At 39.8% G+C, this 144,179-nt stretch overlaps 1 protein-coding gene across 6 annotated transcripts; it reads left to right on the top strand.

The window, feature by feature from the left end:
• Positions 1–4,424: 4,424 nt before the first annotated feature.
• arhgef28a (Rho guanine nucleotide exchange factor (GEF) 28a) lies at positions 4,425–97,584 on the top strand. Of its 6 annotated transcripts, XM_072673966.1 has the most exons (36): positions 4,425–4,524; positions 13,042–13,093; positions 27,450–27,600; positions 28,455–28,958; positions 31,790–31,967; positions 32,930–33,119; positions 34,081–34,147; positions 40,215–40,261; positions 41,355–41,421; positions 52,170–52,270; positions 53,167–53,477; positions 54,115–54,307; positions 54,829–54,946; positions 56,244–56,330; positions 58,327–58,369; positions 59,200–59,301; positions 63,173–63,296; positions 63,669–63,804; positions 64,790–64,845; positions 65,072–65,132; positions 65,758–65,896; positions 66,727–66,845; positions 66,924–67,064; positions 67,750–68,000; positions 69,217–69,342; positions 69,557–69,674; positions 69,902–70,153; positions 71,585–71,661; positions 71,962–72,140; positions 73,059–73,150; positions 73,771–73,953; positions 74,655–74,926; positions 78,830–78,877; positions 81,698–82,198; positions 88,448–88,727; positions 94,583–97,584. In XM_072673966.1, the coding sequence occupies exons 2-36, from the start codon at positions 13,061–13,063 to the stop codon at positions 94,729–94,731; spliced, it is 5,496 nt and encodes a 1,831-aa protein (XP_072530067.1). In that variant the 5' UTR covers positions 4,425–4,524; positions 13,042–13,060; the 3' UTR covers positions 94,732–97,584. The 6 variants fall into 6 exon arrangements, with proteins under 6 accessions (XP_072530067.1, XP_072530083.1, XP_072530075.1 ...); XM_072673982.1 differs by lacking the exon at positions 59,200–59,301; XM_072673974.1 differs by lacking the exon at positions 56,244–56,330.
• The last annotated feature ends 46,595 nt before the right edge of the window (positions 97,585–144,179 follow it).

The raw sequence follows: 144,179 nt of genomic DNA on the forward strand, positions 1-144,179 counted from the left end.
AAACAGCAGAGGAGCTACCAACCTGTCCACATCAGTGGAACGGCGGTGGATAGGGTAGGAAGCTTCAAATACCTTGGAGTGACCATCTCTCAGGACCTGTCATGGAGTTGCCACATCAACACCATAACGAAGAAGGCTCGTCAGCGCCTATACCACCTGAGACGACTGAGGGACTTCAGACTGCCCTCCAAGGTACTACGATCCTTCTACTCCTGCACCATCGAGAGCATCCTCACGGGGAACATCACAGTCTGGTTTGGGAACAGCACCAAGCAGGACAGGCAAGCGCTACGACGAGTGAGACGTTCAGCAGAGCGAATCACTAGGATGGAGTTTCCTGACCTGCAGTCCATCTACAAGAAGCGGTGTTGGACCAAGGCCAAGAAGATTGTGAAGGACCCCAGTCATCCCAACAATGGACGCTTAAGAACCCTGAAGGCTAACACAGAGAGAATGAGGAGGAGCTTCTTTCCACAAGCCATCCGTGCCTTGAATGGGGACAGGGACTTAGGACACTAAATCAAAGTATCTACATACACAAACTGGACCCTCACTCACTACAATACACAACCATGGCTCACGGAAAACACACTACGGACAATAATGAAAATATTTCTTTTTAACTCACACATACACTCACATACAGATAAATATGTACATATGTATATGTATGTATATATATATACACACACACACACACAGACACGCACTATTTCATCTCTGTATATATATTTGTATATTTGTATTCTGTATTTTTTTTTTGCTTATATTTCTATATTTTCATATTTTTATATTCTATTCTTTAACTTAAATGTAACTTATTCTATTTTTATTTTCTTCATTTTTCTTTTATTTTTCTTTTGCACTTTTGCACTTTACTTCATTAAGTTAAGGTTTAGTTAAGTTTAAATGTAGATTTTTATTGTATAGCTTGATGTGGGCAGACTGTCAAAAAAGCATTTCACTGCAAGTTATACTGTGTATGACTATGTATGTGACAAATAAAATTTGATTTTTGATTTTTTTTTTTTTTTTTTGAAACCCACTTAAGTAAAACAAAGCTGTAAAATGGGCCAATTCAAACATGTTATGTAACAGGTCCCAGCTTGGAGGCCGGGAGAGGCCAAAAAAAAATGAATCGGTACACTGTGTGCAGAATTATTAGGCAAATGAGTATTTTGATCACATCATCCTTTTTATACATGTTGCCCTACTCCAAGCTATATAGGCTTGAAAGCCAACTACCAATCAAGTAAATCAGGTGATGTGCATCTCTGTAATGAGGAGGGGTGTGGTCTAATGACATCAACACCCTATATAAGGTGTGCTTAATTATTAGGCAACTTTCTTTTCCTTTGGCAAAATGGGTCAGAATAGAGATTTGACGGACTCTGAAAAGTCAAAAATTGTGAGATGTCTTGCAGAGGGATGCAGCAGTCTTGAAATTGCCAAACTTTTGAAGCGTGATCACCGAACAATCAAGCGTTTCATGGCAAATAGCCAACAGTGTCCCAAGAAATGTGTTGAAAAAAAAAAGGCGCAAAATAACTGCCCATGAATTGAGGAAAATCAAGCGTGAAGCTGCCAAGATGCCATTTGCCACCAGTTTTGCCATATTTCAGAGCTGCAACATTACTGGAGTTTCACTAAGCACAAGGTGTGCGATACTCAGGGACATGGCCACGGTAAGGAAGGCTGAAAAACGACCACCTTTGAACAAGAAACATAAGATAAAACGTCAAGACTGGGCCAAGAAATATCTTAGGTTTTATGGTAAAAATAAGGTTTTATGGACTGATGAAATGCGAGTGACTCTTGATGGGCCAGATGGATGGGCCCGAGGCTGGATCAGTAAAGGGCAGAGAGCTCCACTCTGACTCAGACACCAGCAAGGTGGAGGTAGGGTACTGGTATGGGCTGGTATCATCAAAGATGAACTTGTGGGACCTTTTTGGGTTGAGGATGGAGTGAAGCTCAACTCCCAGACCTACTGCCAGTTTCTGGAAGACACCTTCAAGCAGTGGTAAGAAAACCTTGATTTTCATGCAGGACAATGCTCCATCACATGCATCCAAATACTCCACAGCGTGGCTGGCCAGTAAGGGTCTAAAAAAAGAAAAAATGATGACATGGCCCCCTTGTTCACCTGATCTGAACCCCATAGAGAACCTGTGGTCCCTCATGAAATGTGAGATCTACAGGGAGGGAAAACAGTACACCTCTCTGAACAGTGTCTGGGAGGCTGTGGTGTCTGCTGCACGCAATGTTGATCGTAAACAGATCAAGCAACTGACAGAATCTATGGATGGAAGGCTTTTGAGTGTCATGGTAAAGAAAGGTGGCTATATTGGTCATCGATTTGTTTTTGGTTTTGTTTATGAATGTCAGAAATGTTTATTTCTAAATGTTATATTGGTTTACCTGGTGGAAATAAACACGTGAGATGGGTATATATTTGTTTTTTATTAAGTTGCCTAATAATTCTGCACAGTAATAGTTACCTGCACAAACAGATATCCTCCTAAGATAGCCAAATCTAAAAAAAAAAAACACTCCAACTTCCAAAAATATTAAGCTTTGATATTTATGAGTCTTTTGGGTTGATTGAGAACATAGTTGTTCAATAATAAAAAGAATCCTCTCAAATATAACTTGCCTAATAATTCTGCACACACTGTATTTGTGCTAGACTAAAAGCTACCTTCCTTCCAAACCTTACTACAATCTCTTCAGCTAGCTAACAGCCAATCAGAGCAATGCTCATCACACGCCTCAACTAAAGTCACATTTTTACTATTTAGACATCAATGAACTTAAAATACTCAATAAATGCACTGGGACCTTTAATATTGTTAGAAATTCCCCTGAGGGAAAAGGCCAAACAAAGTGAACAGGGGAATATTAGAAGAGGTTCTGAAACAGAGGATGAAGCTCATGCCTATTTGGATGATTATTCTTTACTCCTCCAAGGACCCAAACTTCACATGAGCCAATACAGTAATGCGATGGCCCCTAATGATGTTCCACCGAGTGCGTACAGCCAGTCCTAAAGCACAAATTTGGAAAACAAATTAGATGGCAAATGAAGTGGCCAAGTTCAACAGATGAGCAGAGCAGCAGCTGTAGGTCACCTCTCAGAAAACACACATTGTCACAATGCTGGACTCTTCTTTACAACATTGAAACAATGTTGTTGAAAGGTGGTGCGGTCAACCTTGTCTCAGAAAGGTTGTCACAATGTCACAAGCTCATTAAGTAACACTGCCACATGATCTTGTCAGACTGACTGTCTGACTGCCGCAATTAAACAAGGAGCAGCTTCTTACTGTTGTCACTTTGTTGTCTGAACCTCCTAGAACTTTCTGAGGAATTACATTTCAACGTTGACAGCTGATCACTGTGGGTCTGCGTTTGAGTGTTTCAGACTATGGAGTTAAAGCAGAACACCTCAGGACCAGCTCCTTATCCACGTGACTGTGGTGTGAACGTTTGCTGTTGGTCTCTGCTGTCTGCAGACGTTGCTTGCCGAGTTGAATCTTTTGAATCGGTTCTTTTGAACCGACTCAAACGGATTCACGAGTCCTACCGTGATGTGTGTGCATCCTGTTGTTTGTAAGCAATTTAACTGGTTGTTTTTAACTTAAATATATACTTTAAATGAAACAAAGCAAAGCACATTTAGTTTAAGGGAAGGGAAGCGACATTTTATACTAATTCAAACACTTTAAATCTGCAACGTTCTAGTTTTCAGTATTTACAGTGTAGCTAATTAAAATAATGTAATGTAATACTAAGAACATTAACACCAGTTATTGTCCATATCTTAAATAGGCTATATGCTCTGTGAGTTTGCTGAGCACAAATGTGAAGACATCGATCAAACCACTTTTTCAACCAGTGACTTTTAAACTTTTATTTTTTCGTATTAGTTGGTCTAATGACTTTTAACAAAACAACAGAAAACCCTACGTTTATAATGTTAGATTAGTTTCTATTCACATTAAAAAAAAGTGCAATTATTTGCGTACAATAAGGTACAGATAAAATATTTAAATTAATTATAATGTAATAATTTTATAATAATTTATTAATTAACGCAAAAAATGTATCACTTCGGAGCAATCCCAAGGTATGTAGCATTTTAGCTGACCATAATAAACTTTAAAAATTACCTGACTAAAAAAAAAAAAAGACTCGACGTTTGAATCAGTGAATCATTGAAGTCGACGTTCGATTCAGTGAAACGCTGCGTTCGAAAGAATCGGCTCGGCACACTGAATCGAACTTCCCATCATTAGACGGCGCTGCCAGTCGGCGCTGCAGTTTCACATCCACAACACAGCACCCCTGAACACCGGCTGACTGAGAGAGAGAGAGAGAGATCACAGTGCTCGTGTTTGGGCTGCTTTCCTCCACGCTGTATGTGCAACCACACCCGCAGCACTCGCCTCGGTTACTGAATCTGGACTCTCCACGACAGCTGGTCACTCTACTGGTGCGGAGTTGAGAACTTTCCGGCTTCAGGTAAACACACTCCTGTTCACACTTCAGACGACCCGTGTTCAGGTGCTCTCTGTCCACGCACGGCAGACTAACGTGCGGACCCACAGCGTTTGGTCTAATCGACACAGTGTCGTCCTCCTAAACTGGAGGCTGGTGGTTAGCTGGTTTGTTTGTGTTGGGTTGTTGTAGGTAGGTAATGAAGCCACCTACTCACAGAGAGCTGAGAGCTGTTCAGTGGCTGACAAGTGGCAGCCATGGGAAGTGGGACTGGTGTTTTCTTCGTGCCTCTCTCTGTTACTGCCTTTCAGACACGTTCAGGGATTAATTCCAAATCAGCTGAGCCTTTATTCTGCCATTGTCACTTTCCGATAGACCGGTTTCCCCCTTTGTTTAGCTGAGGTGAACTGCAAACCTTCAGTAACGTTTGGACGATGTGAGGTAGGCTAACGTTACTATAACCCGTTAGTGTCCAGGTCTGAGTGTGATCCACCCGTATGGCTGAAGGTGAGAAGGTGCTCATATGAAGTCCAGTCTTTTGGTCACGTGGGACTGCTATTTTATTTATTTATTTTATAAATAATTTTATTTATTTATTTTATAAATCATTTTATTTATTTTATACATTTATTTATTTAAAAAAATTACAAGTTTCAAGTTTGTCATCTGCACAACATGTCAGGACATTTATGCATTGAAATGCTTGTGGTGAAGCTCAGGTTGATGCTCTACAGGAGGACAAAACTATATACATACTAAACATATTAAAAATAAAGTTATATTAAAAATAACTTGTTCAATGTTCAATGAATACAAAATACACACAAAATATACACAAAGAATATATATACAGAATATACAAAGACAATTTGTTGAGGGGAAAATTATATGAAGGTTAATTAAAATAGAAATGTAAAAAAAAAAACAAACACAAAAAATGCTAATAAATATAGCTAGTCCAAAGTTTAAGCACTTTAATTTTTAGGCACAAATGAGTCGAGCAACCGTTTTATAGGGGGATGTTTCAAAATGCAGGATATCCCCTCGTCTTTTAAGCCAAATAGGAATGTCCCTCACTTATTTTTATTTTTATTTTTCCATTGGTCAGGCTTGACTTTGAGCTCAAAGGCCTATACCTATACCTTAAATCTTTTCTCCATATTTTGTTCCCTCGTGCCTTCAGTATGGTTTTATGTAGTAAAACCGTCTCAGTGAATTTTACAGGACCATGTCCAAGCTCTGTTTGTCTCTGTTTTGGAGACTGTGCCTTTAAGGTGAACCTATGCAAATATCTCTTTTCTGATTGGCTGCAATGCTGAAAGCCTGAGTATCCTCTCTCTATGACATTATTGATCTTTGTTAAAAACTACTGAGCTTTAAAATGAGTGTTTTTCAAGAGTAAGCTGTCACACCCAAACTACTCAAACACTGCAAGGAAGAAATGCACAGTTTACAACACAGTATTACACAGTTTCCCCTCCAGTATCTGATCCAGTGCTTTCTGGCCTGATACTGATGCCTGCTGATACCCTGTGATACTGATCAATGATTGTATCTAGTTGTATTGTAGACGTGTCCATGTTCATTCATAACCGTATGGGTGTTCATTCCTACGTTGCCAGCGCCTGACGATATCCTTTTGATGAGTTTAAGAGGATTTTCTCTGAAGCCCAGCACACTTGGGCTCCCTGTTTGTCTGGCAAATCTCACTTTGATGAGTGATATTAAGAAAAAGGATTATTTCACATGCCATCGATTGGAAAATTAGATCATAGGCTGGTTCCTTCAGCTTTAAAAAGGCCACATATGACAAAGCTTACAGAGCCTTGTGGATCAAAGGGAGACATAGGGATGAGTAATATGGTCAAATTCAAATCCTGATACTTTAAGACAGGTTTACGATATTTAGCTTTTCATGGTTTGATAAGTTTAAACTGAGAAAAAGCTTGAGTGGTGATACCTTTACAGAAATACTTAGGATAGCCTTTGGGATTATCGGCTATTTACTAATAAAAAGGGCCAACACTTTTTAATGTACTGACAATGTCCACAATTATTAGGAGAACATTCTGCAACATTGTTTATCAGAGTGACGCTAAAATAGTTGTATTTCCCACCCATAGATAGATGGATACAAATGTATCTGCTGGCCATTCAAGCCTCTGAACCTCATTGAAATGTAAAATGCATTGTATTTGCAGTTCATAAGCATTCTTCAGAACCAAAGACATGTCCCTCATGGGTCCCCCATGTCCACTCCTCTTTTTCATTATAACAATAAAACAAAAGAGTGTTTTGTGGTTGCTTAGTGCAGTTTGACTGATGCAGTTTGATAGGAAAGACTCCCATCAGATAATTAATTTATTAATTAATGTGTGGGTTATTTAATAAAACTAAACATAAGTATAAAACTAATGAAGAAGTAGGGATCCATTTTGGTCCCAGAGATTTGATGGAGTTAGTTTCCATTTTAAACCACTGACCAAACAAGGTCTTGTGTAGTAGGATAAAAATCTGAAAACCTGAAGGAAAATCTATTTTAATGTGACATTATATGTACACTCTATTACTAACCAGACATAACTCGAAAGTAAAGGTGTAGCAGGAGTGTATTTACCTCCATGGGTCTGGTAGCAAGGGCAAAAAAAGTATAAAGAAAAGGGCAAACCTGTGGGGAAAAAGCAGCTCAACGCAGTAAAGCACTAGAACCACAGACATTACGTTAAGTTTTCATTTTTCACTGTAAAATAGTTCCACGCTGCTGTGACCTGTGAGTAATCTTCATTCATAAAGCCTAGGGAATCCTGAGTGCGCCCTGCTAGAACACAGTTTTGGAGACTGTGCTTTGGAGACTTCATTGACTTCATTGCACAGCAGTAAAAACAAAGGATTGCAATTGAATCGTGCTTAAAATATCCCTTCTGCTAAACATGGTTGGATCTGCACTGATTCTGGTTTAATAGATTGGACACAGACAGCCCTAATCACATAAAGGAAAGTGACTAAGAATGAATTTGCATTTGAAACATGCTTAAGGTCAGTTTCTGTGCTGCAGGCTAACTGGAGCGTGCCATGCAAGTGAAGGAGACCAGGGCAAAACATAGGGCAGGGTGTCCTGATTATCAGGAGAGATTTTACTTCCTCCTTCCTTGTGGCAGTGTCCGTATCCCGTACGGATTGTGCGGCCTGAGTGAAGATCCATAGAAGGCATAGAAATGTTCTCCTTGTTTCTCTTATTTACTCTTCAGACCTGGTAAATAAATAGTGGGAAGTCGAGTATTATAGAAATTCTAGTGTTTTTTAATGGAATGTCTCTCCACTCACAGTATATCCTGAAACAGCACACACTCACGCTGTGTGAAGTCATGTAGTTAGCTGTCAACTGTTTAGGCATCCTCCCGTCTCTGTTCATATACCATATGGTTGTCTGAGTATTGAGATTTGAGTATTGAGATATGAGCCACAGGTTACAGTGATGGTTCTTGGTGCACTGCTGTCTTTTTACCGTTGTGGTATTTGTTACACATGACCTCAGTGACAGTCCCAAAAAAAATGAACCTCTTGGTGAGGTCAGGCACATTATTGACAGATATGTTTGGAGGCTAAAATGGACAGAACATCTTCAAATCGTAGAAGTGGATTCTGATAAAAGACGTTGAATGGAAAAGGGTAAATAAAAATAAAGTTTAAACAATAACAGAATAGTAAATAAATCAAATTTTACAGCTTGAATCCACAGTAAAGAGTGACAGTAAGAAAAAGGAAATGTAAAAATGTTGGATACCAGATATACAAGCTGTTCCTGAAGTTCCAATCAGTAAAGTGAAAACCATGCCAGTGGTCCTGATTTAAATGAGCAAGTGTGTTTCTGTGTTAAATAATGTCACAGTAAAGTGATTTCTCAAAATTAACTTTCATTTTTTTCATTTTTTATTTACTTTATTTTTAGACAAAGCAAATAGTATTGTGGAGTAAGAAAGATACATTTAATTACATTTGCACGTTTAGTAAAAACCCTTTGTTTGTGAATTTGCCTCTGTGAATGACCTCTTATCTTATAATCTTGCTTGAAAGTAACTTGAACTTGAATTTAACAGCATAGATATTACTGATCATGATGAGGTACTTTATTAATGCATTCCTCATTTCCAGTAACAGAATGACTAACAGGAAAATGTTGGGTGTATAGCCTTCCTTGTTTGCACTGTAACACCAGTCATAAAATGTCTAGACTTTCTCCTCCTAAATAATCTGAGATAACATCCAGTCAGGAAAATCAGTGTGACTTCACTGAACATGCTTTGTTGTTGCAATGAGGAGGCAGTCCTGCTAGTGTCTGCTTGAATCTGCAACTAGTGAGGTTCACGGTGATATATATATATATATATATATATATAATCTCAAATTGCCTAAATCAGAATTCCTCAAATAAGTTTTCAAAACATTGCTATATTGTCATAAAGCAGTCTGCTTTGAAACCTTAATAGCGTGTACATGGTACATCAAATTATTTCATTTCAAAACCCTGACCAGTTCAGTTGTACATCATACAAGCCCTTTAAAGAGCAGACAGTCGGGCTGCTAGGATGGTAGAGGGAAAATTCTTGGGTATATTGTGTTTGTTTTACAACCTGTAGCGTTGACTGTCTGGTAGGTGCATCATAAAAGCTCAGATAACAGTACTGTAAATCATTTCAGACTGTCCAGGTTAGGCTGAATTTGCAGCTGCGTCTCAAATCCTAGGCTGCATTTCTCGGCCTCTGCATCACGAAAAGGCTGTTCGAAATGGAAGGACCCTTCATGTACTGCCTAGAAATGCAGCCCAAATTCTGAGCGATTTTGAGGATGCATCTGATGTACCCTTTTCCAGCCCTCAGTCACCCTTAGTTCTGTGCGCACATACAACAAGACGGGCGACATTAATAGCACTAAGAAAAAATGAGTTTTAAAATGTGATATATAATAGAATCTTTTTCTGTGGAGAAATGGAAAAAGCACACAGGTTTAGCACCACACTCGCAAGAGGTGGGACCTTTCTGGTGGTTTCATCACGCAGCCTCATTACACTGGTCTATCTATGTGACCAATAGGCTACTAAGAAGAAGTCTTCATAGGACAGTCCTACCGAGGACCTTCTGTAGCTCTGCTGTAGCCTAGGCTTTAAGACGCAGCTTGTGTGTCTGTGTGCTCCGTGGTATTCTACTGTTTACCCTCAGGACAAAAAAAATAAAGAAAAAAAAGCAGCAAGCGGTCCAAGCTGAAACACATACTCTTTCCATGTGAGTGGGCGGAGCTAAATCGCTGTAATCACTAACTGAAAGTGTGAAATCATGACGATATTACTGCGTTTGTGCAGTTGAGCCATACAAAAATATTTCGTGAAATTCCTTGCTAAGCTATGGTGAAGGTGCATGTTGAATTATTCTTAAGTGACCCATGTAGACTTTTTTTCATTATCAGATTATTGAACTTATTATTGAAAACTTGTAAACATGTTGAGTGAATTATAACAACCTGGTTTTCTGCAGTTCTCAGTTTTTTGTGATCCTTTCATTTCTAAGCCAAGTTAACAGCCTTCCCGTTTACACAGCTTTCCAGGATTTCTACGCCTGTGGTGTTGATGTCTGTCTCAGTCTGCATCACCATGCAATAATAATGTGTATGTGTGGAGGGAGGGGGTGGGGGGACACCATGTGACTGATGTGTAGAGTTACCTGGAACAATACAGTGTCTCGGAGCACCAAGGCCAATGTGTCCAAAAAGGGAAACCAAGTTATATGAACATTTGCACTCTAGCATAGGTTGGGATAAATTGGGATAGGTACAAGTAGTTGGATAAGGATGCTTTCACACCTACATGGTTTGGTGCAGACTTTAAAGTAGCTGAATGCATTTATTAGAAGCGGTGTCCACAAACATTCAGATTTGTAGTGTTTCACCTGCTGAAATCATGTGGTAAAGCCAAGGCGAATAAAACCAGGTTACAGCAAGTGAGCAAGTGATCCTCACTGTTACTTTGTCGACACTCTTGTTAATCATAATGCACTCCAGAAGCCTGAAATGCCCCGGGTTTTAATCTGACATTGTGCTCTGATATCACAGGCAGGTATTAATCCTGTTGATGCTATACTAACCATGAGGTTGGCTTATGTAATCTGTTACATTGAGCTGTAATAAGCCAGTATGACAAAGTAGGTTAATAGGGGCAAGCCGAATAGATTCGGTGAAACAAACCTACCACCAAAGATTGTAAGGCGGAGGTTGTGGGCTCAGTGGCGGCTCAGTGGCGGCTCAGTGGTTAGAACACTATTAATGGCTATTAATGACAGTTAGGCCCTTGAGCAAGGCCCTTAACCCTCTCCGCCTCCCAGGTGCAGCAGCGATGGCCGCCCATCGCTCCGGGGCACGTGTGTGTGTGTGTTGTTTGTTCACTGCACGGATGGGTTAAAGGTGGAGACACAAATGGTGAATACGGTTGTCTTGTGAAAATCTGCCATGTTCTAGTTCATAGAAAACAGAAGGAATTTGTTACCTCGACATCACTATCAGCACTGTGTTTTAGGTGCCATATGTCTTGTATCCATCATTTGATCTTATGTGCTTCTTGTATGTACAATTGCCGCTATGAGGTATCTATCCGTCTTGTCCCCTGCTCGAAATAAAAGCACCGCACAATAAATCATGATGTTGCGCGTTGGTGTCAGAAGACGGCTTAAGACGCCCCATGATTTAGAGGTTTAGACAAACCCACCGCTTATGAGCCACAAACAGGATTACATAGTTTGAAGACTGGCTCTGGCCTGATTAGAACTAATTCACCTAACTATGTTTTTTGTTTGCTTTGGCAACCGTTTCAGTGGTGGTCTGCTCTGCTGTCTGACTGCTGTCTTTCTCTTTTTTTCTTTTGTTTTTGTGTTTTTTTTTTTTTTCCCTGCATTGGGGATTTGACCTAATTAAGGGGAATGCCAGATGACCCTGAGAGTCAGCAGAACATACTGCACCAAAGGAAAGTTATAGAGAGAGGTTGTATTGGATTCTTAAATGAGAATTGCTGTTTAGTCTGGGGCTGGGCTTAAACTAGACAAAACGTGTTCCCAGTGTGCCCATGACAAATTAAACAGCCACTTTGTGCTGCGGCCCTTTAGTTCTTTTGTATGCTATTTGCATTCTCTCTCTCTCTCTCTCTCTCTCTCTCTCTCTCTCTCTCTCTCTCTCACTCTCTGCCCAGTTGAATGTCATGTTTTGTTGTTAAGTGAATAGACGTTTGTCCTCACAGTGTTTTCCCAACCAGCCTCCATCTTTGGTGCATGTGGCTGCGCTGGGTGCATATGCCAGAGGCTGTGCTTTTCCTCTGCAAATGTGCCCAGTTATTGAGTGTGTTTACATTTTTTTTTATGTATTTATTATTATTATTTTTTTTACATTTGTTATTATTATTATTATTTTTTTTTTTTTATGTTGTCATTTTAAAGGCTGGAAAATTTGAACGGCTTTGTGTGATTGGTTTACTGTTCAAATGAGCCTGCTATGGTTGTTTGCCTTTTTAGAAGATTTGCTCACTCCTGGTTTAATCATCTCAGATGATTTTTTTTCAAAAAAAAAAAAGATAAAAAACTTTCTTATTAAACATTAGGACTCTTTAGAAGATGCTTGGTTATATTACACACAAGTTTCCACCCGTGCCTAGTAATCGGAGTGTCTATTTCCTTTGTACCTGGACAAATATGACTGTCATGTAGGGCTGGGTGATATGGTTCAAAATATAATTAATACAATACAGACATTTTCACGATATGCCATATTTATTGCAATACACGATCGCAGACAAAATGCATCTGTAGCGACATATTCTTAAAAACTACAACGCACATACTGTCCAATGATTTTTATCAAAATGTGCTGCACTTCAAGCAGTTACCCAGGACTGATTACACTGCTTGTAATGAAGCATGCAGCTGGTCAGTGTTCTTTAAGCTGTTGATAAAATTCATCACGATTGGATAAAATATCGTCATGTTGCGCACACCTACCTACATTGAAGAATTATTAGATGATGGTCTTTCATGTGCCTCACCACACATTCAGTGTCTGCATCATGCATTTTGGAAAGGGGTCCTGTGGACCGATAAAGTAGACAGCTATGGCCAAAAGAAAAAAAAAACAAACACTCCTTTAACTGTTAAGCACAGGCCTGTGTTGCAGCCAGTGGCACATGGAACATTTCATTGGTCAGTACCAGGGCTGCACAGTATATCTCTTTAGCATCGCCATCGCAATGTAGGCATGTACAATAGTCACACGGCAGGTTGCGTAATGTCACAAGACACATTTAATTCAATTACAATTACACTTTTTATTTCTGTGTGATACAAATATCATGACCTGTTGGATCATTGATGTTTTTCTCCACAGTATAGTACAGTCCTAACTTTACACATTAGAACAGTTTGAAGCTGGGCTATATTACACACATACAGCATATGTCCACCTGTGGCCTACCTGTGGCCTACACTGAACCAACTTTGTGTTTTGTCCTTGCAGATGAAGATATAATGGTCTGATGGAGCTGAACAGAGAAGAGGTGCCTCTTTATGTGAGTATCAGAAACTGTCCTTTTTTTAGTCACAGATGGAGAAAAAAGCTGATGTGAAAATAAATGGGGATAATTAATAATGGAGGATTTATCTGAATATATGCATAGAAGTGGTAAAAACAATAGACTACTTCCCTTTATTTAGACACTTCTTCAATTCCTCCATTTATGTTTATTTATCTCTCTTGCATGTTTACTCTGTCTGTCTGTCTGTGAGTCTCTCTTGCCCTCTCTTTCTCTCTCGCTCTCTCTCTCTCTCGCCCTCTCTCTCGCTAACATGAAATTCTACCCTTTTCAGTTCTTTGTTTCTTTGTTCTCCTGGGATCTGTCCTTTCATTCTGTCTGGCTGCCAAATGACAGTACTCATTTATTTGAGGCCTTTACGTGTGTGTGTGTGTGTGTGTGTGTGTGTGTGTGTGTGTGTGTGTGTGTGTGTATATTTGGGAGTGTCTGTGTTTTTCAAGGACTGAAAAGCTTTTACTTGGCCCTTCTTAGCCACTTTTTATTACATAATAATTACAAGTTCATTAAGATGACCATTTTTATGTTTAATTACATGTTTAATGTATTACCAATATTATTCTAAACACCTATGAGTGTGTTTTGGCAGTTCACCTTTTAAAATATTATGACTACATTGTGACAATACCAGAATTTTGACTTTTGATATATCTTATTTCAGTTTTAGTAACATTGTTATGAACACATCTGAAAGATAATAAGTAAAGAAGCTTTACCATCTTTTTTTTTTAAGCTTTTAAAGGGTCTTCACGCACCTGTGCAGTAACCCTAATGGTTAACTGCAGCATAGGTCTTTGACTGAGAGCTTCAGAGTGTTTAGAAAGAGCACAATCCATAAACATTAAGTAGTAAACTTGTTTCTGGAAATGTGGTTGCATCATGGGGTCTCTTTATTACGTTTGTTATTGATGTTCTTTGTCCTAGGTTAACTTTATTAATGCTAGCTTAAATGTCATCTGATTACTTTGTACTGGGATACATTTGGAAAATGTCATGAAAGGAAATTCTCAGTATTTCCCAAGCGCCAACAACCAAGTGTAGCATCACAATTCTGAATTCTGAATGCATTTAGTTTTGTAGCAGTGTTGAAACATTTGCTGTGTCTTACAGCGCAGGGACAGACTGATTATTTACAGCAGCATTCAAAAGTTTGGGCACCCCAAATAACTGGGTGAAAATATCTCTGAGAATTTAGTGAGTAGAAGACCGCTGAATAAAGGTGTAATGCAAAACGTTCTAAAAAGTAGTAAACAAGATTATTGAATTAGTTATGTTTGTAAAAAACTTTCACCAAGTTCCCAGATCTTTATTAGCCATGAGCTCTTCCAAGCAGCTGCCTAGGACTCAGACTCTGAAGTATCTGAAGAATAATAGATGCTCAGAAAGTAGGGCTGCACAATATATCATTGCAGCATTGTCATTCCAATGTGCGCATGCTCAATAATCACATTGCAGGATGTGCAAGGTCACATATGGCAACATGAATCAAGCATCTAATGCTGAAACGTGCTTGGAAAATTCACACTGGTCGCATTTTCCATTGCAGATCTATTCTACTCAGTCTTTGATGCACCATTATTAATTTCATGACCTGTTGGATTATTGACATATATATGACAAATATATATATATATATGTAGTCATTGTTGTGTATCAAGGAAAACAACTCATCGGACCAGGGGACCTTCTTGCATTGCTCCAAGATCCAGTTCCATTGGGCTTTGATGCACCACGTTGCATGTTCATTGTAGGCACTTACAACCGTGGACAGGGGTTAGCATGGGCGCTCAGCACTGGACACATTGGGATAGACTGTGTGTTGTGTTTACTTAATTCTGGAACATAAAAGTTGACATTCTATCATATATCGTACTTCCCTATCATATTTAATGTTAACGATGCATAAACAAACATACATACACACTATGTCCTACCTCAATAATGTTTATCATTCATGTAATCTAATGTTAGTGATTTACTGCCACAATACATCATTTTATGCAATTTGCTTAAGCATCCAATACTTTTGCACAGTACTGTAGATCTTGCAGACCAAGCCCTTTCCATTACATCCACTAAGCTAACCTGATAGGATGCTTTTCCATGGATTTTTATGTTCACTCCATTATTATACCTCTTTTATACCTCTTTTATAACTTTCATCTGTAATCAGATTGAAGGCTGAACTAGAGAAAGCTTCAGTTTAGCTCCATGACCTCGATGCAAAAGAACAGCAGTGTGCAAGGTGTGTGTTTGGTTCTCCTAGTCCGCAGGGGAAGAATGTGTTATTGCAACTGGATATGTTTAGGGTTTATGGCGGACTCAAATAATGTTAACTCAACTCATGGCTCAATAGACAAATGGCCTCATTCACTGGAGTTAAAGGTGTGTGTGTGTGGGTGTGTGGGTGGCTGGGTGTGTGTGTGCTTGTCAGTGTGAAAAATGGTCAGCCTATGCCTTGTTAAATGCTTTCAGGTGTCCTTGACTTTTCAGGAGGTCAAATGTTTCCGTCTGTTTTTGCTTATGCTTTAGACCCGTGCGCTTCCGTGAAAAGTACATTCTGTTTTCATTCCACGTCCGAATGTGTCTTGTTAATTAATCTCACTGTTACATTTGCATAATTTAATGCACTTCTGGCTGGGTTAAATTTGCATTCACTGGCGGCTTAACTCGTATCTGCTGCGGACTAATAAACCTGCATCCCCATTTGACCTCAATTTCGGCTGGACAGTATAAGCAAAGGTCTAATTTCTCTTTAAAATGACACTCTTCAAAATAAAAGTGTAAAGCGCGTCAATGTAAAGGTTGTTTTCCAATTTACAGGTAGTTCTTAGGGAAGAACTTGCTTAAATTATTGCTTGGTCTGACCACAAATTGTGGTTTGGCTGGTTATTTTATGTTGTTTTTGGCCATGTAGCCTTTAGCATGCTAATAAGCTGACACAGTAATCAAGCTGTATCCATAGTCTTATTACAATAATTTGCAACCTATTGAGTTCTATGATCTTTTAATATTTCAGTGAAATTATGAAAGAGCTCGCTGAATTCCAGCGTTGTTCTGTAATAGGATGCTGGCTTTGCAACAAGTCAGTTCATGAAATGTTTTCCCTTTCATATATTCCATGATCAAATGTGAGTGGCATTTTTGAAAAATTGTAACATTTTGGAACCACCGCAACTCATACAAGTTACAGAGCAGGATTACACTTCATAACTTCATAACTCTCTGCTTACTTAATAACTGCAGAGTTCCAAGCCTTCTCTGGCATTAACATCGGCAAAAAAAAACTGGGTGCCGCAAGCAGGAGGATTTGGAGCAGTGGAAACGTGTTCTGTGTAGTGATGAATCACTCTTCTCTATCTGGCAGTCTGATGGACGAGTCTGGGTTTGGTGAACGGTGGGACTATAAAGTTTGGTAGAGGAGGGATAATGCTGTAGGGGATGGTTTTTCAGGAACTGCTTAGACCCCTTAGTTTCAATGGAAGGAGTGCTTCAGCATACCAAGACATTTTGGACGATTGTATGTTTCTAACTCTCTTCCTGGTCTGTTCCAGCATGACTGTGCACAAAGCATGGTCAACAAAGCTGTGGTTGGGAGATTCTAGACAGAGGTTGTAATCAAACGTTTGATTTGGACTGTCCCCAGTCTCATCACAGTAAATGCATGCTCAAATACTAATTAATTTGCTTCAAAAATACATCCGAAACCTATGTAAAGATGTGTTTATAGAATAGTAAGTCATCTGTGGTTAACACATCTGTTTATCTGTATGTTCATTTGATATAAATATTTTTTGTATTCCTTTAAGATTTGCCATGCATAAAGGAGAAATAGCAACTGTGTATTTGTGTATTGTTCTTAGGTAAATGCTGATGTGTTAAACATTAGTCTTGATTAAGGCAAACAGAATTGCATGTAAGCATGCAGAGGTTTTAAGATAAGAATTCAAAAGCCCTGGTGCCTGTACGTGTTTCACAGGGCTGATAACCAGGCCTAATTTATTTGAACATCCATTCCTTGCCTGCTGCTAGAATACAAACTGATACAGTGCCTTTCCTTTTTTAAAAGATAAACCTCCATGGCAACAGTCCAGCATTATAGTAATCACTGTCGTAAGTCATATCACCTGGTAAAAGGTCTGTCATGAATGCAGTATGTATTGCTGAACAAAATGCAGTTGAAGCTCTGTGATAGGCTCTGTAATATACACTTAGAGCTCAAACCAGAGACCTTGTCCATCTCCATCCCCATAATAGATTAATTATACCATCTCAGCAGCGGTGAATTGTAACCATTGTAACCAGCTTAAGCCTTCAGTTCCGGTCACAAAAATGAACAACTAAATAAATTCAGTTTTGAAAATGCTTATTTCTGCTAGTGCTGTAATAAGAATTCATGTAATGTGTAGGGCTGTGCTAAGCTAATGCTGGTGCATCTTTGCCTTATAGATGAATGCATTCTGCCATTTGAGGCTGTATCCATTGCTGACACATATGTGCAAATGCAGGCACACAGCCTAAAGAAGTATTGTCCATAAAGACTCTCAGGAGCAGGCTTTTCTTGCGAAATCAGCCTCACCCACTGGAAACCAACACATGATTGGTGAATCCCCCTGTCACATTCTAATTACATTGCCTGTTAATCTGAGCATTAACAGAGAGCTTGCTTGACTGTCTCTGTTTATATAGGGGGAAAAAACATTTTTTTGTGCTCAGAAGTCATCAGACCTTCTCTAAAGGCTTGAAATGCCCTGAGGGTTCCCCCACTGGATTTCAGTCACTACCTCTCTTGGGTAGCTTTTGTTTTCAACACCTTTCTTTGGAAACTGTGACTCATTGCAGGGGCTTGCAAGCAATATCTGGAAAATTGTATGAAGGCCATCAGTCCAGGCGTTAAATCTGAAAACATTACATCCTTAATCCATAGTGAAAATGCCATCTACATGCATTCAACTATGTTAGGTTGCACCCATTATGCATGCACACTTAGCTTGTGTAGTCCGTGTAGAGATGTATTGCCAATAGAATAGGACCCTGCCTAATGCCAGGCATAGGCTAGAGGGGAATAAAGCAACCCTTAGCAGTTGAGCTGTGTTCTCTGGAACGATGGTGCCCCATCCAATACGTTTTGGATTAGTTGAGGTGGAGTAGTGATCATTTAACAGCCTGACCTCACTAATGCCCTTTCTGCTGTTTGCAATATCCTCTCAGAAATGCCCTAAAAGCCAGTAGAAAACCTTCCGTGGACAGTGGAGACAGTTACTCCAACAAAAGCAGGAAAAACCCCTTTTTCATTATCCTTGATTTCAGAAGGAACAATGAAGGAGCAGATGTCCCAATACTTTTGTCCATAGAATGTTACTTTTCCAACCTAAAAAGTTACTTTTCGAAGAATGTTGGTCTATTTTTTTTTTGTCTACAATAAAATCTAGGCATTACTAAGAAGATCAGATGCTGTCGCCACTGTAGCAGAGTAAAATACAATGTGAAGGAAACTGCAGAAATTGCAGTTCCGTAGAACTAAGAAGAAATAGTTGGAAAACGCATTCATCCTGATTGTACTTGATGTGATTAACTGAGTAAGTGTAACCAATTATTACCCACCTCTGAAAGAATAGAATATCTATTATATATCTATATATATCAGGTTAGATTATAAGAATAATCTTACCTGTCCTTAAAACAGTGACTGTAAATTTAGCCTTGTTTAATGAATAGTGCTTCTAAAATGTCCAGCCGGTGTGTGAGCTTCCTAGGAAAAAGTCTGTCCTGAAGTGCACTGTGATCAAAGAACATTTAATGAGTGATTATCTCTAATAAAGGACATTTGATGGCAGCTCTGTTTCAGATTCTTAAGAAGATTATGCCACAACTCCGCAGTCTCAAAGATTGAATTTGGCTCTTGAAGGCAGCCGTTGCTCTTTTTCTTCTCTCATTCTAACTTCAGCTCATGCTGTTTAGTCATGTGGATCCTTCTTTTAAACTGGGATTGACATCCACATTTGGAATTTAGTTTATTTGTAAAACCTTATCCTAATAGTAAAGAAGCAGATTTACACATTGCTGTTCTGTATGAAGTAAAAAATAGCTGATAATTGCTCATAAGAGACGACTACTACTACTACTGCTACTACTAATTAGGTATGCAGTCAGACTAAATATGATGTGCAAATTTTGGACAAAGGGGCAAGTACTTGTTCATGACACTATAGATCTCTAGTAGCTCTCAGCCCAAACTGAGGTCTAAAGCCTAGTCAGAGCCAAAAGTCATCCTGTAAAGATGCACTGAATGACCTAGGAACACTGGGGGAGGGTAGGGGTAGTGGTTGTGGGGGTGTGCTCTTTGGACTGTAAGCATTTACATTGTGAGGAGGATGTCTCTGTAATGTTGACGAGTGGTGTGAAAACTGTGTAAATCCCTCTTAATCTGAGTGCTGCTGATGTTTATTTATTGATTATTCTTGCCTTCCTTGGAAGATATTTAGATATTTTCCAGTTCAAAAGTGCAGTGGACTAATCCAAATGCTCCTGTATCAAATCTTTTTACATGGACTTTAATTTATAATTGATTAATGTCATTCTTCTGTAAATCTGTCATTTGAGAGAATCTTCTAATTTCCATTGAGGAAAATTTTGTTGAAAGGTCAATTTTACACATTTAGCCCAAACACTCCTAGTCCAAATGTAGATGATCAGCCATAACATGTTTGGTGTTTGAAGCTGGCTTTTTTTTAAAGCTTTCTTCTTCTTTACCTCGTATCTCCCAAATACTATTGTTTCAGGAGAAGTAAACATCTTTCATTGGAAGTCAGTTATAAAACCTGAGCTGTTCTGCTCATCATGAAATTTGGACACCATGTAAAGAAAAGCTGCCAGATTTAGATTCATGCAAAAAGCGAAACAGCAGAAATTTGAGGTGCAAGGTTTTTAGTTGACCTCTATGGACAAAAGTTACAAATCATACCTTCGCAGTGTCTGAAATCACATCAGTAAGTCTTGAGATGCTTGAGATGACCTAACAGCGTGGCTGATTTTGAGGCGAGTGTATAAAGATTTGGGTCAGGGCAGATGGAGCGATGCCACTTGCGCTCTGTAGGATTGCTGGCTGTGGATGGTTGTGTTGTGTTGCATCACTGGGTATCGAACCTGATGAATCCTGTCGAATGAGATCACGTTCAGACTGCTGTTCCACTCTGGAGCTGATGAATTATATTGTTGCGATAATTTTGTAGATCTTATTCAGTTTAGTTCTGTAAACTGAGTTTAGTTCTCCTCAACCTTTGCACATATTGAAACTTAAAAACTTGAAAACCCCCAAAAAACAACTTAAGCTTTTTCCAACATTTCCAGCATTACCACTGCTTAAAGCCTCTGCTGCTAAAACATTTAAGTAATGTTCTCTTTTTTGGATTTGACACGCTTCTATTAAAGTTCACCTCCTTAAATAGTGCCTTTTGGAAAAGCGAAATACAGGAGAGCACTTTGCCTTTAGGATTTACTGAAACTACATTACATGGCTGTTCAGCACAGGCCGAGGTGATATTGAATTTAGCCTCAGTGCTACAGGCATAGCGCCATCCTGAACATTGCCCAGACAGATCTGGGCAGTGTTTCAGTCTGGCTGGGACAATGGTTCTCCTCATTTCTCATGGTTAAGAATAGATGTTGAATTCTCTGTTTTTCTGTTCACGTCATGTCCCTCGTCTTTGTTGATGGGGCAGTAGTACAGTGTCTGAAAAGTCTTGTCTTGAAGTAAAGGCAGCTGATCTGCATTAACGGTACTTTGTAATTGGTTCCCGTTAGGGATGCACAATATGGCAGTAAAATGTGATGGTTAATAAAGTTGTCGAAGGTCATGATGACTATGCCATGGATAATAGATTAGAGAAACTGTATTAATCTTATCATTGGATGGGAGTTGGGTGAAAGGAACCGACATACCCTTTTTAAATGCAAAACCACAGTAAGTAAAACAGCTGGAACTGAGCCAATTTCAAAACCCTAAAACTGTTTTGTAACACTAACCCCCCCCCTCATTCTATTTTCATACACCCAGCCCACTTGTAAGAGCCTTTCAAGGCTAAACACATCGACTACTTTGGGAGTATGGAATATGGAAGTGAGGCTAAAAAGGCTAAAGGTAGCGTGGCTGTGGGTTTCCGTGTGAAGGCCAGTGATGCAAGCAGGTATCTGTGCTAGGCTAAAAGTTAACCCTGGCTGACTCTACTACGATGTCTTCATCTAGCTAGCATTAGGGCATTTGTGTTGATGTGATCCAGTCAATCAAAGCAGAGTTCAGCCACCATAAAAGGAAAAGCTGAGACAAAATAACAGGGTTGTAAATAGACATGTAAAAGCATTTTTTTACCTGAACCAAAGCTGCATACTGACTATTTCTACATCAAAGAACAATCTTAAAATACTAAACAAATGCATTCCTAATGCATACCTCTAAAATAAAGTGTCTCCAACTTCAATAAAAAGCAAGTAATCCTCGCTCACGTTTACAACAGATTATTATTAAAACACCATACTGTAAGGAAAGTGACCGATGATGTTGTCAGACATGAATGTGGGGTTAATCAATCATACTTCACCTCAATAACTAATAATAACTTAAAGTAAACAGTCGGAGAAGGAGAAGCGAGAATAAGTTGTAAGCAGGTCAATTGAAGCTAAAAAAACCCCCAACAGAAACAAGGCCTCAAGACTGTAGGTTAACGGCTACAGCTAATAACAAGGGACATGGATAATATATAATATAAGGCTAAATATATAATGAAGGAATACAGTCAAGGAAACCAAAAACTGGCTAACGAGAGCACACGCAGGAGGTGCAGCTCTAATGATGTGTATATTGTGATCAATCATATATAAATACTTATCATCAAATATTATCCTATTATAAATTATGTTTTGTTTTTTTGTTTTATTTTTTTACAGGGGGGAGGGGATCATTTTTTCACTATGTGGAGATTGGTTCATTAAGGAATCAATTAAAAGGTTCTCCAGGGACCCAAAAGTGGATTTTAAAGTGGATCCCTTCTGCAACATTGTTATAGAGAACCTACTTTTGCATTTAGTGTATGTGGCTGTCTGGATGGATGGCTGACTGCAAGCTCTGGAAAACCTAATGGAGAAATGAGGTGACGACAAAAGGGGAAAAGCAGCAGGAAAATTGGAAAACGTTATGAATGGGGTGGGTGAAAAACGAAGACGGCGAGAAACTGAGGGTGCAGGAGAATCCCAGGCTTGTCCTTCATCTCCATCTAAAACTCTGACCTGCAGAAAGAGGAGAGTCCTCACTTTTCATCTATTCCCGTACCTAACAAGGTTTTCTACCCCCTTTTTTCCTCGCTATTCATCATTATAACAGAAGGGCCCCTTCGACAGGAAGCGAGGTAGACGGCTGGAGAAGTAGTTAAAAAACAAATCAAAAGAGGGTTTTATGTAGGACCTGGGGAAAGTGAAAAGAACCTTGTCTTGCTCCAGCCCCTACTAGACTGCAGTAATGTTCACCTCCCTCTTTTACAAGGCATGTCTTTTGATCCAGGCACTAATAAGTGAAATCGGAGGTCTGCATTATGAGTTAATTTCCACTTTGTGTGTGTGTTTTAGAAAGCCAGCGTTGATGGGAGGGAGCTCTGTTACTTGGTTAGTGTGCATTGACAAAGGTTTTTCTGTTCTGTGCATGTGTTTTGTCTACTCACCACATGTGTGGATCATATCAATGCATTCATTTAAGATGTAAAGTGTAAGCTTTGGGTAAAAAGCCAATGAACAGTGGCATTGGCAAAACTGCTTGAGAAAATGTAACTCGTAGGCCTGAGGTTTAAATGTGCAAATGGCACATTTAGAATGGAATGGAATCTAATCTGCTATCTGCCAATCTACTAAAATACTGCTTGTATCTTATAACAAATAAATAAATAAATAAATCATTTTGAACATTTAGTCAAAAAAGAATTACACTGAAGAATCACTATCAGAATTTGCCTTAATAAATCACCACCTCTTACAATTGCCAACTCTATGATCAAGTTAAAAAAAGTGTAGAAGAGAAATTTAAAGTTTGATCTTGATTATTCGTATCTGTTTATAGTCCCGCGGAGTCTTTAGAAGGTAGCCCCCAATAACCAATAAATGTTGCATAGTGGTGTAATGGGTTGATCAGGGACCCTGTTTACACCTGGTCGCTTCATGTTTCTCCAGTATCGGGTTTATATCAGGACAAGGCCGAACCACATAAAACTGCTAGTGTAAACACACCCGACACATTTCAAACAGATACAGTTGAAACCAGAAGTTTACATGCACTATATAATAAGACACATGCATTTTATCATGTCTGACATGAAATCAGAATAAACTTTTCCCATTTTAGATCAATTTTAGATCAGATTTGGTAATTTTAGATTACCAAAATTATTTCTATTCACTAAATGCCAGAATAAAGAGAGAGGGGAATTTTTAAGGCAAATTTTATTACTTTCTTCAAAGTCAAATGTTTAAATACATTAAGATTACTATGCCTTTAAACAATTTGGGACATCCCATATGATGAGGTCATGTCTTTTGGAAACTTCTGATGGGATCTTTGTGTAACATCATGGGAAAGTCGAAAGAAATCAGAGAATTGTTGACTTACACAAGTCTGACTCATCCTTGGGTGCAGTTTCCAGGTGCCTGAAGGTGCCTTGTTCATCTGTACAAACAATTATATGCAAGTAAGAACAAGATGGGAATGTCCAGCCAGTTCTGTGTCCCTGAGATTAACATGCTTTGGTCCGAAATGTGCCCAAATCAATCCAAGAACAAAAGCAAAAGACCTTGTGAAGATGATTGCTGAAGCTGGTAAGCTTCACCCTTTTTCCTCCAAACGTAACGATGGTCATTATGGCCAAACAGTTCAATTTTAGTTTCGTCAGACCACAGGACATGTCTTCAGAAATTAAGATATTTGTCCCTGTGTGCATTTGCAAACATTAATCTGGCTATTTATGTTTCTTTTAGAGTAATGTCGATACAGTACAGATACAGTTCACTGTGGATAAAGCAAGCCTGAGAACACCATCTCAACTGTGAAACACGGGGTTGGCAGCATCATGTTGTGGGGTTGTTTTGCTGCAGGAGGGACTGGTGCACTTGACAAAATAGATGGCATCATGAGGAAAGAACATTATGTGGAAATACTGAAGCAACATCTCAAGACATCATCCAGGAAGTTAAAGCTTGGGCGCAAATGGGTCTTCCAAATGACAATGATCCAAAGCATACTGCCAGACTGGTTACAAAGTGGCTTAAGGAGAACAAAGTCAATGTTCTGGAGGAGCCATCACAAAGCCCTGATCTCAATCCTATAGAAAATTTGGGCAAAGCTGAAAAGCTGTGTGCGAGCAAGGCAGCCTACAAACATGGCTCAGTTGCAGCAGTTCTGTCAGAAGGAATGGGCCAGAATTCCTGCCAACTATTGTGAGAAGCTTGTGGAAGGATATCCAAAGCGTTTGACCCAAGTCATACAGTTTAAGGGCAATAGTATTTGACTATGAGGAAAGTAATAAAAATTGCCTTAAATTCTCTCATTATTCTGCCATTTAGCAAATAGAAATCATTTTGGTAATCCTAATTGACCTAAAACGGGAAATGTTTATTCCGATGTCATGTCAGACAGTGAGGGAATAAATGCATCTGTGTCTTTTTATATAGTGTATGTAAACTTCTGGTTTCAACTGTATAAATCCAATCACTCAAACTACTTCACACGTTTGAGCCACGTGTTGCTTTGTATTGCAAACACATTAGTCTCTCCGAGACACATTTGACAACCAAAACCATTCCCATTACAAGCGAAACACCAGTAACTGCCAAAAAGCTCTGGATGCCTTGACTCTCATGACTCTCATTTTGAGGCAGATAAACAAACAGTAAAGTCTGCCCTATCTATGCAGGCTAACCATGCTTTAGTAGCATTAGCCTGCTAGCCAATGAGGAGTAAGGAGGTCGAGGTCGAGCAGGTGAGGGCAGCAACGCCACTACCCTAGACTCTGTACTGTTCCTTGGACAGTTTTCACTTCACAAGCCTGCATGCACTGTACATATCGAGCAGGGGACGCAAATCAGGTAGCAACTCCCCCACCATACTTAATGATTTTTATGCAAGAAGGTACAATCTGATCTCAGAGTCCTGTTAAAGTAGATCCAGATACCATCCAGATACAAACCACATGTTTAATGCCAGGTGTAAACAGGCCCAGAGACAAAGCAGTTGTGTGACACATGTGGAGCATGTGGACAAATCTTGTATTGTATGTAAACAATGTGCCTTAAACAAACCATGTGACTAGGGATGAAGGTATCTGCTATGACTGATAGACCTTGACTGATAGTTCTCTAACTTAGAGAGATGATCAGTGATGTTAAAAGTATGATTTTTGTGTTTTGCTAGTAAAGGATTACAGCAAGCTAGATTGAAATCCAGACCTTGCACATCTCTGCAGAAACCTGTGTTGACCTTAGACATTGTCAAGGTCTTCCCATCTGCTGTTCTAAGTTAGCAGTAAAGTAGTGTGGTTTTGAATGAATCTGTAGTATGTAGTATTTGATTTCAGACCAATGTCTCCATGTCCGATTGCTATTTGGAAAGCTTGCCAGTAGAGTGTGGAGTTTGCTTCATGCCATTAGACTTTTAATCAGAACTGGGTTCTGTGGCCAAAACCGAGCCTTTTGGCACCAGTGAGGGGGTGTACTTGAAAAAAAGAGGTAAAAGAGGTATGGAGGAAATATTGTGGTGGAAATGTAATGCAAGGCTGTTCTGAATCAAGAACTCAAGAAACTTGTGATGGCATGTACATGGCATTGTAGCCTCTGTCCAGTTCCCAGACATTTTCATTGAGGAATGTCTGCCAGGATGCTAAATCTGAGCCATCATTACATCTTCTAGCGGGAGAGTGATCCAACGCATTCACCCAGACCCAGATCTTACTTGTTAGAAAGTAGTCTGTCTGTCTATCTGTCTGTCTAATGTTTGCGAATCATTGTCAAAATTCACAACCTAATTGCAGGTCAAATATATGCAAAAATACAGAAAATTGTAAATGTTATTTCTGTATATTTTAAATGTAGATCTACTCCCAATGTCTACATTTACATGATCTATGATATGATTATTTGATCATTTTAATTATTTGCTTTCTACAGATGTGTACAATACATTGGAAAATCAGCCCACAATTTCAGTATTGGAACATCCTAAGTGCTTTGAGTAGGGTTGCAAAGGGGTGGACAGTTTCAGATAAATTTCCGGTAAATTATCAGTGTCTTTCCATGGAAAATTTAGCTCGAGAACTTTTTCCAAAAATATTACTATTCCAAAATGTTTTCCATGAAGGTTTCGGAAATTGTGGGTATTTCTTGGAATTAATAGAAAACATTGAATGATTTAAAGGAACTATATCCTACACTATCATCAGTGGCCTTTTTTTTTTTTTTTGGTCAACAGCAGACTTGAAGGCATAACAGTGCATAGTGCAATACGTTTACCATGGGAATTAATGGGTAATTATGGAAATTAACTGGAATTAATGGTTTCTAAAAATCATCAGGATATATGCTGTACATGTGATGGAGGAATGAACAGTGAATGTAGGGGGTGTGGTCTCAATAGCCCTTAAGTGTGTAATGTGCCATGTGCCTAGGACTGAGGAGCAGGAACTGTTTTGGCATCATATCTAATTATTTTAGCCAACATTATGCTTCGGTATATTTTTTTTCCCAACTATATGTAAGTTTCTCACCTTTAACCATAGTTTTGCATCAACAGGTTTTCTGTTTATCTTTTTAGTATAGGGAAAGGTCAGTGATTTGTCTGTGATAACTGACCGTATGCTATAAATGTGGCAGGTGGAGTCAATTGATTTTATATATATATATTTTTAACAGATCTCTCTAAAACAACCTTATTGGCACATTTATAGTTTATACTTTTATAGTGTGCATGTTTTGAGACGAAAACATCAAAATACTTCTAGGAAGCGATATGCCATCTATAAGCAGTCTTTGTTTTGGAGTATGCAGTTAATAAAGGGGTTGTTAATGAACTGATTCTTTGTTTCGGGCGTATTGTAGCAGAGAAAGCTCTGCTCTATGATATTCTAAATGCTTTATAGGAAGACCTCTAAAGTAAAAGCCAATTAGAATATAAGAATGTAATGAACTTAATCAATTTGTTATTGCATTTATTAGCTTTATTGGTTGCTTTCAAGTATTCAGACGAAATGTTGTGTTTTCAGCATCGGATGAGGTTTTTATCCCCTCTTTTTTTCTCTCTCAACCTTAGGGTCAGGTGGAAGCCTGTGTAGTGCTACAGGTTCCTCAGTGTGCTCCAGAGAACACTGAGTACTATGTGTTGTTAGAAGGCTCATCTCACCACCATGTCACCACAGCTAAGAAGAAAGAAGGGGGCTGTTCTCTAAGCTTTACTGTACCTGGTAAGTCTTTTTTTTGACCTGCCAGCAGGAATAAATGCGACCAACATTTTTATAATTTTATTTCAGCCTCTCAGCCTTGTAGAATAATTTGAGCCCACTCTTCCTTGCAGAAATTCTTTAACAAATGTATTATTGGTAAGTTTTCAAGCAACTGCTTGTTTTTGAGGCTCAGAACTGAAGCTCTGTTTGATTCAAGACAGAATAAGGCCACTCGAAATAATACATTTTATAATAATGATATTTTTTGCTTCTTTTTTGCCATTCAGATATTGATTTGGTTTTCTGTTTTGGATCAGTGTCTTGTTGCGTAACCCAGTTATGTTACAGCTTCAGGGCACAGACAGATTAATTAGGCAGCCTACTTAAGGATTCTTGGATACAGAACAGCATGCATGCGCCCTTCAGTAATACCAGGTTATTTAAGCCCTAAGGCATACTACAGCATTACCGCCCCATTGTTTGAATGGTGTTCCTCCTGTAAAATGCAGTATTAGCTTTGAGCCAGATATTAAGGGACTTGCTATCTGTGGTCAGTCCTTAGAACAATATCTGTCTAGATGTGTTTTTGAGAGCTCCATTGATTGCCCCTGCTTCCTTGTTCCATTATCATTGTGGAGCCATGGACATTGACCTTAGCTGGGTCTATAGAGACCTCTAATTTGTTGAATGTTCTATAAATTGGTTATTTTTTGTTTGCGGTCCACGTATATCAGAGAAAATCATTCAATTCAGATTAAGTATGCATTTTAGGTCAACAGAATCACTGCTATTATGTGCAAAATATGAAATAACAAAGCCTTACAATTTCCAGTTGATAAGCTGATTACACCATTATTAATTTTTCTTTATTGAAGGTCACAATGTTCCAGAGAAGGTCTCGCTGCAGGTGTATAGCTGGGAGGAAGACAGCAACCAGGTGACCCCTCTATCTGGGTCAGAGGAGCTCTTGTTGGAATTCAAACAGGACAACATGCAGGAGGTGGCCGATCTGCTCATTTTGAAACCAGACCTTTTGACCTCCAGCACTTACCAGGATATCCAGAGGAAGTTTAGTCTTGGAGAGAACTTCCAATCAACACAGGACAGTTCAGCTGTGACCGTTCAGTCAAGGACTTCCAGCCAGGATCAGGGACCAGGGAAAACGTTAGGACCTGACCAAAGACTAGATGAGCCTGTTATTGCGCCTGTTGAAGAGAAGAACCACAGCCTGAGCGACTCTTCTGCATTCTGGGAGCTTGATACTGCTCACAGATGCACACTTCAGCCATGTAGTGCTGTTGACGTCAGAATCACTCAGGCACTTGTAAACATGTACTCTTATCAAAAGTGGAACAGCCAGAAGATACAAGATTCACAAGGTAAAACATTGCAATAGGAGCTGCTTTGCTAATGAATGGATTGTGTGTGTGTATATAGCTTCCCTCACCCTTTCGCTCCGTCCGTCTGTCCGTCTGTCCAAATTGTTGGCGCTAAATTGTGTGAGTTTGTGCTCGTCTTTTGAAATTTTCTGTGCAACTCAGGGTAATGGCTAGACCTTTTTAATAGTATTTTCACATCTTAAAAATGAAAAACATTCACATGGACTTACTGCCTCTGGTTTTGTAACGCACACAGTACTGCAGCTAACCCAGTAAAGTGATTGAGATTAAGAATGAAATCCCTATCCATACTGTAGATAGAATATTTACTGTAGATCTATTCTGATATAAGTCTGTTCTGTGAGTTGAGCGTCTTTTTGAAAATTGCATTGCGGAGGCGGCAATTATCGGGTCCAAGCACTATATTAATAATATAATAACGCAATAATGCAATTACACCCTTTTTGAAGAACAATAAACCTTAATAAACATTTGGGAGCTGCATTAATATATGTTTTGGCAGTTCATAGTGCCTGTGAAATTTTGCAGCATTTATTTAATGCTTCTTTTTTTCCACCTGTCGCAGTCCGCTGTACTCTTTTCCTACACAACAGATGGCGCTGTCTGCTCATAGACTCGAGCCCGCCTCGGACAGAAGAACAGGATAGCGCAATAATTGGTATTGTCTATTCTAATGTAAACAAACATGCAAGTAAAAACAATTGGCAATATCGAGGTCAGCAGGAATTATTGAGGTCCTATCCGTATATTGTACGATAAGACGATAACAGAATTCTCGTGACAGGCGTACATGTCCGTAGTATGAACATGTAAGCCACTCAGTATAGCATGTGGCAGGTGAGCAGTGTCTAAAGCTAAATAGTGTTGAAGAGTTGGAGTGGGTGGGTGAGGTAGACATTGTATCAATTTGGCCCAGAGGCAAAAAGACGATGCAATGATAAAGGAAAGCTGAAGTGAGTAATATTTCTGGCATTAAAAAGTGACCGAAATGAGAAAATATCTTTCCAGAAATATTGGTGTATGTGTGGACCAAGGCCTTAGAGAATATACCTTGCAAAGACCCGTGGGACGTTGCTGTGGTTACACTGTCGCTTCTGTACCGTCATGACAGAGTAACCTTTTTCAAAACAAATACCACTGTGCAGCAGTTGCCACGGGGACTGATATGACTAGCATCAGCATTACACCTGCCCACTAAATGTGGGTGTGTGTTTGTGTTCAGTTTGCAAAGTTACCAAGCCGGTTTTAGTTTTCTTTATGGTTTTTGTGCAGGTCCTGTATTAGTCATTGTTAACAACCTGGGAATGAGTAATGAGCCATGAATTAAATAGATTTTTTTTATTTTTTTGCCATGGTAGCAAAATGGATATAGCAAAATAGTGTGTGGAAATGTATTTGAGGAATAGCTCAAACCTGCTTACCTTATGTAATGACACAAGCATTCTCTTCCCTATGCACTGCATGAAAAGTAGCTTTGAGTTTGGGGTATCATGTCTGTATACAATTGGATCTGTCATACCATACTGGAAGGTGCTCAGACATGAGGGGAAAAATGTAAATGTGGTACCTGCACTCACCAAGCACTTTATCAACACCCTGTTCACCTACTCATTCATGCAGTTATCTAGGCAGCCTCTATTATGGTGCCAGTGCAGTGCATAACACTATGCAGATACAGGCCAGCAGCTTCAGGTACTCTTCACAACAAGCATCAGAATGGGGGAAAAATATGATCCCAGTGATTTTGAACATGATTGTTTGTGCCAGAAGGGCTGGTTTTAGCTTGAGCTGTCGATCTCCTGGGATTTTCAGTGCAACAGTCTCTGGGGTTTTCTCAGAATGGTTTAACTTCTATAGCCAAGAACACAAAGCTGAGGCTTTGTTGGGCGCAGGCTCACCAAAACTGGACAGTAGAAGACATTGCCTGGTCTGTGTGTCTCGATCTATGCCGAGGCACACAGATGGTAGGGTCAAGATTTGGCCAAACTGCATGCAATCATGGCCCTAACCAGCCTTGTGTCAACAGTCCTGGCTGGTGGAGTTGGTGTAATGGTGTGAAGAATGTTTTCTTGGCAACTTTTGACCCGTTAAAACCAGCAAATTGCTTGAATGCCACAGCCTGTTTGTGTTTGGTTGCTGGCTATGTGCAGTCATGGCCACGATTTACCGATCTTCTAATGGCTGCCGTCAGCATGATAATAGCCCATGGCACTCTTCTCAAACTGGTTTCATGAACATGACCGTCTTCTCAGTCACTTGATAAGAATTCACTTTTGGGATTTGGCAGAACGGACGATTAGCAGCATGAAATTGCTCCTGAAAAATCTGTGAGGTATAGTCATGTTAACATGGAAGGAACGTTTCCAATATGTTGTGAAATCCATGCTGCAAAAACCTTACCCTGTGTTAGTAAAGTGTTACTGATAAAGTGCTGTACGTGTGTGTGTATGTGTGTGTGTATGTGTTTTTTATTTATTTATTATTATTAATATGTTTAATAAAAAATAATATTTATTAATGTTTTTTATTTAGTAATTCATTATATAAAATAATAATAATAATAATTATTATTATTTTATTATTATTATTATTTAAGTAAATTCTCATCTTACCTGGTCTCACTGGGGACACAGTATTGTAGTCCAATCCTTAGTTTCTCTTTCGTACACTGTTGAATCAAATTGAGTATATCCTTAAACTCATTATTAAAGTATTACAAAGTTAGGAAAATGACATCCAGAGATGCAAGGATTTGCTGTAACAGTGCTATTTGAATGTCTACTGAACACCCATTTTCTTTTCTCTTTCAGATCTCCACAATAGGAAAACACCTCTCCAAATAGCCAAGAATTTGGGTCTCGGTCACCTCACCCTCTTCTACCTTCAACAGTCTAGAAGTCAGGTGACAGAACTGCCCAGTGGAGGAGGGCACAGTCCTGTAGAACTGTCCCAAAGCAGTGGCGACACAGTAACAAGTGCATCACCCAAGTGAGTCACTTGACACTTTCATATGCACAAAATTAAAGTTGTTGGAGACAACTCAAGATTTACTGCTAAACCAGTCCAGCATGGGAATAGACTTGACAGCAGTATACCTTGGTCATTCCAGGAGAAATATATATGTATATAAATATATATGATTACAGCATCCCCCCCGGACAGTATGACAATGACAATATGGTGTGCTTTGATTGTTCAAAAGCAGTCTTTTTTGTTTAGTTTAGTCAACGCAGTGAGACTTCAGTGTTGTCATTCTCAAAATGTATTGTCCAAATATGTCCAAGGTCCCCCCAGTGTATTACAGCCCACTGTAGCTTCTTATGGTCTCGATAGAACAGTTGAATGAATCAATGTGTGACTTTTGTGACCAATAGTGATGACCTGATCAGAGAATAAAATGATTTATAGCTGATATTATTTATGATATAATATGACTCCAGTAGATTCTAACTGTGTTTTCCTGAATTGTCAAATGAAGGAACTCCCAATTGCTGCTGTAATAAACTTTAGAGATACTATAATATTTTGGTTTGTTATTATTTAAAATTATAAAAATTATAATTATAAAAATTATAGCTTTATAGCTTTATATAGAGCTTCCATAATTAATAGCGTTTTTATTGGCTCCCTTGTTTAATGAAGAAAATGAAAGCTGAATTATGCTAGAAATGGCAATTCTAGCTCTTGGGCTCCCCCTACAGTCAGGAAAGGATATTCGTGCTTTGAGCCGCCACTAAAGGACGTGCTGCACATGCATTTCTGGACTAGGTGAGAGATACAGAAAGTGAAAAAAGGGTCTGGACTGACACTGTCGTAATATTACAGGATTTTACACAAAAATGATCACTCAGATATGCCCTCAGGCCTGGTGTACCAATGAAGATTCTTTTTATTTTAAGGTAAATGCTTAAAAACGGTCCTTTTCTCTAATCAGTTGATTCTTCGTTTAGCCCTTCAGCTTGTACAGAGTCAAGGCCAGTGTGGATGACTGAAGTGTGGACCGATGACTCTCACCTCCTCCGATTCTGCCCCCTAACTAGCTCCCTCGTCCTGACAATCAAACACAGCACACATGTTGATGTACTGAGCAGCATACGACTCTATAGAGAAAAAATAAGAGATTCAGAAACACTCACACAGGTGAGTACCCATTAGGACCACACTTTACACGCACCAACATACATGCACAGCTTCCTAGTTGTGCTGATGAATGCAACTATCGACACATTGTATGGGCTTGTTTGATTTTAACTGTAAATGTAATTATTGTTAAACACTTTACTGTACTAGGTACAGACTGCTATTTCTTTTATCTGGTATTTCACATAGGTCTGGGTGATATGGTAAAAATACTACATCACAATATTTAAAGACATTTTTCGCGACACATGATATTTATCACAATCCATGTAAATCACAGACTAAAAACATCAGTAACGACAGATTCTTATAAACTACTATTCTGATTCTCTCCCAGACTAAATACAGTGATATTTATGTAACATCTGCTGCACTTCATCTTATTAAACCAGTATAACGACACTGTTTGTAATGAAACCTGCAGCTGATTAGTGTTTATTAAGCATTAACAGTATCATCCATATGCTTAGAAAAGCATATTGTTTTCACAATAACAGAATTGATCACAATGTGATAAAATAATAATTTTTAGGTGCATAAAAAACTGAAATGCACTAATTGGCTGCTTATAGGATAATCTCATGGTATCCAGAAATTTTTAAGGCTGGTTTCTGAATAGTGATTTAGCTTATTCTTGAATTAAATTAACATTAGTGTCCAATACAATGATTCCCAGGCTTTGGTGGCAATTATTTACCCAAGACATGCATAAAACCCATGAATTCAGTTAGACCAGAATACAGTAAGGTTCAGAATGTTTGTTGGATATTCTTACATATTTCCTCTGAATGTGCGTTGTAACATCTGCCTCAGTTGTGACTTTGACATAATTCTCGTTTGAGTGAACCAGGACTTTAATTCTAAAATGTATCGTTTTTTGCATTGGGCCAGACCAAGAGAATCTAAACTCATCCAGAGGAATCCCTTTAGTATATGTGACATGATTGTGCTTGTGTTGTAGATGACTGAGCTCAGTGAAACTGCTGAGAAGACCAGACAGAGCCAGACTGATGACACAAGTGACGGAGGTTAGTTTGCACCATCCGAACCCATGCTGTGTTCACACCAAGTGCATTATATGATACAATGTCCCCTCTAATCAAAAAATGGCCACCTATGGTAAAAGCTGAGATTTGAACAGACCCATTTCTAAAATACCCATTAAACCCACAGGACTGGAGCCAGAGTTTTTTTTTTTTTTTTTCCCTCAATAACATCCAGTGAGGGCAACAGAAAAAGAGCTAGAATTGTGGTTCCTGCAGATGGTACACGGACTGCTCCAGAAAACAAATGTAGTGAAATTAAGACAGAAGAGGATTTTTGTGGGGGCAGTCCAGCTGTATTTTATTTCCACTGACCTGCTCTACTCCTTTATCAGTACATATCTGACTGGTAATATCTGAGGCTTCATTAAAATTGTTCTATTTGGAGTTGAAACTAAGGGCACAGGGCAGTGGGAAGCAAGTCTTGAATCCAAAACAAACGAAAGCTGGCCAGGGCTCGGTACCTCGTAGCACAGACCGTAAAATGGCCTGTATGTCTGAATTAACTTTAGGATGTCTAGATAGAAACTTTGCAAACTCAGTAGTTTATCATTCAGCTTGGTCACGAAAGTTATTGATGTGTTGGTTAGAAGAACAAAACACTTCTACCAGCAGCTCAAGTTACTTGTAAAGGTGCATCAGATGGTTCTTTGAGGGATGCCATAGAGAAAGAAATACTTTTGGTCCCATAAAGAACCATGTTTGTCATAGAGCTGTAATATAGGTATAGCAAACCTTTACATTTAATTAAAATTAAAAGTACCTTTTATATTAAACTCTAACTGAGCTTCCTTAAAAAGATGTTAGAAAATGATTGTGCTAACACCCACATCAGATCACAGCAGATGTTTGTTTATTTATTTGATTGTTGAAATATTTCAAATCTTAAAATATGGAGCAAAAAAATTACAATTCTGCCCACGTTTGGGATTTTAAAAAAAATCAGTTTGAAGATTAGTATATTAGTATCTGTGTTGTTGCCATTAAATTATCTGCAAAATGAATCAGTTGGTACTAGTTACATTTGCTTGTCCCATTTAGTATGATATATGATGTGGTGTTGACCTTCTACCCAACTCTGCTCTTTAAGATATGTGCTGCTTAGTTTCTGCATTGCAGACCTTATCACAGGTGGATTGTGGCAGATTTATTTGCAGAATAAGCTTCATCAACCTTAAAACGGCCTTAATCCACGTCAGGGAAGCCAGCCCGTAGTGATCTGAAGTTTTTAGTGTTGCTTTTTTTATATTAAAAGATTTTGTCAAAGTATTTTGGAACCCTTTAAAGACTACAGGGTTTATTATTGTTCTCTTAAGTCCATTTTTATTGTTTGTCTATTTTTAGGAGCGGATTACTCCAATTTTTCCTTAAAAAAATTGTGAGTTTTCTCGTCTACTGATCTAATCAAAAGCAGCAGCCTTAATATTAACGCGTTCAGTCCATGTCCCTGTTTAACTTGTCCCGTTTATCCTTCTGCTCTTCCTCACTGTTTCTCTTGTCGTACTCCTCTTGACCCCTCTTTGCTTTTCTCTCGTGTGCTCGTCCACTCTGCCCCTTTCCTCTGTCACAGTGAGTTACGTCTGGCAGGGTTGTTAGGGTACATTGGGTGAACTTGGCTCACGTAGGAGGACATTGTGGTGGGGTGTGGGATGACTATTTTACACACACACACACACACACACACACACACACACACACACACACACACACACACACACACACACACACACACACACACACAGAAAAGCCTTTGTGAGACTGCTGAAGTTGGGTTTCCCAAACATGTCCAGTATGAGGGCAGAGGCATTCTTTCTGGGTGGGCTGAGAGAGAAAGCCAGAGAGACACTCTACATTGTTATAGATGAAAAGCCGGGGAACTCTCTGGGTCTCTCCTTGTCTCTGCCGGCAGCTCTAAATAAACTGAGCCAGACTACATTAGTGCATGTGGAAATGTGTCAAAATTCTAAAAAGAACGATTCTGTGATTAATAAAGACTATATAAAAGTAATATTTGCAAAGGGTTTAGTCCTTTTTAAAAAGCTGCTAATCTGGGCAATAAGTGTTCATTTACTGAGTGAAACATTCAAGGTAGTAGGAAAAGTAGTGGTCTTACATCACTGTGCTCCTCAAAACATCTCCAAAGCTCTCCTCATTGCATCATGCAACACCTGCTATGGTAAATCAGTGCTTAGGGATGTTAAATCAGGTGAGCTGGTGATGGAATTAATCTGGTTGCTTAATGTGCTTAAGTGTCTGAAACCTCTGTACAGTACTGGTGGTAGGGTAATGAGGTAATTCCTACACACCTAGTAACCACTGTCCCACAATGCTGCCAGGGCTAAGAGAATGAAGGCAGACGTGTTTCCACTGAGACATGTCAATCTGGACAGCCTCCTCTTTTTGAACTGCTGCTAATGTGGCATCATTGGACAGCTCAGCATGCTTGAAGGTGTTAACTAAGACTGTGCTGTCTAGAACCGACCAGAGTGATTAAGGAACACGGCACGAAATGCATGACTGTGGCATCATTGGGGATCAATCTCCAGACTTTGTGATGGTAAAGCCAAGGTTTAAGCAATAATTTGGATATACTCCATTTGCATTAGTGAATTAGATTGTAGTATTTATTTGTTTATCTCTCCCATATCTGAGTTGAGCCACATCTGTATTGATGCTGTCCTATAAAATAATCTCCTTTTTTTTTGTCCATTTGTAGCTTTCTCCATTGTTTGAACCCTGTACCTGCTCGGTACCCTGTGTAAATAATTGTGTATGAATAGACTAATAGAAGTTCTCTAAATGATTTTACATTAACTTCCATTCAAAGTTAAGAACATTTTAGCCTTCTCCTGTAAAATCACCATTTTGCAGATTTACATATTTTTCATTGGGGAGCATTGATATGTGGTTTTAGATCAGAGACATATTACAACTTTAAAGCAACAATATGTAGCCTTTTTTTCCTTAAAGTAACAGCTTCAAAACCATTGTCAGATAATCCGCTGACTTGTAATAGGGAGGATGGTGTCTCTTGCTGCTCTGGGCTTGGGACGCAGGTTTCTGCACTATATAACTCTGGAGAAGCTATAAAAGAGCTATGTAACACTGAGTAACATACTTGTGTTAAATCTTGTAAAATTACTCTACATTGTCAGTCCACATGCTTATAGCACTTTCAGTGACTGTTTTCTATTTCCTAGCTTGTCCAGAAATGCATGAAGAGTTTTGAGTGGTGGCTTGATCCGTGAATTACACTTCCCAACTGTAGGGGGAGCCCAGCTGCAAGAAATGCCAGTTGTCACATTACATTGCTTTAATGAGAAAAAAATCAGATTGGAATTCTTGTGCATTTTCGTGGTGCTTTTTGGGAAACCTGGCTATGGGGGGAAAAATATTTATACCCTTAGCCAGTGCAGCTATGGCTAATGTGGAGTAAGTGTTAGTAATAGCTACAACGGCGTTTAATGTCCCTGACCTTTTTTCACCTTTCGTCCCTGATCATGAACATCTGTTGTGAACACTAGTGCTGCTAATTGACTGATTTGTTGTTGTTCATGGTGTTTGTGGATGTTGGTTGGGGTGTGTACATGCAGGCCAGGTCATTTCAGGGCAGAGGATGTGTTCACAATAAACACAAGAACAGGTCACTTGCAAACACGATTATGAACCGTCAATAAAGAACGATGGGTTGTGAGCTCGAAAAAAAAGCAAAAAAACAATTGAGCAGGAAAATGAGAATTTTTGCATACGAATATTTCGCTGCCTAGGGTGATGCATACATGTTTAAGAACATGTACATCATTTTCCAATATGTGGAAAATGAGCTGTCTGAATCGAAGCTTCTGTTATGTTAGCTACTTCGGCTTGTAGGCTGAAGTGATTGACTGATGTTTGGAATAAAGGTTAATACATTTTTAGACCAAACTATTGCGTTAATATTCTGAGTAAAGGGGCAGTGGTGGCTGGGGCAGTGGTGGCTCAGCGGTTAGAGCGTCGGGGTTGTGGGTTCGATTCCCGGGCTCTGCAAGCTGCCACTGTTGGGCTCTTGAGCAAGGCCCTTTACCCTCTCTGCTCCCCGGGCGCTGGAGTTGGCTGGGTGTGTGTACTCACTGCCCCTAGTGCACTATAGTGAACTATACTTTTCTAGCAACTATAGCTGTTCTAACAATTTGTAGGCATTAGTTTTCTTTATTAATAAGCTTAAATAACATGTTTATATCCAGCATGTAATATTTATATAAACATTGAATAATGTAGTGCAGGAATTGCAACCATTTGTATTCATCTATATTCTGATCACTTACTGCATTGCAAGGATTAAGGGGGTGAGATGAGCCCTGTGTGTGTAACCCCAAGTATAGGGGTGTGTATTGTGTGTGTTTTTTTTGTGTTTTTTTTATTGTTTTTTTATTTATTTATTATTTTTATATTATATTTATTTATTTTTTTTATAATATGAACCTCCTTCATAAGATGGGCTTCACCACTCCATTGAGATAATACACCATGAACATAATTATACTGTGCTGTAGTGCATAATGGGTCTAGGTACTTCTGTGGTTGAGGTGGGCTTAGCGAAGCACTGATTAGGAGGAGGTGCCTATATGATTACCCCAGTGAAGAGCTTGTAATGTAGTAGGTGATCAGAACAGGGGTGAGGAGAATGGGTTGGGCTCCAAGTGTAAATATTAGATGCAGAATCCTTTTTTTTTTTTTTTAGGAACTAGAGCCACTGACAGCCAGACAGCCATACAGCCCTCCCTCTGCCATGCAGTGGTTTGTTCCATACTCCTCTCTTTCCAAGGTTCTGAGTACGTGTCTCATGAGCACATAAGTTTGTAATTCGTTTGAATCATAATTTCAGGCATTTGCAACTCCACCCCAGTAGCAAAGTGAGCCACCACATCTTTTTGAATGGCCACCAAGGCAGAGTTATTGGGCAGCTGAACTTGAAGCTTGAAGTGCCCTCCCCTCCACCCACGGAGAGCAATTGGGCAGTTGTGTTTTCTGGGACTCCTGGCAACGGATTTGTGTAGCATGGGATCAATGGCGATCTCCTGATGATTGAGCAAACACTTAGACAGCTGAGCCATTCTTTAAATGTCAAATCTGCTCGAGTGGTTTACATCTTGTGGTAAACCCCCTGTATTTACTAAAGTATTCTCTTGATTGTTGGCCTTGACACAGATATGCCTACCTCATGAAGCCTGTTCTAGATCTGGCTGTTCACCAAGGAAAGATTTATTCAGTCAAACACCCTAGTCATTTTCCCCGGTTGTCTTTCAGGCCTATTTGTGTCTTTGAGGACACTGGTCACACCCAATATTTTTGCTGTCTCACTGGTTGGTTTGTTTTGAGCCTGACCAGCCTGACCGTGGCTTGTCTCACTGGCAGTGACCAGTTTCATCTTGAGTATGCTGGGATGTACAGCTAAAATGGCAAGAACTATGTTTATGTCCACATATTTATGGTCCTGACTGCATGTCATGATTTCAACAGTGATCTAACAGTAACAATAATCTTATCTGACATCTGAACACTGTAGTAGTGTTAAGATGTAGTGTGAGCCAGAGAGAGATGAGAAAGAGACCCTCAGGTGATGTTAAAAGTACTGAAAATAGGATTTTGGGAGGGGGGGGTGGACAGCAGCGGTGGACAAAGGAGCGAGCTGTGTTGCCAGCAAAGGCAGATTTAGCCCCCGAGACCTCCTGCACTTAATGCACACAAGCTTCCTGTCATTGGTAACCATAGTGATTGCTGCTTTACTGCTCTGGCTTTGATCCAAAAGGTAGGGGTGTGTGTATGTGTGAGTGAGAGTGCTGCCTGTCTGGCTTCGTATCCTCTTTTCTTAACTGATGCACAGTGATATTGTGTTCAACACTTAAGCAGAGATTTCTTTGGATATTGGTGTGTGGGTTTTTTTTCAGGTAGATGTAGGATTAATATGATATGTGATAAGGTATTGTGTTTGTGTGTATATATGCTTTTTTTGTGCAATAACTTGTTAGTGTTGATTTTGTGAAGCTTGTTTATATTATTTTCTTATCCGCAGATTTAACAAGCCGGACAAGCATAGAGGATTCTGCACTGGTAGACAGCGTAAGTGTCCCATTGTTTGTGTGGCATGAATGTGTGTGAGTGAATTCATTTTTTGGATTAGGACTTAAATGTATGCCAGATGGACATCAGGGGTGTCCTTATTACTGGATTCAAAAAGTCAGCTATGAATAGTTGGCAGGTTGTGATGCTTATAATTTGACAATGGGTAAAAAATGATTTATGTGGTTTTATGTGCATGTTTTTTTTCTATTTTTATAAATTAGTGCATATTTTCTTCAAACAGACCCCAATTACTTTCAAACTATAGACACTTTGTGCTCCTGGGGAGACCAATGTATTGGTCATCCACTGTATTCTCATGAGATCAAGCTAAAAATAATGGCTTTTTATTTTATTGAGATTTGGAAGACTTCACTATAATTATTATTTACTGTAATAACGAAAGTCTTGATTATTTGGCATTACCCTACTGTGCAGAGGTTTTAGGCACCTTTTAGACCACCTTTTATATCTGCAGTCTGAGTGTTTTTGCTTGTACGACCCCTCTCAAGAGATTCTTATTTTGAAGGAAGTAGTTGATATCTTGTGAGCTAGTGTGAAGGATGAAGCTTGGTTCCAGATTTCTCCTTCACTGTATATATTCATTTCCATCTGGTGGGATGGGCTGAGCTTGAGTTCCGTGCTGAGTGAGTTTGGAAAGCATGTGCTATTGTAAAATCCCTTAATTAATTTCATTGAGCACATGCTGCTCGTTTAGGAACTGTATTATTTGGAGTGAGCCACGTGGCCTCTTTTGCAGAAATGTCACGGTGAAAGCAGTGAGTCACTTTGGTAATGCCGGGATTACACAATCAGGTAATTTTTAGTATGTGCTTTTAACAAAGGTCTGGTAAAGGAAATTAGTTACTCTGGTAAAACCAGATCTGCCATGTAAAATATGCTCAAATTAGGACATTTCAAACATAATTCATTCATAATTAATTCTTCATAATTAATTTTCTTTTCTTTACATCCAGTAAAAAGTGTTTTGCCATCTCAAATGTTTACAATATTCATCCAGCAGGACAGCATGAATGTATTTGTTTATACGGAACACATTTACAGCTATTTCTTATGGTTGTCTTTTCTTCAGGTCTTTGAAGAACAGCTTGTTCTCTGTCTGGATGAAGACGAAGAGAGTCTTGCCACATGTAGCTCAGGTATCCGTTTATCCGTTCACCTTTATTCTGATTTATTGTTCTTAAGTTTAATTTTTTTAACGGTCATTTTTAACTACATATAAGAGTTTTGTCCAATATTTGTTTGTGGTTTTTTTTTTTTTTTTTTTCTCTTCGCATTGGTATCAGTATTAGCATCAGCATAATGTCTATATCGGTCAGGCCTCAGTATGTTTAACGTCAACATTCTCACTTGATGAGTAGTCCACCGCCTCCCTTCTAGTTAGTAGGTTTTTATATACAAAAGTTTAGTTTTTGCATCTCATCCCATTTTGTTTATACCTATTAATTAAACAGTTTTACCACAGTACTGTCAGAGTAAAGGAAGGACTGGGAGGATAAGAGACCTCTGTAGTTTTTTTTTTTGACCCTGTTGGTCTGTTACTTTATGTTCAAACATGACATTCTTTGTTCCTACAAATACTTAGTGAGCGTGAGAAAGAAAGTAGTTTAGTAGAAAAGGAGGAGTGAGTCCGAGATTGAGTTTGAGGTTTGAGATTTTGGTTTGAGATTGGAGCCCTTTTTCTTTCGGTCTCTCTCCCTCTCACACACACTCTAACACACTTACACAGATGCCAAACTGCCTGTAATTGCAGAGAAAACAAGCTCTGATGGTTAGATTTGCATTAAAGTTGACATTTAAGACGGTTAAGTTCTCCATACAGAACATTTTGAGGTAATTGCATCATGTTTTTTATTATTATAACAAGCTTTTTATTCATAACTAGCTGAAAATAACTTACACTCTTACACTCACAACACTTCCTAGGTCGATGATGGTCTAAAAGGTTTAAAATGCAAAAAGTAAAGCTAATAGTTATGAGTTATTGGTTAGCATTATCACATCCTCAGATATTCATATTACCTTTTTTTTGTAGGGCCAGTGCTCCAGTTGCCTATGTATGGGTTACTGAAGTCTGAAATGCAGTAGCTGCATGAAAAGCCCACAGTTGAAGGAGTTAAACATGTGTGTGGGCTTCTCCTTTACATTAACTCTGCAGGAGCACAGGCAGCAAGCTTACTTTACTGCAAGCTAAGGGCACACACACACACTTCACTTCACTCTAACACACAAGGCACCGACGAGAGCAGGAAGATGCTGAGTTGGAGGGGTTAGTCACTGTGGCGATGTAGAATGCAAATTTCCTTCAAGTTGTCGGGGGGGTGGGGGTGGGGGGGCTGGAAGAATGGACGTTCTGTTGTGTAAAAAAAGGAAAAGGAAAAAAAAACAACTACTGCTGGAGTGTTGTTACTGAGAGCAGAGTTGTAAATCTGCCAGTTTCTCACACACACGCGCACCCCCTAAGCACCACACTTATTGACCACAGACGCCAGCTCTTTATTATTGTAACTCTCTCACTCAGTTATTCGATTATTCATCAGCACAAGCATTCCACTGACTTCTGTGGTTCTGTAACAAAGTCCTGCTATTTTTTAAGCCACGTTCAGAGTTGTTTCTAATATTCTCTCTACACAGTATGGCTGAAAGTATTTGGAAACAATTCCTAATCACTAAATTTAGCTGCTTTGAAAGAGCAAGTCTGTGTCCAGGTACACCTTAAAGTGTGAAGAAATGAAAGTGTCAGGAAATAACATTTAGACAAAATGTACGTAGGTCAGAGGGCCTGAAGTCCAGAAGGGTGACCGAGAATGACTGAGAATTCAAACAATACAGATAAATACAACCCTATTATCATTTAGCAAACATAATCCTGGAAACCACATGATATTAATGATCCTAAAAGATCATTATGGTTACTTTTAATGCCCATGTTAACATGGCAGGTTTTTGGGTCAGATGAGGAGCGACTTAATGACAATTTGTTTTATTTGAACATTTTGCACATCTCTAATGAAACCTTATTTGATATCGGCATGGGAGTAGTGTATAAAGTGTTGCACTTAAATGTGAGCGCTGTACAGTCCATGTCGAATTTGACGAATTTATCCAGCCAACCGTAGCTTAGTTAGAAGTTTAAGTTAAAAATATAACTTGGTTAGCTTGCGAACAGATTCCATTATTACTTGTATTAATTATTCGACATCATATCAAATGCAGTAACCCAGAGAAAGTTTAGCTTAGAACTGCTTGAATCTGCCTGTTGACAGTTTTAACATTGAGCTGTGAATGTGGTCTTCCATATACAGTACTTTCATCTTTTCAATTTCAAAAATGGAAAGGACTCTATGCTAAGATGCAGCTCATTTGCGGTGCTTTAAAAGACTTCAAGTAAATGTCGCACTGGAGTGAAGCTGTTCTCCAAATCCATGCACATTGTGGGTTAATAGTGTTGCTACAGTTGCTGCCTCTAAGCAAAGCAGTTGTGAATATCAATCACAAACAGACGGGACAAAACCGTACTGATCTATACAATACTAACAATAAGTCAATGTTACCCACCTGCCCAGCAGGAACAGAGCAACATCTTGTGCCTTTTCATGTCATTTGGAGGTCTCTCCACCATCCAAACACTTCACCAAACCTTACACGTGTCCCCTTCCTTCCCTATGCACGAGCACGGAGACTCCCTGTTGCTGATTGGCTGGAAAAGTGTTGTGTGGTTCGACCCGAGCCACTTTGTTTGTTTTCTATTTGCAGAGCCAATACAAACCCCAGACTTTTTCCAGTGTGCAAACAGAGCAGAGAAAAACAGCGAACCATGAAGAAACAAACAAAAAAAAGTTTTGAACAGTAATTAAAAAAAAAAAATATATATATATATATATATAGTTTTTAAAAACTGTTTAACTTTGTCAAGTTTTTTAACTTGATGTCATCATAGTAAAGTCCAGTGAGGTCTTCCCAGCCTAAATCCAAAACACAGTCTCTCAGTGGGCAGTATGGCATTGTGCTTTATTTGGCCTGTCAATAGTACATTCATGCAGGACTCTATAGCTACGACCACAAACAGGTTACCAAAGAAAATAAGAGACATGTCGAAGTGTTTTGTCTGTAAAGCTAGTTTACAAACACACACACACACACACACACACACACACAAGGAAAGTGAGTAAGAGAGAGTGAGTGAGAGAGGGAGAGAGAGAGAAGACAGCTTGGAAGGAGATGGCTGAGGGAGGAGATAGTTGGGGCTGGAGGCCAGTTTGTGAAAGCGATTAAAACAGTCGTGGCTTCAGCACTCAGCCAAGCAGCAAATGTGGACAGAAGGCGAACGCCACTGGAGGTTTTCAGCGTTAAATGTGTCTTTTTTTAGGTCCTTTTCATTCAAGTACTAAACGTTTACGACGGCGAGTTCCACTGGAGTGGAGCCTCCTGTTTCGCAGAGCCGAACGAGAATAAGCAAACTCACAGAAAGGAATGGAATAAGGGTCTCAGTGCGACAGAAAGAGAGAGGACTGGGAATGGAGGTGTAAACTTGGGCCTCGGCCGGGAGCCTGGAACCTTTCTCTTCTCCTTTTTTTTTTTTTTTTTCTGACTCCAGGAGGAAATTGGTCTCACTGAGGATTTTGCCAACACACGCGTCCAGACACTCTTAGCACACTTGCTAGCACTTCCAACTCAGGTTCTGTCTTTTCTCAGGAGAGGTTGTCGTTTGCTTTGGTGGGCTGAGGAAACACTAGACTGCTGTCTTGATTCGGGTTGCTGTCGTGACACACAGACTACTGTTCGGAAGTCTGGACTCACTTTTTATAATAGTGAATGCTTTTTGTTTGATAGATGGAAAGTCTGTTGGGTTTATTTATGGCTTGTCAATGTGGATAGAGATATTAGCATTGTTTTTGGAGACAACAAGGAGGTAATAAACAATTCACTACAATGCAGGGATGAGCTGTAAACACAGCTTGTAATATACTGTAAAGGTTTTCTTTGACATCATTATTATTATTATTATTAGTTTCATTAGAATTGCACTGTTAATGCTGTACAGCTCTGGTCAAAATTATGAGGACACAATCGGCAACTTTGTAGCCTTCGTTTTTATATTGGCAGCAAAGTTGGTTTCATATTGCTCAAAACAGTGATTCTAAATTTTCTAAATCTAAAACACGTTCAGCTGTGGAACAGTCTGCTCACACGGGTCCAGGTTCAGAGACTGGGTGAACTCATGCATATGCACGGTTTACCGTGTAGCTTTCGGAAAGAGACAGGATGTCCACCACATGCAGAGAAGAGTTCAGATGCTCACACATGGCTGTAATCTACTTTCAGCATGTTTGGCCCTGGTGTTCGGAGACTGGGTCTGCTCGAGTTATCAGCGTGTTGACTTTGGGCCATCAGGAGGCCTCGTAAAGGGCTGCGAATGTGAAGGGCATTCCGAAAGACACATTGAGGCTTATTAAGTTACTGTGCTATCACTAGGCCTGTCACTGCTGATTAGATTGGAGATGATGTAATTTACTCATTAATTTTGATAAAATCATTTCTTTTTTCAAAAACGACAAACATTAAAAATAAACTGAACAGTAACAATGCAAGTAGAGCTTTTTAAACTTTTCGATGTAGAAGAAGAGAAATACTAATCTTTGAAAAGGCTTGTTAAAATGTATCGTATAGATGCTAAGTATATGTTGCATATTTATTAAAGAGGCCAATTTTATTATTATTTGTATCACGTTAATCTAGGTTGAATAATTAAGCATTGCATTTATACTTTCCGGAGACACTTTTATCCAGGGTGACCTTTCCAGAGTAGAGTGGTGTGTTTGCCCAGGCAGGGGGCCGAACCAGTCTGCCACGTGGAGGATCAGTAGGTTTGTGTATTGAGCTGGATTGTTCATCTGCTTTCAGCCTCTGTGTAGATGATGTAGAGTCTTATATAAAGTTGGACACTTTGTAGACTGGCAGATATATGAACTGGTACACGCTTCATATATTCATCTGCAAGGGAGATGAATGTTATGCTGGATGTTTTCAGCAATACATACATCTGTATTATAGTGTTTGTATATAACTGATGAATGTTTCTAGCAATAAATCCCATTATTCTTCCTTGTGTATTTTCCCCAAGTCTGCAGGGGTGGATTTTTCCCCTTTGCTGTATAATTAATAGACCAGCACAGTAGAGTGTTGTGTTGTTTATGTATGAGATGTGTGTTAGGTATGTGTGTTGGTATGCAATTCCTTTTGCCTGCCTCATGTCCAGGGACCCTCCTGGGGCTTCATTAGCATTGGCCAGTTAATGATTGCTAAACCTTGGCCGCCCTTTCTGGATTCTTCCAGACACCTTGTGTAGAAAAAAAAGGAAACAAAAAAAAAACAAGGCCTTCTCTTTCTCTTCTGTGCCAGGACAAAGGGGGATTTGAGGTCTTAACTTTACTCAGTACCAAAAAAGTGGGAGTATAGTGTGTTGAAAGACTACCTTTACACACACACACACACACACACACACACACACACACACACACACACACAAAAACACTCACTCCGAGTCATCAGTGGCTACCTCGTCCCATCACCTCCAGTCGTCTTCTTTAGTTTCAGGGCTCAGTTGTGTTTTTTGTTGTTTTCTCTTTTTTAATTATTTTTATCTGACATTTTTTGAGCTTTGTCCATTTTACCTAAAGAAAGCCTACTTTTCGTCCAGTTTTTCCTGGTCAAAGTATTTATAAGAACCAAACAAACAACTGCAAGGAAACCATGGACTCAGACTCTGATTCTCCGTTTAACTACTCCTGGCCCTCCTTTCCTAAAATGAGGATTCGGAAACGGGTGGCGAAACCAGGTAACAAGTTTGGAAAGGTGGAGAGACTAAGTGATGGAGTTATGGGGTTAATGAGGGAGTTCATATGCATACTTTAAATGTTGTTAATCAGTTTGGCTCTCTTTTGCTTTCTTTCCAGTTGCCTTACAACATATCTATACCTTATATTTATATCTCATCCTAATGGAGATCCTAACAGAACCGTGGGCAGTCCCAGACTTGCTTTTCTCACTCCTATAACTTAACAATAGATTGGCCAGTTTGTATTGTTCTCCATGAAACTTTAGAGTAATAATAATCCATAATGAGATATTTAGGCTGTTTTGAGATTGTGTTTGTATAGTGTTCCTAATAGTTCTTGATGAGTGTGGGTGTGTTTGTTGTGGCTGGAAGCTTACATGCACTTGTAATGGGCAGTAAAGTCAGTGGCAATATTGGGCTTTCAGTTTTTTTTTATGGTACACAAACACACACATAATGCATCACTAGAGGCAGATTCTTAAAAGCTACTATTCAAACACTCTCCCATTCTGAGTACAGTGATTTTTATTCAAAGTGTGCTGCACTTCATCCAATTAACCAGGACTACGTACACTGTAATGAAACCTGCAGCTGATCAGTGTTCTTTAAGCACTGATTTTATCTCAATATGCTTAGAAAAGTATATTGTGTATTACAATATCAAGATTTATCACATTACAATGAAATATTGTCATATTGCCCATCCATATTTGAGCTGTTCTTTCTCAGTACATATATAATAGTGGTAGGAAATGTATTTGATTTTTGTGAAATCAAGATCAAAGATATATATATATATATATATATATATATATATATATATATATATATATATATATATATATATATATCAAGGTCAAAAATATTCATAGAGCACACCTAAAATTGGGTTAAGTGTCCCTTAGCAAGTTGCACCTTGACCATATGCTTTTGGTAGCTATCAGGTAGACTTCTGGTTGGATGTTTGACTGCTCTGATTGGCAGAAATGCTGGAGTTCAGTTGAATTGAGTGTTGTTTTTCTGGCCAACACATTCTGTGTGTTTAAGGATTTTGGGAAGCCTGTTCCAAAAGCTTAATGCTGGCCTGCTTCATTCATTCCGCAGCCACCTTTTGAAGTGTGTTGGACACCCAGTTGTGTCCAGGCTGATTTTTAAGCAAACTATCAGTTTAATGCACAGCGGCATTTGTATGCATGTTTTGGACATGTTGAGTCTTAGGCCGTATCTCTGTTGTGAGGGGATCTGATTGACTACTTCAGTGTTTGTCTGTGTGTGTATGGGGAAGAGGATCAATTTCACTGACGTCAGGATCAGATTATTCCGTTGTTGTTGGAAGGACATTACACACATTCATTATGCGCTCAGACAAGGAGAACATCCAAACCTTCTACAAACAGACCCACACATTCACTCACTGGCTATCATCGCCATCTTTTCCCGAGCATACCCAGTAAATCCCCTCAGAGCATTTCATTACTTTTTGTCCATGGTCCATACTTTTGAAGTAACTGACAAACACTTATTTTAATTTAATATTATATCATTCATTTAAAAAGAGATTTTAATTGAATTAAGAACTGACTAGTATAGTGTATCCCTGGATACATAACCCACCAAATCTTAGGGTCCTATATACAAGAACCAAAGAAAAATAAATATGATTTGTAATTGAATAACCCTTTCTTACAATTTACTGCTGAACCCCGAATGTAGTTTCTTTTAGCTTTTAGTTTAGTCATTTATTATTCAAAGCCCCACAGCACTGGAGGGACATTATGTACAGCTCCATCTTGCTGCTCAGAATTGAGTCACAGCAGGTCACCCATCATCAGGACAAAAACTGTGCTGTTGGGTCTTGCTGGAACATCGGTAAATGTTTAAATAAGGCCCACCTTAGAATGCCATTTCCAGTATGCAAAAATAACCTGGATCAAGCCATGGTGAGATTAGAGCTAAATTTTAATGGGTTATTTCATAGTCTCAGTGCAGCTACCGCAGTCTACTCCATCTATCGCCCTTTAGCTTTAGCCCATACTGTGGGATGGCCAGGAGAAACGAATTGATTGGCAAACCTGAATGGTCTTGAGCTACAATAGAGGGACATTTAGAGTATTTAAGACAAATAATAAAACCTTTTAAATTAATGTAGACATGAACAGGGAGCTACTGGGAAGCTAGAAAAGTCTCTGGCTCTTGTCAGCCAGAAAATAACCTCCTTTAAACAAGCTAAAGAAGAGACCCAAGACCCTGTTTGCACCTGGTCACTTTGTGTGACTAGAATCTGGATTGTATCCGGATTTTTGCCATATGCATGTGCACTCGTTAGGCAGACAGATTGCTATGAGGGATGGAACATACAAATTAGCTTGTTGCACAGCAGTTAATACTGGTGATTTGGTTGTACTGGGGGACGTCTGGTGGTCTAATGTGTCTTGGAGAGATGGATATGTTTATACTGCTATAACATGTGGGTCAGATGTGTCTTAGACCACCCCCTGAAGTGGTTGTAGTGATCAGATTTGTATCTGGTTTAAATGAGTCTTGGCTGTTTTTACACCTGCATTTTAATGTGGCTTTGCTATACCCAGATATAATCCTAAAACTCAAGACTCATGAAGTGATTAGGTCAAAACGCTGACTTAAAAGAACTGCAATTTAGTGGAAAATAAAAACAATAAATAAATAACTGCTCTACCTTTTGGTGCACAGGTAGGGCAAATCAATGGCTAGTACTTGTCCTTACTTGCTAATAACCAGGCAAGCATTAGAGTAGCCCAAAAGTCAACACTCATATCTGTTTAAAAAATAGGGACGAGTACTGCAAGAGAGGGTCTGAATGAAATCCTTGTCAACTTGGAGGTTCATTCGGGCCAGTATCTGAATAAACAACAACTCTAACTCAAACTATCAAATCCAGCTTGACACAGCACATACTCGCACAGTAGGCTGTTAGGAGGCGTTAGGAGTGTGTGTGTGTGTGTGTGTGTGTGTGTGTGTGTGTGTGTGTGTGTGGGTGTGTGCGTGTGTGCGTGTGTGTGCGCGTGTATCTTCCTGTGGGGTTGTAGATGTCGTTAGTAGTTGGAGCATGATGGTCTACTTTTAGCTGCTTGCCTTAAAGGAGTATTAAGCGAGAATTGGTATTTTTTACTTTCCGACTGTAGGGGAAAGGGAGCAAGTCTGGAGCAGAGTTTGCACTTTGAGCCACCCCTCAAGAAGGACAGGCTTTACACAGGTTTTTCTGGTCAAGCTGAGAGGTACAGAATCACCACTAAAAGTAAAAGAAGCATGTGGACTGATGCAGTACAGTGATATTAGTATTTTACACAAATATGGTTCAGGTTATGGTGCATTACACACTTCCCGCAAGCATCACCCTGCCCATTTCACTGCCCAGTTACGTACTGCAGGTTCTGGCTTGCCAAGTCCAGAGTGGGAATGATGGAGACACAATTCTCCTTGTTGCCAGTGGAGCATCACTATGATTTTAAAACTTTTTAAATTTTAAGGTAAAAATGCTACATAATATTGCTTTAAATGAAATGCTTTAATTCAAAACAATAAACTTTGGTTTAGGTCTTAATATACTTTTAGAAAAGATACTCAAGGTTTCAGTGTTTGTATCGGAGTCGGAAACGAGTGATCTGGTGCCATCTCTAGTGAGTGTCCCTGCAGCACTTGGAAATTTCCCTTGGTCAGACAGGATTTCCTAAACATTAGCCAGCCCGAGAACATCAAACTGTGTTTGGCGTGTGTGTGGGTGAGTGGCAGCATGTCTCTTGTCACTTTGCTGTGTTGATACCAGGATGCACATGTTGACTGTTTATCCTGGCCACTTAACCTCCAGTGCAGCTCCATAGTACTTAATGTAGTTTTGCTGTCACTGTAATTTGCAAAGCACCTCTTTTGACCTGGCGTATTGTTTTCTCATGTTTATTCGGAGTGTTCACAGGGTGGCGCTGTTTGTACTGGAATACTGCAAAGTTACTCTAACACTGAATCGATTCTTAAATTTGGTGGCAGAGAGTGGAACATTTTGGGTTGTTTTTAAACCCTAAACATAAATAGCAGTGTTAGACTTTGTCATTTAATCCCTCTGTTCTGATTGGATATAAAGTAAACCCTTCTTTATGCATATGGTGGTCTGGTTTCCTAAAAATGTATATTTAAAAAACCCACAGTATCCCCTTGACTACAGTATTACAGTATATAACAGTATACTGAACTGTAACCCCACTATAATGGTACCAGGTTTGTATCACCAGGTTCTTGCCAAACACAGCTCAACTCAATTAGCGCTTGGTGTTTTGTGTTTTTAGATTTTATTATATATTTTACTTTCTGAGCCAGCATGATGCATACCACTGAGTAAACCAAATAATCTACACACTAATGGTTTCTCACACCAGTTTTTAGGCCCCTGAGATATGTGTTGGGAAGTAAGCTAAAAAAAAAAAAAGTGGACCATTTGGTGAACCCTGAGGACTGATGTGACAGTTCTCCATTATACACCAAATCTTAAAGTATTAGCTCAGTCAAATTAGGAACCAGGCCATATCTGGGTTATTCAGCTGTTGAAGCATAGCTATTGCTCTAAAGTTGCTTGTGTTGTGTTGTATTAGACTAACAAAGTCATCTCCTTTAGCATGAGACTATGCCTTTATTTGAATAGATGTAAATCAAGTAAAACAACTGACCAAATTAAAAAAATTACAGTCCAAAAGAGGGAGAGGGGTGGTCCTCCCTCTCCCTCTATCGCTCAGTGTGATGCTAGTCAACACTGGGATCCGTTAGCTGGTGTAACAGGACTGGCGGTTAGTTTTCTTCTCGTTTTCAGCTATTTAGTGACAGTGTCTTCCTTGTGGTTTGGATTTAAAGAATACAACACAGAGACACGCATCTTTCCAGTAAAATTGATACAGCAGCTGTTGTGTGCATCATATAAAGTGCTGTAATGTGTTTTTTGTTCCAGTCTTTTATTGTAGTTTCCATTTAACTAGACAACCCCATAGCAAACAGCCAGACCTTTGAGTGTGTGTTTTGTTTTGACAGAAAAGTCGTGCTCCCCTCCTGGTTCCTGCTCTCCGTTCCAGCTTCACTCTACACACACTGCTGCTGCCAGACTTGCTGCCATGCTCAACCGCACTGGAAAGGTCTGTCTCTCACTGTCTCTCTCTGTCCCACTGTCTCTTGTCACTCTCACAGTCTCACTGTTGCTGTTATGACCATGACCTGCTGCAAACGTGATGCATAGCCAGACACCATGAGGAATCCTAACCCATTCCTTATGGGAAATGCCATCCAGTTCACTAATATTCTTGGGTGCACTAATTTTCTTTGGGGGTTTAAGTCAGAAAATGTGTGTGTGTGTGTGTGTGTCTTTATAGCAGAAATGTCCTTAACTTTAAATAAGACTTTATTCCAGGTAATTTTGGAGTGTTTCTATTGGTCTATCCATCCAGAATTGTTCACAAAGTGTACAGACTCTACAGGGTTCAAACAAATCTCTTTGCTATAAGTTATCTATCTCAGTGTTACTGAGCTCTGCTAAAGCCTGAGTAGACTGATAAATCACTGTGCTGATCAGTTATTTATCTCAGTATTACTGAGCTCTGTTAAAGCATGAGTAGACTGATAAATCACTGTGCTGATCAGTTATTTATCTCAGTGTTACTGAGCTTTACTAAAGCCTGAGTAGACTGATAAATCACTGTGCTGATCAGTTATTTATCTCAGTGTTACTGAGCTCTACTAAAGTCTGAGTAGACTGAGATAAATAACTGATCAGCACAGTGATTTATCAGTGTTACTGACCTCAGTTAAAGCCTGAGTAGACTGATAAATCACTGTGCTGATCAGTTATTTATCTCAGTGTTACTGAGCTCTGCCAAAGAACTAATAGTAACCCCTCTTTTACAACATTCTTTATTTACTAATGTGTTCCCATTGTTTTCTACGTATGAATGTATTCAATTTAGTTTGCTTGGCAGTGTTTAAATGGATGGAGGTCATGATTGCTTACATTGTTGTCTACTTTTTCTTCTCCTAGGATGATGACCTCAGCAGAAAGTACAGCATTCATGGAGTGACCGCAGACAGCTCTGGGACAGACAGTGGGGTGTGGCCTGGGTCAGGGGCAGAGACCTCATCAACTGGGTCAATGGACACTCCACCACCTGTCAAAGAGGATGAGGGACCAAAGGAAAAGCCGCAGTTTTCTCGCCCCTTTTCTCCATCCTTAACTCATTTCTCACCCACTTCCCCTGCGGGGTTGGTGCTAGACAGGTTTCTTCGCACCACCCGTCCCACTGATCTGACCTACAACAGTGCTGGCTCCCCTCCAGAATCATACGAGCTTAGGTAATTAACTTTTATTAATTAACTTTTGGCTAATAACTTTTGGTAAAGCGATGAATCTAATTTACAACACATCTCATTATGGTAACATAGTCAATCAAGGTGTACATGTTTGCATCACACACTTGCCTCAAACTATGTAGATGTAATTTAGCAGAAGCATCATTACTATAGCATCGATTTGTTACATTAGGACTGATTTACCATGACTTTGAAAAAACAATTGGTACAACAACACTTGTTTGCCTTTCTTCTTCTGATTTCCTCCCTTTCAAATATGCACCCAAGCTACATCAGTGTGTATATAGCTTCCTATGTTGGAGAATCCTCAATCTGCTCAATTATACTTGGGTCCAAGAGGTGCTTCACATATAAAATTATGGATAAAATTTAGGCCTCACAATGTCTGCTGCTACTGTATTTGTGCTAAGGAAGCAAACATGTCCATGCGTTTTAGAGTATGGGGAGACTATTAGTTGTTGTTTTTTTTTTAACCAAACTATCATTTTAAAGTTTTAATTATTTGCTTAACCGTATTATATTTGATTATTATTTATATGTAAACAACCCTCATTGTGTAAATATGCTTTACCATGTCAGCTTGTGAGCATTCCATTGTATGTTTTGCCCCTTTCATAAGCCCAAGTCTTGTAGCCTTGGAAGTGGACAGTGAGGAGGAGGATGATGATTTCCTTATGAAGAAGCCCCTTCCCCAGATATCCTCTGACCATAAGAGCAATGGAGATTCCCAGAACAGTGGTAACCCCAGCCCTGACCTCACCTGCATCCGCTCTCACTCTGCCTCTTCTGCCTGTAATCACACCTCTGCAAAGGTATATACACCGTATAATTGCTAATTCACACACATACTAAATGAAACTAATTATGAGTTAAGAATGCATAATACATTCCATTATGCTTTGCTCATACCAAAAATCAAGTAACTGGTAGCCAATACCATCAGATTGTTCGAGATGAGCTGTAAAGATGCTATTGATGACACTATTAAGTAATGATTAAAAAAAGTAGTTCAAGAACATTACTGAATGCACAATTAAATAGCTGAAGCAGTCCAAATAATCACTCTGTGAAGATGCTAACATGATTGTCTTGCAGCATTAGAAGGAAATTGGCAAACTTGCCTACATTTTATTACCTTTTTTATACTTGCAAAAGCTGTGCAATTTATTATGCACACATTTCAGTATCAGCAGAAATTCAGAGTTAATAGACTGGATTCAGGGCCAGGTCATCACATCCCTCACACTAATACTGGACTTAAATCTTATTAAATCTCAGTCTAATGTTGGAATAGCTTTTATTCGTTCTTGCAAATCATGTTTTTGCTTCACAGGACTCTGCTGATCAGGGAGGTCGTCTCCGTTCATACTCCTATTCATCACCCAAAATCAGCCTGCTGCCCCCTCGCTTCAGCAGAGACACCCAGCCCCCACCGGCTGACCTAAGCCAGGGTTAGACCCCCTCATCTTTCACTTTCAATATAGTGTCTTATAGTTACTTAATAATGACACTGCTGTTCAGCAGATACCTTTCTTCACCTTTCTTTCTATATTTATATATAAGATTTATATATATATATTTTTTTTCTTTCATCAGAGTAAAACTAACAGAGAAATGTTTAATGCTGATGCAATAACACAACACTATCCATAGCACTTTAGCAATATAGTTGCATGCAAATGTTTTGGCACCTTTGGACTAAATTTCTGTTTCTGTCAATTGTCATTATCTTGCTGTAGAGTCCCCCCCCACCCTTCATGTTCAGCTTTGCTTTCAGAATTTGCTGGTATTTAATTGAATCCATTCTCCCCTCTTTGTGGGCATCAGTTATTTACATTTTCCGAGTGCTAGGCATATTTATATATAGCTTTTAAAGTTTTATCGCATGACAAGCTAATTAGGGTCTTCATAATCAGTCATAGAAACCTTGAGAAAGGCCACTGCTTGATTTATGTTTGGGCACTTCTACTACAATAAAAAAAAAACTCATCATTATCTGTCATTATGAAGAAAAAAGAGTATTTATTATTTCAATTTTTGTTTTTTTTAGATTTTGCTCAAAATTCTTGTGTTGATTTTTTGTAATGGCCCATTCTAAAGCATCATTACTGTTTATTTGCTTATTTGCTTTAACAAAAAAAGAAATAAAAGTAACAAAAAAACAAACAAACAAAACAAAACAAGCGTTTTGCACGTTTTCCTGTTGTAAATGTTGGGGCACTGAAAACACAGTCCTGAGGAAATGGAAGATAGCATCTGTTACATTTCCTGTCCAGTCTGTTCCTGGGCAAGATGGGCCAAGTAAAAGTGTCTTTCTAGCATTAGAGGATAGAGGAAGGGAACCGTTTTATGTCTGTGTTTGTCTATTCTTTGGTGGATATAGTCGTATCTGTGTTTTCAAATATTACTCAGTTCCTCTTTAGTGGTGATTTTGAGGAAAATCCATCATTATTCCTCTTTGAGGAAAATGTCAGTCCTTGTAATAGTTGTGTAAAACACTTGAATGTTAATGTTAGTGTTATTAAATATAATTCAGGTTTTTGTGAAAGTACAGACAGTGTCCACAGCTTAGAAAACCATTGTGATAATGATATTGTATCATTGGGTCACTTTCCCCAGACATGGATTAAGCTTAGTCTTGGATTAAATTTGCAGTGCTGATGGTATTGTATTGTTTTTATTATCTTTAAAAACTCTTAAGAGCAGTGCTGGGCTGTGCTGTAGTATAATATCCACTCTATCCTGTAGATGGCGCCCTCTCCAGCAGCAGTGGCAGCAGGTCTCTCCTACAGGCTCTGTCTCTGTCTAAATCTCTCTCTCTGCTCAATCCTGTTAGTAAGTACTGCCAAACAAACACCCCTGAGCCAGCTCTGCTGCACGCAGCCAATAACATGCATGTAGCTTCTGGTGGCGCTTGCTGCATCTGTGCGGGTGCGTTTTTGAGGGTGTGTATGTGGTGTTCATGTGCAAAAGGGATTTATGTAACAGAGTTATCTGAGCGATATTGTAGTTAAGCAGGGTGTTTGTCTAATGTGGTCGTCATGAAGTCTTTGTCTGGGCTTGTTCAGAGGTGTGTGTGTGTGTAAACTCTCTGTATTTGTCTGTGGCTGCTGACCCCTTATGGCCTGCTGTGCTTGCATTTAAACTAGATGTGGAACAGCAGATTGTCGCTGATATTTGGCTACTGGCATCGTCATGTCCTCATTTTCATGTTAAGGTTTGCTGCACTGTCGTGTGTGTGTGTGTGTGTGTGTGTGTGTGTGTGTGTGTGTGTGTGTGTGTGTGTGTGTGTGTGTGTGTGTGTGTGTGTGTGTGTGTGTGTGTGTTTAACAGTCCTGACCAAAGTCATTTTGTCTATTTCACTGATACCAATTATTAGGAACTGGTCAATCATACTAAGTGGTTCAAAATGGACCTGTACGTCATTCAGTATTCACCATCACACCCATACTGGGAACACCCAACTTCATACTGCCAATAAACCCACCTGTTCATAACATAATAACCAACACTAGGAGTGAAAAGACTTAACCTCCAATACATGCAAAGCTAGCCACTGCCTTTTTTCAAGCTGCTGGAGACATCACCGTGTCTGGTCCCCAGCTCCACTGTACCAGCTAAAAGAAGCCTGTGCCGACAAACATGGCTTAAGAGTGATTGGAAGGAGCGCGCCATCTACCCACCCGGCGAGAGCATAGCCAATTGGGTTCTCTTGGACTCCGGCCGCTAATGGCAAAGCAGCATTTCTCTGGATTCTAACTCGGGACCCCCATAGTGCCCATAGTGGTAGCATGTTAGACTGACACGCTGAGCCCCCTGGGAACTCTTTTGACAGTGTTCCAATCTCTGCCTAACAAAGCATCCAGCAAATTTCATCAATGATGTTAACTAAAGGAACAGTTCAGGGAAAAGTTAACATACAATTAACATGATTTATTACTCATCACCTGCAGTCGATCAGCCAAGACCTGTTTCTTTAAGGGTTTTAGCATCGCATGACTATGCAAACACCCTTTTTTTAATACAGGAATTCAAGCCCTTAATCAAATGAACATGATGTCTTCCCTAAATGCAATCAATCAACCAAGACTATGGTATCTGAATTTTGCTTCTTTAGTTTTAAACGGGAGATGCTAGGCTAATGTTGCTAATAAACACTGGATTTAGACTTTCACCAATCTCATCTCCGTAAATGCGTCCTCAAAATTGTCTCTTAACCCAGATCTTTGTTTGTTTGGTGCAGACAAATTCATGTGGTTTATGACACTGTATGACTATCTTTAGGGCTACAGAAACAAAAATCTTCACAAAACTTTACAGCAAAAGGACAAAATTATGTTTTCAAGTCATTTTGGAGCATTTCTATTAGTCCATTCATTAAAGAACAACTAGCAGATTTAAATTATGTTAAAAAGTGAAGAACAGCAGGGGACGCTGGTTTAAAACCCGGGTCATGCTGCCTGCTATAAGCAGTCGGAGTCTGAGAGAGCACAATTGGCCTTGCATATCCGGGTGTGTAGATGGCGCTCTCGTGCTCTCTCTCTACTTCACTTCAGTGGGATGCTGGCCAGCATGGGCGTCTCCTAGCTGATGCACCGAAGCTTGGTACCTATCGCTTTCCTGTTAGCACCTTGGTTGCCCACTGGAGCATTACATGTGATGGGGAGAGTACTAATAAATGAAAAACGCAAGGACCTTTTTTTCAGTTTATTTTTTGAATTCTTACTTCAACAGGTGGCTTTTGGACAAACACCTGAACCGTGTTGCATTGTACATGCATGTGCAGCATTGTACATACATTGCACTAATGGATCTATTCTCTTTTCAACAGAACAGCGTGCATTCAGCCTAACAGAGCAGTCGCAAGAGAAAAGGTAATGGCTCCACTCTACACCCAGAGTGTCTTCTCACTTTCTGTTTGTGCTATCGAGCGGGATTATAGGATTCTCGGATGTCAGAGTGACGACAGGGTTGCCTGGAGACAGAGTGCTTCCTGTTGTAGTTTCGAAGGTCATGGCTTTTTCCTTTTTTCCCCTCAAAATGGCCCTGACCTTTTTCAAAAGCGCTAGGTGTAGCGAGCAGACACGTGAGCGAAAGTGCTGATGGAACCTAAAGGAGTAAATGTGTTGTAATAGATGCGTCTGGAAGTCTGGCTGAGTCTCTCTGACTCTCTCTCCTTTGCACAATATCTCCATCTGGTGGATAGTATCTGTTAATGGGAGTTGGTGGTTTAAAGGGAAGTTCTAGTGTTGTTTTGCTTGATTGTTAGTTTTAATTAATTTAATTATTTTTTTTTTTTTTATTTAATAATTAAAGTTAACGGTTATTATTATTCAGCGTTTTGGTGTGAAATGTTCACAGTGGTGGTGAATAGAACCAGCCATCTGAGGCCCACATGTCAAAGATATTACACAAAAATGTTTATGGAAGCAATGTCTGATGCTTGGTTTCAGCCTAGTACATTTGTCGTTCTACAAAACAGGTGTTTTGCTTTCCATTTTAAAATTTTCCAAATACTTTATTTATTTTATTTATTTTAAATCCACACATGAAATATGTTCATCCTCTAAAAACATTTTTTCCACCTCAGGCATAAAATATAATGTTATCCTTTTTATTCAGACATGAGATTAATGTCCACAATAAAAATGTGACACAGTGGTGTGCTCAGTGCTCACTCAGCCCTGTATTTAAACCTCTGTAGGGAGTTAAAGTTCCGTAGACGCGCTCAGTCGGCCGATGACGAGTCCGGCGTTGAGCTGGATGACTCCCTCCAGCACCTTACTCTCTCTGAATTCCTCAAAGAGTACGTCACAGCATTCTTCGCTTCAGACCTCCAGCATCTGCCATTAGCTTGACCATCTTGACCATCTGCTTACACTTCTAACCTTTATGTTGTTTGACCCCCAACCTCTAACTACAGCATCCAGTGTGTATCTTCTGGCATGGAGTAAAAAAAATGTTTGTTACTAAATTGTCTCGATACTGTGTTGAAGCAGTTGGAACTAACCACACACTCACTGTCCTCTTTATTAGGAACACCTACCTTGTGCTTTTCCTAGGTGCTCCACCATATAGGTTCACCTTTTAGGTGTACAATTACTGCAGTCCATCTGTTGTCAGGCACACTTTCTGCCATCAATCATTGGTCATTTTCTGACAGTAAGACCTCTGGCCAAATATTCTTTGGGTAGTAGACCCAGTGAGGTACAAAATATTCAGCCAAGAGCAGTTCTGTAGTCAGAAACTGACCCCTGATTGAGATCTAGAACATTGCTAACAGTGTAAAACCTTGATGTTTCAGTTAAGTGACACAGACAAAGTGGCTATAACATCTTTAGACAATGTTGAGTGTGAGTGTGAGTGTGTGTGTATATGTATATATATATATATATATATATATATATATATATATATATATATATATATATATACACACACACACACACACATATACATATAAATCTGTAATCTTCTAAGGTATGTATGAAATGCTGAGAATGCAGGGAATGCTTACAAGCCTCTTGTTATTGAGGGCAATGACTAATTTGTAATTGGACATGTAGCTGGGAGAATGCATGACTCACACAGAGCCGCTGTCACTGCCGAAACCCAACTAACCTGTGTGTTATAAATAACTGCTGAAGAATGTGTTCTCTTTAAACCACAACAACACTCATGTTTTTTTGTGATTAAGTGGGATGTGGCAATTATTACCAAGCAGGATTTATTGGCTAGCAAGCTAACCTCGGGATACAGGTTCTTACAGGTAACATAAATTCAGGACAATACAGTGTCTCTTGATTTGCTGTAGACCAGGATCTCTCAGACCTAGTTCTGGAGATCCTCTCTCCCATGCATGGTTTTAGGTATTCCCTTTCCAGACCCACCTGCTTCTACTCAGGATATACTGGGGAATACTTGAAACTGTCCAAGGCAAAGTGTCCCTAAGAATCAAGACGAGAGCCAATAGGTTGCATTTTTGCCAACTGAAATTTGTGGACAATGCTTTAGCATCAATATAAGCAGTAATCGAAATAAATATTTGTTGCAAAATGGTTAGATCTTGAGGAATGTACAAAAATAAAAGGTTAAATTTCAAGTTAGTATACATTATTTGGTAACAGTGAACATCCTTTATAAGGCTGCCTGATGCGACATTCAACATTTCATAACAAGTCACATAAACTTCTATAAACAAAAAAAAGGGTTATTCCAAAAAGTGTCAGTGCTCAGGTAAAAGTACCTAAAATTTGTCCAAAATAACTTCTATGACAACTGATGCTTGTTAGAATTGGACTTCATAAATGTTTATGTAGGTTTCTGTCAGTTTAACCGCAACCCATGTGTTACACAGCTTTATGGATGTGTAGGGAAAAAATCATTTAAGTTTAATGTAAACAAAAAAAATGAAAACTCTGTGTGGGACTCCGTAAGCTTTGGCCCTTTCATATCATAGTCATCTGTGGTCAGGAGTCCAAAAGAGTATAATATCTATGTGTGGGTAGGATGGCTCTCCCTCTCCCACATCACCCACCATGGTGCTAGCCAGTGCAGGCATCTGTTGGTTGACCTAAAGAAATTTAACATTCTTCCCCAAGCGTGTTGAGCTGTCCAGTGCATTCCAAAAAAAACCCTATATAAAACACACACACACACACACACACACACACACACACACACACACACACACACACAGTGGGGGGGGGGGGAGTATTTAGTCAGTCACCAATTGTGCAAGTTCTCCCACTTAAAAAAATGAGAGAGAAATGAGATGACATCATAGGTAGACCTCAACTATGAGAGACAAAATGAGAAAAAAAATTCTGAAAATCACATTGTCTGATTTTTAAAGAATTTATTTGCAAATAATGGTGGAAAATAAGTATTTGGTCACCTACAAACAAGCAAAATTTCTGGCTGTCACAGACCTGTAACTTCTTCTTTAAGAGGCTTCTCTGTCCTCCACTCATTACCTGTATTAATGGCACTGTTTGAGGTTGTGGGCAGGTGTCTTTTATACCGTTAACGAGTTCAGTCAGTCACACTCCAAACTCCACTATGGAGAAGACCAAAGAGCTGTCGAAGGACACCAGAAACAAAATTGTAGACCTGCACCAGGCTGGGAAGACTGAATCTGCAATAGGCAAGCAGCTTGGTGTGAAGAAATCTACTGTGGGAGCAATAATCAGAAAATGGGAGACCTACAAGACCACTGCTATTCTCCCTCGATCAGGGGCTCCACGCAAGATCTCAGCCCGTGGGGTCAAAATGATCACAAGAACGGTGAGCAAAAATCCCAGAACCACACGGGGGGACCTAGTAAATGACCTGCAGAAGCTGGGACCAATGTTACAAAGGCTACCGTCAGTAACACACTACGCTGCCAGGGACTCAGATCTTGCAGTGCCAGACGTGTTCCCCTGCTTAAGCCAGTACATATCCGGGCGCGTCTGAAGTTTGCTAGAGAGCATTTGGACGTTCCGGAAGAGTATTGGGAGAATGTCTTATGGTCAGATGAAACCAAAGTAGAACTGTTTGGTACAAACAACTCGTTGTGTTTGGAGGAGAGTGAATGCTGAGTTGCATCCAAAGAACACCATACCAACTGTGAAGCATGGGGGTGGCAACATCATGCTTTGGGGCTGTTTCTCTGCAAAGGGACTAGGACGACTGGTCCGTGTACATGAAAGAATGAATGGGGTCATGTATTGTGAGATTTTGAGTGCAAACCTCCTTCCATCAGCAAGGGCATTGAAGATGAAACGTGGCTGGGTCTTTCAGCATGACAATGATCCCAAGCACACTGCCAGGGCAACAAAGGAGTGGCTTCGTAAGAAGCATTTCAAGGTCCTGGAGTGGCATGGCCAGTCTCCAGATCTCAACCCCATAGAAAACCTTTGGAGGGAGTTAAAAATCTGTGTTGCCCGCCAACAGCCCCAAAACATCACTGCTCTAGAGGAGATCTGCATGGAGGAATGGGCCAACATACCAGCAACGGTGTGTGCCAACCTTGTGAAGACTTACAGAAAATGTTTGACCTCTGTCATTGCCAACAAAGGATATATAACAAAGTACTGAGATGAACTTTTGTTATTGACCAAATACTTATTTTCCACCATTATTTGCAAATAAATTATTTAAAAATCAGACAATGTGATTTTCAGATTTTTCTTTTCTCATTTTGTCTCTCATAGTTGAGGTCTACCTATGATGTCAATTACAGGCCTCTCTCATTTTTTTAAGTGGGAGAACTTGCACAATTGGTGACTGACTAAATACTTTTTTCCCCACTGTATATATATATATATATATATATATATATATATATATATATATATATATATATATATAGAGGTGGCGCTATAAGCCTGTGTTATCATTCACCCTACCTGCCATCGTGTGGTAGGCGAAGTCCGAGCTAGTGGGTGGCAATAACTAATCTGGGGGGAAAACTCACAGACTATGGTTCTGAGACCAGTTTTCCAGGTTGACCCACTGTCCTGCAGTTCTCCTGTATGTAATAATGCTACTTTAGGTTTAAGATTACTTCTGGTTCAAACCAGTTAACTTGCTGACCAGTATATCCAGCTTGGAAATATAACCACACTTCATATTAACTGTCCTTGTTGTCTTTAACTCTTAAGTGTATTTGAATGATGAAACTGTGTTTTTAGAATCGAGGAAGAAGAATGGGATCGGTACATTATTCCTTCGAAGGCGGAGTCTGAGAAATATAAAGTTAGCCGTACCTTCAGTTTCATCAAGAGTCGAATGTACAGCACTCGCAACAAGAATAAGGTAAACACATGCACGAGTCGTTTGACAGCTGTTCTGCCTTCAGTTTCAGCCAATTTTTCAGTCCTCTTTTACCATATGTTTCTAAACCTAAGTTCAGAACCTAAAAAGGCCATGACTAAACACAGGCTGAGCAGCTATCCTAAAAACAAACATGTGGTCCCAAGTCCTAGCGCTTTAATCATTAACCCCTCCTGTGCCCGGCTAACCAGTTCCTGAACCCAATCTACCCAAACTTGGCGGTCTCAACTGCTTTGGTCTCCCTGACGCATGATAGAGCTAAAGCCCTAAAGGAACAGATGGAAACGGTAGACAGTTATGGCCTTTGCCATATGGGCCAGTAATGTTATCATGGCTCTTTCTTGGTTTTCGAAGGGGAAAGCAAAGGAGAGAGAAGCCAAAGAGAAGCAAGGTAACGGACACCAGTTTACAGCAGGACCTGGCCAGGGGCCTTCAGTGTGTGAGGTGTGCGACAAGCCTGCTGCTGGGAAAGAAACTCTACACTGCACTAGTGAGTTTTCTACTTGTTTGGCTTTGGCGTCCTTATTAGTTTAAATATTTTAAGCTGCATATAGTGAATAGAAAACCAGCAGGTTCACTTGACGCATGATGCTATGCTAAACTTTCTGTGTTGGTTGATGTTAATGGTCCTAGAGTGACTTTTAATTTCTCATAAAAGTGTTTTCAGTTTTATTGTTAAGTGAAATGTGAGCTGTTAATTCCAATGTTCACTAAGTTAAGACCAACTTCTGAAAGCTTAACCTGTAGAATAGGTAGCTTTGTGTTATTTACCCTAAAAAGTCCTGACTGCTCTAAGTAAAATCTTCTTTCGAATAGATAGTTTGGAAAAATCTATTTTTGGTTTGGTAGGCTGTTTCGTGGGCACAGTGACTCTTCCACCATTGGTCCAATGCTCCTGAAACTACTTAATTGAATATATTGTTGCTGGCCTGCAGATACCTTCATCACTTTTTGGTGTAATTGAAATCTGGCGGTTGTTCTTTACATTGTGTCATGACTGTGTTCACAGTCGTGAACCAGATTAACTTGTAGTTAAATTAGTTTCATTTACTTGCATTGAATGTGGTAAATATGGTTGTTTACTTTCTCCTATAAAGCTGTTGTTTTAAATATTTCTATCTTCTCCTGTAAAGCTGCTTTTTTGGATATAAGGTTTTTTTCTTTCTCTTGTAAAGTTGCTGTTTTGTAGGGTTTTTCCTTCTCCTTTAAAGTTGCCGTTTTGAAGATACAAGATTTTGTTCTGGCAGCAAAAGATATATCACTGTCTTGCAGTTGAAGAGATTTTGCCACTATGCAGTGGACTTAAGACAACTTTTTTTTTTTTTGTTCTGACAGCTCAGAAATATGAAGCATTATGTGTAAGCATTATTATGGCTTACAGTATGTATAGATGGGGCAAATCAATACATTTAGTCCGTAGTGTATTTGTTATGTGTTAATATGTGGTTTGTTTTTTTTTGTCCATGTGTTTTTAGACTGTGCTGTCAGCATCCATAAGGGCTGTAAAGACTCTGCAGCACAGTGTCTTAAGGTATGCTTGTGTGTGTGTGTGTTTGTGCAGAAACCAAACCCCACAGATAGCCAGAGTTTAATAGTTAAGCTCAAAGCTGTAACACATTTGCCTGTTCTTGGACATTTGTGTGCTGGGGGTCTCATTTCACCTGAGCTGTGTGCCCTTCTGTTGCACTCTGAGAAAGGGGGGGCAGGTGGGGGGTGCACCAGAGGAAAATGGCTTGACAATTATTTTTCCTTCACAGAAAGTTCAGGATAAATATGCAGTTTCCATGGTGAAGACCAGAGCGGCCACCCTCCCTCAGAGTGAGTTCTTCCACTGTGCTACACATGTGCTCAAGGGCAGGGGATACAGCGTGGGTGAAGTCTTTTCTAACACAGTCCTCATGAAATCTGTTTAACTGTTGGATGTGATAAACTGCTCTGACTTAGTCTCTCCTTCTGACGCTCCAGGATCATTCAGGGTTTTTTTTGTTGTGTTGCTGTACTTATGCATATTATCATTTCAAGTGTGAGTAGTGGATATTCCATTGTAGGCTGAAATTTTGTGGGCATAATCATATATATGTAGACATACACAAGACCACTGAAGGTGCCCCATGGTATTCGGCACCAAGACATTGGCAGCAGACCCTTTAAGTCCTGTAGGTTGTGATGTGGGGCCTCCATGGATGGCATTAATAAGCCTTAGGTCTCCATGATCTTGACGCAGGCTTGCCGGTTGTCCTTTCTTGGAGCACAGATGCTTCAGTTGATGTACCTGTACCTCTACTAATGTTATGACTGATCTGTGTGTCTGTCTTCATCTGTTTACAATTTTCAGTGGAGTCCCTTAAACAGGGCTTCATCACTTTCTAAGCCCTGCTTAGGAAATGATGTTAAACAGAACAGATGATGAATGTTTTCTTGTTTTCTGTTTTCTCAAATATAGATTTTGTAGTGCGTGAAAGTACTTCATCTTCACCAATGTCCACTTCAGCCTCCCTACCAGTGATGACCCCACGAGAGAGGAAAGACACGGCCCCTCTGCCATGCCCTCTCTCCAGAAGTGTTCCTCTAGTTCCAGAGCGGTTAGAAAACCTCAGTCTTACTTTCCTCATCAATCTTTGACAGTCTCGATACCTCTTTTTAGAATCTTCTGATCTCTGATTGTGCATGAAACAAAGCCAGTCATCCCTTTGTCTTACCTGTAGTCAACAGCCAAGATTTGCTTTGTTAGCCTCGACCTGTAAAGCTAAGAAGGAAACTTGTACCCACCAGTTAGAGCTGTGCAAACGGTCGGGAATATCCCCTGGACAGGGCAGGGACAAATACACTATATGGATAAATGGCTCACTCATTGTTTCTTCTAAAAATCAAGTATATTCAAAAAGCTAACACTGCTTTTGTGGACGTAACTACCTCCACTGTCCAGGGATTTCACTAGTTTTTGGAGCTTTGCAAGTGAGGATCTGATTGCATTCAGTTACAAGAGTGTTAGTGAGGTCTGATTGTTGGATGATCACCACCCCACCTCATCCCCAATTCCTCAACTTGTTCCCCCACTCATTTCAGATGACATCGTTGCACTGCTCTCAACACTGAGCTGTAGAAGCTTTATACTCCTCTAGCCCACACCTGGCATTAGGCATACTGCCAACAGGTTCATGATATATCTTCTCCAAAGAGTCTTATTCTATTGGGAATTTCTCTACAAGGACTAGACCACAACGACATCAGCAGTAGATGCTACTTAAAGTAGCTGAAGCCGTTCATTAGAATGGGTGTCCACAAACACACACACACACACACACACACACACACACACACATATATATATATATATATATATATATATATATATATAAAACTATTCCTTGAAAGATTGAACACGGACATCCTGACTTATATTTCTGTTCAGGCTTGCTGAGAGTCCAGAGGGCGACAGTGATTCCTCCCTATGGAAGATTCCAGTCCAATCAGAAGAGGCCCTGCAGACTGTGGAATCCTCCACCTCCACGGAGTCCTCCCTCATGGAAGGTAAAGACAGTGACCCTTCTCATATTGGTAGTGAAAATAGAACGCAGATGTAGTATCAGCTCTTCGTTCTTCCCGCAGACACGGTGGATGCTTCTCTACAAAACGAGTTGGGGGCGGATGCTCAGGATTTGGAGGCGGAGTCCTGGAGTCTGGCAGTGGAGCCTCAATTCTGCCAGAGGCAGGAAAAGCACACCATCAAGAGACAGGATGTCATCTACGGTTAGCGCAGTACAACAGCTTGCATAATTGAGGCTAATAAGAAAAACAGGCAGGAAACACTGCACTGAACTCATTATTGCATTCAATAAGGAAGGAGAGGACATGTAGTTGTTTAGGTTTGTTTGGGTGTACATACAAACTTGGCCCTTAAGTAGTCTGCACATTCTGCAAACTCCCTTTGTTCTAAGGGTCAGTAATGGCTCGAAGACCATCTATGAGTTGTAGTGATGTACAGCTATCATGGAAGTATGAACTAAGGTGATATTTCTTTTTCTCACTCTAGGAAATCAAAGTCATTACATTTCAAGCTATAAAATATCATTTAGGGGGGTTTATTTGCTTTTGTTAAACAAGGGTCTCACTATAAGACAAAAAACTGCATCTGTCCTCATCTAGCTATAAAAATACTGGGGGTTTTTAAACTTTCTATTTAGAAATGTTCAATGGACCCCCACATATGTATGTTTTATGCATTTGTGAATATAGTCGAACAGGCGCCTTGAGCTACCAGTCTAATAAAGCAGTTGCTCAGTTTCTAATGGTTGTTCTAATGCAGTGTTAGCTTTGTAGCTCTGTTGCAAAAATGTCTTGTCTGAAACATTGCAATACATCAGAGACATTTTTTAGATGAAACCTGAAAAGCTTGGGTAAATATGTAATTCTGATTGTACTGGTTCTTGTTTAGAGCTCATGCAGACAGAGTTACACCACCTCCAGACGCTGACCATCATGGCGGAGGTGTTTAGGCGGGGCATGCGAGAGGAGGTGGGGTTGGACGCAGACACCCTTGGCCGGATTTTCCCATGCTTGGATGAACTCCTCCTCCTGCACAGAGACTTCCTTTCTACTATGAGGGAGCGACGGTATAGCTCTGCTCAGCCTGACAGCGATCGGAACTACCTCATCCACCGTGTGGGTGACATCCTTCTGCAGCAGGTGGGCATTGCTGTTATAGAACAACAGCACACAAGGTTATGTGCCCTGCAAATGCCCTACATGTCCGAGATCATTGCTTCACACTGGGTGTGTGTATGTGTAACATGCAAGTCTCCTTATAAGATGGATAAGACAGTCCGCCAAATGCTGCCTTTTCACACCTCTGAACGCAGCCTTACCATTGCTAGAGTTATGATTACCTGTGCTAATCCTTACAGCTGTTACACACCTGTTAAACACAGCTGTCTGTTTTATTGGTTTTGTTTTTTTTGCGTGCCGATATCTGAATACTTCAAAGAAAAAGTAGCAGGTGTGAATATTCTTTCCTTCTTACAAAAGGGAAAAACTGTGGCATTGGGTAGGCAACCTTTCACTTTGGAATGGGAAAGGAAGACAGCGTCCCAATAGTTAAGGGAAATGTCCTTTTCTATCTGATTTTGCCTGGTAGTCACACAGACCTAGATGCTAGTAAACTGCCTGATGCTACCAGACAGCAGGGTTGAAAGAAAGACACAGACAATCTGTAATTCTTCACATTGCCATAGAATGTGATTGGTTGTGTGAGGTTGCAGAATGTAGACTAGTAACAAAAAAAAAGCTAGCTGTGTTGCCCCAGGAGCAGTGGTGGGTAGGGGTCCTTGCTTGATGGCACTGTCGGTTCCTGTTAGTTCCTGTCAGTTCAAGGGGTGAAATCAGGAAATCTGGTCATAAGACCGCTTCTCTAACCTTCAGGCTCCACTGTTTCCACATTTCTCAGCTGAGAAAGCCTGGGTCAGAGTGCTACTGCACCCCTGGAAAAGAGAAGGTTAAGGGCCTTTTCCAAGGGTCCAAGAGTGGAAGCTTAGTAGACCCACAACCCTGTTATCAATAACCAATGAGCCCCCACCGCCCTTCTCTAAATATTCAGTGTGTATTCTGTGTATCGTGGATATTCATTTATTAAGGTCTGAATAAATTGTTCTTGTAGTCCAACAGCCTTTAGTCCATGTATGTTTGGTATCCAGGTATTACAACAGGACATGATACTTTTTTGTACAATAGGTCTAACTTTGCAATAACTGTAAATGTGCTGCCTAAATTTGAGGATTCTGGTTGGTGAATTTATTTATTTAATTAAAGGAAAAGTTGTTTACACAATCTTATGCTATGGTCACTTTTAGTTTTTTGTTTGTTTGATTTTACTGGCAAGTAAGAGAGGTGTTTGGTGTGTATGTAGTTCTCTCAGGAGAACGCTGAGAACATGAAGCAGGTGTACGGGGAGTTCTGCAGCCACCACACTGAAGCAGTCAGCTTCTTCAAGGAGCTTCAGCAGCAGAATAAGAGATTTCAGCTCTTTATAAAAGTAAGAGTTTTATTAAATACTTGATATTAAACTGTGTCTTCAGTTTAAAGTGAGATGATGTCTTTAATGCATGTACAGAATAATAATGCTTAGTATAACTTGTGTAGGTGACCACTGCACTAATCACTGTTTTCCTGAAAATAAGCTTTTCTGCTTCTGATGTTGGTTTGACAACGTGATTCTAAAGCCTACCCTGTCCTTATGGTCTTCATAGCAACAGAGTAGCAACTCCCTGGTAAAGAGGCGGGAAATCCCAGAGTGCATTTTATTAGTCACCCAGCGAATCACCAAATACCCTGTGCTTTTAGAGAGGATACTGCAGTACACTGAAGGTGGGTCTCTCCACACAGACATTTACACTCGCACGTTCATGACCGAACATAGTTAAACGAAGCAAAGTGCTATTTGTAGTTCCTCCAATGTCCGAGCCGTACGTGAATATTTGGTAAATTCGCAATACCCCGATTCAGATAAACATTTCCAGCTTCAGCAGACTCCCTTCATTCAGTTCATCATTTGACTCAGTTGAAATAAATCTCTCTCTTCCACACTCTATCAGAAGGTACAGAGGAGCACATTGACCTGTCCGCTGCCCTGGCTCATATCCGTGAGTTGATCTCGGCAGTGGATCTGCGGGTGAGCCAGCATGAGCAGAGCCAGTGGCTAAGCGAAGTTTTAAGCCGCATGGAGAATAAAAGCTCAGCCAAGCTGAAGAACGGCCTCACCTTCCGCAAGCAGGACATGGCCAGTGGCAGAGCTCTCCTGCATCGTGGCCCACTTCTCTGGAAGACTGCCACCGGGAGGCTGAAAGGTGAGGGAAAATAGACAGAGAGTAGAAAACTTCAAGGAGTTTATTAAAGGGGGGCGAACACCAATTTTCTAAATTTTAATGTTTTAAATGATGAGGAAAATTGGTTCGTTTTCAAGAAATTCACTGATAACATCTTTTTATTTATTTATTTATTTATTTATTTTCATTCCATCAAACCCAATGGTTTAAGCAGTTTTGTGTGTTACAGTTGGAGTGTTACAGTGGTTGGAGGTTTACATACACTTAATATGGGCATAAATATCATGGGCAAAATAATGGGCATTTGGACATTTTGAGAAACCAACCTGGAGTTCATTATTTAATATTAAGTTAAATATGTTACATAATTATTTGCACCTTACCAGACTGCTTTAAAAGCCACCAGCAAGCTTCTGACTGCATTCTTTTTATGTTTTATTTTATATGTGAAATAAAAAATCCCATTTTTCTCCCAATTTGGTACTGCCAGTTAACCCACCTGTCCGTAGCTCCTCCTAGCACTAGCAGTGCTCCCAGCACTAGGAGGACTTGACACACATGTCCTCCAATAAATGCAAAGTCTGCCACCAAAAGATGCAAAGCGAGCCACCGCCTCTGTTGCGGCATCGCCAGGCAGCAAACTGAGCTCTGAGGAAAGCGGCGGGTCCCCAGCTTCGCTGCACCAACTAACAGATGCATGTTCCAGCCAAAATCTGGTCATTCCAAAAGCTTAATACTAGTCTGCTTTATCCATTCCACAACCATCTTTGATGCATGTTTGGGGTCACTGTCTTCTTGGAACACCCAATTGTTTCCAAGTTTTTCATTTCTCCATCCACTTAGTGTACCAAGCAGATGATGATGATGATCCTGACAGCCTCATTCTTAACAGTTAGTGGTCTTTGGGTTGAATGCCTCAGTGTGGCCAAACAGCTCAGTCTTTGTCTCGTCTGACCATGAGACTTTTTCTCGGTTTATGTGGTCAGCTGCAGACTTTAGCCATCATTAGTGTCCTTGATGAGTGTATGTAAACTTTCAGCCACAACTGTTTATTATCCACCAGTGTTACATTTCTTGAGTTCTTCTCATTAATGTTGATTATGGTAAAATTACCCCTCAAATGGAACCAGTTCAGCAGTCACACTAACATAGGGGTGGGTTGTAGATTGAACCCCATCTGAAATGTTTATTTACAGGTGGATAAAATGCTACAAACGAATCTATTTTTATGCCTCCACCTGATTGAATGCAGGTTTCATTCCACACTGACTTGGCTGACCGTGTCTTATGTTATATGGCAGACTATGCAAGCTCTTTATCTGCTTGATCTTTATCTGCTACTATTTTATTGTCTTGTTGGCTGTGTTGACAGAGTTGTTGAATATCAAGCTTGACTAAAGCCTCCGTACCAGTGTTTACATGTTCATCCCATGTGTTTATGTTCACTCCTAGATGTCCTGGCACTTCTGCTGAATGATCTGCTGGTATTCCTGCAGGAGAAGGACCAGAAGTACATCTTTGCCGCTGTCGTACGTGTTCATCGTCTTCCTTAACAAAGAGAAAACGCTGCAAATATCTTCTGTCTAAAAAGATGTAATGCATAAGAATTGGAGTCATGGTTGGTTTTATTAACCAATAACGTTTTCCCTCTGTGTCCATGTTTCAGTTCAGTTACTGAGCAGCTCATTTTTTGCTCACTCTAAGCGACTTTTAGCACAGTTGAGTAAGATCAGGGCTTGTTGGCTGTTGGCAAATGGAGATTCATGGCTTAATTTTCTTTAAAGCTCACTAAGCATTCTGACTGTTCTCCATCCCTCACTCTCTCTCAGGACCAGAAGCCCCCAGTGATTTCTCTGCAGAAGCTGATAGTGAGAGAGGTGGCTAATGAGGAGAGAGGCATGTTCCTCATCAGCGCATCCTCAGCGGGCCCCGAGATGTACGAAGTGCACACGGCCTCCAAAGACGAACGCAACGCCTGGATGAGGCTCATCCGAGAGGCTGTGGTGATGTGAGTAGCGGCATTTTGGACTACTCTCGGTACAACAGTTTGTCACAAATCCAGCAAACAGGAGGCAGATTCAGGAGTCAGGAGACTGGATCTTTAGCGTTGGAGTTTCATGTGCCGACAGAAAATCATACACGGGTACAGCTTAGTTGATCATGGTCAGTCTAGTCTAGTCCGACCATGTCTAGTCTGAACCAAGCCAGTCTGACCCAATCCAGTCTAATCGAATCCAGTCTGGTTAGGGATATTTTGAGAGGACCTTATATACATTGGGAACTGTGGGAGGGGAAAGATGATGATATGATGATGAAGAAGAGGAATTTAAGGAGGGGTATTTGGGGGATGAAAGTGAGGGTGAAGAAGGGGAGTTTAAAGAGGAGTCGGAGGGGGATGAAGGTGAGGAGGGTTGATTGTCATCACACAACAATGGTCACCCTTCATCAGTGGTCTTTGACCACCCTCCTAAACACTGCAGTTTGTTGGTGGACTATTCAAAAACCATCAGAGACCCTTTTGATGTGTGAGAATACATTTTTGGCTGAAACTGGCTGAATGTTGATTTCGATCAATTGTTGACATCTAAAAATCATATTACAAATGACGAATATCGGGAACCAAGCACTGCATGTCATTATAGAGCTAGCACAATACAAAGATTTTTGAATGGTCTCTAATTATAGCCCCCAAATAGTCCCCAAAATAGTCCCCAAATAGTATTTATAGACATTACTTAAGCATTTTGGGTAAACCAGAATGCATTAGCAATTCCATCTAAAAAATTGTTCATCAATGAATGATGTTACCAGACCCCACCAAAGAGGATTGGTTACTGGACTTTTTTTTACTGCTTGTGCCTTTTAATGTGTGGCATTTGTGCATCTCTGTGTAACATAATCTGATACTGTGTTGCATTGCCTTCAGTTGCCATGAGAAGGAGGATGACACTACAAGTGAATCAGAAGAAGAGAGACGAGTGGCTGAGGCAAAGATCCAGAAGATTCACAAAGTACAAGGTAAAGCCGTCCACATTTCAGTACTCACACGGTCACGTTGACCATAATACACACATTCCATAATAAATTAAATGAACAGTTCCAGTTCAGATTCCAGTTCAGAAAGCCATTATTTTGCTAATAGAGAATGTTATGTTGTTTGACAACCATGGTCTGCTTAATATTAATTCTTAATAATAATACATCTTTTTATTTAGTTTTTGGCATATTTGAATATATTGTATCATTCATTGAAAACAGGAAACCTCTTGAGACAATAACCGTACATGTTACGATCACTGAAACACACAATTGGCACAAGTACAATTACAAGCTACTTTACATGGCGTCTGATAATTTTTTACTCCTGTCCGTTGTCCTTATTTCTGTGTTGTGTCTAATCACAGCTAGCATTTCTACATCTAAACCGTAAAGTAGTCCCCGGCTTCAATGACATTCAATAACATTGTGTCAACTAAATCACATATATGTGCACAGCTGATGATGTCTTTAGACCCTTTTACCTTTTTTAACATTTTGTTGTGTTGACTGCCTTTGCTAAAAGGCCCAAATCTTAATGCATTCAATACTCCATAATGGGAAAGTAAGGATATTAACCTTGGTCTCCATCCTTCTGGTAGAGTCTCTATGTGGTCAGGACCAGCTAATCTGCTCCAGTCTGGAGGAGAAGCTGCAGATCTATGCAGAGCTCTCGGCCATGGCGGGTCATAGGGATGTGGGAAAAGAGCCCAGACTGCTAGTGCGGCCCGGAACAGATGAGCTTCCCCATGCTGCTGTCCTTCTCAATGCTGCCCTCAAAGAAGGTGAAATTTACACATTCATAAGCCAGAACAGCGGAGTTGTTGAGGTCCAATATGATGCTGTTTTTGAGTTTATGTATGTAACCTTTCCTAATCTCTGTTTTTAAAGCTGTTTATGCTATGTTTTTGATTTCTGATTGCCTTGTTCAACTAATGGCACAATTCTTAACTTCCAACAAAATGTAATCCAGTAGCGCACTGGTCAACAACTCAAATCTGAATGGATCCTTTAAATTAATTTTGTAGCCAGAGAAAGTTGAGTGAGCAAACACGAGACATTGTACTGACATGCTTCTTTTCTCTCCTATTAACAGGAAAGTGGGATTTTAAAAACTGTAGTACATCTGTTTATACATACTCACTTTAAATCAGGAAGGGTAACTGGCTTGGTAAGGCTGATCACTTGAATTAAGTTAGTTAAAGCATGAGGGATCCTGAAGATCACAGCCTTACAGCTATGGCTTTTCTATCCTGGAGGTTGACATTATTATACATATGGCAAAGGATTCCTATCTCATTCCGATCTGGTGCAGCTGCATGTTTTCATTCCAACAAATGGAATGCACATCTGATCAGTTGCTTAAAGACTAAGGCCAATGGATTGAACCAGAAGAATCAAGTGTGTTGCTGCTGATCAGGTAAAATAAATATGTGAAATATACGATTGTCAACTTTTTTTTTTTTTTTCCCTATTTGTTTTCCAGCGGAGAGTCTGAAAGCAGCTCTGTCATCTCGTTGTGTCTCCCCCTCTGGTCCGGCTATCTTGCCAGCACTCGAGGAGCAGACTGCACCTGACACCTCTGACATGGCAGAACCACTTCCTGTTGCTTCATCTCCTCTTCTGCCCACTGAAGCTGAATCCCTTTTATTGGACATGCCAAGGAGTGAGGAAGAGGAGGTGGGAGGAGAGGAAGGTGTGGACCTCCAGCTTCAGTATCATAGCACAGCAATTGAGAATCATAATATGCACATCAAGGTAAGTTCCCATTTACCGTTTACAGTTTTTAAACAGACCTTGCCCCAAAGCAGCTTTGCAGAAAAAACTCACCAAAAGCATAAAGAAGAAGAATTGTACTCTGATGACCAGAACAAGCAAGAGTTTGCTGAGGATTATTCTGATTAAAGAAAATTCCTGGTTAGAATCAGGTGTCAATATAAGAACTAGTGGACCAGTGGTTGTGGTAAGTCAAGTCAAGTCAAATCAAATTTATTTGTATAGCGCTTTTTACAACTGTTGTCGTCACAAAGCAACTTTACATAATTAGTAATTAGTAAAAGACAAAGACAAAAAAGAAGTAACGTAAGACATAAGGGTCAAAGACCCCCAGTGAGCAAGCCAATGGCGACAGTGGCAAGGAAAAACTCCCTCAGAGCTGGAGGAAGAAACCTTGGGAGGAACCAAGACTCACAAGGGGGACCCATCCATCCTCCTCTGGTCAGAACTATTTAAACATTTTTGATAAAAACTACCAAACCAGATACAACAGATAGTTAATAGTGGTTTAAGGAACTCATTACTGTTAAAACCCATCAGATTGATAGAAGTACCACACTGACAACATACATTGCCATAGAAACATAATAACTCAGACATTGCTATAAAAAAAACCTATTGATTTACAGACAGTTTAGTTCCCTAAACTAAATTTCAGTAGCATTAAAAATATTATTATTATGAAATTAGTTATATTTAGTCTGCATGTAGCAACTGCTGTAAGCAGCAGTATAGTTAATAGTGCAGAAAGCTAGTAGAAGTTTGAGAGTGGATGTTTTAAGTAGAACCTCTATACAAATAGCCCCTTTCACTGCTAGAAATATGGTTATTAGTCTCACACAGTATCATTAATAATTTAGGTTCTTCTGCTAAAATCACATCCCAGTCTTAATATTATGAAACATTAATGAGCTCAGAATAAGGAGAGAGTCCATTTCACTGCCTCTAGGGCACCATTTCATTAAAAATGAACAGTGATAATTAGACCTTCATTTCCTTCAGTCCTTTCGTTTCTGCTTCTGTTGGCGCCTTGGATGGTGCCGCGCCGTATATTACATTGATAAAGCCACTGTGCTGACCCAGGCATAAGCTAAAAGAGAAGTTTTTATATTTAAAGAGATAATTCACCCATTATATATACACACAGCTGAATGTATATTAGCATGCAGTCACACATTCAACTAGTCAGCGTTTTCACAAGTGCTCAATTGACAGTCATGCAGCTCATGAGATGCGTTGTCTGTAAACGTGTGTAGTTGGGAATGGCACATTAGCGTTTGTCTGTTCATTTCAATAGCATTGGTCCACCTTGAGGTACATGTCCTGGATTCCACCATATTTTATTCATATGGACTGTCTTTTGCCGGCGAAATTTGAGTCATTGATTTGAGTTGCAAATTCCATGTGACTGAACATGTTTGTCCAAAAAAAGTCAGTCAGTGATGGTGGTTTAATGTAAAATGCTCAGTTGTAAAGATGCTTACAGATGTTTGCCAAGTGGTGATGGTTGGAAAATCCTCCTAAGTGACAAAAGAAATGGAAATGGAAAATTAAATGTATAGTTTATTGACTTACGTAAAAGTTTCTTTTGGGGATTGCTCTGAATGCTCAGCCCTCCAAACACTGAATTCCCAGTGTATAACTAGTATAATAAAGTCATGAAGAATGATGGTGATTTTTAGTGACTGTGGGTAGAGAAATATGCATGCACTCATTAAACATGGCTGATGAAATAGTAGAGATGTGACTTTAGCAGATACTCGTTTTCCACCTTATTATACTTTATACTGGGAAGAGCATGGTGAAATACACTGATGTAGAAATTGGAAATTGATGGAGGAATTTAGCTATAAATTGCATGTCTGTTGATATTAGGCCAACACCAGAAAAATGAGACCACCAGATGGCACTGTATACTAGAGATAGACAAGCGGCCAACATGCATAAATCCTCAAGAGGGCAATCTGTTTTCACCTTGGATTATAAACAAGGAATGTTCATTGCCAGAATCTCCCCCTGATGTATTCTGTAGGCTTGATTAAACGTAGTCCTCTGTGGGTGATTTTTAGTTGAGAGAGAAGTTTCATTTGGCTAAAAAAATATGGCCACTGTAAGCTATATAGAAGTAAGATGCAATCGATTTAATTATGCCATACATTTCAGTTTAATCAGAGTAGGGTCAGTATACACGGGCTTCATTAATGCAGCTGCAATTAATGTCAGCGTGATTTCAGTTTGTGAGCGCCAGACCGCCCTCTTGGTTAGTTTTGTTTTTAGCGTAACTAATGGCACACACAGGTGATACATGATGATAATTTTAATACAAAATCAAATCTCCATGCTACATTGTCGTAATATGATGCAACTAACCTAATAGAAGTCAGCTTATTATACACTTATTAAAATGTCTTATTTTATAGGTGTCTGGAATCATAAACTGAGCACTTGTCAACCTGTTGTTAGGGTTAAGGTCCGGGCTTTGGAAAGGCCATTCCAAAAGCTTCAATTTAGCCTCTTTTTCTCATTTTTACAGCCACTTTTGATGTGTGTTTGGAGTCACTGTCTTGTTGGAACACCCGAACATGAGTTTAAACCATCTAGCTGACGTTTTGATGTTATGCTAAAGAAGTACGAGTCCACTGGCAGCATAACAGCCACAGGGCATGATGCTACTACCACCATGCTTAACAGCTAGTTCAGTGTTCTTGGAGTTGAATGGTTCATTGTGACCATACCACTCAGTCTTTGTTTCATCTGACCGTAAATCTTTGGAGCGGGGGCTTCTTTTTTTGGATGGAAGCCTCTGAGTCAATGGCAAAGTGAAACGTACTTGACTGTAGATAGTGACACTGGTGTTCCAGCAGCTTCCAGTTTATGGCTGGCCTCTTCCCTGGTGGTTCTTGGGTTGTTCCTGCCCCTCCAAACTGATGTCCTCTCAGTTGAGGATTACAGTTTGGGTAGTTTGACAAACCTTGTACTAAGTTTACAGCCACTTATGCTTAGATTAGTGATCTTAGAATACGCACCTTTACTTAAAAATGGCTCCAAGACTGTGATTGCATACAGTCACTTTGTGACTAGTACCTGGACTGTATCCCACATGCATTTGCACTCGGTAGTCAAATTCATGCCCAGTTAGTCTGACTGTAATCTGATCGCTGTGTGGGATGGAATATGCTAATTCGCTAGTTTATCAGCAGTTATTACTAGTGTTTCGGTTGTACTGGGGGAGGTTTCAGTTCTTGAATGATTCTTGAAGAGACTAATGTGTTTGCACTGCTATAACAATAAGTGGCTCAAAAGTGCCTCAGACCACCTCTTGAGGTGGTTTGAAAGATCAGATCTGTATCGGCTTTACATGTGTCTTGGGTGCGTTTACACCTGCGTTATGATGGTTTGCCCTTATCCAGATCAAATCCTGATACTCAAGACAGATTAAATGATCAGGTGTAAACTGGGTCTAGGGAGAGTGCCTTGGACCTCCCAGCTGTTAATTAAATCATTTGTAAGAGATACTATTATCTGTAGTCAATCATGATCACTAACAAAGTTGAGAGGCCTTGGTAAGATGAACAACTTTCTGCAACACCTAATTATATAATCTTAAGTAGATGTACTTATACCCCCCATGTTTTCTAAGTAAGATGTATGTTCAGTGAAATTACTGATTGCCTAAAACGGCCAAAACATTCATGTTAATGATGCGTGTGTATATAAACTCGTGTCCACCACCAACTGCATCTCAAAGTAAATAGCCTACACTGATGAATATAAATGCCTTGTGATGAGATCATCATTTGCACATGTAACCTAACTCTGTATTACGTTATTGGGAGTGGCTAGTATTTGTTTAGTCATAGTTTTTGTTTGTGTGTTTATGTCCAGGTGTGCCAGAGTGTCCAGAGTTTGACCCAGTTGCTGTACAGCCTGCAGGTGATCTCATTTTACACACACACACACACACACACACACACACACACACACACACACACACACACACACACACACACACACACATACATACACACACACACACACACACACACACATACACACACAAAGTAATTACAGTGAATCATAGTTTGTTTCCCTGTATCTTTTAAAACACACACATCTCCCTATAATTCACACAAACACACACACACCAAAACACAAACACATGAGGCCTTTTAAGAGGTCTAAAATCCCTCAATGCACACACCACATGACTCACATATGAAATGGTTCTGTTTCAGTCTCATTTTCATACTACTTAGATTGCTCACCATCTGCACCATGGAAATCAGTCATCTCCTGTGCTGTGATTTAGACGCATGTCTGTAGTTACATATGTTTGTAAAATCTTTTGTAGTGACTTCTGTAATCATGCTAAAGCTTGTTCATGCACCACTGAGTACAGTGTTAAACGAACGCAGCCGTGTTTTTTAGCTAATTGCTGTATTTGTTGCACACCGTTAATTAAGCCCACGGTAACTCTAGATTTTTGCTGTTTGCGTTTCCTAACTGGGGCTGGACCTAAAGACTGGTCAACAAAAATACCTCCGTTAGCTAATTTACCAACTGTAAACCGTAAAATCTAAAGGAAGTAGTGGCACTAAAATCTCAGATCCTTCTTAGGTATTCACTGAGGCACTCAGATGTTCCCGTTGTTTTGTGTGGTGGTCAATTCAAACCAATGCACTACCAGGTGTAGTCAATCATGATCACTAGCATGAAGTTAAGAGGCCTTGGTGAGTTTCAACCCCATGTAATTAATATTTTAAGTGTGAGTTTAACATTTTCATGTCTTTCTGAAATTAACATGTTAAATAATAAATAAATTTGTCTGATAACTGAGATCTGATAACTTGATACTGGTGAGAGCACAGTGCTGCTACATTTATAAATGATACATTTAACTATTGTGGATGGTGATGTTCAGCCTATATGTTCATCTACGCTGCATGTAGCATCTACGCATGCTAGCTAACTGTACAATAAAACATACAAATGAGCATATTCCAGATAATTCAATCCTTAATTTGTGCTAGGTAAATTGTAATTTTGCTTTCGACAGTTTGCCTTTTGGCTCTAGTCGGAAAAGAATTCTTTAGTTTTTTTGTTATTTACTAAAAGAGACTTAAATACTACCCATTGTAATAGAATATAATGGGTGGACACTTTCCCTTTGGCGTGTAAGTATGTTTTAGTATGTGTAAGTGGATTTTCTTTTTTTTCTAAATACATGTAAATTGCTGTTAATTACAGGAAAGAATATGCTGCAGATCCAGCAGACAGCAATTAGTTTGAAACATGTTAAAGTATTACTGTAAGGACAGTCCACAGACACTGCATTTATTTCCCCATCACTTGAGGCGAAAATTTAAAATTCCTTTGTAAGTTAACCTTGACCGAGTCGCTCAGAAGCCAGTAAGGAGTTTCAGAAGAGAGTTTCTAGAAACAAAAAAGCATATACTGAAAGGCTGATGAGTAAGTTTTCCAGTGCCCTTATGACACTTGGCAAGTAAAGCCACTTAAATCTTTTAATCTGTGCTGCCTGGTGGTTGCTCGAGTGAAGAGGCGTGAAGTGATCACTGAAGAGTACTAATTTAGGGATGAGCAATCCAGTTAAATTTGCATGCGGCTGTTGCACTCACCCTGAAGTAGTGAGTCAGTGAGTGTGCAATTTCACAGAACTTGAAAAAACATAAGTGTTTTGTCCATAACTCAGTGAAACGGTAAGACTTTAGTTCAGTGGTCTCCAACCCTCTTCCTGGAGAGCTACCATACTGCAGATTTCAGCTCCAGCTCAGATCTAAGACCCCATGCAGCCAATCAAGGACTTCTGACAGAAGTAATTAGATGAATGAGGTAGAGTCTAAGGGAAGATAGCTCTCCACCAGGCAGGCTGGAGACCACTGCTTTGGTTGTCTGCTCCACTGTAGATACTTTGTACAAGCTCACATTCTCTTTAAATGACATCTAACATGATGTACGTCAAAATAATTGTATTCTTTGGCTGTATTGGCCATCTTTTGCCAAAATTTATATTGCAGATTGTTACAGTGACATGTAAAACCCTTATTCAGAATGTCTGTTTCTTTGAATAGTTAAACAAATAAAAACGATGATCTGATTTCCCAAAGACAAGTTATGATGACACATTTCTTTATTATTTTATTCAACATTACTTTTTATTACCATCTTTTGCGTTTTTTATTTTTTATTTGACTTAATTTCTCTTAAATTTTAGCTGAGACAAATGACCCACCCACTCACTAGGACTCCCCCATCACTTGCAATGCCCCCAACACTACAAGGGTGAGGACAGGCACAAGCTTCCTCTGTTACATGTAAAGTCAGACACAGCCTCTTTTTCAACCTGCCACCAATGCAGCACCACTAGACAGCCTATGCATTCAGAGGAAGGCGTTGGATCCCCAGCTCTTAATTCCTCAGCCAACAGATGGCTGTGCTGGCCAGCATAAAAATGAGAGCTATGTACCCACCCAGAAAGAGCATGTTAATTTGTGCTCTCTCGGGCTCCGGCTGCTGATGGCGAAGCAGTGTTGGCTGCAACACAACTCCAAAGCATGATTGATCCACCCCCTTGCTTAACAGTTGAAGAGATGTTCTTTAAATGCAGTTTTGTACCCTTTATCGTCTACATACTTTAGCTCATTGTAGCCAAAAAGGTTCTAGGACTCGTTTTTAGGCTTGTTTAGATGTTTTGTTGACAACGTTCCTGTGCTGAATTGTGTGGTCTTCCAACAGGCGGCCGTCACCATCCAGGATAGTTGCTACGAAGTCCAGCGGCTCCTCCTCCTCCTTTTGTCAAGCTCCGCCCCCCACCATGTACAGCCCCGACCCACGGTCGGTCTGCAGGAGCAAGAGCGTCAGCGAGAGGCGGAGCGCCGGAAAGAGGAAGCAGCGGGCGTGGCCCGGCTGCGCACCGCCCTTACTCGGGAACAGCAGCAGTGGGAACGTGAGTGCCAGGCCCGGCAGCTTCGGCATAGCCAGCAGGAGAACACACTGGAGCAGAGGGAGCAGGAGTGCCACCTGGAGGCACAGAGGCTGCAGCAGGAGCGGGAAGAGCTGCAGGAGCAGCTGCAGGACTACCAGCAGAGTCTGGAGCGGCTGCGTGAAGGCCAGCGCAGCGTCGAGAAAGAGCGGGAACGGCTAGAGACCCAGCGCCGGCTGCTGGACAGCTGGAGGCATGGAAGGCAACGGAGTCTCCCCGCCATGGTCATACCGCTGGACGGTCAGCAGGGATCGGTGGGTGACACGTGTGTTTGTTAACCTCTATGCTACAAGCAATTCCCCACAGTATGTTAAACAGAAATGTACTTTTGGTTACAATAGCCAAAAACTTTTTGGGTGACAAATAACTTCTAGTGTTTGTTACCAGTGTTGCCCCCAAGACTCCAGTTGCACTAAAATTGCACCATGAACATGTCTTTGCTGGTTGACTGGGGCTTAACATCTGGAAAAATTGAGTGAGAGAGAGAGAAAGAGACTGTTCTCTATCTGTTTGTGTGTGTTTTCCTATTCCTATATCCTGTAGCTAGAAGCTTCAAGCCATAAAAGGTTGTGCACTCAGCGTGGGCCTTGAGATGCAGCTGTCTTCTAAAAGATGAAATTCCTCCTCTCCTCCCTTTCTTTCCTCATTCCGTCTTTTCTTGTTGCCAAAACACCCAACCGGTGATGTCAGACGAAATCTCTCCCAAACCTTCTCTCATCCCACTTTGAAGATGGTATAAAGCTGTCGCTCAACTATTCAGCACACAGTCTCGCTGCATCTCTCGCTGCATCTTTTTTCACGTGTGTTTTCTGGATTGCTGCTAGCACTGTGGTTTTGGTCTGTGCCCTGCTGATATCGCAGAAAGCTCCAACATGCAAGTGTTTGTGTTTTTACACTGTGTGCTGTTAGCATCCAAAATGTGTCTCGTCGCAGATCCAGATGAGTGTTTCTGTGGGTGTTTTGATGATTAAAGTGTTCCTGTCATTTTGGTCAAAGGTCAGTCAGTAATTAAGTCACATTATTGATTTGATGAGATCTTTGATAAGTTCATGCACGGTGCATCAGTGGGTTTTTTTTATACACTGAGAGGCAAACTGCAGTCACACTGCTTTTCACAGAGCACTGAAACAAGCATAGAACATCTGGATTCTCAGTCTTGATCTTGGCGTCTGTCTGTCTCGATAGTTGTCTGACTACCCGTCTATCTACCTGTCTATCTACTCTATCTCTTGACCTGTTTCTGAATCTATGTCTGTTTGTCTATCTGTCTCTTTGTGTCTATCTGATGATAAACACAGAACATCTGTGGATTCTCCTGAGTCTTGATCTCAGTATCTGTGTTTCTCTATAATTGTCTATTTACCGGTCTCTGTCTGTCTACCTGCGTAATCTGTCATCAATGAAAATGTACAATTTATGTCAAAACAAATATTACTATTTTTTTGTCTAAATAGTGTTACATTTTCAAAATAATGACTTGCATTACATACTTTTTACTGATCTCTAATAACTTGTATTTTAAATAATAAACTTTTTTTTTAAACCAGGTTTAATTACAGATTAAATTGGCTAACCACAGCAGTCTATCAATCTCTTGATCTATCTATCTCTGTCTATTGAGCTGTTTTTTAATCTATGTCTGTCTGTCTGTCTCTGTCTGTGTATTTGTCGCTGGCTCTGTTTGTCTGTGTATCGGTCTCTTTGTGTCTATCTGTTTGTCGAACACTGAAACAAGCACATCTGTGGATTGTCTGTCTATCTGTCTACCTGTCTGTCTGTGTATCTATCTATCACTTGATCCATCTTTGGATCTATCTCTGTCTGTCTTTTGAGCTGTCTCTGAATCGATGTCTATCTGTATGTCTACCTCTGTCTGTCTGTCTGTGTATGTCTCTCTCTCTCTCTCTTTCTCTCTCTTTCTCTCTCTGTCTCTCTCTGTCTCTCTCTGTCTGTACATGTCCATCTTTCTTTTTGTCTGTCTGTCTGTATATCTGTCTTTGTCTGTCTACCGAAATATCTATCTTTCTATTTGTCCGTCTCCTACTATCTATCTGTCTATCGGTGTATTTGTCTCTGTCTGTCTCTGTGTCTCTTTGTCTATCCGTGTGTGTCTGTCTGCCTGTCTATCTAGCTATCTGTCTTTCTGTCTACCCCTCTCTGTCTCTCTATGTCCGTCTTAATTGTCTTATCTGTCTTTCTCTGTCTTTCAAATTATCTACTTACCTGTCTGTTTATTTGTATATCTGTCTCTTAATCTATTTATTGATCTGTCTGTCTGTCTCTTGATCCCTCTGTCTGCCTATCTATCTGTCAAGCTGTCTTTCTATTTTCTTTCTCCGTCTCTCTCCCTTCCATCTCGCTATCTATCTGTATGTCTATGTAGTATTCATAAATCTATTCCATATGACCCATCTGCCCACCAGTCACGGCAAATGTCTTCTATCCCCCCCTCACTCTTGTAGGATGTCGTCAGTTCCGTCTTAAGCTGTTTTTTTTTTTTGTTGGTTTGTTTTGGGTTTTTTTTTAGACTGGACAACGTTCAGCAAGCCATTCTGACACACACCTTAACAAACCCATCGAAACGAATGAGCGAACCAGCAGCCTGAACTCAGAAGTGCTCATTACTTCCAGTCCCATTGCGTTTCCTTTCAGGTTCAGTCAAATCAGGTGTGCAAGAGCCACTGGGCAGGAAATCATTTCTTTCCTCAGCCTAAACTACACAGCAGAGGCTAGACTGCAGTCAAACGTCTGTCTCTCATTTCTTCGTCTATCTCACTCTCGCGCAGACACGCATGCACAGAGCACAGTCTCTGATTCATTATCTGGGGTAATGAGAGCAATTCGAGGCTCATCGGTCTTGGCGTCTGCCTCTTGACTGTGCGCTAATAAACAAGTTAATGATTGATGATAATGAAAGCTCCCTAAATAAGAGGCAAGACAAAATAATTAAAAACCAGCTCTGTGTACATCACCCTCTCTGGCCAATCAATGCAGACGGAGGCAATTCAATGATTCATTTGGACACTTTGGTGGAAAAAGGTTGCCTTAAGGCTAAGGAGATGGGGGGTGGGGGTGGAGTTAACCTCTTAAGTCTGCATTATCCTTAAACACATTGATAAGATCCTAGAGAAGCTCATTCACAAATCCTGCCTATTATATTGTAAAGCACATGAGCCTAAATAAAGAAATACTACAGCACTTTAAGCCCTGCTGCATCTTAATCTCTGCTGCATCTGTATTGTACCATTTATTGGAATATTGCAGAATATTATATAATGGGCCCGTACATGGGCCAAAAAACTGAAATCCCACTGACTCCAAATATATACGTCTAATGTATAGATGCTGCTACAACTGGACATTTACAATACAGGTGGGACAAGAAAAACTTGAATTTTGTAACAGCTTTATTTTAAAAGTGCTGCTTCGCATTTTAACCTTTGGAAGTCACGGGTGCCGCCGCTGGTAAACATTCATAAAAAATTGGAATAATTAATTTTTACTCCTATAATTCAAAAGTGTAGCTTTTGAAGTTCCAATTAACCCCAGACTTTGGGGCAGATTCTAACACTTTGCACCTTTGGTAACACTAATTTGGGCATTAAAACCTGACTTGCCTTCAGCACTCATTTAAAGCTCATGTCTATTGCTTGTTCTAAGTGCAAACCACTGGGAGAAGATTATTACAGTGGAGCATCTCGATTTACCAGTATAGATAGACATTTTATAAAATGTTAAAAACTGCTGTTTCTTCATACTTCTTGGTACATTTAAGAGTATTCAAGGCATCAATGAAAATGTACAATTTATGTCAAAACAAATATTAATATTTTTTTGTCTAAATAGTGTTACAATTTTACATTACATTGCATTACATACTTTTTACCGATCACTAATAACTTGTATTTTACATAGCCAAGGTAAACTATTTGAGGTTTAATTACAGACCAACCACAGCAGCACACTCCTTAAACTGTTGCTAATTAGTCTTTCTTGTAGTGAAAGACTTGCCCTTGAACTTATAGTGGATATCTTTCATCACAAAAACGATTTCATCTCCAAAATGGCAGCTTTACAGGAGCAGGAAAAGCCTTCTTTCACTGGAAGTCCATTTATCATGAAATTTTGATCATGTAGAGAAACTACCAAATTCAATAAGTCAAAAGTATTTTTGGGAGACAGACAATATACAGACTTTAAATGTAGTTCATTATGTACCAGTTATTAATTAAATAATAAAATAATTAGGTTGAAATAGATTGAAAAACTGCATATCTGTTTCATGAAATGATTCTAAAAGTGTTACAGTTGCATTTGTAATGATATGATAAAGGACATGATGATATAACTGCTTGGAATTCTTGGATACCACACCATGTGAAAACAAACTCATGTATAGGCACAGACTTTATGCTCCAGTTGCCGTTTGTTGTCATTCTGATGTGACCGTGTAGCCTGAACAGTGACATTTTAGTAGAATGTGAAAAGGGGGGGGGGCATATTTCAGATGCCTTTTCCTATTCTTTTCCATCTAGTGAATCAAAAAAAAGCATTCAGACATGACTAGATGATTCACTGCCATCTTGGTTTGCGTGCAGCCTTTCTTGGCCAAGATCAGGTTTGATTAACATCTTGGACACAAGTCCAATTGGTGCTGAGCTTCGTAACATTCTCTGCAGTTTCCAAGCGGCACCTCCTCGCTACAGTGTGTGTGTGTGTGTGTGTGTGTGTGTGTGTGTGTGTGTGTGTGTGTGTGTGTGTGTATGTATATATATATATATATATATATATATATATATATATATATATATATATATATATATATATATATATATATATACACACAAATAAATCAACAGTCATTTAAAACTACATGGGTACTAAATACAAGTAGTAACTATCCACCACTTTCTTAATAAAGTACGACTTTCCTAGCCTAACCTAACCTTAACCACAGTAGCAAATGGATTAGTCCTTTTAGAATAAAAAAAATATGCATGAAATCAATTTACAATGGTGGTCCTGGCCTTTAGCCCTGCTTTTCTTTGGATTTCCCATGTTTTACTTGTAATGAGTAAACACATAAATTGATCATGACTAGATCAGTTTATTGTGTGCTCTGGACTGTGGCATTTATTGAAGCTCGTCTAAAGTAGCTCACTTGATTGGTCAGTTTGACCTTTAGCAAACAGTCACGACACAGAAGGAGCTGTTTGCCCAGTTTAGGACATGCGAGAAAGATGAGAGAAAGGAGAACAGATGGAGAGAGGATGAGAACAAAACCACTGTAATCAGATCAGCTAGCTCTTGTTATATTTTGCCTGAGATTTTGTTTACTCTTGCTGTGTTGTGTGGTAGAGGAAGCTTGAGTGTGCTGTCAAATTCTGTTTAATGCTTACGTCTCACTGCCGATATAATTAGAGACTTTGGCCTCTATATAAAGAAAGTTTGATGCACTGTGATGGTTTGTGAGGAGGCGTATTATTTATTAGTTTTATTAGAGAATCAGTAAGTGGGAAATATTCTCCTATGAATTGGTTGGCTTGCTTAGTAGTTGTGACCAAAAATGTTTTTTAGATGTTTTTTAAAGTTTTTAAGATCATGTTTTCCATAGAGATCAGGTAAATGCAACAACTGCATTAAAATCACATTATTAAAGACACATATTAAAGGTCAACGTGTTTCATTTTAAGTGATGAATAAGCCAAATTTGTCTATTGTGAGATGAGCTTTGAATTTCGGAAGGGAGATCCCGGAGAGGAGCTCATGGTCATTATTCGCCCAGCCCACAGATGTAGCTTTCAGCTTTAGTTTTTACCACTGCAAACTAAGATAACATAACTGAAATGTGAAAAGAGAGCCACAATTCATGAGGAGTAAAATTTGTTGCAATTTTATTTATTTATTTATTTATTTATTTATTGATTGATTTTTAATATTTTTCTTTTTGGAATGTAAGCAAAAATGTATAAATGATCTCTATTACCAACTAGGACAGTCAGCTTCTATTTCATCATCATCTAAAATTGTAGAGCTTGCTGATTGCTGTTGACTGCCACAACTGCTATGAGAGCTTTTCCACAGTCTACAAATTACTGTACATCACAAGCGGCAATCTGGGAAACTGGGGTCCAAGCACTCCAAGAAGTTAAAGAGCCAGTGAAATACAAATAAAGAGCAGTGTTTTTAGAAGGGCCTCTATTACATTTTATATGGGGGCTATTGTAATAAAAGATCTACCACACGGGATGATTCCTAATCTCGTTAATTTTTACACTTCTCATACATTTTCATGGCTATAGTGAAATTAGAATAGAAAGGTTTGCTTTTTTTCTCCACATTAAAGAGTTAAGTGATATTTCGTCCGGTGTTTGTTTTAAAATACAATGTTTTCTTTTGGTCCAACATAAGCTTTGCTTTGAAATTTCTGTGGCGACCGCTTTGTAAACGGACTTTCTATGTTTTGGTTAAGTTGCATTTTCATGTTTTTGTTCTTTTTTCAGAGCCTCCATCAAGGTCATTTTGGTGGTCAAGATGAGGAGAGTTCCATTTTTGTCAACGAAGCTGCAATCCTGACTCCTCCTGTCAACAACAGACACCTTCATGATCACCAGCATCAGTATCATCACAACCCCCACCTGCACCCTGGACTGCTGGGCTACACAGACTCCCCCAGTGCCCAGAATAGTCTGAACTCACTCCTGGCCTGGTCAAACCATACGCATCACACCATCGGCATGCCAGACCCTTCCACGGCACACGAGGGATGGGAAGGAAACCAAGGTATGAGGAGCGCAAATAGTGGAACAGATTTGATAGTAGGTCGCGTTCTCGCTTGCGCTTTAGGTTAGGCTGATGAAATGCTTTTTTGAATGGGTTAGGGTAATGGTTAGGGTTACTGTTACACTGTTTCTCAGTGATTCGTAGTGAAGTTTCAGTTTAGTTTCCTAAAGCCTGTTTACTGTTGAAGTATAACAATACTGAATTTCTTGAAGTTTACCATTAGAAAGAAATCAACAAATTGAAATTTGTTGATTTGTTGAACAAATTGAACAGCTGGAATTAACTGACATTATTAAAATTAGAAAATAGAATAAATCTGCTTTATTATTCTGGAAGTTTTTATCTTTTAGTTCTATATAGAATATATTTAATGGCGTTAATTTAATAACTGAAAGTTTGGGATAAGGACCATGCCCAAACTCCTCCCTTCAATTACTTCACACTATAAAACCATTCCTCTCCCTTTTCGTTCTCGTGAGTAATACTTAACCTCTACCTGGCATGGGGAGGGTCTGGCTTCGGGTCCCATCAGCTCGAAGACCCCCAGAACTCCAGCCCAAATTTCTCCAGTTCTCCCTCCTTGCCTCAGCTAGCATGGTCCGCACTTCGCAAACGATAGTTTAAGCACCATGAATATGCTGTTTTTGTTACTAACAACTACATCTTATACTACAGTACTTTATGTGATGTATGTATTTTTACTCAGTAGACGTCTATCCATTCACTCAAAACTGCACAAATTAGTGGGATTATTGGTGCTGTTGGACAAAAAAGAGCACCAACAACAACAACAACAACAAAAAATGAGTACAAAACCTGAATCAGCTTTCATAAAGAGCACTAAGAAATGCATATTGTCATGGTCATGGAAAAAGCTTGTACCTCCCTCTTTGCTGTTTTTGACTTTTCAGCATAATGTGAATTTGACATTGTGAGTTGTCCTTTACATTGTATCACAGTTTAATGATGAATGGACAAATAGAAATGCTCCAGAATCACTTGAAATGACATCTTTTTATAGTTTAGAAGCTTTGTTCCTTCTGCTGTAGAGTTGGCATTTCGGAGAGTTTTTGTTTGTTTTTTTTTTGGTCACGGCCATATCAAAACATTTCAGTTTTTCAGTTTTTATACAGTTTGCCCTTTACAAAAACTCAACTGTCGTTTCATTCTTTAGAGCAGACCAATCTTATGCACAAAGGGCGAGTGTGGCCGAAGGTTCCTTCATTTCCGAGAAGCTGAAACACCTGGTTCTACTTCTTTAATGAGTTGGTCTCAGACTTCAACAATTGAGCATGTGTGCTTCTGTTTGGTTAGTGTGAAAGCCTGCCACCACACTGGGCTGTTGTGGAGAGGACTGGTGACCCTTACTGTGGAGTAGATAAAAATGCATTTCTGCTTCTACTATAAAGCGTTCATTTTGAGGATTATGAGGTTTTCTTACGACAGCAGCTACACTGTGTCCAAATGTTTGTAGACCCCCTTCAAATTAATGCATTCAACTATGCTAAGTTGCACCCGTTGCTGATACAGATGTGCAAATACCCACACAGCTTGTCGAGTCCCTGTAGTGAAGTATCGTCAAATAGCACTGCAGCAGATAAGCATGAACATATTGGCACCATGCCTAATTCCAGGCATGGGCTAGAGCGCTATACAGTGGAACTGTGTTCTCTGGAATGATGGATGTTGCTCCATCCAATACTTTTGGGATGCGTTGGGGAGTTGAGGATGAGGTAGGGCGATGATCATCCGACATCCTGACCTCACTAATGCTCTAGTCGATGAAAAATTCCATCAAATTCCCACAGCAGTGGTCCAAAAATGTAATAGAAAGCCTTCACTGGTAGAGACAGTTACTCCAACAAAAGCATGATCGACTCTTTTAATACTCTTGATTTCGGAAGAAACCGTAAATGAACAGGTGTCCCAATATTTCTGTCCAAATAGTTTATATGATAATTATTGATAACTATTAATATTGAACCATATAAGATCATGTTGTTCATCTTCAGTTTTTTTTTTTTTTTTTTTTTTTTTTACTGTAGCCCTTCTTCTCTTCTCTTCTGGGCCTTTTTTGACAATCACAGGTTTTCTGCAGTGCAGTAGAAAAAGTGTTGTCTGAGAGCAAGAGAGACAAAGAAATCGAAAAAGTAAATGTTTTGAAATCTGAGGTCTGTGTAAACAGTATTCACTCACTTTTGCCAAAACCTCTCCCTGTTCCCCTTTTCACTGAAGGCAAGTCTCAAGCGTCCTCTTTTTGCTGTTAATCTGTCTGCTAACAAAAAACACTCAGCCATTCTTCTTCCATTCTCACACACACACACTCACAGTGACACACATCCGTCATGGAAATCAATCGCCCCTCCATCTAACGACCAGCCGCGGCGGACGGCGGCATGTGAATCAAGCCGAGTGGGCGATGGGAGACTGATTGGAACATCGATCTAAAAAATCTTTACTGAACTCATTACAGGGCAACCTGTCATCTTTCTCTCTCTCTCACACACACACACCGACAGAAAGAAGCACAAACACATTATTCTAATATGTCCGTGCAACATGCCAGGGATGTAAGAAAATGCATACAAACACACAGCCTTACAGGAATATTTGGCTAGGGTAAAATAACCAACTGACCAATAAAATGACAGACTTTATACACTGCAGTTTTTTTCACACAGTACCCTCCTGATGTAGACACTGGCGTCTTCACTTTAACAGCCCAGTCACACTAGCTTTGTCAGCAAATTTTCTCTAAGAAAAATTACATTCCTTTCAATGGGATTCGCTGCTATGAGCAATTTTTGGTCAGCAACTTCCTGAGTGCAAAAAAAAAATAAATAATGCAGAAGTTCCGCATAGAGTCCAATGTTGGCTGGAAACTTTGCTTCTGCGAACAGTAGCACTGCTACTTTGACTGTGCCGACCTCTGAAGGGGCAACGTAGTCCCAAAAGAGAGATACCGCTAGCCATGTCTAAGCATGTCTGTTTCTTTCCCAAAGGCTGTAAATAAACGAATAATAGAGAGACAGCACACGCAAACAGTCGGCAACTGTATTCTCTTTAGCTCCGTGCTACAGTTTATGGTAGGTGAGTTAGCCAGCATACTAATTATATAAGTTCACTCCAACTCCATGGCTGAGAGGAGCTGAACACACATCACCACACTGCTGCCATCTGCATCTGTTACTACAACATCTGTTACTGCACATTTATACAAATACCTCTGTTTGTTTGTTTTTTTGTTTTTTTTGTCTGTATTATATACTAATTGCTATACGTTATCTCCAAGCTAAGTGCAGATCCTCACACATCACCCCATTGTTGCCAAATACAGCAGTCACTTGTGCTCCTACCAGTGTGAAGTTATTTAATATATCTATATATATGGCTTATATTTCTGCCCAGTTATTTTTTGAAGTTTGCAGACTTTGGCTTTTTGTGCTAATGTATCTGTTCTATTTTGTTCAATGAAGTGCAAGATGTTCGATGACTGGTCTAGAAGTTAGCAGGAATATAAGCACTCTGTAATGACAGCATTCAGAAATCGCATTACTTAATTACATGAGCATGTTTTCCCCCCTTATGAGGTTCATGCAGGACATCCCTGCTTTCCACAAACAGTACCTGCCACTCCCAACACTACCTCAATACATTGATCGCCTGATTAACCTTCACTACTCATCGACCGCCTGTCATGCCTTAGTACACTCGAGTCCATGTTTTAACACGACCAGAGCTGCTAAAGCTCTCCTTATTTACTTCTGCGCCATATGTGCAATGACATTTACCCACAATGCTCAGCCACAAATCTACATGTGATTTAAGGCCTATGTAGAGTTCACAACTTCATAACGTAGTTTTGCCGAGCCAAAATAATTTTTCCCCATTACCAAAAGTGGATCAGCCAAGTTTATTTTACACTCTTAACAAGGAATGGAAGCTTGGATCCCACCAATTAGCACAATGCAAACTGCATGCCCAGGCCATCAAACACTTGCCTCAAACCATGTTGAGTTGCAAGAGAGTCTTCATTAGACTTGTTTATGTAGTTTCTAACACTGTATGTCATACCGCTATTTAAAAATAGACTAAAGTAGACAACAAAATTCATAAATATTGCACTGCTAGTCTCTCTATACTTACATTTTGATGTAACTCAACAAGGTGTTTAACTCATGGTTAAACAAACAAACAAAAAAAAAAAAACATACAATTCCCTCTCTTAGACATGTATAGAAGGATGGCTGCAAAACCAGGCAGTTTTCAATGCAACATTTTTGTGTTGTCAGGAAAGCCAGCACCTTTACATATGTAGTTTACTGAAGTTTAGCCCTGCCCATTCCTGTTGTAAGGAGTTTGCAGCCCATATTGCTAAGGCCAGGAATGAAACACTCCTTATTTACCTAAAGTTTAAAGAAAACAGCCTGTTTAATTATAAAGGATAAAGAAATGTGAAAAATGGTAACGTATAAATGAAATGCTCCTTTTACTAAAAATCATATCCCCATCACAGTCACACAAATTGCCCTGGGGAAACCTTGCTTCAAGGAGCCGTGCAAACTTCGATGCCAACATTGAGGCATGCTTTCAGCCGCTAGTAGATACCAAAGGCCGTTCCTCTTAGGCAGTTAAGATCTTTCTTCACAATTGCAGTGCTAAATGCCAAAGCAAAAGGGCTTTCCATGCCTCCAGCATAACGTACGTTCTGCTACATTACTGATAATACAGCTGGAACACCACCCTACTGATGTGTCTGTGTGAATGCTTTGTTTATCCCTTATCTGATATCTGCTATGTCTTTTATCTGTGTGTCTTGGGTTACCGCTCTGGGGCTGACACATTTCTTCTGACCATTTGCTGTGTAAAACAGATTAACTTCTAACCAATGCCTCTAAACTGTCACGGAGGGAAAAAATATATAAGTTGGCCACTTTCTTTTTTTTTATTGGAACAATGAATAATGATTGAAGTCCATTAGATGAAATGGATTTGAAACCCATGCAGGGTAACTTAGCTCCTCTATTACAACCATAAAAAGAGCTATGAAAAAGCCATCTCTCAGTAAAATGCACCTTGCTCAGTAATATCGGTTATCTCATTTTACGTCTCTTCTTGGATAGAATTCTCTGAAAATGAAAACTGTGAAAACTGGTCACTGATACCAATTTTAAGAAGCTAAAAAGTTTGATAACCGATAACATTGGCTGTTATGCTGTATATTAGTATAGGGCTGTGCAAAAGTCAGGCCAGGAAAATCTTATAAAACTATTAATGTCAGCAGTAAAGCACTTTGTAACATTATATAATAAGTATGAATAAACAAATAAAATATAAAAAATCACGTGTTATCACGTCAGTATTGAAATGTATGCCAGATAAATACAGTTAGAACACGTTTGCTTGCTGACTTCTCTGTGAACTCTAGTCCCTGTATGGATTTGCTCAGTTCTACCAGCAGTTTACCTGATTCACTGTAACGAAGGACTGATGAGATAAACTTGGTGTTGGATGGCAGCTGTAAATACTGACCTTGCCAGTAAATTTGTCAACACAGACGCGTGCAGCCCAACGCGAGTACACCCCCGCTTTGCGCCTTTTGAAATAACAATCAGACCGCACCTGGCTCTTAAAGGAAATGGCAAGTCATGCGCTGAATGGTTTACTGCACGTTATGCCCAAAACACACCCATGAATAATTAAGAGACTTAGTACATGTCTTTTTGCACGTTTTGAGCCACACAAGACGGTGCTTTTTTTTAATCGGTCAACCGCTATATCAATCAGGTCCTGTTCACAGCTAATTTGTATAGGATGTGTTTTTTTCTAATAACCGGTTTTCATTCTTTACACAGATGTGGGTCCACCAGGCCAAACCGGAGAAGCTGGGAGAGCAGGGGTGGGGCTTTATCAAGGTGATGCCCTCTCCGTGCCTCTGGCTTATGTTTCCATGGAAACGGAGAACCGAGATGCGGAGGGAGAGGAGAACATTGTGTATCTTTAAACAGACATCTGTTGAAGCTCTGTCTGAACTACTACCCTTGAAGAACAAACATCAACAGAACTTTGCAGGCCAGGAAATTGCAGTGACACAGCAAATCAGTAGAGGCTGAACTGCTCACACATCACACTTGCGTTCACATTCATAGTCATGTTGGGGATTTTCTTACTACATCTTTTCACATTGGTGCTTTCGGATGTGTTCCCATTCACACTTCGATTGAGACCAAGATCCAGAAGAAGGTGGAGCCCTTAACATGATCTGTAATCATCAATTACAAACATGAGACAAATTCGTTCCAACTTGGTCTACTGTTTATTCACTATTGTGAACAAGCAACTGCTAAACCATGCTGATCTTGTGCTGTCAGTGTCTGAGCTCGGAAGCAAACTGGGCACATTCTCCTAAAAAATAAAGGTGTTGTAAAGGGTTTTTTTGAGCAATGCAATGAAAGAGACATGAAGTGGATGCTTATGGTGTTACCAATGTTAAGGATCTTCACACTCATACAAGTTTTCTTCTTTATGGAACTGAAAATGGTCATTCTATGGTATTGCTCAAAGACCCTTTGTAGCATCTTTATTTTTAAGAGTGACCCACTGTTCAGCATCTTTCCCTCTTTCTTTACCTTATTTTTCAGCTTTTCCTATTGGTGTGTGTGTGTGTGTGTGTGTGTGTGTGTGTGTGTGTGTGTGTGTGTGTGTGTGTGTGTGTGTGTGTGTGTGTGTGTGTGTGTGTGTGTGTGTGTGTGTGTGTGTGTGTGTGATCTAAGGATATTCTGTAGGGTCAGTGTTCTGTCGCCTTGCCTGAAGCCTGCAGAGACAGAATTAGGTTACTCAGTTTCAACCCATGTGCACACACATACACACACACATTTCTTTTGGCATGTGCCACATTCTGCTCGAAACTAGACACTTATTAATGACCTCGTTTTTTGCAGTGGACGGGAAATGAAGTACTTAACATTAGTGGTAGGCGTTGAATTACCTCATTTATGAAAGCGTACACTGCCTGGGTCTGTGCTTGCAAGTAGAGATATGGCATTAGATTAATACCAGCTCAGTCTCCACACACAGATGCCACTCTTCCATATGGGAGGCAATGTTTATTTATATCGTTTCAAGCTCATTACAACCCTTCCAAATACTCAGCAAATCTGAGGACTGCTGGCACATACAGGCTTTAGACAAGCTTAACAAAAGGGCTGTATGATATGAAATGGAATTGATCAGTTTTACAGTTATATTGATGCATATCACAATCATAACGTGTCTTAAAGTGTCTTAAAATGCAGTAGAATTGGTCAACATACTGTAAACAAGGACAACTTTAATGTCATTCATATATAACACCAACAGCTACCTATTTGCGGAGAATCTTTAGGCAGATATCATGATTATGCACACATTCTGCAGCCCTTAGCAGCAAGGTACAATTTATAGTATTATTAAAAGTGATCAGTCGCTCCCATATTTCTGAATGGACATAACATGTCATTTCTGGTTGGAGCTTTGATTCTCCTGCTGTCCAGACCCTGCTTTTCACTGCAACTATTACTAAAGGTACTGAAGCTGAAGTGAGTGGAAAGGGTGCATGCATGATGTTACAGTGAATACCCGTACCACACAACTCTAGAAGTTAACTTTCTGTAAGATTTGCAGTCTTGCTTAAAAATGGTCAAGTTCACTTCCGTATTATGGTTGCATTACTACAAGGGAATCAAGGGAAATCTTTGCTCTCTGCTTGATCTCTTGACCAATCTCACCACAACCAAGCCGATGATGGTTCGGTTGTGTCCTAGTTGAAGCTACTCGGGAGGCAAAACGCTTTATGCTAACATTTTATTTAAGGCTTTTTTTTTTTTTCCTATCCCCACCATCTCCCCTGACGACTATACCATTTAAAGATCCTCTATCTGGGGACTCAACCCACTGTCCCATCATTTGGAGAGGGCATGTTCAATCCCAAGACATGCCACAGACGTCCATAGCAGCAAGAAAGGGCCCCTGACCTCTTGCGCTCTCTCCTATGCTCTCTCTCTCCCAACATCATTTAACCTGATCATGGCCAGTACTGGCATCTGTTAGTTGATGTAACCGGATTGGCAATTAGTGTTCTCCTCCATGCATGTTCTAGCTAGCATTGACATCAGCTGTGTGAAAGAGGGAGACCTTACCAATGGGTTGGAATTTGCAATTTCTACATTGTCTACCTAGAATGGGGAAAAAATGCTTATTTCATATAAAGTGTTGTTTAGTTGCATCAGGTTCAGGGTACGATGCCCTTTCTGCTGAATTTAGCTCATGCTAAATAGATGACCAGTTGCATTAGGTTTGTCTAATGAGGAGGAACCCAGTTTGACACCCTTGTTGTGGTACTGTGGAATCGAAGCACTACATGTGTTTTCACTGCTCTAACACTCACCCCAACTGAAGCTCAAGCAGGAAACACTTTAGCATTGGACGTGCCCATCAAGTGACAAGGAAAACTCACTTGTGTATCACCTGTATGCTTAATTGTGATGGACAATGAGCAAAAATAAAGGGCAGAAAAAACAGAGGAAACCCATAAATTCAGCAACCAGACTGTAATACCTTATAATGATAGACATCATGAATTTCGGTGCATTATAAAAAACAGAGCCTGTTAATGTCCGTGAAGACACTGACTAACTAGTTTTTGTTGTCCCTTATGCATATTCTTTATTTATTGTCAGTGCAAACTATGTAGAACTCATTATTATGTACATATGAAGGATTTTGTACAATTGTTGTATTTACACATTGCGCTGTGTACATTTCCGTGCATTTATCATATGCTGTAAGTATTTAACATATTAAAACGTGCTTCTCGTAATGCACTGTGGTGGGCTTTATTTATTTATTTATTTTTAGGTGAACTATTTAAATGGTAATTTTTATAAAGTAGGTCACTTCAATCATTATTAAAATGTCATGTTGCATACAAGAATTGGCAAATTAACAGGGAAAGTAGATACGGAACTGTGGAAATCGTAATTGGGTCACCTTTCACAGGATGTTATCAAAGTACCCACATATTTTGCATTTGCTTTGCATTCTTTTTTGTTTGGGTGGGTGTTATTCTCTGGGGGAAAGGCAAAGCTGGAGTGGAAAGCTATACAGTGAGGTCAGCCCACATTGAACTCTCACTGTATTTTCTCTGATACTTAGCACCTCTGACTAAAGTGAAAACCCCTGATTATTTTCATCTACAGTGGCATCCGTCAAGGGGTGGGATATGTTAGGCAGCATGTGAAGAATCAGTTCGTGAAGGTGATGTGTTAAAAGCAGAAACACTGGTCAAACATGAGGATGTTAGCCAGTTTGACAAAGCAACTAGGCAACTGGGTCAGAATCTACAAACCATCAGACATCAGGACCTACCAAAGAATTTTCCAAGAAAGGACAACCAGTGAACCAGCAACAAGTTCATAGTCACCTAAGGCTCACTAATCTGATCCATTGAGGCCCCACCTCACAACTTGCAGTACTTAAAGAATCTGCTGCTAACGTCTTGATGCCAGTTTTTCTTGGCTGCGTTTCTTGAAACCGTAGTCTCACTCGTCGCTCTCTGGTGTAAGGGGAGGCGTGGGGCTACGACTACGGTTAGATCGATTCTAATATCCTATGACTGACGGGCTGTAGAAAATATATTTGAATCAAGTATTTTAGCAGAAATGCTGGAGTTTTGGGGCCCAGTGTAATCTCGTTTTCAGGGAAGGGCAAAATCCCTGTTCCACTTGCAGCTTTATTTCAAAGAATTGGAAAGAAAGCATCTCTCCCCTACTGCAGGCGATATCAACTGCAACCACGTTATCAGCACGGCGTGATTATAAGCTTGTATGCTGTCTGAAACTTCATTTTTGTCAAGTATAATAGTTTGCATGTATATGCAAGGGCATATAATGTCAGTACTCAATTGTCCCTAGCAATAATTTTGATGTAAAAATTTAAATGCAGCGGTTAAAACCGGTCTCTACTACGAGTCCCACCTCCCTAACCCACATCACTAAAGCATCACCACTCTGTCAACTGGATGTGTACTTTAGGCTGCGTCAGAGACACCATCCTACTGTATGCAGCTTATTCTGGAATGAGGAACGGTGTGTGTGGCCATTAGCCCAATTTAGTAATATGCTCAGTCAGGATAGCAGCCAGAAAAAAGAAAGGTGGCCATTAGGAGCTACTCTATTACAAGTCAAAGTGTCAGTCAAAGAAAAAAATCTTGGTTGCTGGTGTGTAGAGTCAACTGTAATGGATTTTGATAATAATAATACTTAACAAATCCATAAATGTGTTTGCTCAGTGCGTTACTTTGTCTGGTGACAGAATCAACCCGACCATGTAGTAGCTCAGACAGCGGAAAGGCAGGTGGCTAATGAGTGGCTAATTAGTATAATGTAATATATTTTTAAGGTACCTGATCCATACAGAACATACTGAGAGAAAGGGTCCTTTAATGAATGTGTTGGCTACCATATCTACAAATAAAGGCTCTAAATAACATGAAATTTTAGTTAGATGTCAAAATGTAAAAAGCCTCAGTTTCCAGAGGCCCTGGTGTGAAATACTCTTATGTCCCCACCAATGTCAAAATCAAACCTACATTCTTGTGTATATGCTGGTAAAGACAATGTATGTCATTTTTTCTAAATTAGCAGCGTTAGAGAAGGACAGTTGTCGAAAGTTGTAGACTGTTGTGCTACTAGTAGTTTCCAATGCTCCAGCAGTCTAGCACACCTCTGCTGCCCCTGGAAAACAAACAGAAACCTCAGGATTTAAGCCACCAGTAGCAAAATGCAAGGATATATCATCATAATACTTTTTAACAATATATATATATAATATATATGCTGATTCTCAGATTCCCTATAATTTGTGAAATTGGAAAGGTCAAAATTCACCAGTATAATGGTACAAACACAAGTTATAAAGGACATTCATTTTTTTAATTTAGTGTATAAACAACTAATAACTTCTTAAATCTTTAAGATACATGCAAGTCAGCCTCAAATCATTACTGATTAGAGATATTTACTGTATACATACTCTGTATAGAACTGTAGAACACTACTTTCTTTGTTGTGAGTAAGTAGGTGTCCTTCACAACCCCACTAAATCTCTTTCCCTACCTGAGGCCTGTAATTAAGAGACTTCTAAAGTTTACATACACACACACACACACACACACACACACACACACACACACAAACACAGTGAAAGACTGAAAACATCAGGATTATTGCTGACTTGTGCCTCTAAGATACTAGGTGTGAACACCCTCTACCTCAGGCACTGTACTTCCTATCTTATTGGCCAATCCAGTGTAAGCCTTATACAAATCCTTATACAAATAACAGCCATTAGAAACACAGCCCACCTCTCACACAATGGCAGAACTTCCACACACATGCTCTAAACACACTGATATTTGCAGAGTGTCTTGGAAGTGATGTATGTTTCTGTTGCTTGTTTTTTCTGATTATCAAATTCTTTGCAATACCTTTTTTTAATTCAACATGTAGGCCGTTGTTGAGGCTGTACACATATAAAGAGCTCAGTGATCAGAAACACTTTTATAAAAAAATTAAAGAGTTTAAAAAAGATTATGGCAGAGAAACTTCTTAAGAGTGAATCTGGAAAAAAAAAAAATATATATATTATATTATAATATATATTATGACCAAAAGCACTACAGAATCTTCTTGAAACTGTTTACATACCTAACACTGCACATTTAAAGGGGCTCCAGAACGTCAAACACTGTTGCGTCCTGTTTCAAAAGAAAATCTGCCATTATCAGATCAGAACAGAGCAATTTGCATCAGCAATTTGATGCAAAAGTCTTCACTCATTATATTTACGCCCCCCAAAATCAACTTTGACTCCGAAAGCTCTGGTTAACGCTGGCAAAAGGATAAAACACAACGGCAACTTTGGAAGAGCACCACATGACCTCCAGACTCTGCTAGTCACAGGAATGCTAGCCTTTACCATCTCTTCTCTCTCTCAAAAACAAAACTGCACTACCTCAGCTTAACCAAACTAGAGCCAAACTCATCAGAAGAGGAAACACCAGCTTATTTTGGATACCAAACCCAGGGAAGAGAGTGGGGGCAAGGCTAAAAGCTAACCTGGCCACATTCTCCTCAGCTTGCCAACAGCATATTGTGCTGAGAGGATGCAACGAAAAAGAGATGGCAACTCAGTCAAGATTAGAAGACTAGAAGGCTAAGAGTAGTGTTTGTGTTGCAGTGTTACAATTATCCCATAACATGAAGCTTCTGTGAGCTTTGGCCGGAGTTTGAAATCAGACCTGGCATTTGATTCAGAGGTGAAATAACAGGGTTGTAAGTAGAATTGTAAAACTGCACCTGAGCATTTTAGACCCCATTTACACCTGGTCACTTCATGTGACTAATAATGGATTGTCTCCTAATAAGATTTTAGCCTCATGCATTTACACTTGGCGGTCAAATGCATCAGACTGAAATCAGATTGTTGTGTGGGACGGAATAAGCCAATTCACTCATTACAAAGCAATCATTGCTGGTGTTTCGGTTGTACAGGGAGGTGTTTTGGTTGTTGAATGTCTCTTTTAGAGACGGATGTGTTTACACTGCTATGACATGTAGGTCTGATGTGTCTCGGACCACCTCCTGAAATGGTTTGAGTGATCAGATTTGTATCTGGTTTAAATATGTCTTTAGACCTGAATTGTACGTGGCTCTGCCTTTTCAATATATGATTCCGATACTAAAGATGATACGAAGTGACCATGTGTGACCAGTTCTTCCTCAATACAGAGAAAAGCATGAAAATCATTGTCTGCCATATCCGGCCATATGATACTGTAAGTCACGTCTGAAACTGGGTTGGAAAAGAAGCGGCAGAGTTGCTTTAACATTTCTTCTCTCCTGATTTTGTTTCCAGCATATTACGTCTCCTCGCTGTCGCTCATCGTTCAGGTAGAGTGAAGGCACGCACCTGCTCCTCACCAAGCATGCTGCCGTAGCTTTTTTTTAAGGTAATAGCCGTGCAGCATTGCCAAATGCCTTGAGGCACTCAGGAGAGATTGTCAACAGCTTGACACTGCCACCTGACCACACAGATGCTTGGCTGGTATGCTGTGTATTGATAGTGGAGAAAGTGAGTCCCAGTCTGAATGCAGCCAAATGTGTTCTTGGGGACCCCCGGGTTCTTATTTTAATGAGGGTGCGTTGTGAGTATTGTGTAAGAGCAGTATACTATTCAAAATATACAGCCTCTACACACTAGCAGTGGGTGACATGGCAAAGAAGCTGAATCAGGTAAAACATGCTTTTGGTTGTCTTCTCTATTATCATAGTAATGTTGTATGGACAAATAATTTCTCAGGACTCAAGATGAGTATTTTTGCATAAAAAATGTGTTTGAATATTGGGTCTGTATGTATATATTTTAAATAAATAATGGCCAAATTACAAAGTGAAGTTAGTTTTAATCTTAGCCTTTGTAGGATAAATACAATCTAGACACTGCATTAATATATCATACATGGCTCGCTGTAAGTCCACTGAGGTGGGTTGTAGGGGCTTAGCAGGCCAGTCTCTCCACCAAAGATATCACAGAGGTGGCAGAAAGACCATCAAGTTGGCTGTGGATTAAGAGGGGCCAATTCATGGGGTAACACACTACTTGGAAACAACATATATATATACATGGATCTGCCCTCTTAATCCACAGCCTACTTGGTGGTCTTGGATGGTCTATCTGCTACCTCTGTGATATCTCTGGTGGAGAGACTGGCCTGCGAAGCCCCTGCAACCCACCTCAGTGGGCTCACAGCGAGCCTTCCATTACTTTGCTCTGCACTCAGATACCAGTTTAAGATATTCAGCTTTCTTGCATTCATGGGCCTCCTCTATTCATTCCTCCCAGGGGACTGTAAGTTCCAGCACAACCACTTGTTAAGATGACTCCGATGTTAAGACCAAATCAGTGTGCTCTAGAGACTTCATTTGCTTCCCTAGACTAGGGTTTCCCCCCTAGGGTTTCCCCCCTTGCTACCAGTTGCTTCTTACTTTGTTGAATAGCTACTGCCCTCAGGACCTGATCAAGATGCCGCCAGTACCTCCTTTCTCCCAAGGCTTTCAGGCATCAGCTCAAGATATGTTCCAAAGAGCCTTTTTTCTAGCACAGTGGGCATGGTGGGGCATTGACCAGACCCCAGCAATGCAGGTTACATGGGCTTGGCGGTTGTACACAACAAGTTCCAATCAGGAACTTGAGTCTTGCTGCTTCTGACTTCTAAACCTCTGACCGGGTAATCGTGCGGGCAACTGCATGGTCCCAATTTGTCCAAGCCCCCTGCTTGCACATGGCCACTGTTCTGCTGACACGTTCCTCTGGCAATCCTCCAAAACCCAGCTCATCTAGCTGCCATAGAGCCTACGAAGATGTTGTGTCGTAGCCTTGTTTCTGCCTGGTTTACTACCTCCTGTGCCTGCCACTTCTAGCTCCCAGTTCTTACTACAATACCTGCAGAGGCTACTCTGGTGTCTTTGAGTTTCTGTAAAGCGACACCTCCCTAGCGTGTGTGACTTTAAACTCTTCTGTCAGGCCAGTAAAAGGAAGCTGCAACTTGTTTGTATGCCCATAAAGGGCAATGCTGCTGGGGCTCTTTGGTAAGCCCAGGCACCTGCAAAACAAACTGGCTGATTATCATCACTGTCACAGGAAAAGCTCATGTGAAGGTGTAGAAAGCATTGAGCTGTGGAGCAGTGGAACTGTGTTCTCTGGAATGATGGCGTTCCTTCTAACAGCCAATAATTTTGGGATCCGTTGGGGGAGTTGAGAATGAGGTGGCGTGGTGATCATCCAACATCCTGACCTCACTAACACTCTTGTCGCTAAATGCAATCAGATCTTCACAGCAATGTTCCAAAATCTAGTAGAAAGCCTTCTTCCCTGGACAGTAGAGACAGTTACTCCAACAAAAGGAGGATAAACTCTTTTATAAGGCCCTTGATTTCAGAAGTAACAATGGATGAGCAGGTGTCCCAATACTTTTGTCAGCAGATTTTTTTGATTGTTTTTTTTTTTGTTTTGTTTTGTTTTGTTTTGTTTTGCTTTTAGAATCCATGCTTTTTAATGCCCAGTACAATGTTCAATATTCAGAGGCATGTACTGTGAAGTTCTTTATCCTGACAACAATAACACCCCTATTTTATCTACCCCTACACACAACGCACTGTGCATGCCTTCACTACAAAGAAGGGTGTATCCCTGCTTACCAAACACACTGTAATTACATACACAGGTTAGCGCTCTTTGATGTAGGGAAGGCAGTCGCTGTAATCACCCGCAATCAGGTACTTACCGTTCACACACTCTTTCATTTCTGACACATCCTTCCATTCCTCTCTTCTTCCCTTAATTAGATGTCATCCCTTTCTCATGCCCTCATTCACTTAACAGAATAGAATAATCCTCAGCTTGTCATACTGTAAATGCTTGGACACACACACACACGTACACCCCCCCCCCCCACACACATACACACTTTGTACTTCTTCACACTACTTCGGTAATTAGGGGATTTGGCTTTGACTGAAGGGCAGAAATGTTTGTTTTGCACAGTTTTTGCAAGTAATAAGACAAAGCTTTGAAGCTTTCCTCTCCAACCGTGCTAAGTCAAACAATTACGCCACCTCTTTCAAACGTGCGGTGCTGAGGTCATGAAAACAGCCTGAAGAAAAAGACAATACAAATACAGGCACTTTTAACCCTATCATGCGTCTCTGCAGCCCGTACAATGCCCTGTTCTGCCTACAGCAGATTAGCCAAGCCAATTCACAAAGAAGTTGTAAGGAATGTTTCAGCCAAAACTGTTTTTTGACTGAGGTGTTGTAACAGGTCAGCCAATCAGAACAGACATCATCTACATATCGTTCTTAACCCTCCTTAAAAGTTTTGTCTCTGAAAAAAATATCATGTAATCTGATCTTCATAAGCCTTCATTACATTTTTCTCCATTGGTGTCCCGGTCAAAAATGACCGGTCATTAGAAATGAATGGGTGACACTGATAAGTGTATATGCATGTGTGTACCGCATGTTTGTGGTGGGGATGGAGGTGAATCCAGGCCGGAAGCAGGGGAAAATCTTTGAGAGGAGACTATTTTAGAAGGATAACGTACTATGCAGTTTTCCGAGATAGCGACACTGTTCCAACTCCAGATTGTTGAGTGTCACAGCAGCAAAAGGATAGCAAGACGCTCAGTTACAGAAAGTAGATAAATTAGCAGTGTATTTACAATATAAATAAAAAAGTCAAAAAGTATTCAAAATTATTAGATTCTTCCCCCCATGGGGATGAATGGGGTGCAAAGGTCTGTGCACCCTTCTTGTGTGCAGATCATACAAATACACAAGTAATCACATGGAGTACTACTGCAACCACTTAGCAACACCTAAGCAACCACCTGACATGCCTTAGCGACTGCATAGGACACCATAGCATCCACTAAGCAACGACCATTGCCTGGAAGAGAGAGTCACTAGATGCACATTCTGCTTTTCCTTCAGGAAGCAGCTGTTACAGTTGTTCTGTAATGTGTTTGACATGAATTTAGTAATATGGTTCAGTTTTTAAGTAAAACGTAAATGGTTTAAAACTAAATATTTTTGTTAAACTTTGACACTCTTTGAAACTTTGTAGTCAAGTATGATAAATAGCAAAATGTGTTTCATTTGAGTTCTAGTTTATTATAGTCAAAATAATAAAAATATTATATAAAAAGCTCTTTTTCCTCAAACATGAAGTCAATGACACCTACAGGAGATAAATAGCAAAACGAAGTTCATCCCTTGCAATAAGAACATAACTTGACACAAAGATCTGTCACAACATCAGGTGATATTATATGTATTATAATGAATTTATAATCCCTTTTAACTACAATAAGCCAGTCTTTGACAGGTAACACAAAATTATTTAACATGAAATAAACACAACAGTTAGGGACACAATAAGAAAAACTGGTTAATACTAAGACTTACAAAGAGGTTGGAAAATGGTAAAAAATTACAGGGCCTCTCGGGTGGCACAACTGTCAACTGCGTTGGCTGTATGTGTTGTCCCAGGTTAAATCCCTGAGGATGCCCTTTGTGACCTAAGAGTACAAGAGGATGTAATTGGTCTCCCTCTGTTTGGGTGGACAGGATGGCCCTCCCTCTCCCCCCAACAGAACGTAACAAAACTGGCAGAACAGAACTAGCATGTTCAGTTGTCTAGGGAGGGTTTGGTTAGCTTCAGTTTGCAAAGAAAGAGTTGGCTGGCTTCATGTAACTGAAAGGAAGCACACGCTAGTGCTGGTAGCATCATCTCAGCTAGTTAGTGTGATAGAAAATGTAAAAAAAAAAAAAAAATTATGGCTGTTTCATAAACCCACAAACATGGCAGATAAATGTAGCATATTCACCCTTTAAAGGAATGTTTCAGTCAAAATGCTAATTTTGCTAGTAGCATATGAAAGCAAAGAGCTGCTAATTAACATTATGTGACTGAAGTTATGCTAATTGGCAATCCTTCGCTTCCATTTTATCATTATTAGCGTGCTTGGTCAAGCAGCAATCAGGACTTGAGTTAATGGAAACAGATGAAGGTTGAACGCTATCACTAATAATACACACAGTGTCCAGCTCAGTGTCCAAGCTGGTATTATCTCCTGCCCCTTCCAGTGCCTGCATGAAAGGAACAGCAGTAACTTTATTTCAAAAGAGTGCACACACACACACACACACACACACACACGTTTGCAGAGTGAGAGGAGTAATTACAGTGAACAAAGCCTTGTCAAAAAGCTCACTCTTGAGAGCAGGTGGGTTGATAATGATGGTAGCTGCTTGAACTGAATGAAAAGTCGACCTCTTTAGCAGGCAGCTCTTTCTTTTTCCCTCTTATTCCCCCTTTTAGCACATCGTACCGCTCCGCTGGATAACACACACACACACACACACACACTCACCAAAGAGCTTGCACTTCTCTTGCTTAATCAGCCTTGTAAGTGCTAGAAGCCCACTTTGAACCCACCCCCCTCCCCTCCACACACACATTATTAGGGCCTTTTAAAAAGACCCTGCTCTACATACACACACTCACACACACTTACACACACTAATATGTACACACTACGATTGTCCTATCTGTACTCCACCCACAAATGCATTCTTTGAAGATGAAGAGGCTTTATGGAATGTATTAAACTGCAATTACACAACATGTACACTACATGTCCAAATGTTTGTGGACACCCCTACTAATGAATGCATTCAGCTACTTTAAGTTGCACCCGTTGCTGACACAGATGTGCACATGCACACACAGCTTGTCTAGTCCCTGTAGAGAAGTATTGGCAATAGAATAGGACTGTCTGGAACTCTGGCAGGTGTGGGCTAGAGGGGGATATAAAGCCCCCCCAGCTTTAAGCTGTGGAGTAGTGGAACTGTGTTCTCTGGAATGTCTGTGCTCCAACACTTTTGGGATGTGTTGCAGTAAGGATCATCCAACATGCTGACCTCACTAACACTAACATGCAATCAATTCCTTGCAGTAATTCTCCAAAATCTAGTAGCAAGCCTTCCCTGGATAACAAAAGCAGGACAAACCTTTTTTTAATACTCCTTAAGATTTTAGAAGAAACAATGAATGTGCAGGTGTCCCAAAACTTTTATCCATATATTGTATATGCACTGTAACCCTAGTTCATGTATTAACCTCCTAATGCAGAAAGGCGTATTACACACTAAAGTGTATTATTCAGTAACCACAGGAACTTCTGTACATACTGGTGGGTCTAATCTTCAGTAATAGAAGTTTGTAATAACATTTTTGGCCGGCCGGTGGGCAATAGGTTGTTTAAGCCCCGTTCTTGTTCTTGGGTTTTAGTTTTACTTTTATAATACACTATGCATATAATATAATAATCTAAATAATTCCAAAGGAATCTCAGTGTTAAGGTCGACACACAAGTAAAGAGAGTGTTCAGAATGGTGTTTGCTTGACCATTAAATAATTAGTCATCTTTGTGTTAAGAAACTTTTGGGGAAACCCGTCCCCGCTTGTTTTTGACACTGTGCCTTTAAGATTGATGTATTTAAATGACCTCTGTTCTGATTTGCTGTCCTACATTATCCCTCATTCAGAAAGCAGTCTGGGTGGAAACACTTCCTGTAACTTCACAGGGTAAATGGCCAGGACTACATTTACATTTAAGGCATTTAGCAGATGCTGTTATCCAGAGCGACTTACAAAAGTGCGTCACTCTTTACTCAGAAAATACCCCTAGCTAGGTTTGTATAGCTAAATACAGTAGACAGTATGGAGACTATAATATACGCTACACCCAGGGAAAGATCATTCCACCACTTTAGTGTCAGGACAGACAAAAAAGGCTGGATGCTTCTCTTCCATGGATCTTAAAGGATGGCGGGTCAATACTTAAAGCTTGAAGGACTAAACTCCTCTTGGCTAATTAGGTGGATATATGTAAATGAAATGTTTTAGTAACAATACAAAAACAATGTTTTTTTTTTAATGTTTCTTTTCATACATTAAGTAAATTATGGGGGTGTGACTGGTATATCTAGAAACTTTAACAGTGTTTACAAACAGTGAAGACATTTTAGTCTTTAATGCATTTGGTGTATATATATATATATATATATATATATATATATATATATATATATATATATATATATATATATATAAAATAAATAAGGGTAAGAATGGTGGGTAATGATCATATAAAGACTCAAAGTTGCCCCTCCCCCTGTTCAATAACAGCTGTTTCCAGCCCACTGAGAGCTATGATCTACACACACACACTAACACTCCTTGTTGACAGGTGTGTATGTCTGTCATTGTCCTTTTCCAGCACCGATCCAGAGCCTGTCAAAAGCATGTGTGTGTGTGTGTGCGCGTGCATGCATATGCTGTCAGAGGCCAAAGGCCAAGGAGAATAGAATTACAGGCACAAACACTGAGCTGGTTGTAAGTGTGTGTGGCTAATCAACATGTTCTGAAAGAAGCACTATTAAAGAGCTCACACACAGCTGCTAGATTGTCACTCCCTGCATCAATCATTCAGCAGAGAGACCAACCCAAATGTTCTGCCCACTGACGACCTTTTCCACAAACCAGGCCTGAACTGAGCACAACTGCACATGGTTGTATGCAGTCAAATTACATGTGTGTTTGATCTTATAAATGAAAAAGAAGTGTCCACCACCTCCATTTGACAATGAAATATCCACACACATTTTTAGAAGATTAGCCATGATCATGAATTCAGTTCTTGTCGGTGAGTTTTGCTAATCTGCAACTGGGAGTGGCACCTAAAGCTCTCTAGCTTTTTAATAAATATGGTATATCAAAGAAATCAAAATGCAACATTTTAGTATACTGTACTGTACTGTACTGCACTAAAATGGTACGTTGTGGTGCATAGAAAGATTTTTTATATGTCATGATTATGTTTTTATGATGAATGGACCAATAAAAATGCTCCAAAATGACTTGGAATAAAATCTTTTTATACTGACTTCCATAGTATGTTAAAGCAGCATTATGGAGAATTGGAATTTTTCACCTACAGTTAGGAAGTTTGCGCTTTGAGGCACTGCTACAGAGCATTTTTAGACAAGCTGAAAGCTACAGAACCGTCATAATAGTAATATTATGGAATTTTACACAATTACTATGGTTGCGCAGCGTTACACAGTTCTCAAAACATTGTCCTGCCCACTTAACAAAGTTACTTTACTGCAGTTAGGAGTGTGTCAAGCCTGAAGTAGCAATGATAACTGTTATCCCTAGTACAGGTCAGTGGAGCAGCACTGTGACTTTGTAGCTGTTAGGTAAAAAAGCTACATCTTGTTGCTTTAAGAAGTTTTTTTTCCCTTCTGCTGTAAAATTGCTCTTTTGCAGATACAGTGATTGTATGTGACAGTGGTGATATACATAACATCATAAATCAGATCTTAAGATATGGAGATCTCCGGTTGTACATAGATTGAAAGTTTGGAATCTGTATTTTGACTGAATTCCTCTGCTTGCTACATTAGATTATGAGTGAGGGTTCATGCTCATTGTTTATTGTATGTGCCTTTAATAAAGTTATAAAGGGACGTTCTGTTGTACAGATGCTGTACAGATTTAGAATGTTTTTTTTCCCCCCAAATATGTCTTGTTCTCTAGAGAATGAGGAGGCAAGGTCATGGTGTCTGTAGGAATATAATGTGCTGTGTGTGGAAAAGGTCATCTCTTCAAATCATATAAAAATCTTATTGTTTTGGGGATCAGGCTGGGTTAGTGGGCAAATCTGTGTTAACAGTGCAGTTGTGTATGTGTGTCCTTCACACATATTCCTCATAATTCATAAGACTAGCTTTCCATAAAGGTCACTATTGTAATAACAGGCTTCACCCCACACAAACATACACACACACACACACACACACACACACACACAAAATACAACATGAATGATAATATGGCATTTATACGTTTTTAACTCGAGTCCATCTATAATATTCAGCGAATGTATATTGCAAGTAGTTTTAATAGTAATTACATAATCGAAATCAGTGCATATAATTTAAAAGATTACAAATGTGTGAAAATATAATGATAACAGACAACTAAAAATAATCCATCATCACTTTAAAAAACAACATATTTACATGCTTTCAAAATTAAGATTTTTGTTAGTTACCATATTGTAAGATACATCCTACTGTTTTTCATTCTAATGTATGTTTCTTTCATCAAAACAGTGAAGCTTTTAGCTTTTTCTGACCTATGACATGGTACTGCATGGCAAAAACACCAATCAGCCACAACATTAGAACATTAGTACCGCTGACAGGTGAAGTGAAAAACTTTTTCTACTTCTACTATTCTTCTAATCTTATATTATCTACATTAGGCAGCAACAGAACAGAAAGCAGAAAATATGGGCAAGGATAAGAATCTGAGACACTTTGACAAGAACCAAGTTGTGATGGCTAGATGACTGCGGCAGAACATCTCTAAAACATCAGGCAGATCTTGTGTTTTTTTGTTTTTTGGTATGCAGTGGTCAGTACCTACCAAACATGGTTGAAGAAAGGGCCGCACTGATCTAATGTATATCAATCATATGGAATCAATTCACAGCACTGAATGAAAAACAGGCTACAGAATATGTATATATACAGTTGAAAAACCTCAGGTCAAATAAGCATGTGCTGCTTTAAAAAATGAATTTCACTTTAGGTCTACCGCTACACCCACACACACCCACGCTCTCGTAGCCTTTTTTATACTTAGCTGAATTGTCATTGCAGTGCACAGAAAGCATTTATCATCGGGTAATTCCTAATAGGCTTTAACCAATGAACAACCAGTGGGGCACCATTTATCACTTATGCAGATCAATACCCACGGTTCGGTGTCTCCTTCACACATGCATATGGAGAGAGATAAGAGAGAGGAGCTATATTGTAATATCTCATTGATTTCTTGGTAATAACCTGTGAGCCAGTGACACTGGCCAAATAAACATGGATCTGTATTTATGAGCATATAATTCATAACAGCACTGAGAGCAGAGAGTAAACTGTTCATTATTTCATTTCTCCCTCTGTTTACACAGCCATATAAAAAGTTACAGTCAATAAGAGAGAGAGGCGGAGGCTAAACTTACAGTGTTATCTGGTTTTGTTCCCAAACAGGTTCCTGGCCAATGGAACAAAATATGAATAGCTGGAAATGGGAAGATGGGGAATGGGAAAGTGTGTGACTGTATCAGTGGGGACCTGTAACTGTTAGACAAAATGCCAAAAGAAGAAAAAAATCCACGTGTGATTTCTGCTAACTTGGTATTCACATGGAGATGACTGCATGTGAATACCACCACAAAAGCATATTAACTAGTGGGAAACTCTTCAGATTTTTTGATGAGGCCTAAATTTATAAGTCGGGGTTGTGTCAATAAAAAGAGCTTCTAATTGTATTTTAAAACTGATTTTATTTTAGTTTTTCAGCACAGCCACACATGAGCACTGGAGGCGAAAGTATTTTCAGTGACTTATTCTCATCCACACATAAAAAAAATATTTTTTCATACTGTGCTCTTTGTGTGTTGCTGTAACGCCAACTTAACCTGCTCTTTTTGGCCACAGAGAAACGAAAGTAATCGGAAAAAAAAATGTATCCCAGGGTGTGTTAACATTGTTTCCGACCAAAACCACTTATATGCTAATTACATCGTACTTATGAGGAACTTGAAGGAAAAGGCAGCAACAGTAAGTGACCGTATGTAAGGCTTCCAAAAGGTTTCAGAGGGATGAATGAAACTGGTACCACCCACTGAGAATCAGATTTGTTGATTTCTCTCTCAGTTCCTAATTAAGTTGCTGGTTAATTTCAAGTCCCAGTCAATGTGAGAGCTCATTTGTCTGTAAGCTTTAACCAAATCTCATACCACAGGAAACAAAATCTTGATTAGATTGTTTTCTACTTCGAATAGCATAAATTTAACACTTTTATTGTCACCCAAAACTTAATAATGAAATAAGACCCATACTGTAATACATGCAGGGTTTTAATATAAGCATATTATGCATTAAAATGGCAACGTTAGAATTCCCAGTACCAGTAACCCTTCTCTGAAGGCCTAGAGGTCCTGAGGGTTCCCCACTGTTATGTGTGTAGCCATGATCTTGGCCACTACACAGTTTCTAGCAAATTTTGGCCCTTCTGACAAACTTGCAGAAGCACAATTGGAAGCAATTGACAGCACAGATGATCTGGTAGTGGAGTGGGATAACAAGTCAATCTTTGCCTTTGAATGAAATAGAAGAGCCAAACATTGTTCTTGTGCTTAATAAGGTTAAGATTAGAGTCGGATTAGATGTAGCACAGTGGCATTTACCTACAGTACTGCAGACGTAAATGGAAATGACCAACAAAGATATGAATACAACACTGTGTGTGTGTTTAAGCACAGAAAGAGTTAGTTAGCATTGCATATTGAAAAAGAGAGAGAGTGAGAGAGAGAGGGGAGCGAGCAAAACAAGCTGGCCTTGGACTGCTCCCACCTCAACCCTCCTAAGTGTATTGGAGATGGACGTGTGGGCGATTTGGAGAACTTAGTCAGAGCCTTAAAGAACTGTGGACAAAAGCAGCAATCACTGGCAGCCAGGAAAGAGTTTACTGAAGCCTCTGAATCAATACTGCAAAATGAGAGAGGAAGAAAAAACGAAAGAGAAAGACAGACAGAGAAAGGCTGGGAGAGAGAGAACTGGGACACCAAAATGCCACAGAAGGCCCAAGGCGAGGGCTGGCCACGTGCAGTCTGGCTAATTCCCATAGCCAACCAACAGTTTGAGGAAAAGCTCAGATTGGCTTACCATGCCACATGTGTGTGTGTGTGTGTGTGTGTGTGTGTGTGTGTGTGTGTGTGTGTGTCTGTAAAGGGTGTAACGATATCAGTACACTATTAAAAAATGTATACAAAACAGCAGTGAAATATAAACTGGACTAAAGGGTGGGGGTGGGAAATGTCCCCCCAAATAACCAATATCATTTTTAAACTAACACAGTATCTGTAATTAAGTAAAATGTTTCAGTTACACTTTGCTGATAGATTCATAAGGCTACACGAAACCTACAAAAATAGCAATTAACTGATTTCTACATTAATACATTTTTATATACAGTATATGACATTTCTATATGGATATATAAGCTTTTATACACCGTTTTTGACATTTTCATATTGATTTAGAGGTTTTTATATACAGTATTTGACATTTTCATATTCATATATAAGCTTTTATATACAACATATGAAATATCTATATTTATATATATACACTTTAATACACAGTATATGACATTTCTATATTCATACATATATAGGCTTTTATATACTGCATATGATGTAGCTATATTTACATATATGCTTTTATATACAATATATGTAAAAGGCTTATATTCATATATAAATTTAATATACAGTATATGTGTAAGGATTATGTACATGTCATGTAGCCTTACAAATGCTGCCATTCAGTAAAGTGTTTTCAATTCATTATTCATGTCGTCTGGTCAGGAATGCACATGGCAATGATGAAATAACAATGAGTATTGTGTTGCCCTGCTTTTGACAACTGTCAGACAGAGACCAACGCTGCTGCCACCTCTAGTAAACTGATCCACACAATTAAAGTGGAACTACCTCTGGTATACTGTTTCCTCCAGCCTGGTAAACATGTTGCTGTTCAATAGTGTGTGGTTGTTAGGCTTACTGTTGGAGGGGTTTATAGCCCACACCCACTCTCAAGTAATTACTCCCCCTCATGAGAATGCACAGACAGAAGTGGACTGGATAGGCCAAAGGAGCAGGTGCTGGAATGAAGCTGCGGGTCAGCGCTGAATCACTTAAGTCGTGTTGTGAAGCAGCAAAGGATTAGCCTACTAAAAGAACTAGCCAATAGCTAGACTTTTATTTTCACTGGTCTGTCAGCAGAGTTTATAAACAAAGCTTTTTATTGAAGGATGGGACGTTCTATATTACGGCCATCATATTAAGCATTCCTATTCATAAGGCAAACAGTTTGTTTTTTCCCAAGGAGACAAAATAGCAGGCAATAATGAAGTTGTGCTTGGGAACTTGCTTTTATTAGCTACTCCATTGTCAGCATTGCATAGAAAAACCCAGGAAATGCTGCTGGTTCATGTGTAATATTCAATAGTAAATAAAATGGTTCTATTTGCATTACACAGCAATGAACCAGCCTTATGCCCACATCAACCAAGAAGGAAGCAGATAAGAAGATGGATAGATGAATGGATGAATGAATAAATGGATGGATATTTCAAACCCTTAATACTATCACCATGACAACGTTTAAAATAAATAAATAATAAAATTAGATTTTTCTCCAGAACAATAAATTGCACTTCACTTAGCCATTCTGAATGACTTTGTTTACATCTGAATGTTCGAGTTATGCAGACATTTGGGTGGAATTGCCCTTTAACGAGGACGGACACTCTGCTAATACAGCTATATAACTTTTAATGAGGCACACATTGTAACGATGGTGATGTCATAATTATGGTTCAACATTTTCCAAACATCAAAAGTATAAAATAACTAAAAAAAACATTAAAATGAATTTATGCATAGGCATTAATGTCACTATGTATATCTGTCCTACAAACACATCAAATATTTAATGATGATTTCACAAGTCCTGTCATCATGATTTGAAGTTCACTGTCTGCATCCTGGACACAAAAGCACTGAGGGACAAGTGACACGTTGTTCAGTACAGTGTGTTTTCACTGTTCATTTAAACCCGTGGCTCTGAAGTACATGTGGGTCATCTCTTTGACAGATGGTTTTTTTTAATGAAGTATATTTCATTGTTTTCACAGAGGGAACTTCATTAAACAGCAATGACTGTGTTGTTTTCGCCGCTAAATTTAGCTATATTAGACATGACTCCTTTTATTGTGACCAAAGGAAGCTTTAATATGGATGTTTTACAGAGGCATTGAGGGGGCTGAGGTTTCATATTGAATCTTAAGCAGCGGTCAAAGTTTTTATTATTCAAAACAGAGGTGGAGCTTGGTTTTTCAGTACAAGAGGGCAGTGGTACTATAGCTCAAAACTGAGCTATAATGCAATAAAATTGTCAATATGAAAAAATTGCATTGCATTAAATAAACATAAATACTACTTTACACCTGAATTTTTCCTGCCTCCTATTTTTCTGTCTTTCTCTCTCTCTCTGTCTCTCTCAACCAGTTATCAGCCCATTATTAAAATCAATGTGCAAGCAATTTAATTTATTTAGTCACTATCCAACCACAAACCTGTAATACCCCTTTCTGTTAAATGTATAAAGTTAAATATGCTAGCTAGTGTTCTCAATAATAAGTTATGGACATTTTTCAGTCAAAATGACTGTAGAAAACTTGGACCCTGTGGTTCATTCCTTTCAGTTCTATAGAAATTAAGCCGAAATTGTCCGCCATGTTGTCAGATTTGCAACCAAAGTCTGTGCTGTAGAGACCAGAGACAGAGCCTCAGTCGCCTACTCATTTGGTAGACCCGCCCCCTTCTCCCAGACCAAGCGTATCTCAGACCACCGTCACTGAGCTTAGTAGCGCAGTACCAAAGCGAGTATTTCCCCTGGATACCCAGTTTGTCCGGTAAGTCGTATGCTTTAACAATAAAAGTACAGTTCATATAAGTTCCACAACTCAGCTACTCCATGTAATGAACAGAAAGACTGAGATGTAGAACCTGCAGATGACCGGTCTTTCCCAGCAAAGGCTGTCAATCACTTAATTCCTAAGTGTAACCCTGCTTTCTTACAATAAAATATAAAATAAGGTCTTAAAAACTGATTTCTGGAGAAATAAAATTAGTTCTTTCTGTCTCTTTCACATGTATTGAGATGCCCGGTTCCAACTGTTCCATCCTGGTTCCGCCTGACCTGACTCTCCACTACCCTGCTGTCCGCTGTCCTGCTCTGGGGCCTCGCATTGAATCCTCCTTATCTCACTGCATGACAATGCTTCTGACTGTTTATCTGCATGACTTTATTATTCTCACTCACATTTTCATCTTGTATTTTATTTTTCTTAATTTAGTTTTGTTTTATTGTTGTTTTTATCCCTGTTTTGATTTTTGTTATTATCCAGTGTCAATCTGAGGGGGATGCTGAGGAAGATGCTTTGTGCAAACATTTGTTGTAAAAAGCGCAATAGTAATAAAATTGAATTGAATTGAATTGAAAATTCAGGATTCAAGATGGCTGCTATGACTGGTGTTGGTCTGTGCTGCATATATATGCTACATATATATTATGCTACATATAGTCGTACATGTTAGAAACCACATAAGTAAGTTTATGTGTACTTGACATGGTTTGAGGTGTGTGCAGATTTAGGTATGCTGTTTGAATAATGCTAATTTAGTGCGTACCTTTACTTGTTGGCTGCATTAGCCTTAGTTTGCTTTAGTTTCAGTGCAAAACTAGAGAAGCAAACACCAAGCATGTCTCTACTAGTCAACTAAATTTGCCCAAAACACTGCTTTAAGTAAGTAAAGTCCAGGTAATCAAATGCAACAAATGATGTGCCAACAACAGACTACAATAAAGACTACACCTACAACACACCCTTTGTGTTCGTGTTTTTGTAACAGTTACAGCTTAAGGCTTTTATTCTTCTGCAAACAGCAGTGGCATTATGGTTTCTGCTTGGTAACCTTACTTTCAAGTAAGCATGACTGGCTTTCAAGAGACCATGTAAAAAAAAGGTTGGTTATTGTACTGAAGCTGCCTAAAATTTACAAGTTAATGCACAAATTCTATTTATTTGCTTAATTAAACACACTGGGACAACAATTACATATTACATTAAGTTTTTTAATTAAAAGTAAGATGTTTTCTAGTCTGCACATGGCAGAGGTGGGCTATTTCTTTAGTTAAAAACATAAACTTAAATATACTGCATTACGTTTTAAATAGCTACAATTGATTAATTTTTGCTTACATGTCATGTTCTCTTTGTTTAGCAATACATGTTCCCATCCAATTATATTTAATAGCAGTTGTAGAAAAGAGAACCAGTTTGTACAGAAGTCCCTGTAGTTACACCTTAGAATAGTACACCTTAGTGTATAATAGGCCTTTCTGTGTTAATGGGTTATATGGGACATTGTCATATACTGAAAAGCATAAAAGGCACATATAAGTGCATTTATACCTGAATTCAACATTGTTTTTCATTTTTTTCAAATTCTGATTAATTGCAAGTGAAACGCTGTAGCAAAGGCTTGATATTAAAATCTCTACATATTTAGATCATTGTCTCCCCCACAATTTAGCCATGGCCAATCCCACCTAATTAGCTAGTGCTCCCTCAACACATGTTGCAACCAGTGCTGGGGAGTCAAGGCTAGCACATAAGCTCAAGCTCTTTCCGTGAAGCCATCTAATCACATCTTTTTGAAATGCAGCAAATGCAACATCCGTGGACAGCTGATTATGATTAAAGGAGAAGGCTAGCTGCTAATCCTGTCACATCTGTGGTCTCTTGGATTCTTGTCGATGGATGGCTATGGCATCACTTGCAATCTTGTTACATGCTGGGATTCATACCAAACCTCATCAGCTGTGTTCTGTCCATGTACAGTGTGTACAGAATTATTAGGCAAGTTATATTTGAGAGGATTATTTTTATTATTGAACAACAACTATGTTCTCAATCAACCCAAAAGACTCATAAATATCAAAGCTTAATATTTTTGGAAGTTGGAGTGGTTTTTTTTTAGATTTGGCTATCTTAGGAGGATATCTGTTTGTGCAGGTAACTATTACTGTGCAGAATTATTAGGCAACTTAATAAAAAACAAATATATACCCATCTCACTTGTTTATTTTCACCAGGTAAACCAATATAACAGAAAATTTAGAAATAAACATTTCTGACATTCATAAACAAAACCAAAAACAAATCGATGACCAATATAGCCACCTTTCTTTACGATGACACTCAAAAGCATTCCATCCATAGATTCTGTCAGTTGCTTGATCTGTTTACGATCAACATTGCGTGCAGCAGACACCACAGCCTCCCAGACACTGTTCAGAGATGTGTACTGTTTTCCCTCCCTGTAGATCTCACATTTTATGAGGGACCACAGGTTCTCTATGGGGTTCAGATCAGGTGAACAAGGGGGCCATGTCATCATTTTTTCTTCTTTTAGACCCTTACTGGCCAGCCATGCTGTGGAGTATTTGGATGCATGTGATGGAGCATTGTCCTGCATGAAAATCATGTTTTTCTTGAACGATACTGACTTCTTTCTGTACCACTGCTTGAAGAAGGTGTCTTCCAGAAACTGGCAGTAGGTCTGGGAGTTAAGCTTCACTCCATCCTCAACCTGAAAAGGTCCCACAAGTTCATCTTTGATGATACCAGCCCATACCAGTACCCCACCTCCACCTTGCTGGCGTTTGAGTCGGAGTGGAGCTCTCTGCCCTTTACTGATCCAGCCTCGGGCCCATCCATCTGGCCCATCAAGAGTCACTCGCATTTCATCAGTCCATAAAACCTTAGAAAAATCAGTCTTAAGATATTTCTTGGCCCAGTCTTGACGTTTTATCTTATGTTTCTTGTTCAAAGGTGGTCGTTTTTCAGCCTTCCTTACCTTGGCCATGTCCCTGAGTATCGCACACCTTGTGCTTTTTGATATTCCAGTAACTTTGCAGCTCTGAAATATGGCAAAACTGGTGGCAAATGGCATCTTGGCAGCTTAACACTTGATTTTCCTCAATTCATGGGCAGTTATTTTGCGTTCTTTTTTCAACACGTTTCTTGCGACCCTGTTGGCTATTTGCCTTGAAACGCTTGATTGTTCGGTGATCACGCTTCAAAAGTTTGGCAATTTCAAGACTGCTGCATCCCTCTGCAAGACATCTCACAATTTTTTACTTTTCAGAGTCCGTCAAATCTCTCTTCTGACCCATTTTGCCAAAGAAAAGGAAGTTGCCTAATAATTAAGCACACCTTATATAGGGTGTTGATGTCATTAGACCACACCCCTTCTCATTACAGAGACGCACATCACCTGATTTACCTGATTGGTTGTTGGCTTTCAAGCCTATAGAGCTTGGAGTAGGACAACATGTATAAAAAGGATGATGTGATCCAAATACTCATTTGCCTAATAATTCTGCACACAGTGTATGTTCATCAGTGATGTGGACACCAAGGACCTTGAAGCTGCTGACCCTCTCCACAGTGGTTCCATTGATGTGGGGTGTGCACTCCTGCACTTCCTCAAGTCAAGTTCCAGCTCCTTAGAGAGAGGTTGTTTTCCTGGCACCTCTTAGTTGACTGGCTCATCATCGTTGGAGCTCAGGCCCAAGGTTGTCGTGTCATCAGCAAATTTAACGATGGATTTGGAGCTGTGCCTTGCTGTGCAGTCATAGGTACAGGGAGCACAGGAGTAAGCTGAGCACACAGCTCTGAGGGGCCCCGGTGTTCAGGATCAGTGAAGAGGACGTGATGCTGCCTATCCTTACTACCTGCTGTCGTCCCAGAGAGCAGTTCAGGCCCAGATCCTAGAGATCCTTGATGTCAAGCCTTGGGTGAATGATATTAATGGTGTTAAATGCTGAACGGTATTTCAGAAACAGCATTCTCACAGATAAGTGACTGTAACATGTTATTCTTGTCCAAGTGTTATTACACATTTCTACCAAAGAATAGCCCACCAATTTGTACAGAAGTCCCTGTAGTTACTGAATAATACACCTTAGTGTGTAATAAGCCTTTCTGTGTTAATGGGTTAAAGGGACCATATATTGAGACTGCATAATAAGGTTTATGGAAATTTTTTTCCAGTTCTTTTGGGTCCATTTCTATTTGTCCATTCATTCTGGAAGAGTTACGCAATGTAAAGAGCAGCTGAAAAAAACAAAACAAAAGGAAAATGTAATTACAAGGTTTTGATATGTCAGCAGTGATATACATGCGAAGTGTGTGTTAAAGCTAATTTTGGGAGTCTGTGGGTTTTGACATTTGCTTTATGACGTTCAGTGCACAAGCAGTAAACAGCAGATTAGAAAACGTCTGTGTGTTTGTGTGTGTTTTATTGTGGAAAGGGCAGTGAGGTGCTGGAAACTCAGTGGAGCCTCAGTATAGCATGAATCATCACTAACAAGAGGAAAAACAGTTAAGAGCTGTTTTCTAAGAGCCTTATGTAACACAGGTGGCTGCTGAAACCTTTACACTGTTATTACTTTCATCTGGGTACGCGGGCAAATAACAAAGGGGTGAATCATTCACATTACAGAAGGAAAAACTGGCAACAGTATGGAGCATTAAGGCCTTTATATTGATCACCTGTTTGTGATTTAAATCAAACTTTACAGTCAGTTAGGGGTGTAACATTGTGATGCATTGAATTTGATGGTGGAGATTCAGTTGCATCAATTATAAGTCATTATAATTTATTTGACAAATTATGCACTCATATATATATATGACTGTAGCTGTAGTTGTGTCTTATTATGTCATTATATTATGTAAGAAACCCTTGAATCTAATAATGAATAGCCTTTTTAAAAATTGCTTCTGTCACACTCTGTGGCAAACGATACCACAACATGTTTTGTATGGTGTACAACCCACCCCCAAATGTCACTGAATGCTTTGAATGAAAAGATTGTTTAGTAGTCCAAATACAAACTGCAATGTACTACAAAATACAATCCCTACTGGAAAAACACCTGGCACAGTTAATGCTGCACAACAATAAGTTTGTTATAAATATTGTTATAACCATACTGCAGTGAATTGCTGCCAATGATTTGGTAAATGTTTAGCTAATATTGTGGAGTCCCACAGGGTCCTATTTTAGGGTCTATTAAAGTAGTATTAGTTATAGAGGAACTGCAGTGATGAGAGTGAAGAACCGAAGAGTAGGCATTTGTACAAGAGTTTAACTGTAACACAAATAACAAAAACAGCTACTCAAATTGTGCTCCACTACTGGCAAAGTCTCTGAAGGTCAAATGACACTAAACCAGTATGCTATGTTAACCTCAAGCTCAAGTTTAAATGAAAAAATTAAAAATGATAAAAAACGCAGGTTAGCTAGCTTGCAAGCTTTTGGTAATGCTAGTTGGGTTAGCTTCAGCTCACTAGTTAGTTAAGTTTCTCTGACTGATCAAAGTCAAACAGCTGGTTACGCAGAATTCGGTTTTAGCTGTTTAGGTAGTTGGTAATTGGTAAGGGTACAGCTTAATTTAGCCCCCTATCATTCCTTATGCTTTGAGAATTGAGGTCAAATGTATCACATGTACAGAATATCGACCATGTATTTGTCCCTGGAAAGTTATTAGGTCATATTTTGTGCTTGTAAGCCTATACTGTGTGCTGACAAAAGCAAGATTAACCTAATTAGAAAGAAAACATCCTGGGCCTCTAAGTACCACACTGGACAAAGCTAGCTGGTTTGTCTGGGGCATTATGGAGAGGTTGCCAGTCTTATGACGTCAGTCCAATGCAAGCTACTAATGATGCTAGCTTGACTGTAGCACTAATCACATAATTCGAAGGATTTAGTATCCTACAGGGGTTCAATGTCACAGAACAACTTCTGTGGAGTCTTTTCATGTAGTACAGGGCATGATAGCAAAATCTTTGGAAAGCAGCATTCATTTTTCTCAGAGGGAAAAACATCTTACAAATAGAGTTGGGGAATTGAGTCTAGGTTTGCTAGACCTAGGGCTTCAGTTCAGGCCACACATGTCAAAACACATAGTATACTCTAAACTAGTATTCCCGAGCTAATAAACTAAAAATCGCTAACCTAAATGTTTAGCTCCTAATAATCATTTTCTTTTCTCTGAGTACACAGACATACCTCAGGGTTCCCCACTGAATTGTTTCTAAATAAATGAAAACAACTATGATGTCAAAGATTCACACGGCTCATATTTGAATGTGTTTGTTCTGTATTACTGCATATTACTGTGTGTTAGGCTGACCCGATGGTCAGGAAAAGTAAGTGTTGGAGTAATTAGACTGTCAGACATGAAGTCCAATATTGAGCTAGAGTTTCTTAGATGTTAGACCCAGTGATTAGAGCAAGCGTGATTCTATTGGCAGTCGTGTGTCCAAGCTGACAAATGTGATTAACTGGTTGCTCTCTCTCTCTCTTTCTCTCTCTCTCTTTCTCTCTCTCTCTCTCTCTCTCTCTCTCTCTCTCGCGCGCGCTCTCTCTCTCTCTTGCTCTTGTATTCATGTAGGGTAAAATGTAACACCTCTATGTAGTTAAACAGCTTCAGGTAAAACATTCTTGTCAGTTTCTTGTGTTATTGTATTTTACACAGACCCACAACTATGCTCTGGAATCTGCACTTCCTGTTCCTGGGTCTTAGGTGTTAAGAGAAAGTTTACTGTCGAGATTCTGAACTACAAAATGAACTACAAACTTATTATCAAGTGCACTAATTCTGGAACGGGAAGCAATTCGTCAGTATGTGTCACGCATGCGCCACCGTGCCTGCCCCAGGGGCGGTCTCGGGCCGCAGCTCACAGGCGATCTAGAACTCCCTATCACGGTCATGTCATGGACTCCAATGTTGAAGAGGACTTTTATGTTGACAGTCATGTTTTGTTCTTGCTTCACTGTTCAGTTTGAGTCACTGTGTTTGACTTCACGTTCTGTTGAGGTGTTACACCTGTGGGCTGGTGCATTTAAGGAGGGCTAGCACAAGCAGCCAGGGCCGAGAATTTTACTTTAGTTGACTTCTGTTAACTTTCAGTAGCTCTGGTTATCTCAGGTCAACACTGGGTTGGATCTGGTGTCTTGTAGTGCTGGCATTATCCGTTGGGCTCTCCAACGGCCTCTGCTAATGTCAGCTAAACCTCCTCGGTCTAGGGACTCAAGTGTGGCTGCCAAACCGCTACTGCCTGCTCACCTTCGGTCATAGAGCACCGTAAGGAGTATCAGGGGCTTGTTCATGGGAGTGCGCTGAACTCTCCTCGCTTCGGTTGTGAAGCTCTGGTCAAGGAAGTCAGCTCTGGTGTGCGCTCTAGTTATCGCCTGTGTTCTGGTAAGCTACCCCGTCATTGTATCGGTTCTGTTGTTTGAGTTCGGCAGCAGATCCCTCAGCTCCGGAGGTCCAGTAAGTCTCAGAAGTGCCTGACCCGCGCTGTCTTTCTGTTTCACGGTTTTCCCCAGGCACTGCCTGTAGGTTTAGGTTTTCTGTATCGTTCTGGCTCAGCCCTGGCATGCTAGCCTAGCCCTTGTCCCTCACCAGCCACAGGTGTGCTCTTTTGGTTTGCCCCGTTTGGTTGTCATGCAGCATAAGGTCTAAAACAGATCTAAATACAATGTGATGCTGAAGCACACATTGTCAAACCCTGATTTATTGATTGTCAGATCAAACCCTGATTTGTCCCAGGAAAACTTAAAATTAGAAAAAAAATATATACCACAGGGATTTTTATGTTGTTGTAGCGAAGCCGCTCTCTCATAAACTCCTGAACAGGCAGAGGAGTACAGATTGTTTTTTGTCTTTGTCAAATGTGAGCGCAGTACTTTCCGTCACAGTGCAATAAAAGAGTCAACCCTTCTGTTAGCTGGCATCCAGCATGTGCAAGTTCAGATTGTGATGTCAGCATTTTAAGAAAGCTGTGTTTTGCCTGTCCACACGAAAATACTGGAAACTGAGTTCTGAAACATTGAAATCATGCTGAGTGTTTTCAATATCTTTAGTCTGCAGTCACCTAAAGCTGGGGTTACACTGGGCACTTTTTTCCTTGATTTTAGCCCAGATTCTCAGGCTAAGTCTGTGCTGGTTGTTTCTAGTCTGCAGATTTCATCAGTCAGAGTCGATGGAGAGAGAGTCGAGTAGTGTGTGAGGGTTGCAGACTCGGATTTTTGGGTTCCCAAACGTTTTAGACCAGTCAGAGAATATCAAATGTTCTACTACTACCAACCCCAAAAGTGTGCTATGTTAGCCATCAAGCAAAGTTCAGCTGAAAAAAAAACAAAGAAATCTGCTTAGCAACCACTGATCAGACCCTAGCTTAGAACTGTACGGCCATTTTCCTGGTATTCTAATAACCACAGTTGATTGACCTTCCTCTGTCAAACACTCCCAGCATGTTACACATCATTCTAAACTAAGCCGAGTCAGGCTTTTTTTACACATGCAGCTGAACGGCAGAAAGCAGAGCCACAGTTTAGCTAGTTTGGTTATGGAATGGGTCTCCTAGGTAATACGCGGCATGTCTGTTTTAAGGAGTTTTCGGTTCAGATCAACAACAGGTTGAAGTCGTATAGTGGATGATCCCTAACCATTTAGTGTGCGATGGACATTTTTGTAACACTCTAATAATGGTTCTTTGAGCAATGCCATAGAAGAAACACCTTTTTTTGTAACAGAGACGTGATCTTTAAATTGATAAAGACTCTTTCCATCAAGAGTTTTTTAGGTCTTTTCAGGTTCTTCACACTCACACTTCTCTATGATGAACATGGTTCTTCTATGGCGTGTAATCTTTGCATGTATGAAGATGTTATGGCCGGTGTGGGATGGCCAGAAGAACTGCATCTCTGTGTGTAATACGAGTAGGATGACATGTATGCGTGAAGTGCTGCCATTTCTCCCTTTATGTCGGCCTCCCTCTATCTATCTATCGCTCTCTCTCTCTCTCTCTCTCTCTGTCTCTGTCTATCTATGTCTCTTCATTATTTATAGCCACTGATTTCATGACTAGAGATCATTTGGAAAGAGACAGAGAGAAAGAAAGGGGGAAAGAGAGAGAGAGAGAGAGAGAGAGAGAGAGAGAGAGAGAAAGAGGTTTCCTGTGTTATTAGAGGAGCCTCTGGTGGTTTTAACAAGCTGCTCTTTCACCTCATCAGTCAGGCACATGCACAAACATGCGTGACTCCCAGGAACACCACACACTCTTTCACATTCACTCACATAGGCAAGACAACACGTCAGATAACAGACATCCTGAGAACCTCACCCACAAGACATGGATCCAGTGGTCCTTGGGATTATCTCCTTATTTTTCACAAGCTGTAGACCAGAACAATGCCTCCTTTAAGGGCCCATGATGATGCCCTTACCTTTCCATGCCTACCTTTATTTTTTGGTTATTTTCTCCTAGAACTCTCCGGCCAGGAGCTTGTCTATCATTTTGACTGACTACTTGCTGCTCATCCTTGATGTCCTTACCTTTCCATGCCTACCTTTTCTTTCTTTTTCTCTGTCCTACACTGTCCTGACCCTTCCTCTTTTGTCTTTTTTTCCCTCTCCTCTGTCACTTCTGCTATCGATCATTTTATAATTGGGAATTCCACAATGGTTCCATGAAGCTCTAGTTGAAGGATCTTCTGGTTTCCTCACCTGAACGTTTTGTCATTAACGCAACACGACTCATCCTCCCTCCCTCACTCTTTTTCTCATCACTGGAAGGCTCTTCCATCTCTCACCCCCTCTCTGTCTCTCGCTCTCTCTTTTCTTCCCCCAGATGCTTTAAGGTCTTCCTGCAACTCCATAAATCTCTGTGCCCCACGGGCCCGGCAGAGCAGAGCAGTAGATCACCTATGGGCCTGTCACGCCAACGCTGCTTAATGAGGCCATCCCAGCCTGCAGGAGAGAAGAGAGGGCGGCACACACGGCCTGTAAGTCAGGGGAGTGTCAATCACACGCACTCACACACACACACACTCACGAGACGAAGCCATTATCAGCCTAGACACAGAGTGAGTCCTCTGAAGGCAGGATAAGAGCAGAGTAATATCATTCCATTAAGCTGAAAGTGCATTTGAGGGACAGTGCAGTTTCACTTGCACACACACACTGAGACACACACACACACATATATATTTCTATATACACTCTGTAATAAACAGACATATATTTTCTTAAATCTCAGTTTTTTACTCTTTTTAAAATGGGCCAATAGAAATGGTGTAAATTTGCTTCTAATAAATCTCCTAGTGTGTAGCGATACTGTACACTCTATGACCAAATGTTTCTGGACATCCCATCTAACAAATGCGTTACATTTACATTTAGCTGACACGCTTATCCAGAGCAACTTACAAGGTTACTCGTATTATAGAGGAGGACCAACCTACTGTTAGGAGTCTTGCCCAAGGACTCTTATTGGTGTAGCACAGCATAGTCACCCAGACAGGGAATCGAACCCCAGTCTCCCACGTCATGTTGTAGCTCAATGGCAGGTAGTAGTGGTGTTATTTGTTGCACCACACCAACCGCATGATGAATACTTTCAGCTACTTTCAGTTGCACCCAATGCTGAGACAAATGTGCAAATGCACATAAACACAGCTTGTCTATTCCCTTTAGAGAAGTATTGCTATTATAATAGGACACTCTGCAGCTAAACATGAGCCCAATGCCAGATGTGGGCTAGATGGGTACAAAGCCCCCCAGCTTTGAGCTGTGGAGCATTGGAACAGTAGTCGCTGGAATGATGGTGTTCCGTCCAATACTTTTTGGGATGAGTTGGGGAGTTGGGATAGTGGGGATGAGGTGGGATAGTGATCATCCAACATCCTGACCTCAGTAATGCTTGTGTCATTGAATGCAATCATGTACTCACAGCAATGCTTTAACTTCTAGTAGAAAGCCTTGCCAGGATAGAAGAGACAGTTACTCCAGTATAAGTTCTTTCTTATTTCAGAAGAAACAATAATTGAGCAGGTGTCCCAATATTTTTGTCCATGTACTCTTGGAGAATTCTGTCCATAGAATACATTTGTGACAATACTTGCTGTTCTTCAAGCAGACATATTGCATGCCATTAGCACTAACTGCTGCATAAACATTCTTCATATTGTCACTGTCATGCAAACATCTTGTATCTCCTGATATCATTTAAATCTAGCAGTGGTTGTTTACATTGTGTCAAAATGTCATGATAAATGGACCAGTAGAAATGCTCCAAAATGACTAGGAACAAATATTTTCATGTGGACTTCCACTGAGATTTTTTTTTACTTCTCCTGTAAAGTTGCCATTTTGGAGATACAAGGTTTTTGTCCGACAGTGACAATATGAATAATAGCTACTAGGACAATGGAGGCAGGCAGGTTTGACTCAGCACTTTTCTAAGCACTGTGTTTTCATGAAGCACCATGTTTTCACACTGCTTATTCTGGGAGAAAAAAAAAAAAACGCCACTGACCTGAAGGCATGAACAGACAGACGCTGTGACAGAACCAATTAAAATCTCCATTTCAGCTGAGGAGACAGGTCACTTCAAAGAGTGAGACCTGCATGTGTACTGAGAGCCCACTAAACAATGCATGCTTATACTGAAATTCACATTACTGGAATTCAAGTTATTAATATTTATATGTATATACATGTTATACATTTATAAATAATCATTCAGTAGTTTCTGTTGCTGCTATGCTAAGCTAGGTTTGTGCATTCTTTAGTTAGCTCTATAATTAACAGATCCCATGAAATGGTCTATAGGCCATCCATAGCCTAGACTCCCAGTAGAGCAAAAGTGCCCTTGCTCCCCCTGTAGATGGGTAGTCCCCCTGTGGTTGCTCTCCCTCTCCAGTTAGCATTCCAATGGCATTGTGCTAGCGGCAGGATAGCGGCAAGATGGTGGCTGGGTTATGTAAAAATGTGTGAGTTATGAAATAAGAACATTTTGGGAGGAAGAACATGAGTGAAGCCCCTCCTACTTCCATATTTAATGTAAAACTCAACCTCTACCTTGTTCGTGTGTCCAAGTCTTTGCCTGTGAGAGGACTGGGGTCCTACCACAAAGCAGAAAACCCTAAACTCCATACCAAGTTCTTAAAGTTCTCCCCCTCTCTTAACCCCTTTTTCAGACATGCACAGTAACCAAGCAACTTTCCAGACATTACCCGGAAGAGCTGTATATGTGAACTCAAATGTCCAGATCAGTTGTGCTGGACATTACCTGGACTTTATCCTGCCAGAACCCTCGTACAAAGTCTGGGTAATGTCCAAATGAGCCCATGTGTAAATAGAGCAGGTAATTTTCCAGAGATTTCACAGTGGTCGTGTTGTTGATATCATTATGGGTCCCACAGGCACCACGCCTTGCATACACCAACTGGAACATTTGCTGTAGTGAGAATATGTCTGACATGGAAAATCTCTGGTTGCATGTTACCTGTGTGAAAGGGTAACAACTAGATGGCCATACATAAATACATACTGACACTGTATAAATTAGCTATGACTGAATGGGGACGACCTTCAGGTCTGTCTGTCAGTCTATGGTTACACTACAGAACTTAGCCAGAATACAAAATCTGTTTTCATATTTTGGCACCTCTCTGGACTGACATTCAAGTGACACAAACCAGAGGGGAAATAAGTGACACTAAGTGATAGAGCTGCATAGTGCTGAGAGCTCTATTACCCAGCACAGTGCACCGACCCAGCACAGCCATTGACTGCAGACTAGGATCAAGCGTCACATCTATTTAATGTGATGATTCATTCCCAAAAATATAATTTACACAATTTATGTCTTACCCCAAATGAAGTCCATCAGTCAGGACATGTTTGGTGAAATTTGCTTATTTAGTTTTGCACTGGCACTACAAGGCTTATACATATTGAATGCATTCAGCTACCCTAAGTTGCACCCACTGCTGACATACATGTGCCAGTGCACACACACATACACACACAGCTTGTCTAGTACATGTGGAGTAGTATTGCCAATAGTACAGGACTCTCTGGAGCAGATAAACATGAACCTATTGGCACCATGCTTAATGCCAGGCATGGGCTAGAGGTGTATAAAGCCCCCAGCATTGGCCTGTGGAGCAGAGGAACTGTGTTCTCAGGAATTATCCAGTACTTTTAAGATGAGTTGGAGAGGTAGGGATGAGGGGGGTTGGTGATCATTTGAATGTATGAAGAATGTGGAGAAATACAAGGAAAGCCTCTAATAGATGGTAATATGCTGTTTTAAAAAAACGCTACCATAATTGCAAAGAACCCTCTTTCAGTAGTATGTAGAACTTCATATAGAGAATCATATCTTTAACTAACTAAGCTCAAATAAATGGTTAAAAAAGTTTGAATGGACTTTATGATACTATGATATGCTCTAATCTGTAAAGATGGACAAAACGTATACTGAGAAGATTAATGAGAAGATAACTACTATTATGTTTTATAGGTAACAGTACATACAGTGTGAGAAACCACAAAGTAAGTCTATTAACCCGATGTGGTTTGATGCTTTAGGCCTCACTAAACAGTGGCTACAAACTTCCATTACATGCTAGCTGCATTAGCCTCGCAGGCCCCTGCAAAGCTTCTAGAGTAGCAAACTTCTGACTCCAAACAGGTCTTAGCTTGCCGACTACATCTGGAGTAAGTGGAGAATTCTTTACATGACACAGGGTGGCCAAAATATGGCTTTATTATTCCGGTACTTCTGAATTTAATACACATTGCAGAGCTATTGCATCAGTTTATTTCTATAATACGGCAGCAATGTCACTGCAGAAACAAGACCTTTCCACTGGCGACTGAAAATGGACTTTAATGGTCCCCCTCCAGGCTCGAGAAAACATGGTTGCAATCAGACCAGATTGGTGTAACTGCCCTCTAACACCTCACCCATAAAATCAGGTACTAAACGAAGCTGTACACAGATGGCAGGAACATAAAGCGCTTTACTTATACACTACTACAATTACTGCTGCCACTGCACATAGGGCCATCTGAGGTTACTGGGGGCTTTATGTTCATGATTTAATGTAAAGTGGCTGTCAGATTCTCTTTCAAGGACACACACTCAGAACATCTTGATTTGTGGTACAAGCATGTCTTCAAAATCTCTGTTCATTTTACTGGTAATCACCAGCATTTATTACCTGGTTTATACTTACACTGGAGAATCGTGCAGGTCACACGGGACCATGTGAGCGAAACAATATCACATGCAGACACGCTACTTCTTATGGGCTGTCAATCTCCATGTCGAGCACATGACAACTTCTGTAACTATACAGAGGATTGGACACAGAGAGCATGAAACCAAGCGGTGGCTGAAATATGAAGATATAGGCATACAATTCAGTTCAGGAAATACATTGTACTGTAGTTTTATTTCCCTTTTAAAGAAAGCTCCTCAAGGCATTTGGAATTCGGAATTCATGTGGAAATGGAATGTCAGAGTCAAATGTATGAATGCAAATGACTGAATTACCATTCTGAGACAGAAATACAATGGGTAGGGATGTCCTGATCCAGTTATTTTGCCCCTCGGTGGAATCTGAGTCTCTTAATGCTGAGTATCAGCTGATACTTATTTAATCTGCTCTTTGTGTTTGTATAAATAATTCAGCCACATAGTACAGGTTGCAGATGTGTTTTACAGGATGTTGATACCTGTACACAGAAATGCTCATGCAGTTCCACTCAAGTCAAATTTGACTCTGTATAAAATATGGGGCATATGTTTGCTCCCTCTCTAATAAAAGTGGGGTTGCACATGCTCCACTTGTTCCATTGCTCAGACGCCTATGCCTGTGGCTGCCTTTGCCAGCTAAAAAACATCCTAACAAAGCCCATGGTGTGTTTTCACCTTCATACATGGCTGAGATGACATGTGGAAAAGGGCAGTAATTGCGCAAGCTTTATATTGGGAGGGAAATATGAGCCGTCTGGCTTCAAAAGGCCCTCAGACGCACTGGAACCTAATTAGAGCTGTCATCACGGTACTCATACAGACCCTCTTTTGCCCTCTCTTGCTCAGACACACACACACACACACACAGACACACACTCATACATGCAAACAGTGACACATCTGTCAACCCTCAGTACGACTCCTATTTGGTCATTTTCTGTCTGTCTTTCATTCTCCTACTGCCCAGCATCCTCTCCTTATTTTCACCGCCTCCTTTTCCAATACACTTGTAATTGTGTCAGTCATACACACGGCCTTACCTTCATGCTTCAGTTACTTTTCTATTAGTCAGAGATGGTGTTGCCTCTTCTTTTCCCTCAACAACAGGCATTTTTATATTGCTGTACATGTGATGTATGCTATTAACTCAGAAAACAATGTATTTTCAGGAACTGGATGCTTTAGACACCATATAGATTCATTGCACAGTATAGTAAATCAGACAATTGGAAAATAATCTAAAGGATATATTTGAATTACATTACTGCATATATTTACATTGCTGTTCACTTAGTGGACAAAAGAGAGAGAGAACTTATTTGATGCCACAACAAATTTTCAATCGATTAGAAGGATTTTGACTATTTTAATATTTCAATTTCAGACACTCAGGACAGAATTGTTAAGCATTTTTACTAGATATTTTTTTAAATTGTTATTTATTTATTTAGTTTTGTAGTTTTTAGTTTTTTACTTTTTCTCCTAATTTGGCAGTGCCAATTAACTCACCTGTTCGTAGTGCCCCCTAGCACTAGCAGTGCTGCCAACACTAGGGGAGTAAGGACTTCTCCTCTGATACATCGAAGCCAGCCACCGCCTCGTTTCGAATGCTGCCAGGCATCGGACATGCTCAGAGGTAAGCGCACCGTTTGCCCAACCAGAGAGAGCATGGCCAATTGTGCTCTCTCAGACTCTGGCAACTTATGGCAAAGTGCCATGGCTTGGGATTCGAACTTGTGTCTCCTGTGCCATAGAAGGGTTATGTGTATAAATCATGCAATTCACCCCCTTATCTACTTCTTGGCAGCTGTAATTTAGCATCATTAAAAACAACCAAACAATGGTGAGCATAGTATTGATTCAGCACTGATAACAGCACTGTATTAATCCATGTATCAATTCACCAGACTCCATCTGTTACAATTAACCTCGCCTACAGGCGAAGCTGTAACACTTGCTATTTTGTTACCACTGAGCTGTTCATAAAAAGTTGGTGCTAAATAGAAAAATTCACATTTTCATTTGTAGCACAGATGCACAGGTTGATTGTATAATGATAAAAATAATACTCTTGTACTATGTGGATACACATCAACTCACTGTACATTGGAAACACAAGCAAAACCTTTCACAAATCTTCATTCTTCAACTTTGGGGTGGGGGGGTATATATATGGATATTTATTACAAAAGGTTTAAAGTTCAATGGATTCCTTGGGTCATGGAAGGACATATGAAGTGTCCATCTTACTCTCAATCTCTCTCTCTTTTTTCTCTCTTTCTGCTCTGTTATGAGTCAGACAGAGTCAGCCTCGACGGCCTGCAACTCACTCTGTCACGGTGGGGAAGATATAGAAATATATCATATCAAATCTTATCATGTCTGCATGAGCTCACCCCTCAAGCTTTTAGCCCTGTCTGGATGGGAGAGATAAAGCCATGAATTCCCTCCTTTTTTCGACAGCCCACTGCTAAAGGCGCGAAGCGAAGCCCATCTGCTTCTAATCTGGTCCTTCTATGTATGGTGTAATCACACAGGTCTTAGTACTTACCAGAGTTTAACCCCCACTTTCCAACTACAATGAAGAGAATAGAAATGATTATGCTGATCAAACTAAAGAAAACAGTCTGACTGTCTGAGTGAAGTTTCAGCATTTCAGTACTTTGTAAATCTGTTAGCTGTAGCTTGTAGTCCCTCTTTTTCAACTTGCTACTGTATGGGCTCTATCTTACACCCTGTGCAAAGGGGCGTTGCAATGCTCATTGGTCATTTACACCCTATTTTCTCTATTTTCACGTCTTTCACATGTGTCGTTTAAATAGCAACGGTGCTTGCGAATACATCTACACCGATGGGTGAATTGTCAACACAGGCCCCCCGCTTGTTACGCACACATAGACACGCAGCAGTGCACAAACCCATAGACTGTGCCAGTTGTCAGCTGTGTGAACTTTCACATCAGCAGACAACAGAATACAAAATGACATGACATTATTCTAGAGGTGAGGCGCTCCACCGCTTTAGCACGCATGTCCAGACCATGCACAATGCGCCATTGAAATAGCAATAATGATATAATTGCACCACATAGAGCAAAGCTAGAGTCTGCCTCACCCTGTGCGGTACATGTGCCCACGGGATGGAGATGTTCACAAGCTGCCTTTAGAGCAGTTTTAACAGCTCTCTTTCAGCTGTACACGGCTGTAGTTCAGAGATAGCGGACGGAGTGGCCAGCTGCCTGTTTATGAGGGCTGAAATCACTCTCCCAATTAATCAACACCCATCGAGCAAACTCCTGGGTGGGAACATCACCATCCCCTGATTGGCCGTGATGCTAAACATGCTCTACTCTAAGCTCCCAGTCCTAACTTTCTGATATTTGCTTGTTTGTCAGATATTTCTTAGTTTTCTACAAATCAGAGCAAAATCATAATGAAGTATGTCTTGTAATGAATAATTCTGAAAGTGGGCCTTTTCTATCCCAGAGCAGCGTTTGTTATAGTAAAACAAATTTTAACGCTTCCTATGAAAACAGCCCGACCTCTACAACCTGTACACTAGCAAGCAGCTAGAATTCTGTAACCTACACAAAAGCAGAGAGCACATTGCCCATGTGTAGAAAGAACTGATGTGGTTATCTGTAGCTTCGAGGATACATTTTAGTATGTTCTTAGATGTTCTGTAGATATCTGGCCTGCAGCAAATCACTGCTTTTAAGCACAGAAAAAGTGCTCAGTTGTACTGTTACACTAAACTGTGGAACTCAATGTCACATTTTGTCAGAAAGTCAAGCTTGGGACTAGCGTTGGGCGGCATACACTTTTTTCCAATTTACTCTCAAAATAATATTGCAGTATACGTTTCCTGGTTTACATTTTTTTCAGTTTTCTCGCCGGGTGACAAAGTAAAGACTGCACAGTCTAAAATCAATCATTTAATAAATGTTAAACCATCAGTCTGACCATTACAAATGATAAACTGCTCTGAATCAGAAGAGAGAAGCTGGTTAGCATTACCTCAGTTAGCAGGATAACAGTATGCTCACCACAGAACTAATTCAAGTCTGGCTGACAGAAAGCACACTCATAAAAGCTTAGATGATAATGACTCGAGTGATTGGTGACTAATGATGGAGTGACTGCTGTGGAAAGGACAGAATGCTGAATTTCAAGTTTTTCCCCATGTTTTTGGATCCGCAGCCCACTCACTAAACTAACCTTGGCATAATTTGCTCGGCTGCAGCTCCACGAAGTATTAGACAGTCCAGTGCAGCTGCTGTTGACTAACTGCCAAAGGTGTCAAAAGTATTGACATTTATTACTCAGGTAGAAGTGAAGATACAAGGGTTTAAAAAGACTTCTATAGAAGTTGAAGTATAAATACTTAAGCTTTTTTACTTAAGTAAAAGTGTAAAAGTACTGGTTTTAAAACTACTTTTAAAGTATAAATGTAAAAGTAATGTAAGGAAAACAAATGTCACAAGCTTAGGCTGCGCCACAGGGGCCTATAGTGCACTACCCCACCTTCCCAAAAAAACTTTTTTCTAAAAGCCATAATGACTATAATGTTCTATTGAAATGTTAATGTTGAAATATTTATGATGCACTAGGCGACCTGTTTCAGCTGCATATATGCCCATCGAAAATGAATGTGTTTTATTATTATCAAATATATTAAAGGACCATCCATGTATACTACTGAGCATTAACATGTGTTTCATGGAGCAGAAAATACGATGAGTACTTGCCTAAAAGTATTAGATAAGATAAGATAAGATAATCCTTTATTAGTCCCACCGTGGGAAATTCACAGTATTACAGCAGCAAAGGGATAGCAAGACACTCAGATGCAAAAAAGTAGATAAATTACCACTGTATACACAATATAAATAATAGAAGTAATAAAAAAACAAAACAAAAAAACAATATTATTAACAGATTATTGCAAATTGACCCTTAATTGCACATGCAGGAACATATGTGTGTATGTGGTCCACTGGGAGCAGTGCTGGTTGTGCAGTCTGACGGCAGCAGGAAGGAAGGACCTGCGATACCGCTCCTTCACACACTTGGGGTGAAGCAGCCTGTCACTAAAGAAGCTGCCCAGTGCTGCCAGAGTCTCATGCATCCTGTCATCCTCCTGTCTCCCATCACCTGCACTGGGTCTAAGAAGCATCCCAGGACAGAGCCGGATGGCCCTTTTTATGAGTTTATTCAGTCTCTTCTTGTCTGCCGTCAAGATGCTACTGCCCCAGCAGACCACTCCATAAAAGATGGCAGATGCCACCACTGTGTTGAAGAAAGTCCTCAGGAGTGCTCCCTGCACCCCAAAGGACCTCAATCTCCTCAGTAGGTAGAGTCTGCTCTGGCCTTTTTTGTATTGTATTGTACTTTGTTACTTGATACCTCTGCTAACTGTCTGTAGCTGAGATACAGACATAAAACCAGTGTCTGAGACACAACCAGTGAGCACCCACAGTGCCCCAACCCTATGGCCCTCCTAAATGCACATGGGGCAATGGGCTTATTTGGTCATGTACTTAATAGACACAGAACAGAAATCTGAGACGTCGCATATTTTTCGAGATACCATCAACACTTTATATGGTATCATCTATCTTAGAACCATTTGCTTCCAAATAAAGTTCTACCTTTTTATATTTAATTATGTTCATATTTAATAATAAAATCCATCTTTCTCCCAAAATGGGCTACCGGATATTGTTTCAACACACAGTGCATTGCACCCTGCTGTGTACAGGGATGTGTAGTTGCATGTCCCTTTGGTTGGAAGTGCCCTCTACTTTGGACAGACAAAATGTACCTTGGAGCTATTCACAAAGATGGCCTGGTCCAATAAGTCATTTTTTTTTTTTACATCTTTTACTTTACGTGGACGGCCCTGTGTATGCACTGTTTAACTGGGGGGGAAATATGATGGCACCAGGATGCACCGTGGGAAGACAGCAAGCTGACTGATGGAGTGTGATGCTCTAGGCAATGTTCTGCCAAAAACACTCTAGGTCTAGGCATGTGGACATTAGTTTGACACATACCCCCTAAGTCACATAAATCATTTAAACATCATTGCGGTCCAGGTACACTCTTCTCCAGTGCTATTGGCTTCTTTCAGCAGAATAATGCACCCTGTTACATTAATTAAGTGTCTCTTGATTGTAGACTTTAACAGTGATATTGTTGCCTCCTATTTGTCTACCATGGCCTTTCCTCCTTTTTAAGCATGTACCACATTATTGATTTGTCCTAGGTTTGTTTCAAAAGGGTTTTTTTGGCCTAATAATGGCCTCCTTTATACACTGAGTCCTTTTTTGGTCTGCATTTTGAGAGTTCTCATAAACAGCTACCAAATCCAATTTCAACACCTGAAATCAACAGACCTGTCATCTCCTTGCTTTACGCACCTGGCTAGGAAACAGCTTATGTCTTGATTATTGTAATGTTTTTTAACATGTCTTAGATACAAAGCAATGACACGGTTGCGGTTGGTCCAGAATGTGACGTCTCTGGTGCCTACTTGGACCAAAAGAAAGGAGCATATTACACCAGTATTGGCTTCACTGCACTGAGCTATTAGTTCCATATTCAAATACTAGGACACTGGTCCTCCAGCCAAGGGCTCTTAGTAGTCCCTAGGACTAAGCAAAAACACAAGGGCCACGGTGCCTTTGCAGTATGTGCTCCGAAGCTTTGGAACAGTCTGCCCTTACACATTAGACTTGTTAGTTCTAAGGAGTTTTTTTTTTTTATAGAAGCTTAAAACAGCGTGTGTAGCATTTGAGGTTAAACACAACTCGACTTTCTGTGTATGTTGTTGTGTTTTTTCTTTTGGTCTTTTGAACTTTTGAAAATGGTGGGACTTTGTGAAAGCTATAATTCCCAAACAGTTAATGCAGTAATGTTGCAAATCCCTTGAATTAAAGCTAAAAGTCCAAACATCCGTCTTATTAATTATTTTATTTCAGATTTCAGATCATATTTCAGGCAAAAGTACAAAGATTGTGTCACTGTTAAAACACCTATGGACCCGGCAGTATATATATATCCATAAATGTGCGTGTGTGTGTGTGTGTAAATGGTTTGTTGTGATGGAAGTGCTTTTTCGGCTACAGTGGACGATGAGTCAGCTCAGATCTATGAGCCTTTGATTTAGGGATAAATCTATTTCATTTTCTACAGCTGCTATTGCTGATGGTGTGTGTGTATTTGTGTAGGAACATTATCTCTTTCCCTGCTTCCTCTGCTTGGAATACACAATTCAGAAGCACCAAATCAGAAGCACAGGTGACAGGAATTGCAGCATAAAATCAGATAGCGATGTGCCTGGCAGTCCTTGGCTAACCTTCGCTGGGAATGTGTGTGTGTGTTTATGCGCGGGTGTGCATAAAGCTTATCGCCGCTTTGTGTTGCGTTAGTGTCGGACTGTTTTGGAGCAGTATTGTTCTCAGGGATTTCTCTTCCTTCTTTCCTACATCGTTAATCTTGTTTTGAGTGTATGTGTGTATATAAATATATGTGTGTGTGTATGTGAGAGAGAGAGAGATTTTCTGTGACCAGGTAAAACTATGTGTGGGTGGGAGCAGGCAAGCATAAGATTGTTATTTATGGCCCTGTTTTATTGCCCTCCAGTTCAAAATGAACCTAGCTACAGCTCCACACAAGCTAACGATAAAATCAAGCGGATAATTCTTTCCATAAACGCTCACTGATACAGAAAGAGTGCGGAAAAACCTGACCTGAAAAGTTTCATTCTCTTGAATTTAATCAGTTTGTTTCTTGTCCCCACTTGCACCCTAAAAATGTATTTAATCTTACTATTTCTCTGTTTGTTTATTACATTGATGTTGTTTTATGTACCAAAAAAGATCATATATTTTTATACCATTTTTTGGACCCAGTATTTGCATTATGGTGCTAAAGTTCAATTTTCCAAACTTCTGATGTCGACCACAGGGTAGCCAATCAAAACAGACGTTACTTACAGTACAACAATGGTGACCAACTAGTGGAGTTATTACTTATTCTTATCATTATATCATATCCATCTGATATATACATCATAATGTCATAACATTCGACATGCACACTATTTTTAAGGCATACAAGCCTTAACAATCAGTGATCCCTAAAAATTGTTGTTGGTGGTGCATTGTTGTTGTTGTTTTTATTATGTTATAATATTTATTGTAGTTATATCTAATCATGTCCAAATGTTTGTGGACACTCCTCCTAATGAATACATTCAGCTACTGTGTGTTGCACCCATTGCTGACACATATACACACAGGCAAATGCACACACATAGCTTTTCTAGTCCCTTTACAGAAGTATTGTCAATAAAACAGGACTCTGTGAGGTAGATAAGCATGAACCTATTGGCACCATGTGTAATTCCAGACTTGGGCTAAAGGGGTATAAAGCCCCCCAGCATTGAGCTGCGGAGCAGTGGAACTGTATTCTCTGGAATGATGGTACTCCATCCAAAACATTTGGGGTAGTGGTCATCCAATACCCTGACCTCACTAACGCTTGTGTCACTGGATGCAATCATGCTCTCACACCAATGCTCCAAATTCTAGTAGAAAATCTTCCTTGGGCAGTAGATACAGTACTCCAGCAAAAACAAGATAAAAGTTCCTAATATAAGGCCCTTGATTTTGGAATAAACAATGAATGAGCAGGCGTCCCAATACTTTTGCTTTGCAGTGTAATTTGTGTAACTTTTGGCACTTACAATAGAATTGCTCCACAATGACAAACCTTTTACCTGGCATTTCATTAAAAGTTAAGGTTTTTCCTTCTCTTGTTGCTTAAGTTGCTTTAGTAGAGTTGTAGGTTTAAAAGGACAGTTTAACAGACAATTTATATAATTATTATTTATTTGTATTTTTGCTGTATTAATTGTAAGGATTTGTGTATACTATTCTAAAGTTATCCTCTGATTATTCAGATTCAATATTACCTGTGACCAAAAATGTACCTTTAGGTTAAAGCGACCTAAAATTCCTCAGTTGTCAATGCAGGTGCAATTCAGGCCCAATACCACTGCGGCCCTCCTGTCAACACGCACTATATAACCCGTAACACAGACACTAGGGCAACACACTTCCCTTCTGTGCATCTGTCATGACTCTTATTATTAAATGAAGCATAATAACTGCACTTTAGCAGCTAAGCGTATCACGTAAACTATAAGAGAACCCATTTCTGATCCTGAAGGCGTAGCGTCATGAAATATTTTAAAGATTACAGAATGGCCATGCAATGGCCATGTCAAAGTGTAGGTATGCTCTGTTACCACCTGCATCCTGCTGTGCAAATGAAATTTAGAAATAGCACTTTTAAAAGCTAAAATGACCTTGAGTGTAATAAGATTTTATGTACTGTATGTAAATAAGAAGCTATCCTCTACACACATTAATTAGCATTCCTTTTGCTGGAGGAGTGGTTGCTCATTATCGGTTTTAACTGCTCTGCCTCTTGTAATTTTATAACACCTAATTATACAGAGGGGGAGAGTGTCAAAGAGGATAAAACGATGGGCATGTACTAACACCGGCAAACAAACTCTTCTTTTCATCCCACCTCTCAACCTTCTTATTTTCTAAGCCAACCCCAAACACAACACCTCTGTAAATCCACAGACAAGCACCATTTGGTTTCAATTTGTGCTCCTGGATTATTCCTTAAAAACAAAAGGAGCGCAGTGAGGTTCCATTAAATAGATGGAAACTCTGCCCAAATGCGTGATGCAAACCATAAACAGTAATTGGCGTGCGTTCCCAACAGGCATCTCCAAAAACTTCAAAACGGCCAACGTGTTTCTGTAAAACACCAAAGCACAGGGTGGAACACTAGGCATTCTGCCATGCTAATTAGCCAGGCTTAATAGCAACTTATTAGCAAGTGAAAGGCCTGGCTCTCAGAGGAGAGAACACCGCGACCTTGACTCATATAAGAGGTCCAGAACAGTGTACTGCTTTTATTATGGGGGCCCCTGTGGTCTACTAAAAGTGAACCAGAGTTTCCTAAATGTTATGACCTGGCCTGCTCAAGGAGTTTTCCAGCTAGCATAAAAACTGACGATGATTTTCAAAGGTCAATGTATACCTTGTAGACAAAACGATTGTTCGTTGACCCCATTTACATCTGGTCATTTCATGCATTTTGAGCAGCAATATAACATCTGTATGGGGTATTATCTACATAAAAAATGCAGGGGTAAATGCACCCAAGATGCACTTAAAATCTGTTCGCTCACACCACTTCAGGAGGCCGTCTGAGATGTATTTTAGCCAGATGTTATATCAGTGCAAATGTTTCCATCCCTCCAAGAAGCCTTTCAATATATTAGTTCATAATGTACATTGGCAGTTACATTGTACAGTAACTAAGGGTATTTTCATACTTGTCCACACCCATTTTTGGAGGGGCTCATTATCGCAGAGTTATTGTTCACACAGGAGAATTTCTTCGGAGCTGTGAATCAGTTACACAACTTACACATCACCTTTCTGTGCAGGGGTTGTATTGTAAAATTAACTAACATCTTGATCCCTTTACTGTTTTTGACAAGAATGACAATAATTATTTAATTACATTACATTTATGGCATTTAGCTGACGCTCTCATCCAGAGCGACTTACAAGGTAACTCGTATTACAGAGGTGGGTCAATGTAGTGTTAGGAGTCTTGCCCAAGGACTCTTATTGGTGTAGCGCAGCATAGTCACCCAGCCCGGGAATCGAACCCCAGTCTCCCACATAGTGTGGTAGCTCAGCGGCAGGTAGTGGTGTTTTCTGTTGCGCCACACTAACCACAGTCCTTAAAAAAAGCTTATGCATGTCCTCTTATGTAGGCAGTGAGGAGCTGTTCTCACCTTTGAGCTATGTAGGATGGTGTGAAATATGTTTTTTTCCTTAATTGCAGTACAGACTCTCACACCACCTTCTGTTTGTTTCTCCACCGTTGCAACCCTCGAAACATGGCGTGACATGACACAAATGACCCATTAGATTACTTGATGCACAGCACCATGTGCACTGACTGCTGAGGTTCTACCAAGTTTAAGGAACCAAAACAAATCATCACTGTTGCCTGTGCAAAAGTTTGGGATCCCTAAACATTGCAATGGCTAAATTGCTTTTGACAGGGTCTCAGATCTTGATTAGCCCGAGGCATGTCACCAATTGTGTTTAGGAGCTATCAGTAGATCATAATTGTTTTTAGCTTGCAGTTTCTACAGTACATACTGGTATTAAGAACTGGCAGTTCAGGGGAACTGTGGAGGTCAAGACAAGATCTGGAAAACCAAGAAATCTCTCAGATCGAACTGGTAAGGCACAAAAACATAATATTCATGGAGGAGGCATAAGAAAAAAACCTTACCTGAAGCCTCAATTATGCAACAGTTTCAAAGTATGCTACAGATTTAGAGAGGCCAGATAAGATGTGGAGACTGTTGAGGGCCAATAAAGGTCATTAGCATTTTTAATGTCATCTTTTGAGTTAGCACCAACAAAGAGAAAGGCCCACAGTAACAATCTTAGACTTGTCTGCTTCTAATAGTTAGCATGCCTGAGGTTATAATACTGTGGACAGTTCCATTTTACAGTGTATGTATTTGACTGGGTATTTTTACATAGATTCGAATACCCAAAGACTGAACGAATTCTCCTAGCCTTTGAGATTTGCAATGACTCAGATTTTCAGGTGTAAACAAAAATATGTATATTTATTTATCTTGCAAATATAAAGTCAAGTAAAGTGGAAATCTTTTAAAATAATTCAGAAAAGTATTGAGGTACAATTACTCAAGTATTTACCATGTCTGGTAAAAGTGTTACTGAACTAAACCTGCATGACTGGATCATGATAGGAACTGGCCTAACTCCAGATAAGGCAACAAAGTAACTTTCTTTGTTCTCTGAGAGTCCGGAATAGCTGCCAGGGATGGTTATCTTTTCTAAGAAACAAACTGCCACATGACACAATAGATCAGTGTCAAAGGATAAATACTTAAGAGCCAAAAACCATCATCAGTCTCTCTTCCAACAGTCCTTTCAGATTAACATTGCATCATGCTTTTATGAAATGTTAAAAGCTGTGTGTATTTTGTCTGAATGCATAACATGAGTTTGATTATCCTTATTCTTTTGTTGCTTGGCCGGGCATTTAAGATCTAAAAAATCCCATGACTGAAACCTTCTCGAAAGCTCACTAGCATATCTTTCATCATCGTGACAGAAATTAGCAGCTTGTCATCTCCAAGATGTTGCCGCAGATTCATCATTTGTCATCCTTTCTTTTGTGGCTTTCTCTCATCAATCTAATTTCAACAACATTTGGAATTGAAATGAAGAACTTTAAACATGAAGAACTTACAAATGCTCCTAAACCTTTTCCATTCTGATCAGAAACTGCCATATCTAATCGGGTCTTTTAAGCGAAACTGTTTAAACAAGGAAATGTTTAGTGCATGAATGCAGTAACCCCGGGGAATCCCAGTGAATGCACATACCTGGTGTTAAGCAATTCATGCCATAAGGAAATGCCCAAACAACTGGAAATACAGTAACTTCTAAAATAAGCAATTCCTTCTGGTAATGAACATAACAGCATACCATGTACAGACAGTGGTTTAGCTGCATTATACCACTAGGATATGTTCTTTGGTTTATAAGGTGGATTGTGAAAGTTAATGTAAACTGTCTGCAGTTGCCATGGTTTTCAGCTCTCCAATTTAATATTTATGTGAAATATTCTAAGCGGCATTGTTGAGAAAGACAGGGCCCAGCATATTGAAATGGCACACATCAAACAATAATACTCTCACTTAAATACAAACACACACATACACACACACACACACACACACACACCAATGCTCCACAATGTCATGCAGTAAATAGGAACAGTATGTGCATGCAAAGAGGTTAATTACTGAAGCCAGTTCACCGCATATTTAAAGAGCCCATATGAAACAAAATGAAACAAAAGATTTTGATTTAGTTAAATAAAGACATAGTCAAGCTAAAACATGCTAATTCAATCCTTAAGTTTTCTACACCTTCAGGCTAGTACTTTGTAGAACCACCTTTTTCTGAAATGCCAGCTTAAGTCTGTCGGGGTACATTTCTACCAGCTTTACTCAATGTTCGATGTGAGTTTCTCCTATTCTCCAGAGCATCTCCAGGATGTTCAGGTTGGTTGGATGACAGTTGTGGATGGCAAATGTCAAATAGTGACAAATAGTTTCATCATGGAGCTTTTTAGAATATCTTTTTGTTGTGCAGTCACTCCTGTGTTACTTTAGCTTTGCTGAAAGATGCAGTTTCACAGAAGTTACTCTGTCTTGTAGTGACATCCTGTACTTTGCACCATCCGTCTGTCCTTCCATTTTAATAAGATGCCCAGTCCTGCTGATGAAGTATGCCCACAAAAATGAGGCTTCCACCCCAATACTTCACTTTTAGAATGTTGTTTGTTGAGGAATAGGCATTGTTTGGTTTGCACTATACACTGTGTTGAATTTTGATCATAAAGCTTTGTAGTTGGGTCAATATGGTCACTATAAACTTAGGATGTGCCTTGAAATGTTTTCTTAAATTGTGTTTTTCAGCCTTTTTTCAGCCTTTCTGGATAGTTGAATGCAAAGCTCTTGTTATTGTTGACTGGTGTGTTTTCATTCTCAGCCACTGAACTTTGTAGCTCATTCAAAGTGATTGTTGGTCTCATTACGGCTTCCCTCTCAAGTTTTATTCTTGCTCTGATGCTAAGGTATTTCTTCTTCTTTCTATATATATATATATATATATATATATATATATATATATATATATATATATATATTCACAGCTTTCCTTCAGATTCA

Source organism: Salminus brasiliensis, chromosome 1 (genome assembly GCF_030463535.1).
Source record: "Salminus brasiliensis chromosome 1, fSalBra1.hap2, whole genome shotgun sequence".
Lineage (NCBI taxonomy): Eukaryota > Metazoa > Chordata > Actinopteri > Characiformes > Bryconidae > Salminus > Salminus brasiliensis.

Bases quoted from the DNA above. Each gene is read 5' to 3' on its own strand.
- arhgef28a (XM_072673966.1), top strand. From the start codon at position 13,061: ATGGAGCTGAACAGAGAAGAGGTGCCTCTTTAT. The intron at 28,959-31,789 runs GTAAAACATTGC...TTTCTCTTTCAG, and splicing joins GAAGATACAAGATTCACAAG to ATCTCCACAATAGGAAAACA. The intron at 65,897-66,726 runs GTTAGAAAACCT...ATTTCTGTTCAG, and splicing joins GTTCCTCTAGTTCCAGAGCG to GCTTGCTGAGAGTCCAGAGG.